This window comes from Elaeis guineensis, chromosome 9 (assembly GCF_000442705.2).
Source record: "Elaeis guineensis isolate ETL-2024a chromosome 9, EG11, whole genome shotgun sequence".
Lineage (NCBI taxonomy): Eukaryota > Viridiplantae > Streptophyta > Magnoliopsida > Arecales > Arecaceae > Elaeis > Elaeis guineensis.
This window is the reverse complement of record NC_026001.2, coordinates 4428003-4546949: the sequence shown is the minus strand read 5'-3', so window position 1 is coordinate 4546949 and position 118947 is coordinate 4428003. Positions and strand designations below refer to the sequence as shown.

The window sequence follows — 118947 nt, the reverse complement described above, 5'->3', positions numbered from 1 at the left end:
TGTCACATGTGACTGGAATTTCTAAGGACGGGAACTGACCATTAGGCTGGTCTCTTGGCCTCCTGATAAATATATGTGTGTGGCATGCAAAGCAGAAACTTGCTCTTGAATTCCATAATGTCGCCAGGCAAAGAATGTGCTGACTTGATGTCATTTGTGAGAAAGAAACAGGAAGTTCAAGATTATCAGGAGATGATTTGGATCCATAAGTTGGAGTCATGTTCCATTCTAAAACTTAAGCTGGGATGTTTCGAATCCAATTATCTGTATTCATCCATCTACCTCCCACTGGTAATCATTCCATTTGGGATTAAACCTCACACCTAATCTTCAACATTGTCTCCCCTCACGTGTGAGGAAATTTAGTTTTCCATGGAGTCCAATCCACTAGTACTACTGTCAAATCAAATCCACTCTAATCCAAAAGCCCACTCTTCAGGAGCCACACCACACTTAGTATGTTATTGCTCTAGTCCAAGAGTCCCACGCTTCAAGAGCCATATTTCATCGTACCCTTATAAGAGTCCACTATTTGAAGAACTATTCTTGGGCTCACACTCAAAACCCAACATCTAGCTCCATCGAGTCAACTTACGACACCCACTCGGTACTTCACGGCCACCATGACTTGACTCTACTAGTTTGCATATCACTATTCTTCACAAGACCTACCAGTTTGAGCGTCTTTATAGCTTTCAGAGTTTGATAGGACTGTCAGTTGTTAGGCTTGATACCTCTTGTTGCAGAGAAATACTGAGGTTCGGGTCTAACTAGGAGAAGGCCTTGGAAGTGCATGTTGTTAAGTTTGGACCCAATCATCTTTACCAGTCCATCTACCTAGAACTAATTATTCCATATGATATTAAGCCTCACATGTAATCCTCAACATAGAAAGAGAAGAAGGGACAAGGGGAAAAGAAGAGAGGGAAGAGGAGAGATAGAAGAGAAGAATATATTTTTTTTTTCTTGGGTTTTTATCTGGTCTCGATATCTCCATGCTTTCTCAGTGCCATGCTTCTATGTTAGATTTTTCAGCAAGATCTCTTCTTGTATTGTTCATTCTTGTCTTTTTTCTGAATTGATTTCTTTTGATGGGCACTTGTAAAAGCTCTGTTTATTGTAGCGGATCTCCCAATCCTCGAGCAGACATAGCCTGAATTTTTGATAAATTAAACATGTTAAGTTTTGGTGTGCAATGCCAATTTTATATTTATTATTTTATTTAGCTGTTCCTAAATTTATAATAATTGATATCAAAGTTTGGAGTCAATGCAGAAAAAATAATAGATCGTTCACAATAGTGGTTGTCTGAGCAATTTTGAAATTCCAAGATTTAATGACACCAACTTAACACAATAGAAGTTGAAGATGTAGACTGCTTTAGGATGGGTGCAATATGGCAGCTAAAGCCAAGGAAAAGAAACCTACAACAATGATCAATAAAGAAGCTAAGGAAAGAAACCTAGTATAATGATCGATCACCAATAGGGACAAGATGGCGATGGTTGATCTCCGTCTAATAGTTGATGAGTCAGTCCTATTTTGTGTTTTCTCTGAGACTATTGCTAAAGAATTTTGAAAGAATCTAAAGAGCATATACAAAAGAAAATCTATGCTAAATAAGATTTTCCTCAAAGATAGTTGTACCCTTGAAGATGTAAGTAAGAGCTTCTTTGCAAGGTGCCTAAATTAGTTTAATACACTCACTACCCAGATGGCAGATCATGATCAATGATCAAGAGAAAGCAACCATATTGCTTAGCTTGATGCTTGGGTTGTGGGATGGTCTAATCATGAACTTTAGTGGCACAGCAGCCCTTAACATGGATTTAGTGGCCGGCATGCTCCTTGAGGAGGCTCGATAGAAAAGTAGTCAAGTGGGTTCTTCAAATTAGCAGGTTGATAGTGATAGGCAATCATGCAAGCAAAGAATCCTATGTAGGATTCGTTATCCTGCATAAGATTAAAGAGGCACATCTACAACTTAAACTAACTAAAGATAACCAAAAGGCCTCGCATTATCTTCTCTTTCTACTAGTAGGGGTGAAAGTAGTATGGATGTTATCCGATCGGATTCATTTTCACATCCGAGTCAATCCAAATATAGATAAAAATTTGAAGATCTGACTAATATGCATATTTGTATCCATATTCGTAAAACAAAATGGATATGGATATGGATAGACAACTATCCGATCCATATCCGAATATCCGATTCTGCATGTAATCCTATAAAATTTTATATAGTATCTATTTATTTTTAAAAAAATATTCAATCATATAAACATGTGATTAGCTTGATTTATCATCTATGTAGTAATATCTTTGATTCTGTAGTCAGAAAATTTAATTATCTAAATTAAATTCATAATTATATCCATATTTTCAGTATTCGAATTGTATCCGTATCTATTTAAAATAAATATGGATATGAATTTTTATAATTAAATAATATCTATATCCGTATTTATATTTATCAAATAAAATAAATATAGATATGCTGGTATTTGATCCGACTTCAGTTCTACTTGCTAGATCTTCAGCATCGTACTATTAAAACCTCGGTACATGAAGCTAGCCTCTCGCCACTTAAGAATTTAAGAAGAATATCAAGAGAAACTTTATTAATGCTTTCTTACCTCACCTTCATTTTGAGTGATTTTAGGGAAAGCTAACTTGATGTAGAATGTCAGGAAAGTGGTCCCATCTGAAACTATTAATTGGGATGATATTGGAGAAGATTCTTTTTGGATTAATGTGCTCTAGACTACTTTTTTTTAATGCGGCTGGATATAATCTTCAAAATTTAATCATACTAAGCACTTGAGTTAATTGCTATTTTGTATTCCTTTAAAGAAGAGATTACTAATCTTGTAATCTTACGCTCCATCCCATCAATATGTTGTCGCATGAATTTCAAAAATTTGGTATTCGATTTTTTTTTTAGATGTACCTTTTGGTACAGCGATATTTTCTTTTTGACCTTTGATGATTTCTTATGATTGCTCTGATTAGACCTCTTTACATGAATTTGAACCCTTTTCTTGTACGTATGGCAGAAATTGAGACCTTTAACTGCATCTGGAAAATCCTCAGACAAAGGGTACGGTGATGCACAATCAAAAATTGAGTTTATATATAAAAACAGGATGAACCACTGACCAATATTATAAAAGATGAATTAAAAATACAGCATTCAACTCCATAAATAAATCTACCCTATATATTAAAGTACATTCTTTCACTCTTTCTGTATGCTATGTGATATGTTCATGTTAAAGCTAATTATACACACACATCAGATGTGGGAGGATTATTTTTTTTTTTTTATCTTTTCTTCGGCCCTTTTAGAACCTTCTCTAAATCTCCCACAAATCTGCTGTCGGTCTCTACGGTCATCTTTCTCCCCATCGTCACCAACATCGACCATCCCTTTCGATCTCGCTTAGGTAGTTTTTTTCTCACATATCTTCAAAAAAGAGAAGCCAACGTCCTTCCTGCTCTCCCACCGGTCTCCGCCATCGCTCTCCTCCCGATCCTCACCGATGTCGGGCTCCCCATCCAATCTCCCGCAGGTGCTCTCCTTCCCATAGATCTCTATTTTTTTTTTTTTGCTTAGAACCCTTTTAAATCCCTCATAGCGAATGAGGCACGGTCGGCGAAGATGCGAGGGTAGGGGTGGGATGCGGTAGCTGGCAGAGCCACTGGGTTGGGGGGGACCTTTTTTTTTTTAATGGGATCCTTTGTGGTACTCAAAAAGTATCACAGGTGCTGTACATATTTTAGGATATTCATCAAAAAATGGACGGTTATGTGATGTTTATCTAAACTGTTCAAATACCTTTGGGGTTTATCCATTTCTCTTTTCTTAGTATTTTAACACATGCGCGTAAGCATGTGCACGATCACCTATCTTTTGATAGACGTTTTCAAAACATGCACAGCATCCTGCAGTATTTTTTAAGTATCGCAGAAGATCCATTCTCTTTTTTTTTTCATGGACTGCGCAGGGGACGGAGGGAGGTACAGCCAGCAGAGACCGTGCAGTCCACAGGAAAAAAAAAGAACCCTGCCCCCTCCCTCTCACAGCTCCGCCGTTTGTGGCTCCCCCCACCTCTGAAGATTTGTTATCTACTTACTTATTTTAGCTAGCAAGAAAAGGACAACAATATCCATCTATTTTAGCTAGCAAGAAAAGGGCAACCAAGATTTGTTATCCACTTGGTCTACTTACTCAAAAGGGCGTCAAAGATTTGTTATCCAACTGATCTACTTACTTATTTTAGCTGGCAAGAAAAGGGAAAGATTTGCTATGAATCCTTTCTTAATCTGTACAGCTTAGCTAGCATTCTAGATCATTCTTTTGAATTCTAGATAGTCCTTTTCATTTGTATAAAAAAGAAAACCTCCTCATTAGTTTTTCAATCAAGAAATATGAAGATAATTTTTTCTTCATTTTAGCTTTCTCTATTTGTCTTATTTGCATGGTATCAGAGCCACGATCATTGTGGCCTAGAATATTCTAAGTTTTGTGATGATTAAAACTCATGGAAGAAGAAGCTCAGTCCGGTATTCAGATCGACAGAATTTCTACCGGCGATCCTTACAACCTTTCGAATTCTGATCGTCCGGGCATGCTCCTGGTAAGCGCTCCCTTAACTGGATTGAATTACTTGTCATGGAGTCGATCGATGAAGATCGCACTCAAAGCTAAGGATAAACTTGGCTTTATAAATGAAAAATGTGTTATGCCTGATGTTGAATCACCATTGTTTGAGAAATGGCAACGAGTCGATAGCATGGTGCTGTCATGGATTTTGAACTCTATCTCTAAAGATCTAGTAGAGGCATTTCTCTATGTAACTACTGCATGTGAACTCTGGAATGAACTTGAACAAAGATTTGGTGAAAGCAATGGCCCGTTGCTTTACCAAATTAGACGAGAAATTAGCTCGTTCTCTCAAGGAAATATATCGGTGATGGTATATTTTACAAAGCTGAAAAAGCTTTGGGATGAGTTATCTTGCTTGAGGAATTTTTCGATCTGTACATGTGGGGCTGCAAAAACTGTTGCAAGTATTGAGAATGAAGATAGGTTGATACATTTTTTTATGGATTTGAATGATAGCTACGATCATGTCCGCAACCACATCTTGCTGCTCGATCCATTACCCACCGTGAATAAAGCATATTCTATGGTGCTTCGTATTGAAAAACAGTGTGAAGTTCTCTCTACTTCCGATTCGATGGATCACGTCGGGGCAATGATGGTTAAAGGATTGAAGGCTGAAGGTACAAAAGAGGCTAATATTCAAAAAAGTCAGAATTCTAGTAGCAACAAAAAGCGTGACTTTGCTAAAAAGGAGGATCGATTTTGTATCCATTGCAAGATACGGTCATATGCGTGACACATGTTTTAAACTACACGGCTATCCAGATTGGTACAAGGAGCTGAAGCAAAAACGTGCTAATCAACAGAATCAGGCATACACAGCACGAGTTTATGAAACCCCTATGGATGATGATCCACTCAATCCTCCATCTCAGCCAAGTGATCGGAGCGCTAATCTGTCCACCGTAATTCAGCAAGAAATAGCAAAGTATATGAAAGGGAAGGTGACCATGGAGCCAAACACTGCCAATTATTCGAACTTTGCAGGTAATGAACCTCATTGGTGTCTTCTTAGCAAAGGTAATGAGAATATTGGTACTTGGATAGTTGATACAGGTGCAACCAGCCACATATGCTCAAATATACAAATATTTTCTCAACTACATAAACCACCTAACCCCTCACCCATATACTTACCCGATGGGACCAAACAAAATGTCACATGTATAGGCACTATTTCTTTACATCCGAAAATAACTCTCACAGATGTGTTGTATGTGCCCTCTTTCAAGTACAATCTTCTTTCAGTCAGTAAACTTCTACAATCTACTAATACTATGATTTATTTTTTTCCTTCTCATTGTACTTTGCAGGACCATTGGACTAAGGAGATAATTGCTATTGGAAAAGAACATGCTGGTTTATACAAGCTTGATTTTTCATCATTCACACACACTCCTTCACAGTTTGTTTTTCATAAAAGTTGCAATAATGTTCAGTCTGTCACAAACTCTTGTGCTCTATGGCATGAACGTTTAGGTCATGTATCCAAGTCTACATTGTTCAAAATCCCAAATATCAATATTTCTATTAAAGATTCTCTACCTTGTGAAGTTTGTCCTTTGTCAAAACAGCAGCGATTACCTTTTCCAATCAGTACAATTTCTAGTAAAACTGTGTTTGAATTGATACATGTAGATTTATGGGGACCATATCATATTCATACAATCACTGGAGCAAGATTTATTCTAACCATTGTAGATGACTTTAGTAGAACAACTTGGGCTTACCTAATGAGAGATAAAATCCAAACCCTATCTCACCTCACTATGTTTTTGAATTTAACAGAAACACAATTCTAGAAACAAGTGCAATTCATTCGCACGGATAATGGCTCGAAATTCATCAATGCCTCTTGCCAATCTATGTTCCAAGACCGAGGGATCCTTCATCAAAAATCTTGTCCTCACACACCTCAACAAAATGGAGTGGTTGAGAGAAAGCACAAGCATATGTTACAGGTAGCTCGAGCACTCTTATTTCATTCCCATCTACCTAAACAATTTTGGGGTGAAGCCATACTTACAGCTGTCTACTTAATAAATAGATTACCTTCCTCGGTTTTAAATTGGAAAACACCCTTCGAAATTTTATATCACAAATTACCAGATTATAAACACCTTAGAGTCTTTGGTTGTTTATGTTTTGCCACCAACACCAAGCCACACAAAACAAAATTTGAACCACGAGCTACAAAATGTCTGTTTCTTGGATATGCATCTGGGTACAAAGCATATAAGGTCTATGATATCAAATCACACACAGTATTTATGTCAAGAGATGTAGTCTTCCACGAGTCCATTTTTCCTTATAAACATGAGCCTTCCATTTCATCATCTAGTCAATATCCTTCATCTACAATTTCTGTACCCATCATACCTGTGACTACACAAAATGAATTTTCCACTCCTATTTTCAATGTTCCAGTTGAGTGTCCACCACCATCACCTCATCAAGAGTCATGTCCTACACCACCTATTGTACCTCTTATTGCATCTTTTCGTAGAAGTACAAGGACGGTCTCAAAACCAGCTTGGCTACAAGATTTTGTAGCACAAACTACACATGACAATTTTTTACCAATAGTTTTACCTCCTAATCAAGATGGTTTTGCAGGTACATCTTTTCCCCATAACCATTTCATTTCTGCTCCTACCTTTAATCATGATTATCTTACTTTTATTGCTAATGTATCAAGTGTCAAGGAACCATCTTCTTATCATCAAGCTAAGAATGATGTCCAGTGGGTTCAAGCCATGAATCAAGAATTGGATGCCCTCGAGCGCAATAATACATGGCAGTTGACTGAACTTCCAGCAGAAAAAAGGCCCATAGCTTCAAAATGGGTATATCGTATAAAGTACAAGCCGGATGGCACAGTAGATAGATTCAAGGCCTGGCTGGTAGCTAAGGGCTATAACCAGATTGAAGGAATTGATTATATAGACAGTTTTTCGCCGGTTGCTAAAATAGTTACGGTGCGCATTTTTCTTGCCATTGCTTCAGCCAAACAATGGCCTATTCATCAAATTGATATCAACAATGCGTACCTTCATGGTTTCATTGACGAAGATCTTTATATGATACCGTCGGAGGGTTATACAAAAGCATGCAATGGCCAGGTGTGTAAGCTTATTAAATCCCTTTATGGGTTGAAACAGGCGGAGCGTCAATGGAACAAACAGTTTACAAGCAAACTCAAGGAGTTCGGTTTCACTCAGTCATCTTCTGATCATTGTCTATTCATCAAATCCTCTGGAGATGATTTTCAAGCTCTTCTTGTTTATGTTGACGATGTCCTTATCACCGGTACAAATGAGCATTCCATTTTTTCCACTAAGAAGTTTCTTGATGCTGAGTTCACCATTAAAGACATGGGATATGTTAAATACTTCTTAGGTATTGAGCTTGCTCGATCATCAGAAGGTTTGTTTATCAGCCAACGCAAGTATATACTTGACATGCTACAAGATGTTGGGCTTTCTAATGCTAAACATGCCCCTTTTTCCATGGCAAAAGCTCTTCGTTTATCACCAAATATGGGAGATTTAATGCCAGATCCAGAAAAGTACCGAAAAGTTGTTGGAAAATTATTATACTTAAGTCTGACTAGACCAGACATTACATACTCTGTTCAACAACTCAGTCAATTCCTTCAATCACCAAGAATTCCTCACTGGCAAGCTGTTGTATAAGTTCTCAAATACTTACGAGGATGTCCTTCCAAGGGAGTATTTTTTCCAGCAGCATCATCCTTCAAGCTTCAAGCTTATTGCGATGCTAACTGGGCAGCATGTCCAACAAGCCGTAGATCAATCATGGGATTTTGTATCTTTTTGGGCTCTGCTCTTATCTCATGGAAATCAAAGAAACAAACGATCGTGAGTCGTTCTTCAGCTGAGGCCGAATATAGAAGCATGGCCAGCACAGCTTGTGAGCTCAAGTGGATTTCATTTCTTCTTCAAGATTTTCAGATTTTCCTTCATACTCCCATTCCATTGCATTGCGACAATCAAGCTGCCATTCACATCAGTAACAACCCAACGTTCCATGAACGTACAAAACATATCGAAATAGATTGTCATGTTGTTCGGGATCATATAAACAGCGGGTTTCTTCAAACTATTCACACTCCATCTCGTCTTCAATTGGCAGATGTATTCACAAAATCTTTGTCTGCTGCTGCCTTTACATTCATATTGTCCAAGCTTGGTCTAGTTGATCTTCACCAGCCTCCAGCTTGAGGGGGGGATGAAGATTTGTTATCTACTTACTTATTTTAGCTAGCAAGAAAAGGACAACAATATCCATCTATTTTAGCTAGCAAGAAAAGGACAACCAAGATTTGTTATCCACTTGGTCTACTTACTCAAAAGGGCGTCAAAGATTTGTTATCCAGCTGATCTACTTACTTATTTTAGCTGGCAAGAAAAGGGAAAGATTTGCTATGAATCTTTTCTTAATCTGTACAGCTTAGCTAGCATTCTAGATCATTCTTTTGAATTCTAGATAGTCCTTTTCATTTGTATAAAAAAGGGAACTTCCTCATTAGTTTTTCAATCAAGAAATATGAAGATAATTTTTTCTTCATTTTAGCTTTCTCTATTTGTCTTGTTTGCAACCTCTCCCCTCCCCTGTAGTTCTATCGGTCGCTAGCCCCACCTCCGTGGCTCCACCGATCATGCCTCATCCGCTGCGAAACGAGAGTGACATCCTAGTCTCCCATTAAACATAGTGCTTGAGCACAGAGGATAAGTCACCATTTTATGGTACATCCTCTCCATAAAAAAATTATTGGTTGAACCTGGTCCAAAATGGACCATGAATAATTTGATTTTTTTTTATTTTCTTAATTTCATATGGGATAACAACACATGACCATGTATTTAATGTCTTTTTTCATTTTCTAACTAATAAATTGTCCATGATCCACTGTGAATAGGTCCAACCAATAATTTTTCCTCTCCATATCAGCTTTAATCTTTTTTTTTTTAAATGAAAAGGGAAGCAAGTGAATTGCCACCATGTTTTATTGAATAGAATAATTACAGAATATGTATAGAAGGAAAAAGTGAAAGAAGGTCCAAGCCATAGAAAATCAAACAAAAGAAAGAGTCAAGCCATCTTTTAAGATGCATGAATCCATATCAGCTTTAATCATCATGAGAGAATCTCACTTTAGGAGCTTTCTCTACTGATTGCAGTAATTCCTGTGCAAGTTGCCGGTGATGCTTCCATCCCCAACAAATTCAATTCCAAGGGCTTTCTCCTCGTCCCACAGATAGGAAGCCCATATACGTGACCAAGGACAGGCATGCCTGATAGAGTCGACTCCAGGCCGAAAGCTGATAGCGCTTCGGTTTTGTATATAGGCTATGGACATAGCATGGCGCTTTCGTCAATGTCCTAATTTTTTTATGCGAGTAATTCTTTATGTACCACATCGGTTAGAGAAAAAATATATCATTTTATCGGACTACAACACGTTGCATAATTAACAAGGGAACATATATTTAATATAAGCTTAATTTTTTTTGATATTTTTTTTGATCAAAATATTTTTTCTATTAAATGTTATGACATCTCAGATATTATAACGTCCTGTTATTTTTTTATAGAATACAACAAGATATTATATGATGCAATAGAATATTATAATATTATTATGACATTCTGTTAGTTTTTATGACATTTCAATAATTATTTACAGGATGCAACAGGATGTCATATTATGATATCCCATTAGCTTTTATGATATTTCGATAATTATTTATAAGATGCAACTGTTAGGATTTGATGTCTCGAGATTTAATCCACACTGAGCTTACAGTGAGATCCGCGACGACGAACGAAGTCCAACGAGCCCAAGATTAGCCCAAACAGAATTCGGATGAAAGAGATACGCTCTTTTGAAGACGGCTGGCGGAAACCGCGACGGTGCAACCGCATGCGGCAGTGCGTGGCCTGGCCATGAGCGTGCGATGCGTGGTCCAGGCCCGAGGGTGCGCAAGCGGGTGCGGCCCAGGCCCACGCAGTCGCATACAGGCCACACCCGCGCATTCGCCTTACGCGGTCCACGCATAGTGCATGGACCGAGAGGGCGTTTCCTTTGGGTTTCTCGCGGTCCACCATAGACCGACAGGCATTTTCCTATGGATTCTCATGGACCATGGGGGTTTTTGTAGACCATGGCACGATCCGATGACCTAGAGTGCTGCCGATCATGATCCGAGGATTCTGGAAGGTTTTTGTGTATTTTGAGGAGTCTATACTCCTGTTTTCTCACAGATTTAAGGCTTTAAAAAGCCCTCTTCACAATACAGAGAAGTGTGGTTGATAATTCGGTAGAGAACCAGAGCAACAGCAGAGGCGAGGCATCGACGCTGATAGAGAGCAGGCAGGGTGCTTCAGATAGACTATCAGACAGCAGACAGCGGTCGCTTTAAGGGTTCAGGGGATCTTCTTAGAGAGAGAGCTTTTATGAGGAAGAGCTTCTTGAGAGGGAGAGATTGGGTGTACGATGATTGAGGGTATTATCTTCTCTTGTAATTTTTCCTCTTTTCTCATAGTGAAGCTTGCATGTCTCGTAGAGGTGAGCCTTTTGGTTGATCCACGTATTTGATTGTTTCTATTTTATTTCTTCTTTCTTCCTACAGGGATACACGATATCGAAAAGATCTTGGAAGGTGGTGTCCTGACCAGACATCCCCAACAAGTGGTATCGAAGAGAGACGGTGTCAGGACAAAGATTGCGGTGATGGTGAGCAAGATTGAAGATGGAAGAGACAGGATCAATCAAGATGGAGATCAATAGGTTTGATGGAAAGAGTAATTTCTCTTTGTGGCAAGCAAGGGTGAAGGACGTGCTCATCTAACAAGAGTTGATCGATACTCCCTTCTGCAAGGAGAAGCCGACCATCATAGAAGTGCAAGATTGGAGGCGGCTCCGATACAGATGGTGAGTACCATCCGTATATATCTAGCGGATGAGATGGTGATCCATGTACTTAGCGAGACTTCACCGACGGTGCTGTGGTTGAAGCTCGAGGAGTTATACATGATGAAGTCTCTCACCAACATCCTCTTCTTTTGGAGGCAGTTCTACCAGCTGTGGATGATTGAGGGACAGAGCATGTAGGAGCATCTCAACCATTTCCAGAAGATCATCACCGACCTTCTTAGCATTGGCGAGAAAATTGAGGAGAAGACCAAAGTACTGGTCTTGCTAGTATCGCTTTTTCCTTCGTATGAGTTTTTGGTGACTGCTCTTCTAGTGGAAAAGAGCACCATCAAGATGGACGAGATCATCGCAGCGATTCTTCAGAATAAGGTTCTCAAGAGAGAGAACCCAGCTTCGAGCTCAGGTGGCAGTTCAGCTTTGGTAGTTTCTAAAGGAGTAGGAGGCGGTAGACGGAGCGACAAGAGATCACGATGAGGACGGTCCAAATCTAAGACGAGGGACTTGAGCAAGACCAGATGTTATCGGTGTGATGTGTTGGAGCATCTAGCCAAAGATTGCTCTCAACTCAAAAATCAGACGAGAGTTACTGCAGCGACATCCAATAGCGAGTCAGAGGATGATGCCCTGGAGATATATGACGAAGTATATACTTCTTTCCAGTAGTGAATTTTAGATTATGCATGCACCTATCATGTATGTTGCAGAGAGGAGCAGTTTGACTCCCTGGAGAACAGTGAAGAAACTGTTTATCTATCAGATGGATCGAGCTGTGCGATCAAAGGCATCGGAATAGTCAATTGGAGGACACATGATGGTACAGTGAGGAGATTGGAGGAGGTCCGATACATACCCAATTTCAAGCAAAATCTTATCTCGCTGAGCAGACTGGATTCAAGAGACTACAAGACGATAGCTGGTGGAGGAATCCTGAAGATATTGCATGGCGATAGGATTATTCTGGAGGGGAAGAAGAAGATGAGAGGACATTACTATCTAGCGGAGAGCCTAGTACGAGGTGGAGCTTCAGGAGTCAGGAGGAGCCCAGAGCGAGATGGAGCTCCAAGTGGAGGTGGATCGGGCACGAGATGTGAAACTCGGGAGAATGAGAGGCGATATCGCAAGGTGAGATTCCTATTACTGCAGGAAGATATCCCGAGCAGATCTTAAGTTTGGAGTAGCACAACATATGATGGAGATAGAATCGAGTGGTCTGGCTCGACTCCCACATCTGCCCATCCATGATCAGCAGGCGACTGTCCCAGAACATAGGGGCAAGGAGATCCAGAAGCCTCAGATTTAGGAAGAGGCCGAATGTCAAGTCGAGATGGAGATTGTTAGGATTTGATACCTCGAGATTCGGTCCATACTGAGCCCACAGCGAAGTCTGTGATGACGAATGGAGTCCAATGAACCCAAGATCAACCTAAACGAAGTTCAGATGAAGGAGATACGCTCAATTGAAGATGGCACGAAAATTGAAGTGGCGGAGGCTGGCGGCAGTGCGTGGCCTGACAACGAGCACGCGGTCCAACGTGCATATGTGCGGGCACACGCGATGCATGATCCAGGCCCGCGTGTTACACCTCACGCAGTCCATGCATAGCGTGTGGACCGACGATCCACGTGGACCTGCGTAGATCGAGAGGGTGTTTCCCTTTAGTTTCTCACGATTCATCATGGATCGACAGGCATTTCCCTACGGTTTCTCATGGTCTATGAGGATTTTCGTGGACCATGGTGCAATCTGACAGTCTGGAGGGTTGTCGGAGAGGTTTTTCGATGCTGTGGGAAGTCTATACTCTTGTTTTCTCACGGATTTAAGGCTTTAAAAAGCCCTATTCACAGTACAGAAAATATGGTTGATTATTTGGCAAAGAATCAGAGCGGCAGTAGAGGCGAGGCACCGACGTTGATAGAGAGCAGGCAGGGTGCTTCAGGCAGTCTGTCAGACAGCGGACAGCAGTCGCTTTAGGCGTTCAGGGGATCTTTTTAGGGAGAGAGTTTATGTGAAGGAGAGCTTTTTGAGAGGGAGAGATTGAATGTACGAGGGTTGAGGGTGTTATCACTTCTTGTAATTTTTCTGTTTTCTCATAGTGAAACTTGCATGTCCCATGGAGACGAGCTCTTTTTAAGCTGATTTACGAATTTGATTGTTTCTGTTTTTTTTTTTTCTTTCTGCTGTGACGCACAGTATCAAAAAGGTCTTGAGAGATGGTGTCCTGGTCAGACATCTCCAACAGCAACAGGATGTTATAGGATGTTAGAAAAAATTTGAGAAAAAAGCTAAGTTGCATTAAATATCTATTTTTTTATTAATTATATTATGTGGCCCGATCGATAAAGTATACAAAGAATTTCTCTTCTCATGCCTACTGTTTAGTATGAGATGGATCTGGGGAACAAAAGATGCTCAGATACACTTGGTGTTTGAGTATTCTTCATCATTTTCTTCAGCGTTTTTATATATTACTTCACGAGAGAAATAGATCCTCTCCTGATTAGAAAATTATTTGAATGATTTTGGATACATGAAAGTTACTTGATATTAGATGTATATTAAAATCTAACTTAGAATTTAGTAGGAGCAGCAATCATATGATTCAAACCTATAGTCGGCCATACAGACAAATTGCAATGGCCATTATGTAATCCGGACCCCCTACCATGATGATGATGGAAATGGAACGCCTGCCACGCTTAAAATAATAGAAGTGGATTCGATTTGAAATGAGTAACAGGAAACGAAATAATAATAGCACTGTAATAGCCACCGGCCATGTTTCAACTAATTAATTATCTTTCTTCCTAAGCTCTCTCACGCAAGCGAGAGGGCACGCTAAATCTAATCCAGATCAATTCGGGCAGGCCTATCTTCACTAGGCCCATTGATCCAAGGGACACAAGGACAGCATATTAAGTCCTGGGCTTTAGCGCATCCTGGATGGTTGTTAGGGAAGCTCATCAGGCTCAGGGTGAACAAGCTTGGGCCAAGTCGAGTTAACTCAAGTTTGAACGATTGCCTTGCTCAAATTGGTTGATGTGTATTCCTAACAAAAATTGCGGTACTTGGACATGGGACCAGCAAAATTTCAAGATCTACTATCAATTTTTTTTTTGGGGGGCGGGGGGGGGTGGTGTGGGGGCGGGGGGTAAAAAGATCGACTATCATTTAATGCCACAGCACTTGTCAATAGTTGTCATGTTAATTGATCCATATACTCTCAGTTGATGCAATCTCTCTCTCTCTCTCTAACACCGACATCCCAAGCTTGCTTGCATTTTTTTTTTTTGGCACCAGAAGGAGGGGTATATATTTGTGGAAGATTCATGTCAGGTAGGCATGTGGAGCCATAGAGGGAGGAGCCTAAATCAGGTTCAAGCTCGCAGGCCTTAAAAAAGCCCATAACTGATCCAGCTATCAATCAATGATCATAGACAGAGGCCAGGAGGGTAGGCACCTTAATGTAACGAGACAAAAAATGTTTCAAATTATTTCCTTTTATGGATAAAAGTTTATTTTTTTTTTATTGGATGCGATGGTGATTCTATTATTTACAATGATGAGAGCCGTTTCTACTCGGCAAGTTGATTCATTTCTTTGGAGCAAAAAAAAATTAGGTAATAAGGCTGCAAATGAGTTGGATTGGTCCATGATGTGATCGGATCCGATTAGATCTGATCTGAATTTATTTAAAAGACTCATAGAGCCGCATCGGATTCAAAAATTAGATCCGTTCTCTTTTCTAGATCAGATCTGAATTTTCTGAATTTGGACCCGATCCGATGTGATCTGGTTCGTGGAGGCTTTTGGATAAATTTGGATCTTAAGATACATGACCCGAGCTGATCCAATCCGATCCGGATCTAAATATAGGATCTGAACCCAGTTAGAGTGACTCACCCAAATAGAAATTTGGACTTAGGCCAAAATTTTTTACCCAAATAAGGGTTTGGGCTTGGGTCAAAATTTTTCAAACCCTACGATCTTCTCCATCTGATTTTCAAATTAAAAATCTTCAAAATTAAAATTTTTTTAAACCTTTCAGTTCTTTTATCCTGACTGTTGTAACATTTATAACAACTCGAGAAGAAAAGACTGGATGAATTCTTGATAACTTAAATAAAGGGCATCTCGATTACTTCTTCTAACTTTTTACTGGACTCAATTTTCTAAACTTTCTGATTTATGTTTACTGTGTCATGAAGTACAAAAGCAAGAGGGCTTATTGAATTTCAACTTTGTTTTGTTGACTTTAAGAAATTTCAGAGCATGCTCTAATGTGCACAGATATTGTGTCATCCACAGTATATGCAGTCTCATTTTTAACCATATACAAGTGTTCTCCTTGTATGATGTTTTAAATTGGGACAATTATATCATTATATAATTTTTTTTTTTTTTTTTGTAGATTTCTGGAATCTTGACGATTCTCAAAAACCACTTGTTTTCCTCTGCTATCCAATACAATTAATTATTAGAAGCTACAGTTGGAGGATTGGAGGAAAAAAAAGAAAAGAGGCCTTTCTTAGTTGTCATCCAGTATTAGTATTCACTGATGGTAGATTTCAAATAAATTAAATCCATGATCCGACTCAATCCGAATTGGATCCGTATTTCATAGATTGGGGCTGGGTTATATATCGACCTGATCCCACTTGAATGATCCAATGGGTCAATAAATTCGGTCATAGATCCGATCTAATTTGATCTGATTTTTTATCGGGATGGGTATGGGTCTAATATCAAGATCCGATCAAAAAATTGGATCGGATCGGATCACTCAAGACTTGATCCGATCCGATCCATTTGCAGGCCTATTAGGTAATGTACAAACGAAGGAACAAGAAATTACATAACAGAAATCAACGTGTCAATACTAATAGCCAGGTAAATTCCAGAGCACTTGATGGTAAAGCTCGGGATGAATCTACCAAATAGACTTGTTGCGGCCAATCGCCTCGTCGCCCGATCGCCGGGAAGCGTGCACCTGCAAAAGGAAGTCCGCACTAACCGGAGGCGGCTCCGGCGGGGACCCTCCGACGGTCAAGTCAGAGAGGTGACTGGGCAACAGTGAAATGCAGACAGAGAGCTCTGAGAAAGAGAGAGGAAGAGAGAGAGAGAGGAGCGAGCCTGCGTATGTGGGAGAGACGGGCGGATCGACCCCTTGCACTGTTGCCTTCCCCGGTATATATAGTGGAGCACGGTATGGCACCGTCATTAATGGCGCGGACAAGTGAGGAACTATCAACTCACTGTAGACTGTCAGAGCCGCCGTGAAAATGTCATGTCGCCGTGTAGCCGTCTAATCGCCAGGGTTGACCCGACCCCGGGCGGGACAATGCCCCTAGGTAATTGTGCCGCATGTCCGTGTCAGGGCTGACAACGTCAGGCGACCGTACGGTGGTTGGTGGAGTCGGCCGACCCCAGGTCGGTGACCAGTAGAGTGGCGTCGGACTCCTCCGTCGGTCGGCGAGCTTCATGTGGGTCGACTACCAGACCTCTGGGTTTAGTCGGTCGGGAATGGACCGTGGAATGGCCGTAGTTAGCCGCTGATGGCGTCCGTCGGCCTGTCGCCCGACCGACGATCGGCCAGTCAGAGTCGTCCGTCGGGCCGTCGGTTAGTCGGTCGGGCTTAGTCGGTCGGGAATGGACCGTGGAATGGCCGTAGTTAGCCGCTGATGGCGTCCGTCGGCCTGTCGCCCGACCGACGATCGGCCAGTCAGAGTCGTCCGTCGGGCCGTTGGTTAGTCGGTCGGGCTTAGTCGGTCGGGCCGCCAGCCGGTCGGGCCCTCCGATAGTCGGTCGGTCGGTCGGTGGGTATCCCCCAACAGTTGCCCCCCTCCACTCCTAAGTCGGGTGGAGAGCTGGCCGATGCCTTCATTCGGGTAGCAAGATCGGACGACTGGGAGTGGATTTGTCGCATGTGCAGATCCGATCGTACCGCCGGCTGATCCGTTGTCAGACACCTCACGAATCCCAAGTGATCCGAACGTCTAGTCGATGCCAGAAGTCGTGCCGGCGTCAGGTGTCAGACGCCACGTCTTGTCGTCGTCAGTCGTCACGTCGGTGTCAGAAGATCGGGCGCCGGACGATACGGCATCAGTCGATCGGATATTCGGCGCCGATCGCGGGTGAGGCATCCCATCGGGAACGCGGACCGGCGCGGGCGGCCGACTGCGGAGCCAACCCCCGCGTGCCGCGTGTCATGGTGGTTGGCCGGCGTCCGCTCCGGCATTTAATGAGGGCGGTGCGGGCGTCCCGGGATGAAGCGCGCCGAATCCTCAGCCAACCGGCGGGCGCCACGCGTCGCGCATCTGGAGGTCTTTGGTCGGCGCGGGAGCATCTCGGCCGTCGGTCGGCCCTATATATATAGGACCTCCCGGACCCAGGACCCACACTCGCCATTTGTTGGGGGAAACTCTGTCCGGGCGATTTCTCGGTCGTCGCGGGCAGAGCTCTTCTCCACTTCCGGAGGGTCCATCGGGTTCGTGGTCTCCTCTTCTCCTTCTTCTTCCCTTTCTGCTCTTTTGGTTCCTGCATAATGACCAGGAAACCGACCCGGGGAGCTCGGTCGGGGAACCCGACCGACGACTCTCGATCGGCTCCGGAAGATGAGGCTTCCTCGCTTTCGGGGCCGAATGTCGATCAGCTTCGGGAGCACTATCGCATCCCGGAGCAGTTTCGGCTCTCCGCTCCAGGGGCCGGCGGTCGGGTCAACAACCCTCCGCCTGGCGACCTGGCGCTATATGTCGAAGACCTTCGCGCGGGTCTTCGGCTCCCGATTCCGGAGTTCGTCCGGAATCTGCTTGATTACTACGGACTCTGTCCGGCGCAGCTGGCGCCGAACTCTGTTCGTCTGATAATCTCCTTCGCGTTGTTGTGTCAGCTTTTGCCGACCAACCCTCGCGTTTCCCTCTTCCGGGCATTTTTTGTGCTCCGACCCCACCCTAAGGCCCGAGGGTGGTGGCTCTTCAACCCCCGGAAGGGTCTTGCTTTCATAACCGGTCTTCCATCGTCCATTCATGGATGGAAGAACCAGTTCTTTTTCGTTTCTTCTTCTTCTTCTTGGGGCTTTCCTTCCCGCTGGGGTGTACCCCGAACTGAGGCCAACGACAACAGTCGGGTCGATGCGGACGACCGGGAGGACTTCCACCGACTCAAAGACATGTCGGTCTCGAAGCAGAGGGAGCTTGTTACCGAGCAAGCTCTCTATGATGCCGGCCTGAGTCTGGTCCCCCGAATAGGTATCGCCCGATCCCCCAGCTTTTCTTTTTGTTCGGCTTTAGGGTAGTTCTGGTCTGGCCTTTGACACTGGTCGGTTTTGCAGGGACACCGCCGAGGATGAGGCCGACTGATGCCGAGATTCGTCAGTTTGCCGCCGCGAGGAAGAGGCCAGCGTCGGGGGCTGGCCCTTCGCGCCCTTCCAAGAGACCAACCCCAGTCCCGCCGACCGTGGAAGCGTCGGCGACCGAGGGGTCGGAGCCGATCATAGCCCTCGCGGCTCCGACTGTCCAAGTCGAAGAGAGGCCGACCGAGGAAGTGGCCGAAGGAGTGTCGGCGGCTTCGCCGCCGCGGGTGGAGCCGGATAACGTTCGGGAAGCCGAACATCGTCCGGAGGCATCCGCTGGCGCAACGGGGGGCGCCGGGTCGAACTCCAGCGTCCCATCGCTGCCAGCCCCATCGGTCGGGGCAGCTGATCGGGGGAAAGCCCCGATGGAGCCCTCGGAGGAGGAGAGATCAATGCCCCCCAGCGCATACTACCCTGAGGGTGCATCGGCCTTGGCCGACCACAACCTTGCGAGGAGGTTGTGCCAGGGGATCCTCCTCCCTACCGACGTGCAGTCGTTGCGGTCTCGGCAGGTGACCGAGATGCTGTCGCGGTTCTACCCGACAATTGTGGAGGTAAGCTTCGCGTCACCTTTTTCCTTAGAAGAATTTTTGCTTGCCGCATAATTCTGATGAAGCTTTTTTCCGTCGGCAGCTGATCTTCACCATGTCCGAGCTGGAGGCCGGATACCGAAGGTTCGGCGACGTTCGGGCAGCCTTTAAAGAAAGGTCGGCGGCGGCCGAGGCCGACCGAGCGAGGCTGGTCGACCAACTGCAGGAGTCGGCCGACCGGGAGGCCAAGTTGACGGACGAGGTCTCCCGGCTTATGGCCGAACTGAAGTCGGCCAAGAAGGAGGCCAAGCACAAAGGTCGGGCCGTGCGTCGTCTTCGACGCGAACGGGACGGTGCCACCTCCGAACTCCAAGGGGAACGCGAGCAACTTCGGGTCAGCCTGGGGAAGCTCGCGGAAGCCGAAGAGGAGTTGTCCATCGCCCAGATCGACGCCAAAATTGCTAGGGCCGAGGCGGAGTTGGCGAGGGAGGAGCTGGCCCACACTGAGGACGAGGCACGGTCGGCGAGGGAGTCGGCCGATCGTGCGGTTGAGAACTTCCGGGCCTCCGATCGGTACAAGGAGGAGATGCTCGAGTCGGGCTTCGCCTCCTACCGGGTCGGGTTCGAGGACGGTCGGGATGCCGTCCATGCCTTGTACCTGGAGGTGGACGTCAGCCGAGTCGTCCCGCTACTCGCCGAAGAGGAGGGAGCCGAAGAGGAGGCCGACCAGCTGTCGGGAGGCGTCATCCCAGCGGAGGAAGCCGTCCCGGAGCAGGAGCCGACCGAAGGTCCCTTGCCGACTGAAGGACATCCTTCTGCCGTTGACCCAGCGCCGCTCACGGTCGAGACGTCGATCCTTCCCGATCCTCCGTCGGTCGAAGAGATCAACCAGGACAAATGATCGGTCCAGCCGACCGTCTTCTTTTTGTTTCTTTTTGAAAATACGTGTAATCGGGCTTCGGCCCGACTTTGTAATTTCCTTCGATCAATGAATGAAATTGTCTTTTCTTGTGTCTTTTGTTTGAAATGTCTCTTATTGCCGTAATGTCGAACCCTAGTTACCAACTTAGAGAAGTCGCCAACTCGGGTAAGTCGGTAGGACTTAACCGACTTGCACAGCTCCGAAGTAGCTTGTGTCCCGACTTTAGGTCGGCTTCCAATAGTTGAAGTCGCCGGTCGGGCGCATCTGTTAAGTCGGGAGCCGACCGAACCTGGTAAAGGTTCGGTAGTCGGACTTCCGTAGATGCGTTCAGTCGAACATCGACCGGCGCAGTATTGGGGGAGCGATAGTAAGTCGGATCCCCAAGCTCTTGCGTCGGGTTCTGTGTCGTCCGACATATGGTAGCAAGCCGGATGTCGTTCGACCGACCGTCAATCGATCGGGAAGCTGTGGGTGCGACTAAGGTCGCGTTGTGTGAAAATGGTGGTAAGCTGAATATCCCTCGACCGGCCGCAGCCTGGTCGGAAGTCGTGACAACAATCGCGTGGGCTGTCGACTCCCGTAGGTGCATCGGTCCTGGTAAGGGGCCGATGGATCGTTGAACGTCGAAGGAGTATCGACTCCCGTAGGTGCATCGGTCCTGGTAAGGGGCCGATGGATCGTTGAACGTCGAAGGAGTATCGACTCCCGTAGGTGCATCGGTCCTGGTAAGGGGCCGATGGATCGTTGAACGTCGAAGGAGTATCGACTCCCGTAGGTGCATCGGTCCTGGTAAGGGGCCGATGGATCGTTGAACGTCGAAGGAGTATCGACTCTCGTAGGTGCATCGGTCCTGGTAAGGGGCCGATGGATCGTTGAACGTCGAAGAAGTATCGACTCCCGTAGGTGCATCGGTCCTGGTAAGGGGCCGATGGATCGTTGAACGTCGAAGGAGTATCGACTCCCGTAGGTGCATCGATCCTGGTAAGGGGCCGATGGATCGTTGAACGTCGAAGGAGTATCGACTCCCGTAGGTGCATCGATCCTGGTAAGGGGTCGATGGATCGTTGAACGTCGAAGGATCAGGACTCCGAAATTTAAAACTGAACTTGTATTCCAACCACAAAATTCACTGGTAATACAGCTTCAAGTTGTCGGCGTTCCAAGTCCAGAGAATGGGCTTCCCCTCAAGGGTCTCCAGCCGGTAGGCCCTCGGCCCGAAGGTGTCAGCAACCTTGTAGGGTCCTTCCCAGTTGGGAGCCAACTTCCCTTGGTCCAAGGGCTTCGACACTTCCGCCTTCCTCAAGACTAGGTCGCCAGGCCTGAAGAGCTTTGGTCTGACCTTAGCGTTGTAGTACCGGGCGACCCTCTGTCGATATGAGGCCATTCGGATTTGAGCCTTATTTCGCAGTTCGGGGAGAAGGTCTAGGTCGGCCCTCCGGCTTTCGGAGTTGTCCGGCTCGTGGTACTGCTCGACCCTTGAAGACGGCAGACCAATCTCGAGCGGGATCATAGCCTCTGTCCCGTAGGCCAAACTGAACGGCGACTCTCCGGTCGGGACACGGGGGGTCGTTCGGTAAGCCCATAGGACGGAGCCCAGCTCGTCGACCCAGAGACCTTTGGCTTCGTTCAGTCGGGTCTTGAGTCCATGGAGCAGGGTTCGGTTCGTCACCTCAACCTCGCCGTTGGACTGTGGGTGCCCGACTGAAGTTAGTCGATGACGGATGTGGAACCTGGCGCAGAAGTCCTTGAAGTCTTGGTTGTCGAATTACCGTCCGTTGTCGGTGATGATGGTGTGCGGCAATCCGAACCTGAAGATGATGGACTTTTGGATGAAGTCCTCCATCTTCCGCTCGGTGATCTGCGCCAAGGGCTCGACCTCGACCCACTTCGTGAAGTAGTCGATGGCGACAACGATGAACTTCCTCTGACCTGACGCCGGTGGGAAGGGGCCGAGAATATCGACTCCCCACTGAGCGAAGGGCCATGGAGCGACAATGGGAGTGATTTGGCTGGCCGGTTGGTGCTGAATATTGGCATACTTCTGGCATGGCTCGCACCTTCGGACCAACTCTGCCGCATCCTTCCTCATGGTCGGCCAGTAGTAGCCCTGTCGCAAGACCTTGAAGGCTAAGGACTTGCCCCCCAAGTGATTCCCACAAATTCCTTCGTGAACCTCTCGGAGAGCGTAGTCAGCGTCGGTCGGTCCCAAGCACCTAAGCAGAGGTAGGGAGAACGACCTCTTGTAGAGTCGGCCGTCCATGATCACATATTGCGACGCCGACCATCGGAGTCGCTTGGCCTCCGCGGGATCTTCGGGACTGGTCCCGTCGGACAGGTACCGGACGATCGGGTCCATCCAACTTGGTTCAGACGTTAGCTACTGTACTTCTTCGACCCGATCGATGCTCGGCTGTTGGAGGTTTTCGACAAACGTCCGACCCAAAGAATCATAGGCCGACGTTGCCAATCTGGAGAGAGCATCGGCATGGGCGTTCTCCGTCCTGGGGATGTGGGAGATCTCGAAATGCTCGAGGCGGGCCACGAGATCCTTTACCTTCTGAAGATACTTGATCATGGTCGGATCTCGCGCCTCGAAGTCGCCCTTGACCTGCCCCACGATCAGCTGAGAGTCGGAGAATGCCCGGAGGCTGTCGACGCCCAGTTCCTTCGCCATCCTCAAGCCCGCGAGGAGTGCCTCGTATTCGGCTTGATTGTTGGAGGCCTTGAAGTCGAACCGGAGGGCGTATTCGGTGACTACCCCATCCGAATTCGTGAGTAGGAGCCCGGCCCCGCTTCCCTGAGCGTTGGAGGCTCCGTCGATGTGGAGTACCCAGGTGGAGATCGGGTCTGGCTCAGAGACCGAATCTCGTCCCGGGCCTTCAGCTCCCGACCTTCGGTCGGTCGTCGGGCATTCAGCGATGAAGTCGGCCAAGACCTGAGCCTTCAAGGCAGGCCTCGGTCGGTACTGAATGTCGAACTCGCTAAGCTTCATCGCCCACTTAGCGAGTCGTCCGGATGTGTCGGGTCGGTGCAGTACGGCCCTCAGGGGCTGGTTGGTGAGTACCACGATGGCGTGGGCCTGGAAGTATGGTCGGAGCCGTTGCGCGGAGACGGTCAGGGCGAAAACCATCTTTTCCGTCTCCGAGTATCTGGCTTCGGCGCCGTGGAGCACTTTGCTGGTGTAATAGATGGGCTGATGGGTTCGGCACTCGTTTTCCCGAACGAGCACCGAACTAATCGCCTCGAGAGACGTGGCCAAATAGAGATACAAGGTCTCCCCGACCTGCGGCTTCACGAGCAGCGGCGGGGAAGCCAAGTACCTTTTCAGGTCTTCAAAGGCCTGTTCGCACTCATCCGACCAAGAGAAACCGTTCGCCTGGCGCAGGGTCTTGAAGAACGGGAGGCACCTTTCAGCTGATCGGAAAATGAATCGGCTAAGAGCGACGATTCTTCCGTTCAGCTGTTGGACCTCCTTCTTGGCGTTCGGACGACGCATGTCGAGGATTGCCTTTATCTTCTCAGGGTTGGCCTCGATCCCTCTCTGAGAAACGAGGAATCCGAGGAACTTCCCTGAGGTCACCCCGAAAGCGCATTTGGTCGGGTTGAGCTTCATTCGTTGTCGTCGAAGGGTGCGGAAGGTCTCCTCGAGATCTTGAACATGGTCCGGGATCTGCGTGCTCTTTACCAGCATGTCGTCCACGTATACCTCCATGTTACGCCCGATCTGGTCTTTGAAGACCTTATTGACGAGTCGCTGGTAGGTGGCGCCGGCATTCTTCAATCCAAAGGGCATCACCCGATAACAGTAGAGGCCCTTGGGGGTCACGAACGCGGTGTGCTCCTCGTCTTCAGGCGCCATCCGGATCTGATTGTACCCGGCGAAGGCGTCCATGAAGCTGAGCAGTCGAAATCCGGACGTCGCATCCACCAGCTGGTCGATCTTCGGGAGTGGAAAGCTATCCTTCGGGCATGCTCGGTTGAGGTCGGTATAGTCGATGCAGATCCTCCATTTCCCGTTGGCTTTCTTGACCATGACGACATTGGCGAGCCAATCGGGATACGTGGATTCCCGAATGAAGCCTGCTTCGAGCAGCTTGTCCACTTCTTCGTCAATGGCCTTCTGCCTTTCTGGGGCGAAGGACCTTTTCTTCTGCCTCACCGGCTTCATTGTCGGGTCGATGTTGAGTCGGTGAGTAATTGTTTCTGGAGGGATGCCCGACATATCTGCTGCCGACCATGCGAATATGTCGGCGTTGGCCGTCAGCAGCTCCGCCAGTCGGTGGCGTTCGGTGTCGGGCAATTGAGACCCGACCCAAACTTTTCTGTCGGGATTTTCTCCTATCGGGATCGCCTCGAGCTGCTCGGCCGGCGAACCCCGCTCTTCCTCCTCCCGTTGATCTAGTTTGTCGATTGTCAGGGGATCCTTTGTCTCATCGTTTTGGACGGAGATTTGGAAGCATCGTCGGGCGAGCTGTTGATCTCCGCGCATCTCCCCGACTCCGTTTTTGATCGAGAATCGAACAAGGAGATGGTACGTCGAGACGATCGCCCTGAGGGCGTTCAATCCGGATCGCCCGAGTATGGCGTTGTAGGCCGAAGGAACTTGGACGACCGCGAAAATGAGGGAGACTGTGCTTTGCCGTGGTTCGGTACCGACCGTCACGGGCAGGGTGATTTCTCCTTCTGTCGTGACGGTGTCTCCGGCAAAGCCGATCAAGGGGGTGGAGACCCTACTAAGTCGATCAGTCGGTAGTCGCATTCGGGAGAAGGTCGAGTAAAACAAAACATTTGTCGAACTTCCATTATCAACAAAAATTCGTTTTACATCATAATTGGCTATTGTCGCCGACACAACAACAGCGTCGTCGTGGGGAGTCTGGATGCCCCGAACATCGCCTTCTGAGAAGGTAATCACGTCGTCCGGGCGCGGCTTTTTCGTCGGCTCCCCCCTGTAGACGTCCCCGATCCCAGCCGCTTGGAGATCATGTTGATGACTCCAGCCGTCGGCTGGTTAGTCGGCACCTCTTCAGTCGGCTGGGGGCATCGATCGGCAGTCGGTCGGGTCGGCGGACCCTTTCGAAATTTGCCGAGATACCCCCGGCGGATGAGATTTTCGATCTCATCCTTCAACTGGATGCATCGCTCGGTGTCGTGGCCGTGGCTCCGATGGAACCGGCAGTACTTCCGATGGTCGAGGCCCTTTGCCTTCAGAGGCGGAGGCCGTCGCAGGTATTCTTCCCCTTCGATCTCCATCAAGATCTGCGCACGGAGAGCGGAGAGAGGAGTGTAGGAGTCATACCTGGGACGCACCGGCCTCGGAGTCTGTCGGTGGGGTGATTTTTGGATCTGTCGGGGTGGAGAAAGCCGACTATTGGCCGGGGGCCTGCTTGGTTCGGCGGGCTCCCGACCTTTTCTTCGCTTCTCCTTCGGACCTCTGGGCTCGACCAAGCGTCGGTCGGACGCTCCTTCGTCCGCGCGCATATACTTGTATGCGCGCTCCAGTAGCTCGGCGTATGTTCGGGGGAGGGTCTTGTCCAGAGAATAAGTAAATCGGGACGACCTCAGGCCCCGCTTCATGGCTGAAACCGCCATGTCTTCGTTGAGGTCCCGGACCTCGAGCGTGGCCGCGTTGAATCGCGCCACGAAGTGTCGGAGCGTCTCGTTTTCCCCCTGCTTGAGGGAGAAAAGGCTATCCGACGTTCGCGGCGGCTTTCGGCTGGTGCTGAAATGGGCCACGAACGAGTGCTCGAGCTGTGCGAAGGAATGGATACTGCCCGATCGAAGACCGGAGTACCAAGCCCTGGCAGCCTTGCGAAGTGTGGCGGGGAAGCCGATGCAAAAAAGAGCGTCGGTTGCCCCTTGAATCGTCATGAGAGCTTTATAGCTCTCGAGGTGGTCGACTGGGTCGGTGGAGCCGTCGTATGGCTCCACGTTCGGCATTTTGAACCGACTGAGAATCGGCTCATCGAGGACCAGTCGAGAGAGAGGCTGGGCGGTCTGGAAGTCGACGTCGTTCGAAGACTTCTGGCCGTCCATCTGCAGTTGGGCGAGTCGGCGGTCGATCTCCTCGAACCGTCGCTCGTAGTCGTCCGCTCGTCGATGCTGGGAGACCCCAGGGGTGGAGCCTCCGGAGGATTCTGAAAGAGAGGCCGACGGTGTGCACGGCCGCTTTTCCTTCCTCGCCCGTTCCAACGGGGAAGGAGAGGGCCGCTGGGACCGTCGGTCGTCGCGCCGTGGTCGCCCCTCCTCCTCTCCGTGGGAGCGCTGTTGGGAGCGCTCGCATGGAGGCGACAGGGGTCGGCGCGGCCATCGGCGGCTGCTCCTGGAAGGCATAGGTCGGGCCGCCGGTTGTTGCTGGAGGCTTTTGACTGCGTCGGTCAGTACGGTCATCTGCCGTACGATGGCCGCAATCTGGGCCTCCGTGGTCACTGCAGGGCGCGGAGAGCTAGGCTCCGCCGCCGGTGGGGGCGGAGAGGCTTCTTCCCGGCGGGAAGAGCGCCTGGCCGACCCAGTGACTCTCGATCGTTGAGCTCTTGTCTTTGTCATGCTGCTCCCCTTCCTGGCGCGCCAATCTGTTGCGGCCAATCGCCTCGTCGCCCGATCGCCGGGAAGCGTGCACCTGCAAAAGGAAGTCCGCACTGACCGGAGGCGGCTCCGACGGGGACCCTCCGACGGTCAAGTCAGAGAGGTGACTGGGCAACAGTGAAATGCAGACAGAGAGCTCTGAGAAAGAGAGAGGGAGAGAGAGAGAGAGAGGAGCGAGCCTGCGTATGTGGGAGAGACGGGCGGATCGACCCCTTGCACTGTTGCCTTCCCCGGTATATATAGTGGAGCACGGTATGGCGCCGTCATTAATGGCGCGGACAAGTGAGGAACTGTCAACTCACTGTAGACTGTCAGAGCCACCGTGAAAACGTCATGTCGCCGTGTAGCCGTCTAATCGCCAGGGTTGACCCGGCCCCGGGCGGGACAATGCCCCTAGGTAATTGTGCCGCATGTCCGTGTCAGGGCTGACAACGTCTGGCGACCGTACGGTGGTTGGTGGAGTCGGCCGACCCCAGGTCGGTGGCCAGCAGAGTGGTGTCGGACTCCTCCGTCGGTCGGCGAGCTTCATGTGGGTCGGGGTTTAGTCGGTCGGGAATGGACCGTGGAATGGCCGTAGTTAGCCGCTGATGGCGTCCGTCGGCCTGTCGCACGACCGACGATCGGCCAGTCAGAGTCGTCCGTCGGGCCGTCGGTTAGTCGGTCGGGCTTAGTCGGTCGGGAATGGACTGTGGAATGGCCGTAGTTAGCCGCTGATGGCGTCCGTCGGCCTGTCGCCCGACCGACGATCGGCCAGTCAGAGTCGTCCGTCGGGCCGTTGGTTAGTCGGTCGGGCTTAGTCGGTCGGGCCGCCAGCCGGTCGGGCCCTCCGATAGTCGGTCGGTCGGTCGGTGGGTATCCCCCAACAAGACTTTTGCATTTGTTTGTGGTCTATCAACAAACCGCAGCCTAAAGCTTAAGATCGTTGAAACCATTGTTGGCCCTGTTTCAACCAAGGAAAGAGGCAATAATATGTAAACCATACCACCTCTCTAAAGCTCATTGTGGGTTGGTTTTGAGCAAGGAACATGTTAAATTTTATTTAGACCTGGCTTGAAGCCCAACGAAGCATGAATAGAGTTTGGGCCCAAAGTCCAAACCATGATCAGCTCTGCACCTCTCGTAAAGAGGTGCAAAATTAGGCATTATAGAAGAAGAATGTCCGACTTTCATTGAGATGAATATATATTTATCAAAAAAAAAAATCTCTTGATCATAGAATATAAGCTAGCCTTGTATGAAATATGCACAATGGTGAGTATGAAGGTACAAAATTGCCACTAGTAACGGAGACCACATACCAATCATTCTTGTTGCCGAGGAAGATGCTTGATTGGTGCAGAGAAATGTCATGACTGATGCGTCTTGGAAGATGCTCACTTGTGCACCGACTTTTGTACGCATGGAAGGTATCCTGTACCATCCATTCATCCACCTATAATGGGCTTCTAGATCAATGATGTTGCCGTCAAAGATACTGTATTTAACATGACATTAATTGATTAAGACCCTTATTAGATGCTTTTCCACCGCTCTTTAGATCTTTTTTACCATCTTTTGACCTTAATGGACCATGCGGTAGTGCAAGGCCGGTGGGTGATGCGGTGCACATTAGATACTATTTACAAAAATCTTTACTTATCTTTAATCCACACCCATAACCAACCAAATTATTTTTTTTAATTTAAAAACAAACAAAAATATGGATACTCTTTTACTCATGCATATATTATCTCTCTTATTTCTCAATTGCCCGATTTTTTTTTCTAACTTATCTTTTGTAACAATATTTATTTGTATCTTGCAGATTATTCTCTCAAGTAGCAGAATTCATGTAATGCATGAAATATATTCACAGAATTTTGTGTTTATATTTTTAATATCATCAGCAAAAAGATCTAATAAAAAAATATTCATACTAAAAAAAGGTGATATATATTATTGTGCAATACATAAAAAAACTGTGAATTGTGGTCGCACTTCGACGCGGAAAGTATCTAGGAGATGGAGTTATTTGAACATGGGCGGTGGATACGCCAAGTTAGAGAGGGCCTCAGGTGAAGGCAGCAAACGATTTCCCCACCGGCTCATGCCGTACATCCACTAGCCCTCACTGGTGGTGGAAGCACACGGCTGCTACGGATTTGCTGGGATTGCTGGAAAGCTGTTTCAAGCCGACCAGCAAATTTGTCTCGAAGTCCAACCAACGCGATCTCAGACGAAAAGAAGACGTGGGATCAATCCTCCTAACGCGCTCAGGGAAATTACTAAGCGGGCATCTGATCCAAAAGCCTGTGTTGCACGACAAGCCATCTGTTTCCGCATAGAAACTTCTAAGAAAACTTAGCTGGAAGACAGCCTTGCGTGCGGACAAAAGCAGAGTACCAGTACCGGCACGCCACTTTCGAGGTTGATACGCCACGTTCCATATCCCGTCGGATCGAGATCGTACGGAGGATCAAATATGTCCAAGTCCAACGCCAGCGGATCGTCCCGGTCCGCCCTCCCAGTCTCCCAGTGTTAGACTATAAAGGATTCGCAGTCACGCATCTCATTATAGCCGGCTGAATGACGCCGTTCGTTTTATCATCGGTTCTTTTAGTTATAAGTCATTAAAAAATTTTAAATCGTGGTCAATAACGGCTATTATAGCCGCTATGACGGTCATGTTAAGAATCGGTCGGTTTTTTTTTTTTCTTTTTGATAACAAGAATCCGTCGATCTTTACTGCAACGCGCTGGGCCTGGACACCTTACTCCCGGTTTTTAACTTTCCAGCGAAACGCGTCTTACCGACACTTGGAATGGAACTCTCTGTACCCTCGTCGCACCGAGGATTGGGATCGCATCTTTCGTTCGCGCGAAACAATAAGCCACCTTTTTTCGTGACCTCAACCGTTGGATCCCACAAGATCTGTTTTGCGATTTGTGCAGCCGATGGAAGAAAGAGTTTAGAGTGACGGTTGATGCCGCGAAAGGAGCTCAATCATTGTTTCGCGCGAAAGGTACAGTCCGAACTCTCGAGCCAGTAGTGGCCCCAATGTCTCTCCACTCTTTTTTTTGGTTTTTTTCTTTGGCTTGTTTGGGTGGGGGGTAACTAGCCCTCCACTCCTTTATTGCACCCCTCCCAATACCTCATTCACTACCATCCATTTTCAATCAAACGGTTCACACCGAATATAACGGTCAGCAAGACGAGACAGATTTCCCGATCTAATGCTGATACACTGAGTGACTGGTTGACTTGTAGCACCGAAAAAAAAAAAAAAAAAAAGGTGATTTTTTCTCACCATCCTGCGTGTCCTCTCTCTCTCTCTCTCTGTGATCAGGGTTGTATCTTTCACGCGAAAGAAGGATTCACCTTCCTTCGCACAAATCCACCGTCGGATTACCTACTGCACAGATGGCAGAGCGATCCCCACTCGGTCAAGTGGATGATCCAACGGTGGATTCGCGCGCTGAATCCTACTTTTGCGTGAAAGATACACCCCCGACCCAGCGGTCACTCCAATTTTTTTCTTAGTACAATCTCACTTTAATCTTTTTTTACTCGTATCGATGCGGCCGTCCCCTGATAAGTCCACCATAAGGACATCACCACCCTCATCATCTAGACCCCCTCCTCTCCAATCCGCCGCTCGTTCCGTGGACCCTTACGATGGACCCGACCGGGCACCCTCCGCCCAACCCCCGCTTCGGCTCGATTCCCCCCAACCCTCGCGGTGCCGCCGCCGGCCACCGGCGAGCCTACTCCGAGACCTTTCTTCCCCTCCCCGACGACCTTCTATTCGACACTGACCCCGACTTCGGCATCTCCGACATCGACTTCCCCTGCCTCTCAGATGACAGCCTCTCCGCAGGTGGCGGCCTTCCGCCAGTCGACCCAGGGAGGTCGGATCCGCCGGCGGTCGACCAGGGGAGGGGGGGAAGGCCCACGCCCACAGCGGGTACTCACCTCAGGAGCCTCTCTGTCGATGCCGCGTTCTTCGAGGGGCTGGCGTTCCAGGGGGCGCCTCCTAGCAGTGGCGGAGGTGGCGGTGGCGGCGGGGTGCAGGACAGGAGAGGCCTCCACCGGCGTAGTGGATCGATGGACGGGGCTACATCGCTGTTCGAGAGGGAGTCGTCGCCGGCGTCGTCGGATCCCGCGAAGAAAGCGGTGGCGGCAGAAAAGCTCGCTGATCTGGCCCTGATCGACCCCAAAAGAGCGAAAAGGCTTGAATTTTTTTCCTCTGCCTTCGTTTCTTCTCGCTTTGAGTTCCTTAAGATTTCGTCAAGTTGGAAGTTTTGGGAATTTGTGTGATTGGATCCACACTAATTCGAGTTGTTTAGGGTTTTATTAGTCGTAAGTTCTCGATTAACTTCGAATGAAGGGTCGCCGTCCTTGTGTTTTTAGATCATTGAGCTCTATCCTGGTGTGCTTTACTGGATGGGGTATTTGAGGGGTTTTGTTTGTTAATTTTTGGAGATGTTTGGGAATAAAATTAATTTCCTCCAGGAGCGTTTCCGAGGGTTTCGGGTGTTCTGGTACGTGTTTCTAAATTCAACGGCTTTTCGCATTGCCAGAACCCCCGCTTAGTGAATTTTGTCGACACGTCATCCGAAAAGTCCTCTTTTTTCAGTGATTTTTGTCGATGTTCTCTCCTTTGACATGGGATTCTGAGTGTTGTTAAATTTAGATACGCGATCTTTGTTCTTTTGGATTAATATGTTTTGTTTAATTCTCACAATCGATGATTCAAGCTTCCTTTCTGTTCCTTGAAAACAAAAATTATGAGGTTGAAAAGAATACTGTTTGTAGGATATGCACCGAGAAAAAAAAAAAAAATACTCAAGTTGTTTCTTTGTATATACATTTGTAGTCTCGTATGCTATTTTTATGTATACTCATTCCTGCGAGTGTTTGGATTGTGTGTTTCTGAGATAGAGATTTTCTTCTACAGGATCCTTGCAAATAGGCAATCCGCTGCCAGGTCAAAGGAGAGGAAGATTCGGTACACTAGCGAACTTGAGCGGAAGGTTCAGACACTTCAGACAGAGGCAACCACTCTCTCAGCACAGCTTACTCTTTTGCAGGTAGGAGTCAAATTGGCTACAACAGTTTATCGTTGGTTTCGATATTGAGCAAATACTTGGTTGATTTAGTGTTTGCCTCTCAATCTACATTTGATCAAAAATTGTTGGTGCCAGCTACAACATTCACAACTGATATAATTTTTCTATGCTTTGAATTATTTATTCATAGTTCATCATGTTTGTATCTACTGCAAGTGCCAAATGTATCAATTTTGGGCCTTGCCAAGGCGGCTCCAAGAATTGGTTATTGAAGTCCATGCATTTTTTTTCTTAAAAAAATTATTAGTTAAGAGGTGAATGTTGTCATTGCATTCTTTAAAATTACGTTGTACCATAATTGCTCGAGTGGATTGTATAAAAACTGATTCTTCAATGATTCCTGCTTTCATATGGAATTATTGGTACTTTTTGATTGTGGTTCTCAACACCAATTGATTTTGCTAGCCATTTGATCTCCTCTTTGCAACATGTTGGTGGAAATTTCTAGAATGCATATCCCATCATCCATCGAGTTCCTTTATTTGGGTTAGCGACAGGGCTCTGCTTAATTGCATTCTTGTAGAAGATCTCCTCTAAACTTTTTTGCTATTTACGTAGTATCAAGTGTCAACTTAGTCATCACTTGTAAGGTTCTTTGTTTTCCATATAGATTGGAATGAACATTGTTAAAGTATGTCTTTAAATAATTTCACAAGCAAACACAGATACATGACCATCGAATTGGCTTTCTACGCTTTCTTCCCCTTCTTTTTAATAGATGTTGGTCGTATCTGGATGGCATTATTATTCTCTGTAGAAATTGTTAATGGACTGCAGATATTAATTTTAGGATTGGTTAGTCGTGGAGTTGATATCATCTGGGGTTTTTGGTATTATAAATTTACAATTGAGGCCATTCCTGGGGTTTCTTCGTGATCCAGTTTTGAAATTTGAGTTGGTTATCTTTCCTACATAGTGCTCCACATGCCTTATCTAAGTTCTTCTATTGCTGGCCGCCCTGCCGTTTTTCAGTAGTTTGATATTAGCAGATGAAGAGATTTTTTTTTCCCCTAAAATCATTGATAGATCCAAAGAGCAAGACTGAAGCTGAACTATCGCAACTTCTCTCTAGAAAGGTGTGATATATGAGAAGTTTAATAATTAATTGAATTGTATCATTCTGCTTTTTGCATGAGAAATTATAAGGAAATCTACTCTGAATTTTTTGATTTGATTGAAACTGACCTGTTTAGCTAAGCAAGCCTAAAGTGTGGGGCTCATGCACATACACATGAAGAAGAGTAAACACACAGAATCAATTTTTCTGTTATGTTGTTTTTATTATATTTGTATGTCTTCTTTTCACAGGTTTTCATTCTTGCCCTTAAATTTGTTTTTTAGATTTTAAATAGTGATTATATTTGTTTGTTGGGAGGAGGGAGCATCTGTTTTCACAATGTCAATTGCTGGGATCACCTAAGTAATGTCCGAATCATGTCAAGTATACTTACTTTAATAAAATATTTAGATCAGGGTTTAGTTGCATAAGTAGTGGATATATAATAAATACTAATACCATGTGTTATGGTATGCTCATAGCTAAAATTGATGTATATTGGATCATTGATATGATACTAATATGATATACCTAGTGTTGTCTTAGATCAGGAAAAAATATGGTATGCAATATGCACCAGTGGTACAGCAAATTATCTTTTTAATTTAGAATTTGAATGTGGTGTTCGCATGGTGTGTGAGCACATGCATCATGTTCCCAAGATAATTTATGTAGTAACTTTAGAATGTTCTCAAGATAGTAGATTGAGTAGTATAGTAATTTATAAAGTACTCTGTGTCAGGTTCGTTGTAAAATATATTGGGATACTTCTTGGAGGCTTCTCCAAGATAATTTAATATAGTAAGTTGAGAATGTAGTGAAGTGTGATGACTGAACAGTGAAATATGGGAGAATAGGGTATCATTGAAGTCATGAATCCAATTTCTGAATTCTATTGATAGTTTCTAGTTCATCATCATGCCTATGTTTAAATGTGATTTATTAAAAATGCCACCATTACCATCTTGGTAAGAAGTTTTGCCTTGACTTAAAAAGAGAAGTCAAAGTTTTAACTTTATTTAGTTCCAAGGTTATTGGCATTTTGATTCAGCACTTCTATCTTTTCCCAAATATAATAAGAGATACTGCAGAAAGGTCAAAAAAATGTCAATATAGTTTATGCTAATTCATATTCCATTGAAAACTTTGTCCAAAGGCATTTATTACTTGGAAAACTTTCTTGTACGGTAAAAGCTAAACAATTTGCTTCACCGCATGGATGACCAATTTCTGTAGGATCTTTTTTTTTTTTTTGTACTTATGTTTTCCAGCTTTCGTTAATAGTTTAGTGTATGTACTACTTCTTAACCCATCATTAGTACAATGACTTAATTTTCCTTTTCTATTATATCCCAGAGAGACACTACTGGTTTGACAGCAGAGAACAGAGAGCTCAAGTTGCGATTGCAGTCTATGGAGCAACAGGCTCATCTTCGTGATGGTATGTCTCTGATGCATCTACAATGTCCTCTTCTGATTTAAGCTTAAATTTTTGATGTTTGTGTTTACTTCAGTTTCATGGTTTAAGATGTTGGTAAACAATACCGAGCATTATATGGTTAGATATGCCATCATATTGAAAACTTAATTCTAAAATCTTGTGATAAATAATTATAAGCTTTAGTTTAATATCGCACTTTAACTCTTCTTATAAACTCAGAATTCTGGGGAATTAGGTGATAGGCTTAGGCTATATTTCACATGAACTTGTCTATTATCTTTAGTTTCATCTTCCAGTCGGACTATATTAACAGTTTGCAGTCAAGGTTTCACCACCACTGGAATGAGATAGTGTCACCACTGCAACGTTTTGACTTCCTATGGAAAACCAGCACCAGTATGGGCATAGGGATGCTGAAACCGGTTGGACCGATACATACTAACAATGCCAGTTGGTACTGGTTGCTTTTCATTCATCTTGGTTTTCTCAATCTTGATACATATCAACCATATTGGTACTGTACCAATGTCATACCATTCTGATGGAAAACAGTTGTGGAATTCGGTGCTGCTATTTATACCTTCAATGCAGTAGCTCTGCTTGTTTTTTTCCTTTTTTTTTAAAAAAAAAAAATGACTTCTTTCACCTATCGGTAAAAGCTTTAGTGGTGCAAGTTATTAGCAAAAGGCGTGAATTAACTCTTCCTGCCTAGCATCATTAAATTCTAGAGCTGACAATTTTCAGTAAAAGAATTGGAAAATCGTTATATGTTCACAATGTAATGTTGTTTAAACTGTTCTCAGATTCCCAGGTTGTGCAGTTTTTAGGCCAGGTGCTCTTATTGGAAAAACAACTTGCTGTCTGTTACTTGAAGATACCAACATTGAAGTTGGAGAGTTCATGTTATTATGGTGTTACTGACTGTGAAAAGCTTTTTGGTTCTTGTACAGCTCTGAATGAGGCTCTGAGGGAAGAAGTGCAGCGGCTTAAGATAGCAACTGGGCAACTTCCAAACATCAATGGAAATCGCTTCAATTGGGGACCTCAGCAGAGTGTGCCGCCCTATCACCAGAGTGGACATCAGGCTCAGCATCGTCCATCTCCATCTCAGAGTTCGCCAAATGGCCAGTCAATGAGTAGTTCATCTCTCAATGATCCAATGGACTTCATGTAAGGACGTAATTGATCACCAGCTACAGTTTCTGCTATCTCTGGAAGCGTAGTTCGTGTATATTAGTGCAGGTCTTTTAGGGAATTGTTGTTCTTTGTATGTTAATTATAATAATATTTGTATCCAACATCCTTGACTGGAAGTATACTTTAAAAAATTGAAGACTGATATTTCCGTGCTTATTGTAACTCTGTACAGAGGTTGATACAGAGACGATACCTATCTTCTTAAGATGAAGGGTGGGTACGAGGAATATCGTCTTACTTCCATTAGGGAACAGCAAGTATTTTTCTTATTCTTTTTCTTCTATCAAACACATCTTGTGCGGCTTGATTTGTTGATTTTGAATGTCATATGTTCCTCCCCAAGGCCCTTTTATTTTTAGGCGAACCATTATTTGCGGAATATATTGATACTCGATCTGGAGAGGTGGTGTGTTGTTGTTTCCATTAATGATTGAGAGCTAAGCTATGAAGTAACAGCAGCGTCCGGTGAAATATTGACTGGAATTGTTACTATGTTATGTTTTATAGGATGGTTAGTATTGACCGGATTTGTTTTCACATGTTCAAAGCGTCGCTATTAACTTATGGTCTATTCCTATGAGTTGTTTTGAAATCACGTCTTGCCACTCTCATGAAGGACTTGGTTCAACAATCATTCACTGTTGTGTTTCATCTTCGCATGCCAAATCCCAACAGGGTTTTCCACGTCTTGCCACTCTCATGAAGGACTTGGTTCAACAATCATTCACTGTTGTGCTTCATCTTTGCACTAGTAACGGGTGGTTATTTTATTATCAAAAAAATAGATAATAAATTTTTCAATGAGAAAAAGAATTATTATTTTTATGATATTTAATTTTAATTAAATATTATTAATCTAGATCGTTAGAAAAATCAAAACGAATGAGAAAAATATGGATAAAAAAAAATTGATTCTCTCTCTTCATTTCTACGAATCAGGCATTTCTATTTTTGGAGGATAAATTGGTTATTTCATATTCATGGAACAACGAATTATTGGATCGAGCTGGATTTGAACTAGCATAGACATATCGTCAACGAATTTACAGTCCGTCCCCATTAACCGCTCGGACATTGACCCAGAAAGAATGTGAATGGTACTATCCTTTTCCTTACTAATCATAACACACTTAAATCTTAAAAATAAAAACCATCAATATGGACATGATTGTGATATTGTACGTCCACTTCCTAATGCAAAAGAGGGATTGTGATATTGTTCGTCCACTTCCTAATGCAAAAGACCTTGTGATATTGTTCGTCCACTTCCTAATGCAAAAGACCGACATAAGAATGGCACCGTAGGTGCAAAGTGCTCATGCAAAAGGCCGACATAAGAATGGCACCGTAGGTGCAAAGTGCTCATGAAAAGGATCAATTCTTATGTACACACACAATTTAGATTTCTAAGATATCCTTAGAAGGGAAGATAATGAGCTTGAATTTGTGGAAGACGAAGGGAAAATATTGAGCTACCTCGTACGGATACCTGAGCGTCTTCAAGTTAATGCCCCTCAAAATTTATTGTTTTATTGTTGATTTAACCGCCAAGATAATGGACTGCTGGTTGCAGACAAATGGTAATTTTCCTTCTGGTATCCTTCATGGTATGCAAGGTGATTCGTGGAAACAACTGAAGCTTTATCTCAGAAGCTGTAGCCAACATGATGTTAATCAATTCAATTCAAAGAGAAGCACCCATGCCACCCATCAGCCCATATTCTCTGGCATCACTGAAAGCAACCAATATCATCTTTTTTCAACTGGTAACATAAATTCGAGAAATAAAAACTGTGAATTCCTCCATCGGTCCTTGTTAATGCTTATTTACTACAAGAATGATACGAGAAAAGATTTAGAATAGTTTCCCTACGATTACCAAAAGTTATTTCCTGCTACAATGAGCCACAACACATGAGTTCGCCGCATCAAACAACAAACAACATGCCTCTAATACACCAATGCATCATTTCTGATGCAGAGAACAGAGACAGTTCTCATCGCCTATATCTGCTGCAAGACAGGGAGATGGAATCTTCCCACCCTCGTACCAGCTAGAACGTTTCTGAATCAGTTCGTTCAAGAAAGTGTCGAGCTTCTCAATTGTGACGTTGGGCATCACCACAATATGAGCAATATTTCCCTCACAAGCAAGTTGCCAGCGGCGGACAAACTCCTCATCTTTTGGCCTCTCAAATACCACAGTGCTACTGAGCTCGTTAAGCATTGCACCGACTCCTGCTGCTTTAAGACGATCTTTTAGATAGTGAGCATTCCTCAAGCACTTCTGGACTTCTTTCTGAAATCCCCTATAACCTTTTCTGTTCAGGGTATACCAGAGGAAGATTGGGGCATGACCATTACGGCTGCCCATGATGGTGGAATCCCTGGAAGCAAGATACTCGACATTACTTGAAAGGACTTTGATGTGCTCCAGTCTGGTTATCTGAACACCGCAAGGCATAGGACATCCAACAAATTTGTGACCGGACACGCTCACACTTCCTATAGGCTTTTTGAATGTTACTTTAGGTGCCTGTCCAACATCACAAACATAACCTATATTAGGAATTGTAATATTAGGCAAAACATGTATTTTAAAATTTAAGGGATCATTACAATACATGATTCCACAAGAAGAAAAATGGTAGACAGAATAGCAAATCTTTCATGATGCAGAGGTTAGCAGAGTCTAGGTATCAGCAAAGGGATGAGTTAAATAAGTGAACATACACGTTTAACAAACGGCATCATGAGCCCAAAGAGAGCACCATCGCAGTGAATATAGAATCTATCTCTAAACCCACTTTCTTCAAGAGTTTGTATAACCATATCAAGATCATCGACTGCTCCCTTCACCGTTGTTCCTGCAGAAAATAAAATTAGAAAGCCAAGAAAAAACTAATAAGGAGACTAGAACAGAAAACATAGAGAGTATTTTACCAATGTTGACATTGACAATGGCTGGTTTTCCCTTGTTTTGGACTAGTTTGTTTCTGAAATCTTTGCAATCAATCTCACCCGAGACTAGAGTGTCAACCTTTATGCATTCCATTCGATACATCCTTGCTGCTTTAAAAACCGAGTAATGGGACTCCCTTGAGGCATACAACATTCCATCCGGAAAAACTTCCCTCCTGCACAGCAAATTGCAAAAAGCATAGCAGTGTTAAAATGCAAATAGCCAGGTTATTTTATATTTCATGTTTCTGTAGAGAACTATAATTCCTTTATAAAAAACATAAGGAACCGTGTGAGTGTAATACAGGAATATCACAGATAGGTCACACAACTCATTTGTTGCCTACCAACTGCTCATTCCTGTACTGACACCATAAAGGCTGCAGCAATTGGAAAGCTTCACCTTCGAGTGGGGTTGGGAAGGTGTGCACATGTAATTTGTGTTGCTAAATCATTTCCTAAATATCAAACACATGTAAAATTACCGACCCGACAAGAAGACCATGTAGATTCCCTTCAGTACCACAATTTGTGATGTAACCCCAGTATTCACTCCTTTCTAACTCCCACAGACGAGCAAACCAATCTAATACTCCCACTTCAAACTGCCTGGAATGTACGCCATAGTTGCTTTCAATGAAAGGATCACCTAGATTGTTGATGGAAAAATGTTGCAGCTGGTTCAGAGCACCATAATCAAAGTCCAAATTGTAGGGGTAGCCTAAAATGGAACAACGATCAGCCACAAAGTGAAAAAAGTTTGTTAAGTGTGGAACATTAACAATCTCTTTGTTACACTACAGACATATTTTAGAAAGATAATTTATACCCTATGAAATATATTTTCAAATATAGCACTCAAGAAAATTGGTTTCATCAAAGAAGATAATAGCGCAACTTGGACTTGCAAGAAATTGATACCAGATGCTGTTCAGCCAATTGCAGAAATATAAAGTGCTCTTCCAACAAAATGATAGATGCAGAGAATGAACTAGATAACATTTCCTGATAATTTCCTAGCTGGAGCTACCATATATTGAAATTGTGATTGTTGTGATGCAATGACTTGAAGATTCTTTTTTATAGTCTGAAAAAAAAAAAGGGCAGCAATAAGATCAAAGCATTTATAGATATGTTAAAAAAATTAAGACTCTTATAGGGACAAGCCCCTAGAATTTGACGCTTACTGTTAGGAGGTGTTTGGTTGGGAGAAGTCAAGGCTTGGAATGGGAATAGGAATAGGTGGCTCCCATTCTAACCATTTGGTTGGGGGGAGTCCCATTCAAATTCTGATTCCGAGACAGAATGAGAATGGCTCAATCCCCCCTAAAACCCAATCCTGACTCTCTCCTAAGGATTCAAATCTCCATTCCAATTTTGATTCCAGTCACGAATCAAACGCTTCAGGGGATATAGCCATTTCAATCCATTCTGATTCTGACTCCAATTGCGAACCAAACACCCCTACAGTATTTTGTGTATAATTGAAGAGCAGTACACTGGAGTATCTTCTTTTCCAACATCATTCACTCGACTGATTGGAGATTATCCAAAGCATGGAACCTCTAGGCCAGGGAAGTAAAGAATACAAGAAGGTGGAGTGTATTAGCACATTTAGTATAGTAGTAAGTGTGACACAAGGAAAAGAAGATATTTTGTTAAGTAAACATGTTCTAATCTATAAATGCTTCAGCATGCTACTGGGGCACAAAGTGAACAATACCAAAAGGCGCTTATTAATAATAATGGAACTTGTTACTTGGTTAGACTTATCAAATGCGTAGTTGAACAGCTTCTTTTACTTTCTGGGTTTTACTTGGGAGGATCCCATGTCCAACCCAACAGAGATAGTAGTTCAAAAAATTTGGAGAAGATCTTGGCCACTTGGAGAAAAAGAATCCTCTGAATGGGGTTAAAGTGCCATACTTATGAAGTCAACAGTATTAAATCTACTACTATAAATAGGGGTGCAAATGGGTCGGATTGTACTGGGTCATAAGTGACCCCGACCCGATCCAATTTCTTGATCGGGTCCTAACATTGGACCCAGACCCAACGCAATAGAAGATCCGATCGGGTCAGCTTGGATCGGATTCATGGTCAAAAATTTTGTCCCATTAGATCATTTGGGTCGGATCAGATCCATGTATAACTCGATCTCAACCTAAAAAATTCGGATCCAGTTGGGCCCAAATCCAAGTCGGGCCCGATTCATATAATAAGCCAATATGTGAGAAGTTATGACAAAAGAAAATTAACATTACTTTGTCTTGGCTATTAATTTATAAACGATTCACAATTTTTAACTACTAAAGCTCAAGCATTATTTAAAAAAATTTTAGCACAAAATTTCATAGATGAACGGATGCCATCAAATGTTGCAATGACTTTGATACATTGCTATCAAAAACTAACTGAAATATAGCTATAATCTAGAGCAAAAAAAATGAATACAAAAACCAACTCGAAGATTATATTCAGTTCTCTGCAACATCTCTATCTTTTCTTGACAACTGAAATATTTTTTTTCACTTTTAGTACAGTGTTTGTTTCGTAATCTAAATAAATAAATCATAAATAACAAATAGATTGATGGTCTTCGTCTTGATAGCATGTACAAGATAAACACAAAATATGCTATCAGTTGGTAGAGACCAACAATCTAAGTATAAATACAATTTCTCAAATCTCATAGTCAAATTGAACAAAATTATATAACAAATAACAATGCTACAAGAGCATTTGGAATTCTAATCCCACTCTATTTGCTCTATGGTTTACATGTTGGATCTAATATTGAATTCGGATCAGATTGGGTCGAGTCTGAATTCAATAAACCCAGACCCGATCCAGAAAATTGAATAGATCCAATTTTAGAACCCACCCCGACCCCGTGGGTCCTTTAAAATGGGTTGGATCGGGTCTTAAGCGGGTCAGGCCGGGTCAAGTCACAGGTCAACCTGACCCATTTGCAGCCTTAACCATAATCCCAAACCAGGATGCCTTCAGTGGAGGTGAATAAGGTGAACAAATTTTATTATTAAAAAAAAAATCTTTTCCCTGGAAGGAGGGTTGGTCAGCGAACAATAGAAGAAAGCTTTATCTACTGACATGGAAAACTGTCTCAAATCCCTATAAAGAAAACCTTGGAATTGGAACGAGAAAACCCAAATGTGGCATTATGCAATATAGTTTTGGATGCTTAAAGGAAATAGATAGATACAACATACAAAAACAAATTCATGTGGAAGTAGCTTAGTAGTCGGTAAAGAAAACAAGATGCACGTAAATGCGACCTTTTGTGGAGATATTGCTAAAAATTTGTAGCTTGTAGGAAAAAAAAAAAACTTCCACTTTAGCATATATTGCAAACCTGACATGCCAAAATTGACAATAGCTTTAAAAACGAAAGCAGAAATACATTTGGTAGCACATGTATCAGGATTAACCTTTTAAGTTGAATTGAAATAAAGAACAATGCCACAGCAGCACCAGTGACACACAAAAATTGCCCCATGTGGCTCTAGATCAAGGTCAATAAAACAATGGAGTGCTACACCAGCGCCAACGGACTGGCTTATCGCAGCAGGGCGTCAAGAACTATGTCGGTCCTTAATAGACATGCTTAAAAGTGTAAATTTTTTCTCCTACCTTCACTCAAAAACCATTAAAACTTACTCCACCGTAGGCAAACAACAAAAAAAAAACAACAAGGAATCCAAACCGATCGAACAATGCAATCATGTGATAGAAAGAAAAGCAAATCATACCCAAATGGTGCTTGGTCCTCTCAACGAGGGATTTCCTGTACCTCGCCAGGACGCTGGCCATATAAGCCTCCCTCTCACCGGTGACCTCGTCGTCCGCCTCCGGCTCGTTAATGGCGAAGCACATTTTGTGCACGTTCCTCCCGAGCACGATCTCCCGGTTCTTCCCGTCCCCGCTCCCCAAGATTCCATTCGGCGCAGAATCCGCGGGCCCCGAGATCTCCTTCGGATCGAACTCCTCCGGCAGCGGCTCCACCTTCTCCCTCAGATCCATGGATGCCTGCCCCACGCTCCCCACCATGACTGCTTCGATCTGTCAAAAATGGAATGTGGATGCCTGATTCCGCGCGGATTTCTCGGGCAAAGGTAATCGAACGCTAGGGCATCGGAGGTGGAAACAGTCAGAACAAATAGAAAATCGACAATACAGCACTAAAATTCCACGAAAAAATCGAGCGAATACTTAAAAAAAATGATAAATTTATGGAGAATGCAAGGAAAATTTGGGCATTAGAGCTCGGGAATGGGGCGAGTCCGAGAAGAGAGAGGGAAATGATATTACCCACTCTTTCCGGGCGAAGCGGAGAGGGAGCGAAAGCGGCGCGAACGCGGAGAGAAGGGAGGAGGGCTTGGAATATATAGGGATGATTGCTTCAGAGTGAAGTCGGTGGAGAGTCGACACAATTTATCGTCAATTTCTAGTTAGTAACGCGTCGGACTTACAAAATATCTGGGAAAATTGCAAATTTTTTAATGCCCATTGTAACCTTTTGATTAATTTATTTTATGCTGATTTATCACATAAAATATTTTTTATTTTCAAAATTTTAAATATATATTTATATTTTTTTAATTATTAGATACATAGTCTAGTACATATGTATGGTGCCATGATAAATTTAATAAATATAATATAAAATTTAATATTTTAAATTTATTCTAAACTATAACTATATATCTATTTGATTGTGGAGTTTATTGAATTGTTCATGATTATATCATTTAGAATTTTTCATTAAAAATTAGTGATTTATGGTGTATGCAATATATGTAAAGCATAAATTTTTATCTCTTTGGATCATTAATTATAGTCTTAAAAATTTTATTTAATCATTCATTATCATGTATATATTTATTTGTGATATGCAACAAATTAAATCAAAATCATTAGATGAACTCCGATATGAATCCTCATTTTCTCGTATCATTACTTATAGCTTCAAAGGTTGCATTTAATTATTCATCATTATGTATATATTTATTTATGATCGAATGACATTGAATAAAACAAATTAAATCCATATCATTGAATAAACTTTTTTTTTCAATAATTTATTATTAAATTAATTCATAAATAATAAATGATAGGAACACAAATCAGAGTACACCAAGCACGCATACGTATAATCTTTATGCCACGCCTAGTAACTCGTTGAACCATGATAATTTATGATACAAAATTTTTATAAATTTTTTTTTTAATTTTTTTAAGTCTAAAAAAAGATGCACCACTATTTCCCGGTGAGACTTTCCTGCTAGAAATTGACGTATATCTTCGTGTGAAAAATATCTTTCAGACGCGGTATGAGCAAAGGCCACAAACCCAGTTCATATGCTCGACGCTTGTCTCAATGTCTGTGAGTTACACGTGCCCTGGCACGTCCATTCACGAGAAAATTCTCTCCTCAATCCACGATATTGGAGTTGAAAACTAAAAATTAAACTCATCCAAAGAACGTCTCGCATCGGAAAAGAAAAAAATATGCTTCTTTTTCTCGCGAAATGGTATAGAATCGTGAGCCCATGCTTTCCGGAATCGAATCTCGATCCCCACGTCAGCACTTCAATCCCATCTCACCAGGATATTATTAGTTAGAACTGTTCAACGGCACGGAGTCTGATAATTCAATAAAACATCGTCATATTATTTGATGACTTAAAATTTTAAAATTTTTAATTTAATTAAAAAATAAAAATAAAAATAAATAATCATGATTATTTATTTTTAATTTAATTTTTTTTATTTTTTAATCATAATAAATGATATGATAATATTTTATTGAATGATCTAAAATCTACGTAATAAAATTATTTTAATCAATAATCAGCTTGCAATCCCATCACATGCTCGGGATATGATTTTTTTTTGAATTACGGTCATCAGAAATATAAAAAGAAGAGTTAAACATGGACAATACATCTAATTGGTATCCTCGTGGATAAAAGAGAGAGAAGAGTAATTCTTTGTCCATTATCCCTCGATGGAGAAAAAGCATACCGTCCAATCATATTGAGCCACATAGCGTAATTAATAATGGAGTAGATATTAAATACTACTCAATTTTTTTTCAAATTTTTTCTAACAAAAATATCATTTCCCTCTGTAGAATAAAAAAATATTATTATTACTTTCTCATGTATTATATGACTTCCTGTGAATATGTATGATATCCTGAAGAATATATATAACTTTTCGTGCCTTTATATAATATCCTGTTAGTTATTATGATTTTTTTTAAATATATATAACATCTTGAACAATATACATAGCTTCCTAAATAATATATATGACTTTTCGTGATTATTATGACTTTTTAATACCTTATATGACTTCTTAATATCATATAAAGACATATAAAGTCGTATGTATTGTTCAGGATGCCATATATATTTATAGAAAGCCATATATATTATTTAGAAAATCATAATAATCAATATGATATCATATAAAGACATAGAAAGCTATATATCTTGTTCAGGATGTTGTATATATACTCATAGAAAGTCATATAAGGCATCAGGAAGTAACAATACTATTTTTTTTTATTTTACATAAGAAAAGAATATTTTTATTAGAAAAAAATTGAGAAAAAAAATTATATTTATCTCATTATTAATTTGCTACATGACCCAATTGGATAATGTACTTTTTCTCTATCGGGGTAGTGGACAAAGAATTGAAAAAAAAGAGGATGTCATATATGATTTTTATTAAAAAAAATCTTATTTACCAACCATAAAAATCTTAATGGTGATTTGATCATTCTACTTATCCTGACCTCCCACCAATAAGAAGGGAGGAAAAAAATCATCCTCTCTTTTTTGTGTCCTCTATCACTATTTCTCCATTCCTCCTTCTGCTAACGTAGGGTTTCTTCCATACCTCCCATGGATAAAAAATCTCCAAGATTCCAGATCTCCACCTCCCGATCACATCAACCTCTTTTTTTTCCCCTAATTGCTCCATCCTCTCCCCCCAAATTACTTGAATCTCACTGATCCGATGTTGGATCCAAGGCTCTTGATCTTGGATTCGGGGGGAGAAAGTGGAGCAATCGAGGCCCAACGTTCATGTTTGTGTCGACAATCACCCTTTATGCAAGCCCCCTTGGTATTTGCCTGACCCCCCACCACTCTTGCTAGATCACCTCTTTCTACAGTACCTCTGACTTTGACCTCAATCCTTTCCCTTTGTCCTCCTCCTACTTTCATGAGTTTTCTGTGCCTTCCCTCGTATACATCGGCTAGGCCGTCGGTGGGTCCATCGCTCTCCTCCGCCCTCGCAAGTCTTCTGTGTCTTCCTTCGAATCCATCGATCAGACCTCCATTAGGATCTTCACCCATGTATTTTTCATCCTGTGAGTCTTCTCTGTGCAGATGATAGGTGGCAGACGGAGGCATCTGCATTGACAGCACATGACAAACAGAAACACTGCTAATGCAAATGTCTTTATTTTAATATATGTATATTAGATTTCTCCTAAAATCCCATCTCATCCACCAAACATCCCAAAGAAGGCATAAAGTCAATAATCTTTCATCACATTATAGAACTGAGTTTTATACTCATTCAGAATCTCATTTCACTTCCTAACATTGCAAATACGATGTAAAGCCAACCACCTCTTGCCACATTACATAACTATTTTTTTTCACGTATAAATGATATGTCAACAGTATACTATACAACATATGTTTGAAGCACCACAAATCTTTCGGTGCATTTGCTAATAATTTTATGAGCTTGATAATAACAATATTTGTTATAATAGACCAGACCAAGGGTCAATGTTAATCATGCAATACGTGATTTTTTTAAATATTTTTAGATAGATTTTATAATCATATTACCATAAGAAATCAAAATTTATTCAATAAATAAATTATTGCTTTTAGATGGTACAAGTCCTATGGAAAGAATTTGATAAAAATTTTGAATTTCACAAACAAACTGTTGTGTCAAGAGATATAATACATATAAAAAATAGCAGTTCTTTATGTTATAATAGATTTTTATAATACTAAATATTCTGTTATAATGGATATTGATGTGCAAATCTTAAAATTTGTAAATAAAACCACAAGCGCACGGTGTGCAGAGTAGCACGACCAGTGAGTACGGGTCGATCCCACAGAGACTTGGTTTAAAAATGATTTTCAAATCTATGCTCAAGCGAGCTTTAACAAAAATCGAAAGTCGAAAGTTGTTTGCTAAAGACAATAAGACTAAGGATCTAGGGTTTTTGAATCCACTAGATCTAGATTAGGGAATTCTACCTAGAATTTTTCTTATTGATCCTAACGACTACTCCTCTTGTCTTTCCCAAGCATAGATTATGAAGGGACTAAGGCCCAACGATAACCCATCAAGATTCTTTACAGGGGAGTAGTAACTAGGATCCCTTAGGATTTTCTCCTCCTATGCACTGAATCAAGCATGAACTATGAAGGGACTTTGATCCAACTGTAGTTCATCAAAAATTCTTGGCAAAAGAGGAAGAAAAAGAAACCCTAAGAAAAAGAAAGAACCCTATGTAAAATCCCTACTCATGATCTAGCTTCATCGCAAACCCTAGAAGGGATGCTTAGCTAGACATGATCTAAATCTACTTACAAAATTTAAATACAGAAAAATAAACTACCCTAATTTTATAAATTAAACTATCCTAATTGCATAAATTTAAACTACATAATTTAAACTAACCTAATTGCATAAAATTAAATTGCATAAATTAAACTATCCTAATTGCAAGAAAAATAAATTGCATAATGTAAAGAGATGAAATTGCATAAAAATAAGATTTTATATATATAAAAAAAAATTATTACAAAAAATCTCAAAGCTCGAGGCTTGAGAAGAGAGCTAAAAACTCCACTATCTAGGGTTACAAGCTTGATCGGAAGGAAGAATATATAAAACAAGGGCCTTTGGGGGCTTTTTATAGGCATTTGGGGTTATAAGATTTTCAAAACTTTAGATGTGGGACTAAGAGGTTTTAGAGGGTTGTTAGGGGGGTTTATGGTGCGCCGATGGGTCCATGATCCATGCGCCTGTTGCTGTGGATCAGGCGGCTAACCAGATTACCAAATTAGTTGATTTTTGATCAATTTTGATCTGATTTGACTCGGGTTTGACCCAATTGAGTCTTCTTTCTTCATTCTTCAATTCCTGGGTCAATTTAACTCTGTTTTGCATAAAATTTACGCCGTTGGAATCCTCTTTCCTTGTTCTTTCTATTGATGATCTCTTCTTCTGCAAAATATAATAACAAATATCAATTTTTTAATAAAGTTAGATAATTTAGATATTAATTGATACTTTTTATGTCAATTTGTGACATAAATCACACCCCCCAACTTAATCATTGCTAGTCCCTTAGCAATGTACCAAAATAAGATCATATTTCAAAAAGATCCTTCCTTTGCAAATTAATTTAAGATCGAAATTCAAGAAGTTTTTTAGTATTACTAAGTAATGAGTTTCGAATTAGAATCGGTAGTCAGTCTACTTAGAAGCTTTCTTAGAGTACACTTAAAGTTTTATAGCACTTGTGTGAGTGATAACTAACTTAGTATTTCAGTATTAACTTGTACAGACCAATTGTATCATTTTTCATAACTTAGTTCGATTAATTTTCTATACACCCCAGATTAAACAAAGAACTAAGGTAGCTTTCACACTATTTTTTTTTTTTTGCTGAGCATCCTGGCCTTCCCACCACCGTTTGACGTGAATCTCAACACTTGACTTAGGTGAAGAGACCCGGTTACTAGGCTTAGGGCAATCCACATTTACTCTATATTTTGTATTTTATTTCAGGCAGGTAGCTCTTTCCTTAAATTCAAATTTCTTCAATTGGGGTGTAGAAAAAATTATCTAATTTAAATAATACTCAAATCCTTAATTGGCCTTACAATTAACACCTACTTTACCTTGTTAGTGTGCATGTGCAATTGGAAGTGCTAATAGTCTTTAAATGACCTAAGCCACCAAGAGTCTAACCAGCTAATCTTCTCCGTGACTCACTACATTAGCAAATACTTTCTAACTTACTCTTATTTCTTTTATAGATTAATTTATTTCATATATATATATATATATTTATTTATTTTTTATTTTTTTTACATAATATATTAAATGCAAGAAATAACTCATAGTGGAAGGAAAAGAAAATGATAACACCTGATTTTGTTCAAGCTCTCCCCCCAACTTGACTGACATTGTCCCCAATGGAGTTTATCTAATTTATTTGTCCTAAGCAAACTGAAAACAAAGAAAGCATTAGAAATTAAATAAGCTGGGTTGCCTCCCAGAAGCGTTAAGTTTTATGTCTTCAGCCAGACCAAACCTCGAAGCAACTTAATCAGAATACGTTGGTTCATAAAGAACCATGGCATCTTCAACAGTCTTGACAGGTAATTCCAAGAATGGTTTTAATCGTTGACCATTAACTTTAAAGATAACACCATTACTTGGGTTTTCAATCTCAACAGCTCCGTGTGAAAAGACTTCCTTTACTAAAAATGGTCCTGTCCATCTAGATCTAAGCTTTCCTGGAAACAGATGTAATCTAGAGTTATATAAGAGCACCTTTTGTCCGATATTGAAAGTTTTTTTTATAATTGATTGATCATGAAATGCTTTGGTTTGTTCCTTGTATATCCTTGCATTTTCATAGGCTTCATTTCTAAGTTCTTCTAATTCATTCAATTGAAGCTTCCTATGGTTTCCAGCATCGTTCAAATTTGTATTTAGTTGTTTGATGGCCCACATAGTTTTGTGTTCTATCTCAATAGGCAAGTGACATGGTTTACCAAACACAATCCTATAAGGAGACATTCCTAGATTGGTCTTGAAAGCGGTTCGGTATGCCCAAAGTGCATCAATTAATTTCAAAGACCAATCCTTTCTATTGGCACTAACAGTTTTTTCCAGGATCTGTTTGATTTGTCGGTTTGACACTTCAACTTGCCCACTAGTTTGAGGATGATATGGTGTGGCTAATTTGTGGGTGACATTATACTTTTTCATCAATATTGCAAAAGGTCGGTTACAAAAATGGGTTCCCCGATCACTAATGATTGCCCTAGGAATACCGAAACGGGAGAGAATATTTTCTTTAAGAAATTTAATGACCATTTTGCTATCGGGTGTTCTACATGCAATTGCTTCTACCCACTTTGAAACATAATCAACTACTACTAGAATATATTCATTTCCAAAGGAATTTGGAAATGGTCCCATGAAATCGATCCCCCAAACATCAAAAACTTCAACTACCAAGATTGGGTTGAGTGGCATCATGTGTCGCTTGGTGATTCGATCCATTTTCTGACATTGAGCACAACTTTTACAATATTCATGAGCATCCTTAAACAAATTGGGCCAATAAAAATCACATTGGAGAACCTTAGCAGCAGTTTTCTTAGACGCGAAGTGACCCCCACATGCTTGATCATGACAAAAAGATAAAATATTCATGACTTCGTTATCTGGGATACACCTTCTAATAATTTGATCAGGACATTGTTTAAAAAGATAAGGATCATCCCAAATGAAATACTTCACTTGGGCAAAGAATTTATATTTATCCTGCTTAGTCCAATGAGAAGGTATCTTACCTATGGCTAAATAATTTACAATATCAGCAAACCAAGGTTCAGTAGACACAGACATGAGTTGCTCATCTGGGAAAGATTCATTGATGGGTGGTTCACTAGATGGTGTGACTGGAATTCGGGACAAATGATCTGCTACAACGTTCTTAGTGCCTTTCTTGTCCCTAATTTCTAGGTCAAATTCTTGAAGGAGCAAAATCCATCTGATTAAGCGTGCCTTGGCATCCTTCTTTGCTAGGAGATGTCTAATGGCTGAGTGATCGGTGTAAACAATGGTGTGGGTCCCAACCAAATAAGATCTAATTTTTTTTAAAGCAAAGACAACGGCAAGGAACTCCTTCTCAGTTGTGGTGTAGTTAAGCTGCGCATCATTTAAAGTTTTACTTGCATAATATATCACTCTAGGCAGCTTATTTATTCGTTGACCTAAGATTGCGCCCACAACATGATCGGACGCATCACACATTAATTCAAATGGTTCAGACCAGACAGGAGGATGAATGATTGGAGCTGATACAAGTGTATTTTTTAGAAATTCAAAGGATTTCAAGCACTCATGAGTAAATTCAAATTTGGTATCCTTTGCCAAAAGATTAGTCAGTGGACGTGCTACTTTGCTAAAGTTGGCAATAAACCTTCTATAGAATCCAGCATGACCTAAAAATGAACGTATTTCTTTCACAGATTTAGATGGTGGAAGACTTGCAATTAGATCTATTTTGGCCTTGTCCACTTCAATCCCCTTTTTAGAAATGACATGGCCAAGAACTATTCCCTGTTTGACCATAAACTGACATTTTTTCCAGTTGAGAACTAGGTGCTTCTCCTTACATCGTTCTAGAACCAATTGCAGGTGATTCAGACACTCGAAGAAGGTTAGGCCAAAAACAGAAAAGTCATCCATAAAAATTTCTAGAAATCGTTCTATCATATCTGAAAACATGCTGATCATGCATCTCTGGAAGGTTGCCGGTGCATTACATAGTCCAAAGGGCATTCGTCTATAGGCAAAAGTACCAAATGGACAGGTGAATGTAGTCTTTTCTTGATCTTCAGCGGCTATGGGGATCTGGTTGTAACCGGAGTATCCATCAAAAAAATAGTAAAACTCTTGTCCGGCTAGTCTTTCCAACATTTGATCAATAAATGGCAAAGGAAAGTGATCTTTCCTTGTCGCAGCATTCAACTTTCTATAGTCTATACAGACCCTCCATCCCGTTTGGGTCCTAGTTGGGATAAGTTCGTTTGCATCATTTTGGACCACTGTTACCCCAGATTTCTTGGGTATTACTTGAACTGGGCTTACCCAAGAGCTATCAGAAATAGGATAAATTATTCCACTATCTAGGAGTTTCAGAATCTCCTTTTTAACTACATCCTTCATAACTGGATTAAGCCTTCTTTGGGCTTCTCTTGTTGGTTTAGCCTCTTCCTCTAAGTATATTCTATGTTGAACTATAGAAGGGCTTATTCCTTTGATATCTGCAATGGTCCAACCTATTGCCTCTTAATTTGCTTTTAGAACTGACAATAACTCATCCTCTTGCTTGGGATCTAGGTCTGATGCAATAATTACAGGCAAAGTTTCTTTGGGTCCTAGATATGCATACTTGAGATGTTCTGGGAGGGGCTTCAGTTCTAAAATGGGTGCTTCCTCTATCGATGGTTTAGGTGATGAGTTCATCATCTCAATGATTGGTTCAGTAGAAAGTGTCGATTCCTGATTAATCTGATTTTCTTTAAGTATTTCATTGACATCCTCAGACTCATGGATTAACCAGGGGTTAGACTCTAAGTCGACTTCATCATCACTAATGTCAATGGATTCATAAATACCATCTTGGACTACATTGACATCAGCATGAGAAGAGGATTCCTGTTCTAAGTTAAAAACATTAAGCTCAATGGTCATATTCCCAAAGGATAACTTCATTAGACCATTTCGACAATTGATTTCAGCATTGGTCATAGCTAAAAATGGTCTTCCTAAAATGACAGGTATATGTCCTTTAGGATTCGCAACTGGCTCAGTCTCTAAAACAATAAAATCTACAGGGAAAATAAAATTTTCAACCTTTATCAGAACATCCTCGACCATTCCCTTAGGGATCCTGAGAGATCTATCGGCTAACTGTAATGTGATCTCAGTAGGTTGAAGTTTTTCTAATCCTAGTTGTTCATACACCGAATATGGAAGGATATTCACACTAGCTCCTAGATCTAGCAAGGCCTTTTTTATATTGGTTTCTCCAATAACACAAGAAATTGTTGGAGCTCCAGGGTCCTTATATTTAATTGGCACATGGCTAGATAGGTATGAACTGACACTTGCAGCCAAAAATGCTTTCTTTGGTACATTAGTGGTCCTTTTCCTAGTGCAGAGATCTTTTAAAAATTTGGCATAAGTTGGAACCTAATGGATTATATCTAAAAGAGGAATATTAACTTGGACTTGTTTAAATACCTCTAAAATTTTGTCTAAATGTTCAGATTTATTGGATTTCAGTCTGTTTGGAAAAGGAGCTCTAGGACTTTTAAGTACTAGACTAGGTGAATTTTCAGTTTTTGGTGCTTGAGGTTGAAAGGTAGTAGTTTTAGAAAGTGACTCGGCAGATGAGTCATCTATATCATCAAGTGTAACTACCTTATTGTCTATTTGTTTTCCTGATCTTAAGGTATGAATGGCATTTACACCATTAACTTGGTTTCCTTGTTGGGGTCATGGACCATTTTGGTTCCTAGGATTTGGCTCATGTTGGCTAGGTAACCTACCATGTTCTCGTTCACTAATGGTCGAAGCCAGCTGACTTACTTGCATTTCCAGACGGGCTATAGCTTGGGTGTTATTATTTATGAGTTGACCCGTGGTTTGCATAAAGCTGGTATGTGTTTTCATCATGGCTTCTAGGCTTTTCTCTAAAGAGGTAATTTTTTTGTCATTATCATGGAAGCCTGGCGGGTTGTTCATTACTAGGTTGGACCTTAGATTTTGCTGATTGAAATTTGGATTGCCTACATTAGGATTCTGGGACCATGAGAAATTCGGGTGATTCCTCCAACCTGGGTTATATGTGGGTGCATAAGGATTGTTCAATGGTCCTTGATAGGTGGCATTCACCTGTGCACACTCATTCGAGTAGGAACATTCTTCTAAGACATGGTCTGGTGCATTGCACCCTTTACACATGGGTGCAGATATTTGATTTACATTGGCTGGTCTCTGTAATTCTAAGGCTTCCAATCTACGTGTTAAGGTTGCAATCTTGGCCTCTGATGCTAGGGTTGGTTGAATTTGATGCATTCCTCCTCTTGAAGGTGTAGCTTTATCAGGTTCCCTAGTTGTTTCCCACTGTAAATTTTTCTCGGCTAGGTCTTCTAAGAATTGCCAAGCTTTAGTAGTTTCTTTGTCCATAAATTGGCCTTGGCACATGGACTCTAGCATGGTTCTTGAGTTTGAATCTAACCCCTCATAGATGATCTGGCATAGTCTTCAAGTTTCTATTCCATGGTGTGGGCATTGGGTCAAAAGATTCTTGAAACGATCAAAGTACTTCCAAAATGATTCACCAGCTAGTTGGTAAAATTAATTTATTTCATTCCTAATCCTAGCTGTTTTATGATGGAGAAAATACTTTTTTAAAAATGTTCTCACAAAGCCCTCCCAGGTAGTGACAGAATAGTTTGGCAGACTATAAAGCCACTTCTTAGCATTGTCCTTAAGGGCAAAGTTGATTAATCTAAGTTTGACCTCATCCTCTGTTAATTGCAGTTTCATGGTTGCACATACCTCCTCAAATTCTCTAATAAATATATAAGCATCCTCTAATCCTGTGAATTTTGGAAGCATATTTATGATTTGAGGTTTGATTTCAAAATTGTTAGCTGTGGGTTGTGGCAACCTGATACAAGATGGTTGGATGGAGCCAACTGGATAACACAAATCCTTAAGGGTCATGGGTTGGATTGGTTCAGCCATTGGAACAACAGGAATTGACTCAATTCTAACTAGACGACCCGACACTCTTCTCCACACACGAGGTGTACGGTTCTCGATGTTTATACAATTTTTTTTTTTTCAAACAAGTGAAACAATAAATTAAACTCAATCTATCCTAGGGTTAACCTAAATCTAGACAGCTCCTAACTTGTTCCAAGATGACCCTTCAAACCTTCCAAGTGGAGATTGATCAACTAGTTAGCCAGGTAAGTATAAGAGGTGGGAGGTTCACTCATCGTTGCCTTTCTAGACACCAAATGAGTTGGCCAGGCTAGCAACTGAACCAATTTAACAAACCACCCTCAGGGACTTGCCTAGACACCAACTAATCAAACAACTCAAACTTGGTAGAACTCTTAGGTTTCTTGTCCTATTGAGCTCGAATTCCTTAAGGTTGACGTCTAATTGATTTTAAGATTAAAGGTCTAGGTAATGCAATATGATGGAGATGGTTTTTGGGCTAAAGAAGGGTAATGAAATCTCCACCTTATCTTGTTAATGGGTTGATGCCCTTAGATTAATTATGAAAATGCAAATGCAAATAAACAAGATGACCAAGAATGTAAAAGATTTTAATTTAAAATTTTTTTTTTAATTTTGATATTTTACTTCACGATTATGAAATGTCTTTTGTTTTGTTTTATTTTATTATATATTTTTTTTTATGATTAAGTAAATTCAAATGCTTAGGTCTAAAGGAAAAGTAATTAACTAAAAATAATAAAAGAGAAATTAGAAGCGTACCTGAGTTTTCCAGCAATCACCAACTAAATATAGAAACCTAAAGGAAAAAGAAAGAGAGTTATAAAGCACGAAGAACAAATATTTGAAAACAATTTAAAACGCCAAATCTCCGGCAACGGCGCCAAAAACTTGATGTGCAAATCTTAAAATTTGTAAATAAAACCGCAAGCGCACGGTGTGCAGAGTAGCACGACCAGTGAGTACGGGTCGATCCCACAGAGACTTGATTTAAAAATGATTTTCAAATCTATGCTCAAGCGAGCTTTAACAAAAATCGAAAGTCGAAAGTTGTTTGCTAAAGACAATAAGACTAAGGATCTAGGGTTTTTGAATCCACTAGATCTAGATTAGGGAATTCTACCTAGAATTTTTCTTATTGATCCTAACGACTACTCCTCTTGTCTTTCCCAAGCATAGATTATGAAGGGACTAAGGCCCAACGATAACCCATCAAGATTCTTTACAGGGGAGTAGTAACTAGGATCCCTTAGGATTTTCTCCTCCTATGCACTGAATCAAGCATGAACTATGAAGGGACTCTGACCCAACTGTAGTTCATCAAAAATTCTTGGCAAAAGAGGAAGAAAAAGAAATCCTAAGGAAAAGAAAGAACCCTATGTAAAATTCCTACTCATGATCTAGCTTCATCGCAAACCCTAGAAGGGATGCTTAGCTAGACATGATCTAAATCTACTTGCAAAATTTAAATGCAGAAAAATAAACTACCCTAATTTCATAAATTAAACTATCCTAATTGCATAAATTTAAATTGCATAATTTAAACTAACCTAATTGCATAAATTAAACTATCCTAATTGCAAGAAAAATAAATTGCATAATGTAAAGAGATGAAATTGCATAAAAATAAGATTTTATATATATATAAAAAATTTATTACAAAAAATCTCAAAGCTCGAGGCTTGAGAAGAGAGCTAAAAACCCCACTATCTAGGGTTACAAGCTTGATCGGAAGGAAGAATATATAAAACAAGGGCCTTTGGGGGTTTTTTATAGGAATTTGGGGGTTATAAGGTTTTCAAAACTTTAGATGTGAGACTAAGAGGTTTTAGAGGGTTGTTAGGGGGGTTTATGGTGCGCCGATGGGTCCATGGTCCATGCGTCTATTGCTGTGGACCAGGCGGCTAACCAGATCACCAAATTAGTTGATTTTTGACCAATTTTGATCTGATTTGATTCGGGTTTGACCCAATTGAGTCTTCTTTCTTCATTCTTCAATTCCTGGGTCAATTTAACTCCGTTTTGCATAAAATTTGCGCCGTTGGAATCCTCTTTCCTTGTTCTTTCTATTGATGATCTCTTCTTCTGCAAAATATAATAACAAATATCAATTTTTTAATAAAGTTAAATAATTTAGATATTAATTGATATTTTTTATGTCAATTTATGACATAAATCAAATATTATTTTTCCTCCATTATTTTCTGCAGATATAAGCAAGTGGGCCAGAAATCTTTATAATGTTGTGCGCATATCCGTTATTGCATTGAGTGTTCGATCTATTTAACTTCAAACAGCAAAATACCTCAATCAATCATATAAAAAATCAATTAACGTCAAGCCCACATCGACTTAGATTTCATATATTTAATATTTTTAATTTCATTAAAAATATCAAAGCAAAGTCCCATCGTTCCATGACTGTGATCACTTGTTAGACATTATGAGCCCCCGTGGACTTCAACTTCTTATATTTAATATTTTTAAGTAGTGTCCCGTTGCAAAAACATGCAACCGTTTTCTTAATGGTCCAAAGATTGGTTCTTCACATCAATACAGTTATCCACAAGTAATCCATCATTCATGGAAGCAAATAAAGTTAATGAAAAGCTTAAAAATATCATTGTACAGGGAACTAAAATAATGTAGGATAAAACTCGAGTAAATCATATTAGATATTAAGAAAAAGGAAAACAAATAATTGTATTGTCTGTTGAGTATTAGAACAAAGAAAGGTTCAAAATAAAAATTTGAAATAGAGAATGGAGGAGATCATAGAATGCCTAGGCCTTGCTCTCTTTATTTTTACGTTTGCTCCATCTCCTTCTTCTTATTTCCTTGAAGCAGCAGGCATACAGAGGCTCGCCAAGATTTCTTCTTCTTCGATTGATACCAAAGCTCGACTTCGACGACAAAACCATGTTTCCTTCACCCATCCTTATGCTCACGCTCTCGGATTGAAGCAGCGTTTTCTCAAACCTTTATCGTGACCTTGCATTTGGCTACAAAGTCTCGGCATGGACAAAAATTTGGCTATATTATATTACATAAAGAGGTTCAAATAGTTGTATTTTCTGTTGGGTATGAGAATAGAGAAAGGTGAGACAGTTGGATAGAAACAGCACGGAAGAAAAAAAAGGAATAAACAAAAAAAAAAAAAAAAAGGGAAAGAAGGGGAGCATGGAATGCCTCTGCCTTCTTCCCTTCATTTTTACCTCTGATCTATCTCCTCTCTTCTTTTCTATCTCAAGAGGCCCGTTTATCTCCAAAATCTTCCAAGAATATCATGCCATCAACATTTTAATTCCGTTCGAGGGTAAGATAAGAGATGGAAGGTTTTATATATTTCAAAATCTAACCAAGGAGGTATTTCTAATGTGTGTCAAATGTATTACATTAGAAATGGAATTTTATGTGTGATAATTTTTTTTTTTTTTTTGATGGGAAAGGAGGTAGTATGCTTGATTTTTTTAGAAGTTTTGTTTGTCGAACTTTGGAGCCCAAGGCTTTCTTTAGATAGGTGCGGAGAAGAGATATTGAAAACTAAAAATAGAAAAGATCTCCTACGGCTAGCCGTGTCTGATTCTCCGCCCATGGAGAACAGCGGAGCACAATACCCCTTCCCTCATCGCTCTCTTCCACTCTCTCCTGTTCCTTCCCGCCAATTCAAATCCCTCCCGCCGAATCCCGCGAACTCTCCCGCCATCTCTTTGCTCGCCAAGGCCACCCACCCCTCCCACCTCCCCCAGATCCACGCCCACCTCGTCAAGACCGGCGCTGCCCGCAATAACTTCTACGTCTCCAAGCTACTCTCCCTCCTCCTCCGCTTCCGCTGCCTCGCCGACGCCCGCCGCCTCCTTGACCACGCCGACCGGCCCAACGCCCTCCTGTGGAATACCCTCCTCAAGGCATATGCCCACGATGGCCTCTTCTTTGAAGCCCTCTCTCTTTACAAACAAATGCTTCGAAGTGGAGTCACCCCTGACTTCTATACCTTCCCCTTTGTCCTCAAAGCCTGTGAAGTCCTTTCCATTGGATGTTCGATCCATAGCTCGATCGTAAAGCTTGGTGTTGAGACCAATCTTCATGTTCAAAATTCATTGATTGCTTTTTACTGCAAATGTTTTGCCATCAAGCTGGCTCAGAAGATGTTTGATGACATGGATGAGAGAGATTTGGTTTCATATACTTCGATGATCTCAGGCTATGCTAAGGTTGAGGACATGGAGCGTGCGTTGCTGCTGTTTGAGGCAATGCCAGAGAGGGATTTTGTGTCATGGGGAGCTATTATTTCAGGGTTCATTCAGAATGGTTGCCCTGAAGAAGCTTTGTTTCTCTTTCGGGAGATGCAGTTGTCTGGGGCTCCCCTGAGCGAAGTTGCGATTGTCAGTGGTATTTCTTCATGTGCGAGCTTGGGGTTGAGGAGTTTGGGGCTCTGGCTGCATGCTCTTATGGTTAGGCATGGTCTCGAGATGAGCGTCTTTGTGGGCACAGCGCTTGTTGACATGTATGGCAAGTGTGGGGACTTGGATAATGCTCGTCGGATGTTTCACTTGATGACTGAAAAGAGTGTGGCCTCTTGGAATGCTTTGATTGGTGGACTCTCTGCGAATGGATGTGTTGAGGAAGCCCTATTGGTCTTTGAAGAGATGATGAGAATGGGAGTCAAACCCAATTCCGTTACTCTGTCTTGCATTCTATCTGCTTGTAGACATGGAGGACTCGTCAAGAAGGGGCAGTACTATTTTGAGTACTTGAGTAAGGAGTATGGGATTTTGCTGAATTTGGATCACTATGGATGTATGGTTGATTTACTGGGGCGAGCAGGGCTTGTGCATGAGGCTTATGAATTGATTTGCATGATGCCAATGGAGCCCAACGAGATAGTCTGGGGAGCACTGTTGGGAGCTTGTAAGGTTCACAAAAATCTTGAACTGGCAGAACAAGCACTCAAGAGGCTTGTGGAGCTTGACCCGAGGAATGGTGGGAACTATGTGCTACTCTCTAACATGTATGCCGAGCTTGGTAGGTGGGAGGATGTTGAGAGGGTGAGAGTCATGATGAGAGATCATGGAGTGGAGAAAACCCGAGGTTGTAGCTCTATTGAGGTGGATAGTGTGGTTCATGAGTTTAATTCAGGTCTTCAGTCCCATCCTAATGCTTCAAAAAGTGTACAAGAAGTTTGAAAAATGGTATAGCAGAATGGTATCTCAAATTTACAGTAAAATGGAGGTGAGGAAATTATGTTGTGATTGACAATAGTATAGATCCCACATTTTTCTTGTTGGATGTGACAAATTGAAATAAATGATATATTAGACTGGAAGCTCACCTCCACTCCCCTCCCCCACCCTACAGCTAAAATAGATCCCAGCCCTCCCCCCCACCCCCCACCCTAGAGGTAATCTATCCAAAAACCCTATGTCTTTTCAAGTCCACCAGCACCTGTCTATCTTGTGGTCATTGCTCATACTGGAAGCTCATCTCTTTATTCTAAGCCAATTCCTCCCCTTTTTACCATTTTTCTGACTAGATACCCATTAATTATACAATGATATCTTTATTTTATGTTTTTTAAAGATTTGATGGTTCTGTTGCAAGATTTGATTATTGTTTTCCTCTCTTTTGGTGGTGGGGTATTAAGTTGACTATATTATATGCCCTTGGTTATTGGAATGGGAGTTTTAGTTCACATGGTTTATCGGTTGGAATGATCTAAGATGTGTCATAGGATTCATGTGGCCAGTTTAAAAATCTGTTTTTATACCTCCCAATTACTGAATCACTTTTATCTTATTTCAATTCAATCTTAGTTGTAAGCTACAATAAGTGGTGTTCATTTTTAAATGTGGTATTGTTATAAGATGACCTTGCACATGCACTGCATTAGATTTTGAATCCATCTCTATATAGTTTGTCATTGAAGGATTTATGATCCAAATTAATTGTCATGTTAAAGAATTGTTTCCTGATTAGGATGAGTCCAAACAGAATTTAGTTGCTTCTGCTAAATGCTGATATTATTTTGTTATGTTGTGTGATCTTCACATTTTCTGAGCCTTCAGATGAGAAAGAAGCCCTCTCATTGTTTAGACTCTTTCAAAGACCAGGGCAGTTTTTGAGGGTTGCTCTCCGATATATGAGCCTAAACTTTGCATTTGGTGGTTTAAAAATTTCCTTTGTTTCTGTTTTTCCTCTAGATTTTATAGTAGTGCCAATTATGTAAAAGGTTGAGTTTATTAAACTTCTCAAACTTTGATGAACAAACTCAAATACATAAAGTTGACCCTAAAAAGATAGGAAGAGAGCGATGCTTGATATTAAAAGAGAAACTATGAGCGATGCTTGATATTAAAAGAGAAAGTATCTCCTACTGTTTATGGATCATTTAAGCAATAAAAGGGTACATGAACATAAGGAGAGCTAAATGAAGGTATGAAATTTGAGGTAGATCCACGAAATCTAGAGCAATAAAAGAATAGATCCGAAGGATCTTGCAGGTAACAGCAATTAAGAAGGCACGAGAAAATGCTTCAGATGATTTGTTATTATTGAATTTCAAGGATGGTTTGTGACTTCGTGAGAAGGGATCAGCATTTCATTTCAAGAAATCAGAAGTAGAGACAGAAACCAGCAAATGCTTGGATGGAAATGGTATAAGGGTGACTAAAGAAGCAATATATAGAGAAGCAAGCTTCATAAAACAGAGGAACATGTGTTAGGTAAGGTTTGTCTCTGTAATTACTTTGGTTTGTCAATAAGCTGGGCCAGCTTAAGAGGCTGAAAGAAGCCAAACTGAAAAAACCAATCCCGGTCTTGGATTTTAGTCCCTATAGGCTGACTGGATCTGGAAATGTTGGGCAAGGTCTGGGCTTAGGCTACAATGTAAATTGAATGGGGGTCTGGCCCAGCCTAAAAAAATAACCCTATTTGTTTCTTGCTTTGGCCTCTAGGCTCGGCTGTGTTGGGCCTGGATTTCCAGGCTTACACCAGGCGTAGGCCCAACCTGTCCCATTAACATCCCTTTAGTTACTACTTAAGATATCCACGACTCATGGCTGGAGATAAGGAAGTTCTTGTGCATATTAAAATTGCGTAGAATGTGTAATTGTTGCAAGATAATTGGAATTTTGGGAGTATTTCTTTTTCAGAGTATTGGATACGATGCCATCACTGTCACACTGGTGGAACAATAGCGACAACATGAGACCCTCAAGATGCTCTTATAAGCTGCTCGCGGCTTATCATTGATATCTGGAGTGCAACACCAGCAGACCTAGTTTGAGTACCATTGTGAAATGATTACATGATGCTGCATTATTTCATTTTGCAATCAAAGCTGCATTATGTCACTTAGTTTTAAAGATTATTGAATGTACAGTGCTTTGCAAAAGAATCAAGATCAGACTACCTCTAATTGGGTAAGAAAAAAGGGATTCACATGTCCATTAGAGAAGAGATTAAAATTTCATTCAGTCAAAGCCTGGTTAAAGTTGGATCATTTTAGTCCTGATTCTTTGTTGTCTCTGCTGAAATCATGAAAACAACTGAAATATATTTATCAATGAATAACTCATGAGCTTCTTGTTTAGTGGATACTGACATGCATGTTAGCCGGCATCTGATATTATTAGTTAATTATGTAACTTTCTGCACTGAAACATTATATATGGAATGATTGAGCATCCTAATCAAACCATTTGGGATAGCAAGCATACTGACAATTTTATTTGAAATATTGGAAAAATCTTGGGAGAGTCTTGAATTGTTTACAGAATTTTCATCGGAAAAATGATTCTTTAACCTATACGCAATCCACCTGCTCACAGTTACTCACAAATTCCAGAAAAGTTTGTACTTGTTCGAGAAAAAACTTACAAGCTAAAGAGATTTGATGGGGTATGTTACCATTATTGTTTATCATCATTTCATCTAACATTAGTTTTTTCATCAAGCAGTGTGCGGATGTATCAATGATTTCATAATTTCAATTTTTCAACTTCCCAGTTTTCTGAATTATTATTTTAACTTTCGGTAGTTTCCATTTCTGAATCTTTCTCCCTGGTTGATGATTCTTGAATGCTGAATTTCGACTATGGTAGCAAGTTAACCTGAAATTGCACTAAAGTTATTTTATGATTAGGCCGTCCATGTCGTTGTCAACCTGCATTTTGACTAGCTCAGATTGTTTATGTCGTTACGTGCCATTTACGATTCTTTGAAACTGGATAGCTGGTCAATTATAAGTGACAGCCAGGCTTGTCAGATTGTATGGGATGGAAAGATGCTGATCCAGTGATTTGGTTGACAGACCCAGTCTGCACACAAGGAATCTGCATTATATCACCACTTGAAACGTATTATGATATTCATTGCTGATAGGTTAGACACCTGTTACTACAAACGCTTCTTTGCTCCCTTGCACTCTCGGTATTTAATATAATTTGGCAGAAAAAGGTTACGTTCTGAATGCAGGTTTCTTTATTTTTGGCCTCTTATTATAGTATCTAATTGCAAGAACTGAATGATTTGAGTCAAAGAAATGATTTATTAATTATGTTCTAATGGTGTTTATCTATTTCATCATAGGTTGCTATGCAAGCAAGCACTTTGTACACCATGCAGGGGGCAGCAATAACAGCAGTTAAAATCAGCTGGTCTACTCCTTGAGGATCTGAACTGCATTACTGTTGTCCAGTGCTCGGGTGAAGGTATGCGGTAAATTATTTCTTCCCCATCTACCATTCTTTATCAGCATCATGATCATTCAATAATGGATAGCTAAACAAGTAGGAATCTAGATTAGAGTGGAAGTACGAATCACTGCTAAAATAAAGAACTTTTAGATCAAGGTAATAATGATGTTCCGAGCTCCACAAGGAGAATATAGATGATGTTCCAAGGGGAGATGCTGTTATTTAATCATGACAATGCCTAATGGCAAGAATTATCCATAGAATTTTGCAATTTGTACAGTTAAGCCAGGTTATGTAAAAGTTTTGGCAATGTTGTCTCAACCTTCTATTCTTTACCTTATTCTCTACTTGTACTCTGGTACTTCTCTTTCTAGGAGATCCTTAGTCTGAAGTCTTCTGCTTTTCTCTTACAATGGAAGAAATCTGTGAAACCGTCAATTTAATATCAAATACTAACACACTTCTCTTGAGAGTAGGTGGAGTTGAAAGATTAGGAGACAGGACTGGTTTGATGGTGTGGCACTGAAAGCAACCTTCTTTGGTCAGCTGCTGAGAGAGGTTCCCACATGCCACAGCTGGTCATCCCTGAGAGCGACCAACTGCCTAAAGACCTTGTCTTATGGGAGGGGGGTCTGATACTAGAGGCACTGCCTATAGCTTTCTCCCAACCACAACCACCTTGTGATCTATTTGCATTTCTTGCCTTATATTACATTAAGAGCAATCGAATGGCAATAATTTGAGGGCACAGTGTATCCCAGCCACCAAATAATTCCATCTTATTTGCATTTGTTAATCAAATTAGGTTAGGTTCAATGAAATAAAGCACTTCTTGATGGTTCATCTGGTCCCTTAATGGGAGAGTTGGTGTGTTTGGATTTGATCTAGGGGAATGAGAAGAAAGAGCTTATATCTGTCCTCATATAGCTCCTGCTGTAAATGGAAACTAAAACAACGAATGTGAGAACCACCAACCGATGCCTCTGTCCGTGCTGATAAATTTTTGCAGAGCCTTATAAAGGTTTATTTTTGCCGGCTTCAGCTCCTTTGGTGTCTCTAGTGGTGGTACAATTCACTAGGGTTACTATGTTGCGCAACTAAGATTCATCGGCGGAGCGCACTATGTGAGAAAATGAATGATTTTGCAAAGGGGACAATCAGAAGAGTGTGATTTTGGCCTCTATTTTGTCATTTGGCTGCTATTACATGAAATTATCCTTGGTACCATGATTCTTCTACTTGGCTGTGGTACTAGTGTCACATCAATAGCTAACCTGAACAACTTCTGGTAAATTAAGAATCTTCTGTAATTTTCTCTATGAAAAAGGTAAAATGCTCATACATAAGATTCTAAAAATGCCAGAAAATATACTTTGGAGGAATAGAAATATTGTTACCATCATTGTTTTCGAGAAGGTTGTTACCATCATTAGTATTTGTTACTGTCATTGTTTTCAAGAAGATGGTTACTGTCATTAGCTATCATTTGAAGTAGTAGAAATATTTGTTGCTATCATTGTTTTTGAGAAGATTGTTAATGTCATTATTGTTATTGCCCACTACTTGCTGATGATCCATCTCTATTATGACGAACAACCCACCAAGCCACGTTGTCCAATGGCACTATTATAAGGACAATCCAACAAATAAGTTTCAAAATAAAACAACAAGAACTGGGAAACGAAGAATAACCCTTTTGTCTGCATTAGGTTTTTAGGGCTTTCTTCTCAACCCTTATTTTAGGCGACAGAAAACATTGTCCACTTCAATGTGCACATCCCAAGTCGATTGCATCATTCATAACTGCTCAATAGTTGCTTCTTCTCTTACTTGTGTCCATAGAATTAGGCGATTCTTCTCACTGCATGCAGATTAAAATTGTCTACTAACAGCACCCTAGCAAATTTTATCTTCATGAATAGGTACTTTGCAATACTTTGATGTAACTCCCAACTAATCCTTGATAAGGTCCTTCTATTCTTTTCCATCCTAGTAAAAATAATGATAGCTACTCTTTTGGGATCTTTTGATGATTGAGTTTGCTAACTGCAAGATCAGAAAGAGATGAAAGCGGAATCCATTAGTTGGAAAGAGATAGGTGATAGATATATATAATCCGTGCCTCTTGCAGCAAGTGCCTAATCTGGCGTGTTCATCTGATGGTAAAATAATTTATGGTGAATGTCTCCTTGGACATATTTTCATCTATGTTGTTGAGTGGACCTATTATTTCATTACAAAATTCTTTATCTTGAAAATTATTGCAGTGTAGTTATTACTCAAATGCACGTAACAATACTCTTATTGTATTTCTAGACAGATTGATATTTGCATGCTACTTTCATAATGTTAACCTCAAATATATATATATATATATATACATATACATATATACATATACATATACATATACATATATACATATACATATACATATATACATATACATATACATATATATATATATATATATATATATATATATATATATATATATATATATATATATATATATATATATATATATATATATATATATAAGCGGAATTTATTAGCTGGAAAGAGATAGGTGATAGATTTATATAATCCGTGCCTCTTGCAGCAAGTGTTTAATCTGACTTGTTCATCTGATGGTAAAATAATTTATAGTGAATGTCTCTTTGAACATGTTTTCATCTATGTTGTTGAGCGGATTTATTATTTCTATGCAAAATTCTTTATCTTGAAACTATTGCAATGTAGTGATTATTCAGATGCACATAACATTACTCTTATTGTATTTCTAGATAGATTGATTTTTGCATGCTACTTTCACAATGTTAACTTCAAAAAAAAAAAAAAAAAAAAAAAAAAAAAAAAAAAAAAATATATATATATATATATATATATATATATATATATATATATATATATATATATATATATATATATATATATATATATATATATATCCGGAGAGAGTTATCGTCACAATATGGTAATAGTCAAATGAAAATTTTGATTGCTATTTGAATATTTTTGATATTCCAATATTAAGGTTCACTTTTATTATATATTAATATCACAGTGTAAGGGTGTATTTTATAATTCAGATTTGTGAAGGGTTTCTCTTTTTTTGGGTAGGAAGATTTTTTTAGTGGTTTCTATGTGACTAACACTGCCAACTCATTCATTATTCTCCCGTTAGGCCTGTACTAAGGTTATAAAAATTGACTTGAAGATTATAGTATTTGCTTTGTCCTCACATGACCTGATGGCTAATGTAAGCAATGACACAAATGAGGAGGATATACCAGTTCTACATCAGCTGCTCTTCCCAAAGTACAGAACAGCAAAATCATCAAAACACATCCTACAACTTGGCTTGATGGAGTGATTTCGCTCTAAATTGCGGCACCATAAACATGTACACCTGCAAGGTTTCCCCATTCTGTACCCCATTGAGCAGCTAATCCACTACCAACTGCTGCACTTACCTTGGTACACGTCAGCTATGACCATAAGTGCCCTCATCAATCATTGTGAGCACACTAGAACCAAAAAATTTAAAGGGCCCTAATGAATAATTTATTTAAAATTTTTTGTTGACAGGTGTTGACGAATGAATCACTCATCATCTGAGTTGTGTTTGGTTACTAACAAAGTAATAATCTAGGTCAGATCCTGCAAGAAACACAAAGTATGTGGTCCTCCATTGTTCTCATTAGGCTCTACATCAGACACTTCAGCTAACATCGTCTTTTAGGGTCCATTTCTTAAGTTGCCACCCAATAAGATTCACCATTCTCTCTCATTCCACACGAGTATATAATCTCAAAGGTACGTTCATAGCTCCACAAATAAACCATTAATGGAGGCAAGTCTCCACCCCCCTCTCCTCTCAATACCAATGGAGTATGAACCAAGTTATGGGCAATGTTCTCTACAAGCCAATGAAGATATCATCTTCCCTTTGATCATGCGTGATGTTTTCCCTGAAAATGCTCAGATGGATGCCACAGTTTACGTCAACGGGGAGAACTTCAATACTGGCTTTCCTGGGATGAGCTGTGTTAATGAGCCATTGGTTCATGACAGCTTCATGGACCTGGAAAAGTTCCGTCCTTTAGGCCATGATGGAGTGTGTCATGAGTACTCATCCCAACACTTGGTAGCAATCCAAGGGGAACTAATGGAGGAGAACAGCTTGACCGATCTACTCCTGGCTGGTGCCGAAGCTGTTGAGACTGAGAACTGGCATGTAGCCTCCATAGCACTTGCCAGGCTCGATCACCTGCTTCTTACCCAAGAAACTGACACTAATCCTCTTAGTCAATTGGCCTGCTACTTTGCGCAGGGGCTCCGGCCTAGGACTAATGATCTCGGTGCAAACGGCGTCTCTCCGGTCCGTTCCATGGTGTCCGATGGCATGTCGGCATACCAGATGCTGCAGGAACTATCACCATATGTGAAGTTCGGGCACTTCACGGCAAACCAGGCCATCCTTGAGGCGACGGAGGGTGATCGGGAGGTCCACATCGTGGATTTCGACGTGATGGAGGGGATACAATGGCCACCATTAATGGTGGATTTTGCTAGCAGAGCCGGCACGTCACTTTGGATCACTGCACTTGTTGAGGCCGGCAATGTGGAGGTGGTCCACCGGACTGGACGGAGGTTGGTGGAGTTTGCCGACTCGATCGGGCTCCCTCTTAGGTTTGATTGGTTGTATGTGGACAACGAAGGGGACTTGGAACGGGTCGAAGCCGGCGAAGGATCACTCATAATAAACTGCATGGTCAATCAGCTAGAAAGGCCAAGCAGGAGCTTTCAATCACTAAACGCCTTGCTTGGTGGTGTGAGGAAGTTAAGTCCAAAGCTGGTGGTTTTGGTGGAGGAAGAGCTCTTTAGCTTTGGTAAGAGTCCTTTCAAGTCCTTCGTGGAGTTCTTTTGTGAGGCTTTGCACCATTTCTCTGCTATCTTGGATTCATTAAAGGGTAGTTTTGTTGGTGGCTATAGGATGGGGCTGAGGCTGGTTGAGAGGGAGATGCTGGGACCTAGGATTATGGAGTCTGTGGGACATTTTTTAAGAGAAATGAAGGGGTGGGGAGGTGGTTTTCGTGGGTTGGAGGGTTTCAGGGCCATTCCTCTGAGCTCTTGTAACGTTTCTCAGGCCAAGTTTTTGGTGGGGCTCTTTAGTAAAGGGTATGGGGTGCAGCATGAGAGGGGTAGGTTGTCTCTGTGTTGGAAGTCAAGGCCTCTAACCACAGTGTCCATCTGGGTCCATGAAGGCATTTTTGGTGGTTCAAGGGATATCTCAGTTTCTAACCCTCGACATGGATTTTCATGGAAGTGTTAGGCCCTGGATTTAGACTGTTTGTTAGGGTGAGCCAGGTTCATCTTTGGATATGTAATATATTTTCTAATATTTTTGCTCAGTACCTATAATTTGTTGATGTTGTGTAATTGAGGATCACTTCAAGGGGTTAGATATCAATATGGAGATCAGCCAGGGCTCAAGCTCTTGTTTTATGAGTCAAATCCAACTCAGGCTACAATTATAAGGCCTGGACTACGGAGGGACCAAAGTTCTGCTTGGTCTTGGTCTATTTACTACTCTCCAGGTCCTTCTCTTTACACCCCAATGCTAATTGCTCGAAAGAAGCACACACTATCTTTTTAAGAAGATGGTAGTATGCTGGATGCTCATTGGACCATTTGTTATCTAAAGTTGGCCATGCTTTATACATTGATATGCTCAAAATGGCGATCAAATCAACACTCATGCCTTTGTAATGATCTTGCACCGCCCAATTAATACATCTTGGTATGCAATATACACTTGGATAGACCACTACTCAAGGGGTGGAGTGGGAATAAGGATCAAAAGGTTGGGGTTACCTACTCTGCCTCCTCCTCTATTGTGTTCTCCCATCTTCACCCTCTATAGCTTATCTTGCCAAATCCCGCCAAATCTAGTAAATTCTCCCTAGATAAGAAAATATTATATCCAACACGACATGCACTATGTGGCAGTGCATCACACCAACCATACATGTCAATTTCTATGGCCCTCATGCATTGGTCTTGGATTGCTGTCCTTTGCACCTTGTCTCGGTCAGCTCCAATGAGGCACTGTATATTTGGTGCACACGGTGCAGAATATAATGTCATGTAGATGAGCCCCTAGGGGAACAAGTCATCCAGGCCCCGGGAAAAGTCAACCAGAACAATATAATGTGTCCTGTACTGGTTCTTCAGAACAAGTTTTTAGCCCAGATGAAGCTTGTAGATTATATGCGTTCCATTTGAATAGGCTTGGGCCTGATCTCAGCAGCTTACAGCTGTTTTTATTCAAAATGGTCCATTTGAATTCAGCCTAGTTCTATTACATAAAGTATGCAACAAGAATTTGGCCCACCTTTGGATGGTTTTGTGTTGAAAGGGTGATCTTTTGCCATGGACTGACTCTATCTAGCTCTAGCATTATGATCCAAGTCCTCTGTAGACTTGGACTTTGGTTTCTCCCTCACCTAGTGTTCATAATTTTAAATAGATACAAAGACCAAAATGTGTTCAAATTCAACGTAGAAAATTAAAAAAGGTGTCATTTTTCAGAACATTACCCAGGTTGCCGGGAGTATGGTTGCAAAGAAATTCCACCTTTCTTCTATTCAAAAAAAATAAAATAAAATAAAATACTAACTCCTTACTGTCGAAGCCAAGCCATGGTAGGTCCAGCAACCACCAATTGCAAAGTAGGAGATGATCTCAGACATTAGAGATAAGATGATTGCGAGAAATCCCTCTTCGGCTGCTCTTCCTGCTTTACTAAACATTTGAACTAATTGTGACATCCCGTATCTTGTATTTAGTTTAAAATCCACCCTATATTCGTGGATGTTGGAACTAATTGCGGAATCCTGGACCCCATCATCCTTACTTTTGTATAAACATCCTTACTAGCGTTCCGGATAATATTAGCTAAAATGACAAAGAATTAATGCTAGTATTATACAGCACTTGATGGCTCCTATTAGGAGATGGATGGTGTATAGAACAAATAAGACCTTCTTATTTGATAGCCACCCATCTCTTGATAGGAGGCGCTGCATATCACTCTATGGTACAAATAGTGTACCACAGAGAATCCAAGTTGTTTTTTTACGATGGATGACAATCTAATCCAAAGGAACATAGAATCCAAGAAACCAACTATAACCTTCATAGTGGATTGAAAATCCTATCCCGTTCAAACTTTTTCTGGATATGGTGTTAGATTTATCCTTCGTATGTGAAATCATTCACATCTAAACAGTCCCTTTCTCCCTTTCACGCACATCGCAAGCACGCACGCACACGCACGGAGTTGCGTCTAATCCAACGTAAGGGCCTTTTTAGGCCCAGTTTATTGGGCAGTGTCAAATCTTGCCAGACTCGTAATACTTGCATGCATTTGTTTGGATAAGTTGCTGCATATGATCATCCTGCTAATAGTTTTCCCCAACTTGCTATATTTTTAGCTATATATTTTGTATAGCAGTCCAGCTGATATTTGCTTGATGCCATGGGCTAAACTGGTGCACGGCATGCTAATTAATATGTTACTTGCACTAACTTGGGCTTAGCTCGTGACATTAAAACTTATGCTCGGGCTAAAAGTAAATGGGCTAAGCATCGGCTGATCTAATTAAACTGAAACCACGGCCTCAACAGCTTAGGTCGCCTCTAGCTCGCCACGTTATCCTAAACAGTGGTCATGGTCAATAGTCCCACATCTTTTGCTTGCAAGAAAAGAAAGTAAAAGAGAGAAGCAACGGGTATATTTCACAGTCACAACGAAAGCGGTCAACATCATGTTTTCTCACAATCTCCTTGTCCTCGTGGACAATCTAGAATATTTCTGCTCATTGTAAAAACTTTCTCTAACACAATTTTGTTATTGTGATGTATTCAGCAAATATAGTTGTCTATACCTTTGTTCATATTGTTGTCTCTTATTTACAGAATTGTTACTCTCTCCAATACATTTCCTTTTAGTATACCGTAATAAGACTTTGTGCCTTACTTTGAGTCGAGTTAATTTAATGAAATTGCGTTGGGATCCATATCATCTAAGAGATCATCAATTATGGTCATTCATTCTACGAATTATTTATAAATAAAAAAAGTACAATTTTCACCAATTGATATTTTTATCATCTTCGATCCATTTTTTACTTAAGATCACAAGCATTAGAAGGTTGAAAAATGCTAAATATTGCCACTCAACTTTTATTATTGAAGTGGCAGCTACGATAATAGCTGATATGGCATGTTGGAAATGACGTGCATGAACCCAATTGCTAGTCACTTACTTTGGTGAGTAGGGATGAATAATAGTACTTTAAGGATGCATTTGATTGGAAAGTAATAAAAATGAGAATAGTAAAAGTTATGTCATTTTTTTGTTTATTTCTATTTTGGAATGGTAAAGAATATCTATTTGAGATAAATTTCAAATTTTATATTTACCGATGGAAAAGAAGAAGAAGTAAAACGTAGGAACAACTTATGATAACTCTTCCTTAAAATAGTTATACCTATGATAAGTAAATTGATCAGTAATTAAAAAAATAAAATAAAATAAAAGGTAGGTCCAAGGGATAGCTTGTCACAACTCTTTCTTCAGATGGTCATAGATATATCTATGATAAGTAAATTGATTGGCATAAATATTGAGGGATAATTATAAGACTTATTTCAAGGCCCCTACTTATTTTATGCATGAACCAAATGTAACCAAAAGATTTATTCTGAATTTTAGTTGGGTTTGAGATATATATTGAGGTTTCATATGGCTGCTACTAATTTATTAAGGCACAAAGATTGATCCGCAAATGCTGTTATCAGAAAATAAGATGTGCTCATGTTTGTTTAGTCATCTTAAATAGTAAATTTTTGGAATCCAAAGGGTTAATAATGGGTGACGCCAGCATGCACGCAAGGATTCCGTGGCACTATCAGTAGTGGGCATAGTTGAGCTTCCCTTGTCTGAAAGTTAAGCATGGCCAATGGGAATGGGAAGGAGGCATGCAATTGTCACAAGACTTTGTGCCATGGAAGAGACTGATTTCTTGCACTCAACGATCTTATTGGTCATTTCACCTGAAGAAAACAAAAAAAATACCGGCCAACAAACCTCCATGGAAACAACTAATTCGAGCCCTATCTTTCAGATAAAAAAAATGATTCATCTTCTTTCGCAACGTTGATCATTAGATCATATAATAATTATTTTAAAATTTATATAAAAAAAATTAAAAAAAATTAAATACTTTGAAAACTGTACAAAATATAATCCAATAGTTCATGTGGCAAAAGAAAAACAATCATTCTTCCGTCTGGGATAACCTAGGCCCATCCTATACTTTGATTAGAGGAGGACCCCTGGGCTTACCCTCGCAAGTTGAGCTTAAATTGCTTTTTTTTTTTTTTTTTTTTAATTTTTTTCTCTAAAACATAAGCTTAAACTGCAAGTTGACAACTACTTCCAAATTTGTGGTGCGGAAGGTGCCGTCATTCGGCCATACAAAATTTGGAGGCTGCACTTTCATTATTTTAGGCGTGGCAATAAAATAAAAGCAACTCCATCACACTAAGAAAGAAGGGTATGGGAATAAAATAGATACCCTACTGCAAGCCACGCCGCCCTAATTGCACCTTCATGCATTATTTTAGACGCAGCACGAGTAAAAGCATGGTAAGAATTTTATACACGTATGGGATTTGAAAATTAGAAACCTCCTCACCAAACCCTCTCTTCTCATATGGCTTCATGGCATGGAGACAATCCATGATGGGTTAATTCAAAAGAAAATAACTTTGCAAGAGAAAACATTGCGCTTGACTTCTATTGGTGAGGCAACTGTGATGGGTTTGTGGAAGGAAGAGATGAAGTGCTCCCCTTCGCTTTTCCCTTTTTTTTTTTTTTTTTTTTATATTAGGATCAGTTTAGGTGAATCAAACCTGAAAAGAATAATTTGCCACAAAACTTAATTAGAGTAGTCAATCAAACCTGAGAGAATTAATTGGTCTCGTATATAAATTAATATAAATGATAATCTGTAAGATTATCTTAACGTTACCTATAAGATTTAGTCTAATTGCAACGAATAATTAATGGGAGACAAATGACTAATACAAATTATTGCACTTGAAAATTGTCTTTCTCTTCTTCGCTTACTTTTTCTCTTTCTTTTTTTGTTTATTCTTCACCCACTTCGCCCCCCAGATCAAAGTCATAATTGAATGTCTCCATCAAAATATATGCCTGCGAATCATGAAGGTATAATAAGACCAGTGAAGTTTAGAGAAGTATCCATGGTGATGTGGTTGTCATGTATGCCACAAATTTTTTTATTTGCAAAAAAACATATGTTAATTACTCCTATGTTTTTCTTACCAAAAAAAAATTACTCCTATGTTTTCTAGATGGTATGTAGCCTAAAATTTTCTTCATGATAATATGCATGAGAACAAATCACCACATCTAGAAACTCTAAAATAAATTGTTATAAAAAAAATAAACCATCGTTTTTAACTCTCATAACAACTACTATTCCTAGTCTATGTATTGCCTTTGACCAGCTTAGTTATTCTTGTTGACAATAAACATAATTTTTATGTCAAAAGGTTTACCCTTTAGGGATCTTCCTTCTTGATCTCGTGCACTGCTATAAATTTGAATCATCCTCATTGTGCATTGAACACATATTTATCACAAACTTCAGCTATTTTTTCCCCTTTTTGAAGTTTATGTAGCTTTGCAAAATCATTTCTCTGTTCATATATACCACTTCAAATTTAAGTTCTTTGACATTCATTGCATCTATACTTCATCAAATATCTTGTTACCTTGGATGGCATAAATCAACTCAACAAAATACTATCTTTCATCGTGTTTTTATTATTCTTATACAACAGCAAAATTCTCATCGCTTCAACTTGAATCACAGGTGAGATAAGCAAGACAATCAATTTTTTGAACCCTTTTGTCATCAATCATGTAAACAATTGTATGGCTGTCCCTATCAGCAACACATGTAAGTCAAAACCAAACCTAATTTCATGTAGATTAAGGGAAAAAAAGGGTCTCTTTACTACCCAAAAAAATTCAAGGGACAGCAGGACTTCCCCCTTTGAAGGTTAGAAAATACAATCTTTTTGGACAAAAATGTTTGCTGTCTTGAGGTCGACACCAGTGCCACGACATTATATATTAAATATAGTATATATATCATCCTGATTATTTTACTAACCAAGCCGATATGGACTAGTTTAAGCCTGACTAAAGGGTCAAAGTCAGGGTCAGGATCGGGATCAGGGTCAGTGCCTCCTTGAACAAAGACAATCTTCTCATTAGAGAATCGTATCAAAGGAATCATCTTAGTTGTGCCTTTTCTTAATAAGATTCCAATTCCACATCTTCAATCGTAATCCATGAGATTGATTGGGATATAAATAGATAAAAAATCACCATCAAGGCTGCTTTGCAACCATGAACATGACCACATCTTCATCAAATTCCTTTCCCCACCGGTAGTTGACATGTCTAAATAGATTGATTGGTACTTATTATTAAGCTATATATATGCATGCATATGTGTATGTATGTATGTATTGTATTTCATTTAGATAGTTGGGCTAACTGATTGGTCCCCAAATTGTTAGTAAATGGTTCATTTGGAGCTATGCAATGATAAGGTTAGGTAGCCAAGATGATAACGATGTATCTTCTTAGATGGTCAATATTTCAGTTAAGCCATATGCAGTTTGCTAGTAGATTAGTAAAATTTGCATCTAAAATAATGTGGATCTAATCCCAGCCAGTCCCAAAAACTTAAGCTCATAATGGTTTCATCCTTGTGTGTGTGATTAACTTTTCCACCCAATTCACCCTTTGCTTCTCTAACAACAATTGTAACCTTTCACGCAAAAAAAATGAAAAAAAAAATCCTGAAAAACAACAATTGTAACCTAGATCACAATGGGTGAATGGCATAATGTCTCATGTCCATTCTATCATAATAACGCAGACTCTGGCATTGTCTGTTGGTGAGGCGCGTCTAACAATCCATCAGTTTTTAAAGTTTTTATGGCCACACACATCCCATGTTCCTACTCTATCATGAGCAACCCGAACTCCATCTTTATCCATGGAGTTGAAACTTAGGGATCCAGGTTAATATTCTTGACCAAAACCGGTCAAAGCTGGTTAGTTGCCGGGCACGACCAAACCTAGCTATTTTAAAAATCTTTAGCAGTGCATGATGTCAACCAGGAAATAATCTACAAGATTAATTTTTTGGAGGACGACATTAGGTTCATGAAATATTTGTTGGCCGGACCCAACTACTTTATGCCATCCAATTTATCCTAAACTAGACCGGTCTGATTGGATTGGACTTCAGAACAAACCGGACCGCTGGGTTCGTCCGGTCTTTGTGAACCATAAACATACCCCAGCCAACAAAGACCCACAAAAGCGGCCACGTGTCAGGTTCATTATTCGGTAGCAGCCCGGTCCCGCTATTCGGCACAACGATCGGATCCGCTATCACTCCCACTCTCCAACCCCACTCCCCCACATCCATCGTTTATCCGAACCTTATCCTCTTTATATACGACCCTCGAACCTTTTTCCCTCCCTCAATCTTTCTCTCTCTCACCCACCCTCGAAAGTTCCACAAAGGTTCAACGTTCCGTTCTCTCTCTCTCTCTATCTCTCGCTCGCCCCCTCCCCCAAAAGACCGTTCTACCCCCGTTCCGTCCCGTTAATCTCCACCTGCCCACTCCTATATCACCGCCAAGAACTTCTCTCTTTACCTCGCTCTCTTCGCTCGCCGGAACCCTAGCTTACAGCTAGCTCTGGTCTCCCCTCCGATGGGCGCGCCGTGAGGGGGGGGGCGGCGGATCTCGTGGCGGCTTGGATGGAGGCAGGGGTGGATGAGGCGATCGAGGAGGTTGGGGAGAGCTCATCGCCGCCGAGGGGGCTCAGCCACGCCGGCGGAGAAGGAATCGCGCCATGCGACATCAAGGACGAAATCTTTGCGCGGCTGATGGAGAACGGGATCGAGGAGGTCGTCTCCAATCCCCACTACAAGGACGAGCTCATTGCCCACTTCAACCGCTTGCCGGCCAGGTGATGTGGAACGGGCCGTGTTCTTGATGGGTTCTTGGGTTTGTTTGCTAGGGTTTATGATGCGGATTTGGTGCTGGTTTTTAAGTATTATTTTATTCGAGCTTGGCTTTGGTATTGAAACTGGATGCCTTTGGTTCTCATTTCATTTCTTCAATGGATTTAGTTGTCCTCCAGTGGAATTCTTGAGATCGTATGGGTCGTAGCAGTTCTTGTTGGTTCTTGGACTTTGGGGTAGATCGGACGACGGATTACTCTCTTTCTCTATCTGATCGAGTATCTGGATCGTTTTCCTTTCTTGGTTTTGTTTCTTCTTTTAAGTTGTGTGGTATCTTGTTCTGAGATGTCATTAGGGTAGTTGGTTGACTTTAATTCTGGTTTCGAAAATCCTCTGGTTTAGGTTTTTGAGGGAAAGCATGATTCATGAGTCCAAAATTGTAAAACTCCGAGTAGTGTGCTACATAGTCGCTTTCATGTTTGCATTCTTGAATTCCTTTCAATATAGCTGCCTTAATGCTTATAAATGGCATGGATTCTTGTTTTCCTTTCTGCCCTCTGTCATGGGCATAATACAGGAGTCCTTCGATTGTTTGTACCTAGACACTGATTTCTTTTGTATTTTACTCAGTTACCTAGTGGATGTGAGCATCGATAAAGCTGAAGATGTCCTGTTACATCAGAAGATTCTAGCAGAGGCCGAGAACCCAGAAAGGCGCCCAGCCTTCCATGTCCGTTTCATGAAGGTATACTTCAACTAACCTTGACTGGATTTTAGGGAGCTGTGCTGGAATTCAATTGCCAATTTAATAACAGAAATGAAGGTTCACCGTCTCGGTTATAGACCAATACCGGTATCATGCTGCAATGTTGGTATGTTTGATGCAGGGTCAATATCCTGAGACTCGGTACACCCCCATACCAAGTCTTGGTTCAGTACCTGTACAGCACGATATGTCTGGTATGGGTTGGTATGCACTGATATGGAGAACCATGACAGAAACTATAATTTTTCTCTTTCAATCAAAATGTGTCCTAGGCCAAATTTGGTATAAATCTTTCTTTAGAAAGGCATAGGATTCTTCAATATCTGTGCATGGAATCCAGATTTCTACAATCACAGTTAGTATTCTAGTTTATTAATACTTCACCTTGAGAGCAAATTTAGCATGTTGAACAACATCTTGATTCAGTAACATGGTATGATATCATAATGACAGCTGAAAACGTTTCAAACAATCATGATGAGTTCCCCAAAGCAGGGACTCAGATCCCAGCGGGATGTCCCGGGATGTCTTGTGGGACACTGGGATGGAGTACCATCCTATGTGTTGGAATAGACCGTCTTGCTAGAATCTCAGCATCTCGATCGGGACGCTTTGGGACATCCTTTATCCCAAGTATCGGGACGGGGCGGGATAGTGACACGTCCTATTCTATGGGAAAACTGGGAAAACCTTGCCCCAAAGTATCTCTTTTCTCTTCCCCTTTAAAAGCATCCACAACTATATGAGTAATTGATAAAATGTCTATTTAAGTACTTCTTATGCACAGGTGGACTAATAGTATGTTTATAGTTCTTGGCTGCTTTATCATTGAAAAACAATTTTGTGTATCAACTAATGAACTATCTGGTATTGTAATTGAAATCTCTTGAAGAAGTGGAATTGTCACTGTTCTTAGCAAATGGAAAGAAGATTATACTTTAGAAGATCTCTTTCCCCTTGCATGTTCACGTGCCAAACATCCAAAAATCTTGCCATTTGAGTGAATATCGAGAACAAAAAGCAATAAATACATTAGAAGTATGACCATGGAGTTTATATGAAAAAGTATCATGATACTGCCCATATATGGAAAATTGAACATGCAACTGCTTGGGAATATTGGGCTTTAAGTTTTGCAATCATATCTTCATGGATATTTAATGAAAAAGTCATTATAAAAACAGCCTAGCACTAGAGGAACTGCTTAAGTAAAATCGATACTTAGAGAAGCCGTATAAGTTGATGGAAGTGGGTTGCATGGATAAGGATGCAACCAGGTGCATGACGGTATAATGGTTTCTGTAGCTTTGGTTTGCATGGCTTTCTATTTTTTCATAAAACAATTAGTGACTTGGTATGGCCTGAAGTAAATAGGAAAGAAGTGCAATGGAGGTTCAAGTTGAAGTAGTGGCTATAATCAAAATGATGTGATATAGCACCTTAACAAGTTGATTGCAAGGATTTGAGCTTGTTGGTATGGTACAAAGGTCTGCAAGCAGCCATGTTACCTGGACACTTGCTTCCCGCTCCAGAAACCTATGTCGGTTACGTATCCAAGATAGATCTGCATTATATTCTTGGATGCTTATGAAGTTCTATGATTGCCACTTTTAAAGATTGGTGAAGAGTTGAACTCATCCAATAATGAGTTTGACCCTCCATTTTCTTGTTAGAAATGAGTTTTTTTTTCTTTTGTAGTGATTGACCAATTATGAACATATTGAAATAACTTTAGAAAATGTCATCTTTTCTTAAATTTTTAAGTTAATCGGGAAGTTTAAATGAAAAACATGTATATTGAAAGACCTTAATGAATAATATTTTCTTAATATTTATTTTGGATGTTTAAATAAAGAAGATTAAAGGTATATTTGATTTAATTAAAATTATAATTTACCCAATGTATTCTTGTATCTTCTTTTTCCTTCTTGCCAAGTCAAATGCTTGGATGTGCATCTGAATCCAATTCTTGTATTTATGTCCATGCAACACTGGCAAGTGGGTTTGGTCGTATTATGTGTTGGGTGATCCGGGCTTAATCCATATTTTAATAGGACAAAAATTGAATCCAAGAGTGCTATATGGCTTTATGACTTTATTGGACTATTAGCATTTTCAGGTCAAATTAGGTCAACCATAACACACACAATTCATAGGACATATGTTAATTTGTATACTCTTGGATTCCGAGCATGATTCAAAGGACATATGTTCAAGTTGAATTGGTTCTTCTTTGGTTTTTTTTTTTTTGGAGCTGGATTGAGTTAGTTTCAAGGATTGCGGAACCGGTACCGGCGGCCGTATCGGCTGGCCGACGGTATGGTTTGGTATGGTTTCGAACCGTACCGAATCGTGGCGAACCGACGAAGGCAAGTGCACCCGAATCAGGAGAAGAAAAAGAGAGAGAAATAAAGATAGAGGGGGAGGAAGAAAGAAAAGGAGAGAGGGGGAGGACGAAAGAAAAGGGGTCGGTGGGGCCGTCGGATGGCCTCCGACTGGCCGCTGTGGTCGCCGGACAACGCAGTCCATGCGCGTGGTTCTGCGGGTGTGAAACAGGGGCGTCACCCCTGTTTCACAGTTTTTTTTTTTAAACCGAAGGTTAAGTGAAGCCGGCAAATGGTTTGCCGACTTCACTGTTTAAAAGTTTTTTTAAAAAAAATTAAAATCAATGAAGTCGGCAATCGAATTGCCGACTTCATTGATTTAAATTTTTTTAAAAATATTTTAAACAGTGAAGCCGGCAAACCTTTAAATTTTTTTAAAAAATATTTTAAATAGTGAAGTCGGCAAATGGTTTGCCGACTTCACTTAATTTTTTTGATTTTAAAAAAGGGGGTCGCGTGAATTGGGGCGACAGCCCCTCACTGCGACGCTGCCTGCGCCGCTTCCGCCACCCCATCCCTCGGCCCCAGTGAAGCCCGCATCTGCGATCGCAACGCCGTCACTCCCATCTCCGGTGATCTTCCCCCTCTCTCTCTTTTTCTCGCTTATTTCAAAGTCCTATCAGGCGAACCGACGAGCTATGCGGATGCTTCCGCTGCCCTCCGACGACCATAGCGGGCCACCGACGGCCCCCGGCATGACGTCGATACTCCCTCTCTCCTCTCTCTCTCTCCCTCTCTTTCCCTTTCTTTCTTCTCTGGCACTGGCATGTGCTGTTTTCCACGCTGGAATTGTCCTAGTTCCCCGCCGGTTCGGTTTGGTTCGGCATGCCTCGAACCGTCTGGTTGAGGACGGTTTCGAGAATGCTGGTTAGTTCAATCCTTTTGCCCCTAATAATACTAGGATATGTTGGTTGGGAAAATCCTGGTCCCTTTTTAATTTGAGCTTTGTGCATTGTAATATTTGAAAATAAAACTGTTGGTGCAAACCCAGCTTAGATATATATGAAATCTATGATGGTAGCTCCTCGAGATAACAAACTTCAACAATAATATATATATATATATATATATATATATATATATATATATATATATATATATGTATATATATATATGTATATGTATATATGTATATGTATATGTATGTATATATATGTGTGTGTGTGTGTGTGTGTGTGTGTGTGTGTGTGTGTGTATATGCGTATGCATATACGTATATATATATATATATATATATATATATATATATATATATATATATATATATATAAAACTTATGTGGACCCTGTGGAAGTATCAGTCCACCAATCCTCTTTTCCCCTTTACTGGTGCCCAAACATTCCCCGTCAAATTTCTTGTTCTTTCTGTATGCTGAGTAGCATGTTCATACTAGAGTATAGGGGAAAGGATCTGCATCAAATTTTAACATCTGTTTCAACTTCAAGGGGATGTGATAATACTGAACATGAAGGAGAATGGCATCCGATTTCAGGTTCCCGACCTTAGCTAGTGTTATACTAAAGCATCTGTTGTCGCCCCTTCTTGATCCCATTAGAGTGACCATATAACATGTAGTTTTGCAAATAGTGATAATTCTTAGCCAAATTTATACCTTCTTTTTGAAGCTTTTTACTCATCTAAACCTTCCTATGCATTAAAACACTTTCTTCTTGATTATTTATTTAGTACTTATTTGAGTAAAAATAGGGATTGTGGGATTGACTTTGAACCTTGCTCAAAGCTTGAGGACTTAAATTTGGACGTGAGAAAGACCACTGAGGACACTGAAGATGGAACAAATGTTGCAGATGCTCTTCCTACAAGGTATTTATGTATGCCTGACCAAAATCAGTTTCTTTGCTCAAGTGTTACAATGATTCTTATTAATCATGATTCATGATATGTATAAATTACAAGGTTACGATATTCTCAATCTCATGTAGCATCTATTGTGATTTTTTTTTTTAAAAATTGTGTTTGATAATTTTGTAGCCATTTTCCATTACAATTTTGAATCCGAAAGCTTTCCAATATTGATTCTTACAAAACAGTGGAACTAACTTTTCTTCAAAATTGCTACATTTATTGATCGCTTAAGGTAAATCCACTGTGCCTTTTGCCTGATCAGTTTTTATAACTATATGATGTTTAATCTGCAATTGGGATTTTGAGTTTATCGTTTTTAAGTAATACTTACCTGAATAGTAGTCTTACCAGATATTAATTGCTAATGATTGTTAATTTCAAAAAAAGAATTTTCCCCATACCTTGTGAGAACAAGAATTATACAATATGAGATGATTTAACCGAAGTTTCGTGTTATATAAATGTTGTGATCTGTACTTTTTTTTGATCCTTATTGTACATATTTAATATTAGATGCTCATCATCCAAGCCCAAGGAAATGCTCATCATCCAAGCCCATGGAAATGGTGTTCTGTCAGTGTTGTTGTAGTATAAAAGCTTTATAGGAGGTGAGTTACGTGCAAACTTAATAACTGGGAGATGGATAAAATGGAAAACAAAACCGTGTTATTGACCTTGCTCAACTATTGCAGGAATCCTGAGAATCCTCTTAGAATGGTTTTGTTTTCATGCGAGCACAAGTAATAAGTGATATTAGATCAATTTATTTAACTTCCAGGCTACAGAAGTAATATGAGATCTTATGTCTTGACTGCTTATGCCCTTCTTTTAGGTAGTTGAACATGAGAATGGTAGGAATGAGAACCTATGCATATGGGACTTAATCACAATTTGCTGACATAATCATGAAGTTCTTATATATTGGAATGACATTTGATTGAAGCCGTGGAAGGGGATTTTGGAAAGCTATGTTTTTACTGAATGTGACTCTTGCTAAGAAAGGATGGTGAAGGAATTTACATAAAGTTGACTCTGATGGAAACTTGGTCAGTTCTAGAGTTAAGAATGAGCTAACTCTAAAGAAGCATGAAAATCTACAGCTAGTTATCATTGGTATATTCTTTTGTTTTTGTTTTTTTTTGTTTTTTTGTTTTGGCAATATTCTCTCATTATGCGAAATTTTGTTATAAAACCATTCTCTCATTATGTGAAATTTTGAATGTCTGGGATGGATAACTTTATTACTTGAAATGATCCATTGAAATATATTGTTATACTGCCAATTTTTACCTTGAAATTGTTATCATGGAGTTGCCTGTAGATTAAGTTCTCATTCGTTGTGTTAGTTTGGCGTAGAAACCTCAAAATAATACATAGGTCATAGTGCTTTAAGCATGCTTGAAGTATTTTGTAGGGCATTTGAAATGGTAAAAACTAAGTCCTTTGAATTTTGATAATGTGCAGGCATGATGTTACATATGTCCCAATTCATGAAGTAACTTTTTCTACTATTGACAAACCAAAGCTCCTTAGCCAGGTAGGTATATGCTATCATGCATAATTGGCTAAATATTTTATGTTTTATCCTTTTTGATTTGTAGTTCATACTATATTCAGATAATTAAACTTACTCTTTCTCTTTAAACATAGATTTTGGTACAAGAATTCAACTATCTGCTTTATATAAACCTATTTACTTGTTGTGCTTCATGTATTCTAAGTTAGGATTCATGTATAATATTTTCTATCCAATTGGAAATCATACTTTTTTCCCCCTTACAAACATATATTGGAAAGTAAAATGAAGGATTTATCTACATTTGTTCTGATTCTATTTAGCATTGAATTGCATTGTCATCAAATCCGTGTGATGTAAACTAGATTTTTTATGGAGTCGCTTGACTGCCTAACTTATGCCTACCATTATGATCAGCAAAAGTAATCATTGTTGCATAATGTATAGTCTGTATGTTCTGGAATACTGAACATTTTTTTTCTTGCACTTAGCATACGTATACGCTTTAATTTGTGTGGACTCTTGAATTGTTACAAGTTTAAGTATTTATCTTATTATTCAAGTAGTTTGACTTTGATGCTAGTGTTTTCATGGAGTCGCTTGACTGCCTACTTTGCCTACCATTATGATCAGCAAACGTAATCATTGTTGCATAACATATATTCTGGAATACTGAATATTTTGTTTTCTTGCACTTCGAGTACGTATGTGCTTTAATTTGTGTGGACTCTTGAATTGTTAGAAGTATCTATCTTATTATTCAAGTAGTTTGAGTTCGATGCTATTACTATACTCAGTTTAAAATTGCACATGAAATAGATTCTGAATATTTCTTTAAAAAAAGACATTTTAATGTGTTTTCCTTATCTAGCTTGTTTATCAATGGTGACCATGCCTTCAAAATTAATGCACCTATATTCATTCCTTTAGTTCTTTATATATTAATGATGTGATTTTTTTTTTTTTGGCTTCTTTATATCTTATGTTTTAATTAATGGTACACATGGACTTACTAAGTGTCATATGTCTGACTAGCTGTCTGCTTTGCTATCTGATATTGGATTGAACATCCGTGAAGCTCATGTCTTTTCAACAATGGATGGCTATTCTCTGGATGTATTCGTTGTAGATGGGTGGCATGAAGAGGTAGGCTTTTTTCTTAACTTCGACATACTTGCATAATCTGTTGGTATCTTAAGTTTTGCACTTCTAGATCTAATAAGAAATATATCTTTTGACATTACATGGGTTTAGTTCTGTTTTGGCTTATTCTTATTCTGTGTAGACATGATATATTATGAAAGGAAATGCTAAAAGAAGTTGTGTTGGTATTACCTTTAACATGACATAAGCAAAATTCATGTAACATTGATAGATACAGAAATGGTATGAAACTTGGATTCAACAGCCTATCGTTTTTGAACTCTGCACAGTAATGGGAAGGTAAAGGAACTGAACTTGTTACTGTAGAGCATTGTGCAGTTGATAAATTCTTATAGGCTTGTTGCAGCAAGCTCAACAAGGTCAATTGATCTAATCAGTGGTAATGTCATCTCTTACTGTGGGGCACTTTTGATGGGTTTGGGAAATTAGCTATTCCCATATTCTTCTTTGCCATCTTCATAATCTTGAGTGCCTTGAATTTTGCATATGGTTTCGTAGTTTCTTTCTTATTATTATTATTGTTATTATTATTATTATTATTTTGGGTTGGGTTGGGGTGGGGGGGGGGTGTGTTGCGTGGCGGGGGGCATTGGGGGGTGTTAACATGCCTGCAGACAAGAAATGGCTATAGAACGAAGAATAGCCTTGCGCCAACTGTGCCCAATGACCTTCTAGGAATTCAAGCAAACAGATCCTGGGCATCCATCTTGCTGCTACAGTGGCAAAACCATGCTGTCACAGCAACCACATCAAGTTTGTTTGACATCCATGTGTTGCACCTTTTGATGAATTCTGCATATCTGCACCACCAACAAAACATGACCAACTCTGAAGAGGAGTGAGTGACGAACTGCTAGTTATTATTTTCTTTTGCATCACAGGCTTCATTATGAATGCGAGTTGTGGGCTGACTTCGAGGTTCCTCACTTGCATTTGCATCCTTCCTGGCCAACGCTGTATCACTATCTCCATACAAGCGGCCTTGGTCTTGTAGGTATCATGCTCTTTGAAGCTGGGTTTAATTCTAGTTGGCAGTTATCTTATGTGCCCATTCTGTTATGTGCTAGTTTTGTCTCTCCCTTATGGATCTTATGTGCTTATCATGGCCCTGCAGGTCTTTTAAGCTGGCCTTGGGCCTTGAGATGGGGTTAATCTCTACTATAATACAATTTGTCAAAAAGAAATCTGGTTGTTTCTTGCTTCCTCTCTCTATTCCTCAATCACAGCTTTGAACTTAATCACTTGAACCTTGAAGTTGTCCATTGGTGTTTGAAGCATTGTTTTTAAGCTCCTTTGTGATTTCGCGTGTTTACTCTCTTAGGTCATGTCTATGAAGCCACTTTTCCATCTTGGTGAACTCAAGTTCCTATGCATGGTCCACACAAACCTCAAAGGCACCAGGAATTTCAGTGTGATCCTTCTCTAGATCCTTTCTCTTGTCATTGTTGAGATTCATGGTTGTGTGGCTTCTGGCTTTGCTCGGTGATGAAAGTCTTTATTGACATGATTGCCTCCTTAGTCGTGACCATGCTTGTTTCTACCATATATGTAACTTTACGATTTTCTACTTTTTGCTAGATTTTAGTATCTTGCTGAGTAACTGATATCAAGATGAACGAAAACTTGGGATTATTTTGGCCATGGTTGAAGGTTTGAGAAATTTAAAAGAAACAAAGGTATTTCAAGATCTTGATCAACATGTCATGACCAAGGCATCAAAATGTCAACAGGTTTATTTGAAATGAGATTAAATTATGTTTTGAGGATTATTTAATTTTTAATAATTTAAAAAATCATTTACAATACTAAAAAGCTTGAATATTCTCAAGATGAATTGGTTTATTGGCCGAGATAATAAGGTCTAATAGTTTTAAATATGTTGTGTTGGTGAGTACTTCCTGAGATACTGATTCTTCGGCTAAGATCTTGGGCAAGACAGGAACCATGATTTTCAATGTTTTATTCCATTTTTCTATGTTTTCTATGTGTTATATCAATCCCATGGGCTAAGATTGGTAGATCATTTGTTTATTCTTGTAACTTTGAACTAAAAATTTTAAAACTATTTTTCATTTTCTGACTTTTATTTAATATAGGATTAGTGTCTGACTGAGTTGTACTGTAGGTGTACATTGGGTTAGGAAACTTTGAAAGCATTAGAGTTGACTCTTAAAGATGTTTTGATTTTTTTCTATATTTGCTATTATAAGAGTTGGAGTTCCATTAATTTGTTTTCTATAGAAGAGGCTTTAAGTTATCAGGATAGGCTTACCAGTGTTCTTATGCTATGCTGAAAGTTCAAATGAATTGGATCTTTGATTACCACCGAATATTGGTTGTGATGGTAGGAAATCTTGCTGTCTAATGGTGTGGGTTTGAATCTGCTGGGTGTCAGCTCACATTTCCAAATTCCTTCTATTTCTTAGTCCTAGGTTTCTGCCTAGGCTGGGTGGGGTGGGTATGGGGATTGAGTGGCCCTAAGCTTCTTCTTCTAGCTCAAAAAAGGGCCGGTTCAATGTTTTATTTCTGGATTGTGGTCTCTGCTATCATGTTAGGAGTATATTTTATCCTTCATGAAATTCATGTGTTTGTCCGCTACTTGTTGCTAAAATACGTTGCCATTAGAGGCTTATTCATTCACCTTTTCTTGTCTAATAAATCAAATGCCACTATTGGTAGCAAGGTACACCATCTCAGAACCGGGTCTTGTACCGGTGCCCCCTTGTTACTGTATCTGTATGCCTGGTATGGAGTTGCTTTAGGGTGTTGGTACACCCTCCATATTGTACCGGTTTGGTACTGGTACCATATGGTACGCCCCTTCCTGTTTGGGAGGGTATGGCGTTTTTTGATGGGTAGGAACATTACCATGTGGGCCTTTTTAGATACTTAAGGGGCATTGTGATTCTATTCTTTTTTATGACAGGGATCTTTGTCGAGCCCAAAAGTTGCTGACTTTGCAATGGTGTGCTCAGGATACAGATGGCTTGCACAAGGAGCTTGAGGCAGCAATTGCAAGAAATGAGGTATCACTCTCCTCAGTTGATTGGACTCACAGACCTTCATATTTCTTTCTACTGTGGCATGGTTAATTCCATCACTTTTACTTTCACGAAATATGGATCAGTCTCTTTGTTTATATATTTGTAATAATTCTACCATTGTTTTGCTTCAGTTTGACTAGAATAGGGAGGACAACAGACCTATAGCTTCTTTAGTATCCATGTCATGGATTTATTCCATGTTTTTCCTTCTGAAGCTCTAGTTATATATCTTTAAGTCTGAAATGAATGCTTGCACATGCTATGCTTTTAGTTGGGAAAAAATTGCTGTTGTTGATTTATAGGAGGATAAATGCAAGAAGTAGGCCATTATTTTGGGCTGGCACGCTTATATTTCTGATAAGGGCTCAGATTTGTTTAAATTAACCTTCAAATGCCAAAAGATAGCAAGAATTAAATGTTTGAAACAGCTTAGGAAAGGCATTCAGTATGTGAATGCAAGTTTACATTAATCGTAAACGACCAAATTATAATTTGCTTTTGCTTTGCTATTGATATGTAAAAATATCTAAAAGGATCCTCCTGGGATAAAATTTTTCTTGGTTAGAGTTCATCATGCCTTATGATAAGGGTCATTTCCTAATTTGTCACCTTGACCAAAATATATTTTGTGTGATGCAATGCATGGTGTCTAATGTTTTCTTGCTATGCATAATTAGCAACATATCATCTCTGGTGTTTTATATGGTTTCTGGTAACATGTAGATAGCATAGGTTAATTTTCAGGGATGCTGTAATCTTGCCTTCATGATGGAGGTTGATGTAGACTCTTGTAACACAGCGTAGTTTGGTACCTAGCAATTTTATATCTTAATATTGCAATAATCATGCAGACTAATGTTTCACTAATATTCAGCATATGTAAACTTAATCACATAACTTGATGAAACCTATTTGGCATATTATGCATGGCATCATGCTTGTTCCTTCCATAATCTGCATCGCGTGGGACCTCATAACCTGGATCATTTTGGATTATCCTTTTCCACCATGTGAAATGTAAGTTTGAACGTGACAAGATAAAAAAAACCTGCTTATTTAACTTTGTTGATTACTGCATTTTGGTCTTGTTCTTTCTTTCTTCTTTTGTTGTTCAGTTGTAATGTGTGCTTTATATATGATTATTCTTGTTTAACTAAAATCCGGGCATACATCTTCCATCCATTCTGACTTTGCCATTATGGTTGAGACTCATTCATAATGTTGTCAATGGGCCATGCTAGGACGGCACAATTGTCAGCCTTGTCCTAAGCCAAAACAATTTTGAAGCTGTTACTTGGCCTAGACCCATATTAAAAGAAAAAGAGAAGTCCTGACATGCCTAGGTTGGTTACTTGACCTGGACCCATATTAAAAGAAGAAAAGTCCTGAGTTGCCTAGCTTAGTTTAGCCATCAAAACAGTGTCCATGTCCATACCGAGCCTAGCACTATCTTACATCCATGTCCATACCGAGCCTAGCACTTTCCTTCTCTTTGTTTCATTTTTTTCTTCTCATAAAGACTTATATGTAGAGAAAGATTTGCAATGTCATTTATCACGGCGAACTCTTACAATATCTCACTGTTGCCTTTTGGGCTTGTACAAGTAAGGTTGCACTTTAGGTCTTCTAATAGCTTTTTCAAGGTTTATCTTTACCTGGTTTGGTAGGTTGCTGAATCTGTTAGTAATTGATAGTGATGCATTCTGCATTGGCGTTTTGGGAGAATGTAGGGGTCGTGGTCCGGTTCATCTCATTCTTCAGCTGCGGAGAAGATATTAGCAGTGCAACCAAAAGTTGGTGAGTGGGAAATTGACAAAAGATTATTAAAGATGGAAGAGAAGATTGCAAGTGGATCTTGTGGGGACTTGTGAGTCTTTTTTTTATCCTAACCTTTCATTCTCTTCATTACACATTGCTTGCTTGGCATTTTACAAGTAGATTTTCAGCTAATGGCCTCAATCTAAGTTACAGGTATCGTGGAAGTTACCTTGGTGAGGATGTTGCTATTAAAGTTCTAAGATCTGAGCATCTACATGAAACTGCAGGGGCAGAATTTGCTCAAGAAGTAATGATTTTAAGGTGAATTATTAATTATTACATCATTTCAATGGAAAGTTTGTGACATCTTGTGATATATTGGATAGTAGCTAAAGCAGTTTATATGTGCTTTCCTCGACTTTTCTTCTTCTTCTCTTCTCTTCTCTCTCTCTCTCTCTCTCTCTCTTCCTGCTTTTCATTTTTCAAATTCTTCTGTTTCCTTTCAGGGAAGTCCAACATAGAAATGTTGTTCGATTTATTGGTGCTTGCACAAAACCTCCACAGCTATGCATAGTAACAGGTATCTTTTATTGGCATCTGACTTTTCATTCTGAAGGCTAGATATAAAGGATGTTATGACTATTACATCTCAACACCTCTAGATTCAGTTGAATTAGCTCGTTATTACCTAAGGATGCCTTGTCCTTAGCTATCATCATAGCCCACATGAGCTTGGTATTACCTAAGATTTGCCATGAACATTTTCTGTTGGTGGCTATTGTATTATCATAATCTGGTATCTCTTGTTTTTTTCAGTATAGATGCATGTCCTTTAGGACACATTTCTCTTTCACTATGTGAATTGATATGTTTAGGACTTTTCAGGTTTTGAAATGTCTTTTAATTTGTGAACTTCGGTTCCTCTTGGTTCATATCTATAAACATTTTAATTAGACCCATGTTTGGTAATTTTTTAAAAAAATTGAATTTCACTGAGAGTAGCATATGACTTCTCTTTGTGCACAAGCTCAAGGTTGCAAACCTATGTATATATCACACTCATGATTTGGTTTATCTGTTTCTGAAATGTGCCTATATGGGGCACATGACTGAAATAGTACCTGATCCATTGTCATTACAAATTCCTAGTCATGTCTGATGGAATGACTGATGATGTAACCATTTCTGGTATTTGTTATATTGAGGTGCAATAGATATAAGATGTTAAATTGACAATTTGAATGCATAAGGTTCCCCTTACATGTATGTTTCATGTCCTCTTCTCGATGAAGGACATACTTTGAGATAAATGTGACACGAGGTTTATAATCATTAATTTTGATGCCAGTTTTCTATCTACTATTATGTATGATTACCATGTGCTTTGTGAATTATGGATATCATATTGTAGGGTCATACCTACGAGACAAGTTTTGCTGTATCGTATAGAATTTTGGATGGATCGGGGTGTACTATATCATATCAGTTTGGTACCGGTATCTAGTATGGGGGTGTGCCAACACTTGGTATGCCGAATCGGCCCCGTATTGATATAGTAATAGGTTGACACAGGTACAGGATCTAGTATTGAGACGGCAAGTCTTTCGACTAGGCATATAAATTTTAAACAAAGTTTGCTGTACCACCTTGATCCACTTGGTTTGGGACTTGTTGAGCCGTAGTGGGGGCAGACCGGCATAGTTCCGGCCCTCAATTCGAGACACCAAAGAGCGAGAGAAAGAGGTAGAAGGAAAGAGAGGAAAGAGGGAAAGAGGGAGTGGGAGGAAAGGAGGGAGAGAGAGCGTAGGAGTGAGGGGGAGAGAGTGATTGCCAACTTCACTAAAAAAGATTCAAAAAAAAGGGGTGAGAGACCGGAGGAGGGGGCTTTCACTCTCTCCCCCCAAGCCCCCCCTCTCTTCCCCCCTCCCCCCTCTTTCTCTCTCTTCCTCTCTTTCATTACACTGCTGCTGGAGGAGAGGGGGCTCGAAACCCCCCCTCTCTCTCTCCCCCTCCCCCCCACACCCCTCTCTCTCTCTCTCATTCGCTCTCTTTCCTTCTCCCCTCCCCTTTCCTCTCTGGCTCCCCTTTATTCGTACACCGTGAGTTGGCACGGCATGACACTGCACTGCACTATTCTATACCATACCACCAGGCAACTGGAATAGGCTTTGGTACTGGTTCTGCCAACCTTGACCTTATAAGTGTCCTACCTTAGGTGTATAAATCTCAAAAGTGTTCTGTGATCCAACAATATTGCTTTTTTGGAGATATCATGCGATTTCATCATTTTCACCCTTTTCCTCATTTTGTTCTATCTGATTCATTCCATTGCATGTGTGTGTGTATGTGTTTCTCTATATTTTATTTATTATACTCTTTCTTTTTAACATTTATTAAAGTATTTGGTTTCCTACAAGGAGATTTTTCTCTTGAAAACAATTCCTAGTTATGGTGCAATACTGTTTCTTTTTAGCAGTTACATAACCTGCATCATGAATCTATTTTCTTGCCAGTTGATATGTGGGGAAAAGTTTTTGTTTAGAATTTTTTGTATTTTCATAATCCATTTTGATTTTTATGGCTTTTTTTGTCGATAGTAGAAATGCTCTGTGCTGTTCTTTCTTCCTACTGATTATCATCAAGTAATTTGTTATGCTTGGTTTATTGTGCTGAAATTCTCTTACAGAGTACTTGTCTGGAGGAAACCTCTATGACTTTCTTCATAAGCATCATAACATCCTGGAGCTCCCTGTGCTGCTGAAGTTTGCACTTGATATTTGCAGAGGAATGGATTATTTGCACCAAAATAACATTGTTCATAGGGATTTGAAGACAGCTAACCTGCTGATGGATAACAATCATGTATGTCTCCCTATGAATATGAGAGTGATTGATTTGCTAAATGCTAGAATACTTCATCCCTGTCTAACATTATAGTGATTTGAGATTTCTCCAAATGCATGCCGTATCTATGGTTATTAAATGAGACTTGAAGAGAATCTGTAGGTTGAACAACTATAATGGGTTTGTAACAAGAGCCATGCAATTTATAGATAATCTGCATATATTGTAACAACAAACAGCTGGTAAAGTAATTGTAGCATTTATTGCAAATGACTTTTTTTTCTTTGTTCAGCATGTCTGGTAGTAGCTAAGATATGAAACATGATACAAGAATAGAAACAGAAGAAATTTTGATGAAAAATTTGAGCATGAAACCTCCAAGTACATGAAGCATGGGGCATCATTTCCCTGTTCATATTACTATATGGCAGAAGCATGTAGAAAAGTTAGATTTGCTGTTAATGTTTGAAGAGGATAGGGGCTGAATGAAACAACATGAAGAATCTTCTTATTCAAAGGTCATGGCCTTGGATGATAACCACTTGTGAGTGAGGATGTACACGGCCAACTCCAAATCGATGGGATGGCCTTTCATTTATGTTTAGACATTGATGCTGAACAGTTTCCTAATGTTTGGAGGCTGAATTTCAAAAATCAAAACAGTGTCCGGTACAACAAATAAAGTTAAATCTAATTTCTAGTTTTATTGCCGAGCAGCAAACCAATGCAGTTAGCTATATTTTGTTTATATAATTATCTTTGTTCCAAAGACTCTGAACTTATCTGCGTATAACAGGTCTGCTTTGGCATAATATCTGCCTGCAATCAAATTGCCCGTTAAGCATGTTGTGTGTCTGATATTAAGACTAATGACACCATGCTAGATTTTGGTTGTACATCAATAAGTTAAATTTAGATGGAAGAGAAATATATTAACAATTAGAAATTATTCTGAATAGAACTTGTGATTAGAGATTTTCAGAATGTCTGATATACAAATGATGATTTAATAGTATTTTGAAATTTTTAAATATTGTTGAATAACTGATGTTCCCTTTATGGTAATACTTATTTCATGAAACAAACTTTTTAAATATTGTTGAATAACTGATATTCCTTTGTTAGTAATACTTATTTCATGAAATGAACTAACTTGAATTGTGAAGGCTGCAAGAAATTGTCTTTTGGGTATAAAGTTAACTCGTTGTCATGAACTTTAAGAAGTGGTATTCTCTCAAGTTCAAAAACCTACTTTTATTGAGTTGACAAACATGAGTTTTCTTAAGACATTCACACAAATCAAGTGTTAACCTTTTATCACATAGAGGAATGAGAGCTATGTTTTATTTGTTTATGTTCATCTCTTTGTTCATCCCATCAGTCTCATCTCCTTGTATGTGATATTGTTGCAGCCTTCATACTGATTTGCAACTTGTGTTCTAACAGTGCTAATCATAGCTCATTCTATTCTGTTTCTTTCATTTGAATGACAAGTTCTATCCAATTTTAGAAGTTACATTATAAAAGCAAATTGCTGAAGGTTATTTATTAACTTCCTAATCTTAAAACTATTACCAACTAGATGAGTTTGCATGTGCTAAATTTGTAGCTTGTGCCACACAGTTAAATAAAGTGGCTTAAAGAGGGAGTGCTGTGGTACTTATCCTTTTACTCAGGTGGCACTAGACTGTGCTGTAAGACTTGTGTGGCTAATTGTTCTGGGGAAAAAATGTTGTTTTCTTGAATTCATCATTCTTGAAGCTCATCAATGCCACAGCTTTGTGTTCTATAAAGCTCAATTCATCAGTTAACTTATATTGTGTCCAACTATGCTTTTTGAAGGTCTTGGTTGGGAATTTTATTGTTCTACTTTTTTTGTTCTCGTCATACTCTTGAAAATGCACATAGTTGTCGCAAATGCTGTTTTGTATATGGTAAGTATATCATGGATAATTTTGAGCTGATGTATGTATCCCAAAGAGTTGGAGGTCACTCCAAACATTCATATTGGGTACTAATCCCCATTTCTTCTTTAGCTAAGGAATGGAGCATCTAACCATGGTTATCCTTTTCAGATGGGTAATAAATTTAAACATAAGGAAACGATATCACTAAGGAAAAATCATGAGTCACTTTGTGTACAATAAAATATGTTGGAATCACCCACCCACCCTTACCGACTGACCCAAACTGCTCTCGACAATCATCAAAATTGTTGAACGTGTAGGAGCTGAGAGGATGATATTGCAGCCTCTAAAATTTTTATATGTAAATGCACTGGTATATGTAATGATAATGCATTTCTTTCAATTATATCACAATGCATTTTCAACTAATAAATATGTTCATGTTCTCCATCTAGGTTGTGAAAGTGGCAGACTTTGGTGTTGCTCGGTTTCAAAATCGAGGGGGGGATATGACAGCAGAAACTGGGACATACAGATGGATGGCTCCTGAGGTTTTTCTTCTTTCAATAAATGAAGCACTTCCTAGATGTTTCTTCACTGGTATTATGTAATTGGAGCTATAACATATCAAATTTGAAACTTGACAATAGAAGAGTTCAGACCTTTGGACATTTAGATTTTCATTTTTTTTCTTTTCTTTAGCTTTCCGTGAAGCATAATGATCCCTAGTGTTAGGCTTAATTCTACAGTTACCTCTGGTTAACGCTGAAATGAAAATCTATTAGGAGTTGGTTTCCATAGTATATATCCTGCATTATTGCTGGGACTGGATTCTTTGTTCTCCCCATAACCTCCACAGTCCACATATTAGATCTACCTTAATTCTGACATCCTTTTCTGGAAATAAAAATTTCCTCATGTTCCCTTTGCATTGCAGTTTCAAGTAAATTCAGCTATATACTTTGGCTGAATTAAGTTTACAGTTTTATGGACTAGATGATTGAACTTGTCAAAAAAATGCAAAAAGAGGAAAAATAGTTTACTTATGAAAGAAAAGTTTTAGCAAATTGATAGGAAATGAAAGATGACCTTGGAGAGGGTTGGCAAGAAATGTTGAGAACTCTCTTTAAGACTGTCTTTACTATTCAGAGTTGGCTTTATTGTTCCTCATTCGCCATGTTTATTTAAGGCCACCTTTGTATTTTAAACTTTTGCATATCCCTCTGGCGACTCCCACCTATATTATTTAGATTTCTCCCCTTTTTATGATAGATAAGATGTCCATTCTTATTGGAGCTTCTTCAGATCTTTGTTATACTATGGCATCTCAATCGATTCTCTATCGCTTTATCTTTATTCCAATTTCTATGGAATTGCTATAGCTCCAAATAAAATCGATTTTGCAGTCTAATCTTTCACATTGGACCACACATGCATTTCAACAATGAACATTCTCATTTTTCTACAATCAACTTGTTTAATTTGACCCATTTTTTTCACCCAAAATTTTGACCATACTGCATGGACAATAGGGAAAAGAGAGCTCGACTCATGTTTCATGATAGAATATATGATAATCTTCTTAATCAGCTCTCATTGCATTGGTTACTGCCAAGACACTTGCAGACTAGAATTGGCAATGAAAGGACAATGGAACTTCAATTTGGCTTGGATTTGTTTCATCATAGATTTCTTCACCCCTTCATTTGCAATTCAGCTGTTTTCATTCCTAAAATTACATGTTCTGAAGAAAAATGTCTTTATGCAAAACATTCCTGAAAGTATACTGGGTCAAAATGAAACCTTCTGAATGAAGCATGTGATTTGATGGCACTTATTTGATTAGCCAGCCTGAAGACATGTCAGACGAGATAAGATATTCTAGATGAAGTTTTAGTTAAGTGTTTTGATGAAGTTATGACGACTATACATCTTTGTTTATTTCTTGGTGAAATGCCTCGTGGACATTCTAGGCTCTGGATTTCTCTTTTCCTTAATGTAAAATTGGTTTTCAAGCTCAAGGTAGATTTAGTTTTCAAACTTAGCATGACCGATCTTTAAAAAATAAATGACGGTGCAGACATGAAATTTGATACACTGGAAATCTCATGCCTGAAAAAAAGTGCACTTGAAAAGGAAAGCTACGAAGATCCCTAAGTATGTACTCTTTTCTTGTTATTGTTTTTTGGTTTTCTTAACTTGCTATTGAGTAGTTAGAGGGTTCAAGCATTGATGGAGATAGATGGGGGTAATCAACAGATGTCCAGGATAAAGGCCAGGGAGAGGATGTTGGGTGTTTTTTCTCCTGTGTGTGTGTGTGTAATTTTTTTCATTCTTTCTTTCTTTCTTTCTTTCTTTCTTCTTCTTCTTCTTCTTCTTCTTCTTCTTCTTTTTGTGTTGTGGCTGGGGGTGGGGTGCAGATTGTACAGTTGTCATCACAGCTGATGAGAGCTGTTATTATGCGATACAGTCCAACATAGACGGTGAATGGATGCATAAAATCATACATGTGTTACCCTTTATGCCCTTCCCAAATAATCTCAAGTAATGTCTAATATGACTATGTATTAGTATTTTGTCTATTGTAATTTTAAATTATGAACTAGGTGTCCATTTCTATCTTCTATTTTAGTACCTTGAATATGACATCATAGTTCTTCCCTTTCTCTTTTTCTCATGCATTATTTCCGATTCATATATTTGTGTTCCTCTCACCAGGTTATAAATCATCAACCTTATGATCACAAAGCAGATATCTTCAGTTTTGCTATTGTGCTTTGGGAGCTTGCAACATCAAAGGTACTCTGAAATTTTCCAATATTTAAATTAGTGAGATCAAATGTTGAATATACTCTCATGTCCATATTGCTGTAAGTTGCGATGGTGTTGGCATGCAGATCCCATATGATACCATGACACCCCTGCAAGCCGCCCTAGGGGTGAGGCAGGTCTGTATTTTTATCATGCGATGCTACCATTACTTTCAAATTAAGATCTTATATAGAACTAGGGAGGTATTATGATTGCAATCAAGGTTTGCTGAACTACTACCGGAGGGCATACCGGTTTGGCGTAGTGTGGGTTCACATTGTTCCTGGGTGTACTGACAAAAGGAGAGCTGGAGAGGGGGGAGAGAGAGAGGAGAGAGAGGGTGGGTGGGGGGGGTGTGGTGTGGTGTTGGGGAGGGAGGGAGGGCTTGAAAGCCCTGGTCGGAATAGGGCTCTCCTGTTTTGAAACGAAACAAGGGAGCCCTTTTTTAATTTGCCATTGACGAGGGCTTGCGGGCCTTCCCTTTTCCTCTCCCTCGCTCCCCCTCTCCCTCTCCCTCTCTCTTTTCCCTCTCCCTCCATTTTGCATCCAAGGTAATGAACTGTGTGCTCGTAACTCACTGCTCCAATTCGATATATCCCAAACTGAATGCTTTGGCACAGTTTTGCATGCCTTAATTGCAATTTTGTTTTTGCCCAACTTATGATGTTTTACTTTTGATATGTGCATGTTTGTGTGTGTTTTCGATGTGATCGGTTGCATATCATTGTAACATATATTAGGATTTTCCTTTCTGAAAATGTGGAAAGGGTTATGTCAGCTTGCATAATCAAAAAAAATAGATGAAGAAAGGGAAAATAAAAGGAGAGTGACTCAGATTATGTGAAAGAAAGAATTAAATGCCTTTTTGCTTGTGTTTTAGCATCATGTGATGATTGAATTGTAAGGAATTATGATGGCTTTTGTTCCTTTTTTCTAATAGCATTATTTGCTAGTAGAGTTGTTACTCCAGCATTATTTTGATGCTGAAGCCAACTTAGTAAACTATTACTTGTAATGCGTGGATTAATGCAAGTGCTGGGGGTTAAAATGTATGTGCTATATGAATATTTATGGCCATGTTAGTGAAGTGAAGCTTGACTCTATTTGGATATCCATAATCTGTACACCTTTTCTTTGTTAAATACAGGGAATGCGCCCAGAGCTTCCTGAGCATGCACATCCTGGACTGCTAGACTTGATGCAGAGATGCTGGGGGACAGCTCCTGCTAAACGGCCCTCTTTTTCACAGATCATCGTTGAGCTTGAGGAACTTTTGAAACAGGTTCAGGAGGTATCTTGCTAGTAATTTTGGTTCTCTGGGAGAAGGCCCACCTTAATTAATATTTTCGTATGATCCAGCTTGCAACTAGGCCATCGCTGTGGTACACAGGCTTACCAATTCTCTGTCATTATAATAGGAAAATGGGGAAACGAGCAAGCCGGAAACAGATGCTTCAGAGAAATTGGAGAAAATAACCATTCCATATGTAGATTAATGGCAGTCATTGCGAACGAAGTTTAACAGAGACGAATCAAGCTGATACAATGTGCCAATGTAGCAGCATTTGGTTGACTTCCACCTCCGTTCAATTCACGTTTCTTCTGTGGTCTTTATCACAAAGAAGAAATCTATATAGAGCCTTGTTGATATTCTGTCTCGGCTGCCGGTTCTTTGGTCAAAAACCATACTCAACACAATATTGCTGGCTACTGTGAATATTTTATTTCCTCATTTATACTGATCCTTTTCACAAGAAATCACACCCAGGGGCGAAGACCAAAATTGTTGTTTTCTTCGGTCTATGTATTTCTAAACTGACTTGCAAATCTGCTGATTTGGCTAATCAATTTACTTGGTGTACGGCTGCCTATCTGTCATTTTTCGCTTTAATTGTTTTTCTGCTTGGAGGGCTGTGTGACTGGGAGTGATTTTCAATGGTACTGGCAGTAAGTCGACTCATACATTAGGCTATGCAATGTTTGACTAGCAAAAAAAAATTATGAGGCAAAGTTGATTGTTCGTATGTTCATGAGATGCAAAACGTGAAAGGCTGCCCTTGTCATTTTCAAAGGGCGATCATTGCTCGTTGTGACATGGGACAGGACCGGAGCTCGAAATTTTCTTTGAACTTTCTTCGAGCAGGCTTTCAATGTTTATTGATGCCTTCTGACGTTTCGGGTGGCCAGCATTGGTTTCGGTTACGTTTGGATTTGAAAGTTTTAATCCCGTGACTGTTTAGCGGATGAGTGGATGGGAGGGGTGTTGAGAGGCATTTGCATTCTCTCTGTCGATATTTTGCAAGAATAATACAATAACATAACAGAAATGAGAAATCCGAGCATGACGTTCAACTTCAAGGTGTATGCTTGTGCAGTCTGGGAAGTTAATCGTGTCGATTTCTTTTTTTTTTCTTTTTTTGGTGTGTTTCCGGACCAATCACATGGTCATGGAGGGGTCTGTATTATTGCTCTGATTTATTTTATTTTATCCTCGTAACTCCCACGTTAGCTGCAGACGGGACACGAACGTTCAAAAAGGTACCATGTCGTTGTCGGAAGCTCACGTCTTTCATGTAGTCGGCAACCATTGGCCGAGTTTCGAAGGGAAATGGGGGCGAATAAACCCTCACACCACTCATGACTTCCCCATTCCTCCCTCAAAGCCCTAACCCTAGATAGTTTCTTTCCTCTCTCTCTTCATGGTGGAAGAGAGGGAGGCGGAGAAAGGAGGAGAAGAGAGGCAGGCGTCTTCTCTCCCTCCGGGGAAGCGCGTCCTCTCAGCCCCTTCCGCCTCCAACACGAAGAAGACCCGCGACCACCCGGACCTCACCGTCTGCCATCGCTGCGGTCTCCGCTTCCCTTTCGACAGCCCCCGCGACCGCCTCCTCCCCCTCCGCTCCCAGTGGCGCATCGTCCTTCTCTGCAAGCCCTGCCTCTCCCTCCTTCGTTCCGCCTGCGCCTGCTCCTACTGCTTCGAACAAGTTGAGCAAGCATCCTCCTCGTCCTGCCTCGATTGCCTTCGATGCTCCCGCCGCGTCCACCGCCACTGCATTCCGCGGGAGCAGCGCTGCGTCACTGCTCAGCACCTCGATCCGGCCTCCTTCACCTGCATCGACTGCTGCGCCATCCCCAGATCTCGGATCGCAGCCCCCACGATGGCGACGATGACGACTGCGGCTCATTCCCCGAGTATCTCGCTGGAGGATGCAGTGATAAACGCGGAGAAGAAGGCCGAGGCAGCTGCCGTGGCCAAGGAGAATGCTCTGAAGAAGGCTGTGGCTGCCAAGCGGGCCACCGAGCGGGCACGGGATGCGCTGGGTGCTGTCTTAGTAGATAAGAAGGGGAGTCCTCAGAAGCCCAGCGCAGATTCTCTGGTTCCTGATGAAGAATTGGCCCTCCAATTGCATTTGGCTATGAATGGTTCGCAGAGGATCTCGAGGAGTTCTTCCCGTTTGGGCCGTGGTCCAGCTGACCCCAAGAAGGTACGAGGTGGTGGTGGTGATTTAAAGTCTTCTGCTGGTAGGGATGCTGATTTGGGCGATCTTAGGGTTTGTGGAAAAGTCGAATTTTGTACTGAGGATAAGTCCTTCTTTGACAGTTTGGAGAGAACTGGGATTGATTGGGGTTCTGATGGACCGGAGAAGACGAATGTAGGTGATAGAAATGGTAATGATGGTGTAGGAGTTAAGCACGGTAATGGTTCATTTTCTGACTTGAACGACCATGTGCTTCCATCAGGGTGCAGAAAAAATGGTACGGAAAATTCATCTGAATTGCAGCAAAAGAAGGTTAGTACTCCTGACCGGTACTTGAAGAAATACAGCAAGAGAAACTCAAGATTGAAAGGAGCTGTCAATAGGAATGTCAGTCAGCTAGTCCCTTGTAACCAGATAAGTGGTTAGGTGGACATTCACGGTTGCCCATATCACTCCCATAAAGCTCCTGTAAATTCTTTGACAAATGCAAGTGTCCTGTTAGGGAGCCAAGTATGATGGGAAGAGGTAAGAAAGATGAAAAACTTCAAGCTTTACCTAAATCACCAGCATCTAGTTTATGAATTGTTTTGCTATTTTCCGTTTATTAGTTGAAATGCTCCAATTTTTATGCTTGTTGCAAAGTCATATGCATGTCTTTGGTTCATTATCTGTATGATGATCTTTAATACTGAAATGGACTTATGAAGGGAACTTTAGAAGATAAATGCTTAAAGATTAGTAGAATGAAGAGTAGAGTATGTGGAATGTAAATTTAGTGAGAATGGAAATAAAGATGTGCCCATTAAAATTGATGATCAAGAGATATTGCAAAGTGATTGCTTTCATTATTTGGGAGCTATTATACAAAATAATGAACAGATAGATGAAATATATATAGTAAAATTAAAATTGGTTGGATAAATTGGACAGTATATCTGGAATATTATGTGATTTGGACATGCCTTAGTCGCTTAAGAAAAAAATTATAGAACAATATGAAAGCTTGTCATGTTATATGGCTCAAAGTGCTGGGTAATAAAAAGGTACATGAAATTAGGTGGACTGTACTAGAAATGAGAATATTAAGATGGACGTATGGTAAAATTAGAATGAATAAAATAAGAAATGAATGTTTTAGAGGAGATGTAGGAGTTGCACAAATTAAGTACTAAGTGATGGAAATTGATTGAGACGGTATTAACATGTACAACAAAGATATGAGGGGTCTCTAGCATGGAGAGATACTTTGGTTTCTGGTGAAGCTTCCAAGAAACGGTGGGGTTGATCTGAGGTAAAAAAGATGGAGGTTGTGAAGAATGATATGGAGAAACTTGGAATAACGCCAAAGATGCCACTAAATAGGAATATTTGATGAATGAGGATCTAAAAGTGGACTGTAAACAGTTGGGAAAAGGATAGATGGTTATGGCTATGGTGTTTGATGATCTTTTCCAGTTATTTTATATTATTATTTTTAGGGGCATGTGACTGCTTATGTAATAGAAACATATTTTTTTGATGTGGATGGTCTTCTAGCATTGTTGTTAATAAAATTTTAAGGAGTGTGCTGATCTTTCTCCTAAGATGGAGAAAATCCATCTGTAGAAGCTATGTTAAAGTTGCCTATGGTATGGATGCTAGGTGGACAATTCTCAAAGTCACAATGAGTTCTCATCTGAATTTCCTCTTAGTTTCACTTCACTAAATTTGTGGTGGTAAAGCTATAGCTTGTGCCAAATATCCAATTGTCAGTGTCTTCTTCAAAAAATGGAGACTATCAACTTGGACAAAATTGGTTCCTGCATCTTGAAAAAAATTTGTGTTGGCAAACCATCAACGGTTGATCCTACTTGAATGCCACTTTCCTATGAAAAATGGAGCTCGAAGACTATCTACTTTTAGGATAGCCTCGTTGAACTTCTTTTTATTTAAAAATCAATGTTTAGGTTAATAACTACCTTGTCCATGGTTTGAGATCCTCAATATTTGGTCTTAAGTACTATGTTATTCCTCCAAACCTATGCTTGTCTTACCCTTTCAAATGAGATTTTGTAATGAATTTCATTTTACTTCCGCACCTACCTTCCCGGACTCCGCCCAATGTTGAGGTCCTACACCCAATGCAAAGAGGTTTTTGGGGTCCTTATTATACTCACTAGACATCACATCTACTTGGAGACCCCACTTGGATGACCTTTGTTGCTTGTCTTCATAATCTTGCTTTCTTGACAAAGTGTTTGGCTTTTGAGCTTATAAGTTCCATTTTATTGATCCATCTAGTTCTAGAAATTAGTTGCATGTGCAGTTCCTTAAACAATGCGATTCTTTAAAGTGAACCTTCTTAACTAAGTTTACCTAGAATTATTATGGCCCACATGGGTATTTTGATAATTTATGAAGTGACAAAACTAGAACTCTCGTTTGCTCACATCCTTTCCCCCTGAGTTGCAGTTCTGCATTTAATAATTACAAAAAAGGTCCTGATTTTTAGTATTTATGATGATTTTGACATATAATCCCATAAAACCCTCTTTTAACATTCAACACTGTTTATGTATAAAAAAGCACATGATAATTGTGAATAATAATATTGCTGTTTATTATTTTAGATCTATTTTGTAATACAAAGTGGAGGGATATTGAAAACCCCTTCTTATAGAATTAGGGTGTTTTTGTCATCGATGCTTGTATGTCCTGCAAGATTTTATGGTAAACAATGTTTGGTGTTAAGGAGGCATAAGTATTCAATATGTGAGGTAAATTGGCATAGAAAAATATGATAAGGTTGGTTTTTGGTAGAGCTTGGAAGGATAATATGGAGAATGAGCTTATTGGAGCAGAAAGGTTAGAGACCTAAGGGCATGGATGATAGAGTGTAACTATGTCTTGAATGGTATTTTTTGAGGGAGGACTTAAGTATATCTACTATGAGAATTTAGAAACATGATCTCTAAAAGAACATGCAGTGAAAATGGATGTAATCTTTGATAGACTTGATGTTCACGGTTATGACTACCTTAGTCCACCATGAAGAAGAGACTAGGATGTGTTGTACAACTTCACTGTTTTTGAAGAAGCCAAATACAGTTGCATAAATTTGTCAACCATAGAGATCTCCATCAGCCTAACATATACTGTTTGTGACAAAAGACAGAAGTAGATAATCATGTCTAGAAGTGTGTTGATGAAGGATATATGCACTTTTATATGAATTACTTGGGTAACACCCTACCTTAAGGAGTTTGTTTTTTTAACAAATAAGTTATCTCCTGAAATCATTAGGTCTTAGTCGAGTAACAGGAGAGCTTTTCATGGCAGAGGCCCCATTCAATCATTTGACTTAGATACCTCATGTAAAATGCCTCTGTCTCATGGAGAAAGTTAATCAGTTGGGGAAGTATCCAAGATTTGTCTGAAGTGTAACCTCAGATTCTTTTGTTGAAATCCTACAATGATCCTTCTTGAATTGTTCCATTGTGGAGTTTTGCCACTTTGCACTTTTTTTTTATTTTAAATTTTTTATTTTAATGTCAGGTTCTCTTTGGTGTATGAAATTTTAACTTAACCTCCTGTTACTTTAAGTATGGCAGGTGGATTTGTGAACCTGCATGAGGTATCATGCATTTGTTGCAGTTCACCCCAAGAATTTTAGTTTTATTGTTGCAGGATTTTTATCATTTATTTTTGTGGAGGTAGGCTTTCAACCTTGTATTGATTTCCTACAGTGAAAGGGGGATGCTGACATCTCATGGAACTGACAGATTTGGTGACTTAGTTGGAAGATCATTTATAGATCATTTTTATGTTGGCCAGAAAACTTACTCATGTGGATCACCAATCTTTTCTCTTGATTTTAGTTGCTTCGTTTTTCATTTTAATTGCCAACTTGCCTTGCCGGTTTGTGTGTTTTATTTTACCAAAGTTGATAGGTCATGTGGTTGTGGTGCTTGAATCTCTTATTTAAGATGGATGGTTTGAAGCGAGGTTTTAAAACTTGCTTTAGGTTTTGGTTGGTCCTGTTGGCTATCCTTTCATTTTTGACAAGTTATTATAAGATCTAAAAAATAAAAAAGTAAGAGAAATGAAAAATTCATGAAAGTTATTTCAGTTTGAGTTATTTTAGACAGTAAATTGTAAAGTTTAGACAATTTTGGGATGAAATTGAATTGCGTTTAAGCTAAATGCATTAAATATATCACAAGAATATATCAATCTAATGAGAATTGATATTAAATATTCTAATTAAGCATAAATTGTCAAGACAAGCATGCGAGAGTTAAAATTAGTCAAACCTACCTTTTCAATGCCGCATAGAATGGTGAGGTAGGGCACAAAATAACGATGGTCATCATCGTCATTATCGTTTAATGCATAAGTGGGAATGCTGATAGGAGTGAAGATATCAATGAGAGAGCCTCCCCATATCTAAAAATGGATGTGGTCTAGTCATTATAAGTGACCGCAGCTTCTATTGCAAATATTGTGGTTGTCATTCTCCATATCACAAAAGTACTGGAATTGCACCTCTCACGGGGGTATAATCATGACCAGAACTTCCTGATATTTGTGGCCTGAACCATTGCTAAGAATGAATGGTCCCATATGGCTTGCATATGTATTTTCTATGTGCTAATAAATTGAGGGTCATCAATGTCTTCTTCTTCTTCTTCTTTTTTTAAAATTACTAGTTTCTTAAAATTTTCTTATTTTTTCATAATCTTCATAATTTTTTCTTATTTTCTTCATATGTATTTTTTCATTTTTAAATTGTTGCACTAATAGTAGTTAATTAGTGTTCCGATTGGTGTGGAGAACGTGTTATCAAGAAAAGCTTAAATTCTCTGTTTGCACTGCTATGGTTTCATTTCTCATTCCATTTAATGCTCTGTTTTCTCTGTTTTGTTTCAGGTCCCTGTCTTGTGTTTTAGCCTCATTAACTTTTTTCTTGTTGTAACATTTCCCCCCCTCATTATATGTTTTTATCTTAACTTGGCTTATCTGATGGATTTTTGATTCGTGTTTCCTTCTCTGCAGAGGATTGGTACCTATGTCTAAGTTTCCTGATGAAGCATTGGAGTAACACGAGGATTTAGGATAGAGAGTTTTTCAGATCCGGTGGTTTGACTCTAATTGTTTGTGTCCTTTGTATATTCTACCTAAGTCATGAGACATAAGCTCAGAGGCTTTAACCTCATCCAGAATTCTTTCCTCGATTTGTGAACAACCTGTTCATAATTGAGGTTATCAGATGTGTTAACCATTGTAATGTGTTGTTTAGATCTGGCAAAAATACATTAGACATCTTATATTTTCTATTTGCATGGAGACCTTATCAGGTGTTGCTGATGCGAATGTTACATCTAGAGGATGCGAACTAGCTTGATTGGTAAAGTCATTAGGTGTTGGATAGCGGCGACCTAGGATTGAATCCTGTCTTCACCAGTTTCGGCGCTGCTTCCATCCTAGTGTTCACCGAAAAAAAAGGCACACAGACATGGGAGTGCATTTGCATTGACTATCATTTTTTTTTAACCAAAAGGAATGACAAACATTTGTTAGATATTCAAGCAGTCTTGAGAAGTCATTTTTTTAATTTATTTTCTTTTAAAGGTTATGCCGCCTGATGAATGATAACCTTTAAAACTTAAATGCCATGAAGGTGGTAGGTTGTTGTGGGTTCTTGGACCTTAGTAACGCGTACATGTATTTGATTGGGACTGATGTTGTATCAGAAAATATATCAATGAATTAAGCCCATATGTTTGCTCGATGGAGTCCTTTGTTTATTCTTAAAAAATATTGATAGTGATTTCTGATGCGAATATAAATGCCCATGGATTGGAAGACATTCTTGCTTCATGATTCTGTAATACTTCTGTTAGGAGATGATGGATCGTACGATTTGGCTTATAGTTTATAGATAGCCCTGCTAGTCTGCTGGCATATCTGCTGTAATTTGTATATCTACGAATAACTCGTTTGAATTTCAAAGTGTATAACGAGGAGATTTTTTATAAGTTCTGTGCTTCAATCGCTAGAGTTATCATTCATCTCCTTAGTTTTACACCTAAATTTACTACAGAATTTTTCAGTGGACAAAGGAACAATGCATCTGCGAAGCTTCTATTGGTGCAGAGCATTGAAATTTTGAATAGACCTGAACTGATCGTGCAGCCTGAATGAATATAGCGTCAAGCTCTCAGGTCTGTCCATTGACATCTTTTGTGGCTCATTCATGCGTAATGTCAGCGATGTAGTTATGCCTCTGGTATTAGCTTGTCTTCTTTCTCTAACATGAGCTCTTTTGAATGTGCGTTACGTCTCTTATTTAAATTTTGCACATTTCATTTTTTTCCCCTTCTGTTCAGGGCTGTACTGCAAGCTATTTGACACGATACAACCGAGCGTTTTCTTACAAGTAAGAAGCATCAAAGGATCAGTTGTTTAGAAGCTGCTGCAGATCTAGAGAACACTGTGGGGAAGATTGCGTTTTGGTTCTCCTTAGTCTCTGCACAAAGTGCCTCTACTTGGATCACGTTTATGGTGGCCGGTAAATTTTCTTCCCCCTTCCATTGTTGTTCAATTCTAATGCCGGAACATCGAGACAAACTTAGGCAAGATTGCCTGATCTGATCTCGTCCTGCATTGTTTGTTCTACATCAGTATCTTGACTGGGGGTACTGGTGCGTTAGATCGATAAAAGCATCAAATGATTTTTGAGTTATATAAACAAACTCGAAATCAAAACAAACTAAAGGGAATTAATAGATCCCAAAAGGTGTAATAGAGCAATCGGCCATTGTAGAGACATCTTGACAGACAACAGTCCAGCTCTTCAAGATCTACGTTATTTTTTTTTTCCAACAATGATATATCACTTCTATTTATAATCTTATCTGCATCATTAGTAGCATACCAAGGTCCTTTCTGGAAAATGCAAGCATATTATACTCTTGCTAGATGGTCTGACCTTTGAAACAGAAATATTAGGATCAGCCTTTTATTGGTAGGATGGTGGTGGAGGGCCATCTTGGCTTGATCCGCAATGGTGCCTGGGGACACCGTATCGTGGCGCTGGTGAAGACATGTTATGGAACTATCGTAGATGGCTTGTTGTAGAAATGTATGAACGGCTTTAGTGGCAGGAACGGAAACAGTAGTGGGAGGACAGGTGGTGGCGGTAATTTTTGTACCGGTGATGGTGGTAGGCTGTGGGATGGCGTTGTTGGTGGATGTTGTGGATCTCCATCTCGATCTCAGTCAAATTCAACCTCGGTACCATCCGGACAGTCGGATATGAGATCCAATTAAACTCGATAGCCAACTACGGTCATTTTTGGGGCGTCAGGCGTACGGCGCTAATCAGGAGCGGTAGGCTAAATCCCAACTCTTGCCGAGGTAGCCTCCTCGGTTTTGGACGGACTATTTTAGATCAGCTAGTCCAAGCTATGATTGGGAAGTCCTCACCAACAGAATTTGATTTTTCTTATAAATCGAAAAAATTAAGATAAAAAAAATTATTTCGTGACCTAGTCACTCTAAAAATTAAAAAAAAATTATCAATCCAATCTGCACGCAAAAGTTGAGAGTCAGTCGAGATTTCATGGCGTACATGATTTCAATTCTTTTTTTATAAATAAAGAGGTGTGGGGATCTTCAAAATAAATTTTTGATTTTTACTTTCATTACTCTCGATCTTCTGATTTAAATATTGAAGAATTTTTATTGAAAAATATTTTGATAAAAATGTTTTTGCAGGTTTAAAATCGGAGTTCGGATAGGATCTTCAGCGTACATCATTATCTCATCCGTCCGATCTTAAGCGTGGGAGCTGGACGTAATAATGGATATTTATTAAGGTAAGCTAGTGTTGGTGGATGCGATCTTAGGCGTGGGAGCTGGACGTAATAGTGGATATTTATTAAGGTAAGCTAGTGCTGGTGGATGCTGAAAATGATGGATGGGTGGGGAAGGAGGCTTGTGAGATGGTGCTGACAGTGGTGGTGGAAATTTGGAGTATTGGGCCGGTGATGGGAGGTAAAAAAGGTGGATGGGTGGCGAAGGCGGCTAGGAGGATGGTCTCGGCTTTGGTTGCTGCAGTGGAGTACTGTGTTTTCTGCATTGGAGGGGGACGATGAGCGTAGGATGGTGGAGTTGGTTGTGGTGGTAATTTTGGGAGGAGACAGCCAGATAGGTGAGATGGTGTTGGAGATGGCAATGGTTGTAGAGTTGGTGTGGATTTGTGGCAGTTTGCAGTGATGAATATGCTAGGTGGTGGTGATGGCAGTGGCGGCAACGACGAGAGGTGGTAGGATGGGCCGTGCTGCTTTGATGATGGATGGGGTACGGTGGTGTTTTGGCTGGTGATGATATGGGTGCTCTGGCGTTGGTGGTGGTGTCAGTGGTGGCGACGGCGGATGGTGGTCGGATGCAGGGTAGAAGCCCGAGGAGTCCTTGTGACAGGTGGAGAGAGGGAGTGGTGTGAAAGCATGGTTCAAAAGATATGCAACGGGAAATAATTTTAAAGATTTTTAACTGTGCGTCTAAGAAAGACAGATGTTTGCAAATTAATGTTTGAATAATCATGCAACATAACTGTTCAACGACACGTGGCCTCCAATCTTTGTACTGGTATCGAGTCCTGAAAAATCGGATCGACCTAACAACAAACCTCCGCAGGAACACTCAAAGATCTCCCAGCTTTGCTTTTTTTTTTTTTTTTGTAACAATCTCCCAGCTTTGCTTTGAATGCTTTGGACACCGCAATCACGCGGGGGTCGACCGAAGGTGGATGATGTAGCATGAACGATGGAGAGGGCTACGCTCCAAATCTTAGCCCCTAGATCTCCCACTGTCGGAGAAGAGGGGCAGCGGGTGGAGACCCTAGGGCTTGGTGGGACCCACTATAACGTGCCTCCCATCCTTCTCTCACATTACGTAAGAAAGAGGGGCACTCGTACACGGAGCGTAACTCACCTCTCTGTTGGCCGATATGGCTGAAATAAATCTTCTGGAAAACAAATTAATGACTCCAGTATTTTGCCGAGGTGTACACGTAGATTCCAGAAAAAGTCAATTCACATGTTGGATATACGAAAATTGTCGGTAGGCGAGACATTGGGATTCCAATCGTTGAAGTAAAGGTGCATTATTGACCAACAATTAATAAATAGTCATGTCATATGGTCCTTGCATATTACGAGGCTGTACGTAGGTGATATGGAAAGATGGTGTTGCAACAAACCCCTGAGACGAACATCTTGAGATGTGAACGCTCCGTATGATACTACGCATTTTGCAGTTACATATCCTTTCACTGCTACAATGACCAGTGTTAACTCATCGGGAAAAATATCACTATGGAAAACCAAAGCCAAACTAGGGAAACATTTTCCAAAAAATATATGTAAACAATAATTATACTTGTTTGATATACAAATATAGTATCAAACATTTTGCACAAATCATTACTGGCTTTATTTTGTCTGAACTACTTATTATCTGTATGCAAATAGTGAATTCCTTCTTGAGAATATTGCATGATCTAAACATATATAGGTTTTATACACCCAACATGCCATCGTACAAAGACTTGTATCGGGATCCAAGCAATTCGGCTATCAAAGTGACTCGACCCATGCATGTTATTTGACGTGGACGTATCGGGGCAAAGTACATGCAAAAACCATCAGACGACGAGAATATGATCAAAATGTTGGGCAGTCCAATTTTCAGTAGACCTGCTTACTCCAATGAGTACGAGATAACACAGCTGAATGTTGATGTGGAGTCTGCACTCCAACAATTGAGAAAAGCAGCCACCATCCTATGTGCCATCATCCAGAGTTGGTACCGATGCCGATGAAGTTTCCCAACCTCATCCAAAGCTGTGATGCGTTCAAGAAACTGAATTCTTGGTTCCCCCTCTCGTTTGACCGATTCAACTGATTAGGTATTCTAAAATATTCCTTCGGATGTTGGACATTTTATGCCATGTTCACATCTCATGTATACTTCTAATATGCATCGAAAAGAAAAAAAAGGAAGAAACTTTATTAATACCCGCTAAAAACGTGTTGAGAAAGCGATTTCACCGTCTTCCCCGGCTTTCGTTTGGTGGAGAGGATCAGAACCCACCGAGTTTAGTGGTGATGTATAGGGTTTCCTAACCATTCAAGAAGTCAAGCCTCTCTCAGGTCTCACCACTCTCGAAGTCAAAAAGGTAGCAGTGAGAGATTTCAGACAGCAGGAATCCACAATGGAGCGTCCCGATCGAGACCTCCTCATCCGATGTTTTGTGTCAATTTGCTGTGTACCTCCTCATCTAGAGGCTCTCTGAGAACTCTATAATCTTGCAGCCGAGGCACGAAATACCCACCCAGGGTTGGCATGCTTATCCTGGAAGAATGTGCCACAGGAGCAAGCCATGATAGAAATTCTCTTTTATTAACTGGGATACAACATTGCAGGAGTAAATTGGTGCAGTTATTGTGGTATGAAATTGTTTTTTTTTTTTGTAAAGGTTATGGTGTCTGGTGAATGAGTATCTTTAGAACTTAAATGCCGTGAAGGTGGTTAGATTGTTGAGAGCCTTAGAAACAAAAACATGTATTTTTTTTTTGTAAAGAGCAATTGAGTCTTTAACTAATGCTTTAACAACACTGACCATGATTTTTGATATGAAATTGATTGTCCATCGACCAGAGGCATGCGTCTATAAATGCAGTGTCTGGCTTCATGATTCTTCTACCGTTTTGGTTGGGGGATGATAGATGATTGTAAAATGTAGGTTGCCCAGCTAATCTGCCGGCATTGCCGCTATAATTTGCCTATGTACTAATATCTCATTAGGATCACAAAGCGTATGATGAAGAGAGGTATTAGGTATTTGACACTTTGATTGTTAGATTTAGCACTTGACCGCTTCTAAATTTGAGTTCAGGTTGTATCTTTAGCGTGAAAGAATGGTATCCCTTCTTTTGCAGCATCGATCATTAGGTCACATAATATCCGCTTCGAGATCTATGCAAGAGATTGTAGTGATTTGGAATATGTATAACGTCCAATCCAATTAGTGATTCGGGTGTATAATTGAAAGATAAACCCCTAAATATACTTCAGAATTTAACAGTACACCCGAGAAGGCTCTGAGGCAGAGAGATAGCTCCTGTAGAACTGCACGTAGGAGTGCATTCAAAACCTTTTAATAGACCTGAGCCGCTCATGCAAGGCATAACTTTGGTGGCCCAAGGCGCACACAATTTTGCGGCTCACTCACGTATGTTGTCATTTATGCGCTCATGCCGCTGGTATTGATTTGTGCCTTCTTTCTCTAATTAAGATGCCCACTTCCGAATGAGCTCTATGTTTCTTAGTCAGATTTTGCAGATCTCCCACAGTTTTCGCCAGTCAAAATCGTCGCACCGTTGAAAGTTACTGCTTATGTAGAGTGCTGCGTGGGAGGAGCTCACATTTTGATTCTTCTCATCTCTGCACAGAGCGTCTTCTACCATGTTTACTGTGGCTGAAAAATTTTCTCGTCTCCTCCAAGTCTGATGTTTATATTTAATTCTATCTGAAAATACTACGTCAAATGCATGCAAGATTGCTTGATCTGCTCTCATCCCTCCTTTGTTTATTATACGTCAGCAAATTGCCTAGGAGTACTGGTGCATTACATGGATCAAACCTTCAAAGGATTCGTGGGGTATATAAACACAAACAAGAAACTAGTGGAGTGAATAGATGACGAAAAGTGATAAGGTGCAATCAGCCATTGTCTCCGATCACACACCCAAAAAAAAAAAAAAAAGGGAAAAAGGAAAGCAATCGGCCATCGTAGGAACAATTTGACAGACAACAGTACGCCTCTTCAAGATCTAGTCTAAACTTTATTTCCAGCTACGCCACATCACTTTTAGTTATAATACTAACTGCTACTGATCAGCCACGCTCTGCATCATCTGCAGCAAGGCAAGGCTTCCTTCTTGAAGACTGCTAGCGTATTACTTTTGCAGGATGGTCCGAGCTCTAGAAGATGAAATACTAAGACCAGTCTTTAATGGTAGGGCGGTGGTGAAGGGGCATAGTGGCCTGGTCCAACTGAGTTCCCGGGGCGTGGGGACGGTGGAGACTTGACAGTGGGAGAAGGTGGAGGTGACTTCTTATGGTAGATGGCTGGTGGTGGTGAGGTGTGGACTGGTGGTAGCAGCGGTGGTGGAGACTTGTGACGGCGAGGAGGTGGCGGTGTCTCGTTACGGTGTACAGGTGGTGGCGGTAATTTGCGTACAGGGGACGGTGGCGGCGGTGGATGTTTAGGGTGGTGGGTTGGTGGTGGTGGAGGGTGGAACTGGCGGATGGGTGGGGGAGGAGGCATGTGGGGTGGCGGCGACGGCGGCGGTGGATACTTGTGGGGACGGTTTGGTGTTCGTGGAGGATAAATGGGCTGGATGGGTGGGGAAGGAGGTTTGGAGGATGGTGTCGGTGGTGGCGGTGGAGTGTAGTGTTTCTTCACCGGAGGAGGATAAGCATGCGATGGCGGCGTTGGTGGTGATGGTGGTGGTGATTTTTTGCGGTGAGGAGGACACAAGTGTGGTGGAGATGGAGGTGGCAGTGGTGGCGGAGATGAAGGTGGAGATCGTGGCGGCGAGCGGTGAGGAACACGGCTAGGTGGCAGCAGCAGCGGTGGTGGTGAGAGGTGGTAGGATGGAGGTTTGGCTGACTGGCTTGGAGGTGGCGGGGTATAGCGGTACCTTGGTTGGTGATGGTATGAGGGTTCCGGAGGGGGTGAGACGTGGGGTTCATGGTGGCGGTGGTGGTGGTGGTGGAAGGGTGGGGGAGCAGAAAGAGGAGGCTCTGTGACAGGTGGAGAGCGGGAGGAGCGGTGGGAAGTGGCAGCGCATTGAGATGAGAGTATTGCCATGAGAGCCATGCAGAGGGTGATGGCCCTCAGGCTCATCTTACTCCTTCGAGGCGTTGCACCCATTGACGGTGAGGAGAGAAAGGTGGGACGAGTGCTCATACCACCAACCTCTGCCCCCTTTTATAGGACAGAGGCCTCACCAATCTTCTTCCTTTTGGTTGGTGAGGAGAAGAATCCACAGAGTTCGGTGGTGTCGCATAGTATGTCTCATCATGCATTCAGGAAGTCAAAAGGTCGTCGTCCGAGATATCAGACCGCAGGAGTCCACACTCCGCACTGGGATGTCCTTGGTCCTGGTCATCATGTGGTGCTCTGAGACCATTGCTGGCTCTTCCGGTGTGGCAGTCGGGGTTGTCGTCGAGCTAATCTCTACATATGTTCTTTGATTACGCAGCTGAGGCGCAGAATAATTTCTGCTGGAAGAGTAATGATGTGATAAACAGGGTCTGGCCCAGGGTTGGCATGCTTAATTATCGTGGATGCTGGAAGAGTAATGATATGATGTAGAGCGATACAGAATTAATTTCTGCTTACAACTGGGATGCACAGAATGAGTGCAATTATAATGGTACGAATGTCCAATCCAATCTCCTTGTGCCATGTGGCGTGTGAGAGAGATCCTACTAATCGCAAGGTAGGCCTTGAGGTTAATGCCTTTCATAACAAATGTTTATTGGGCTAGTTTAAGTGAAAATTAATCGATCACAAATGCAAGAGACAATGGCAACGAGGATTTCACAGTGTGGGAGAAGATTGCTTACCAATAATCGAGATTTCCAATGAAATGGTAGAGTCTGATATATGATCATAAGGGAAGTTTGTTAACTTCACATAAGCTTGAAGGAACCAAGTAGATGGCTAATTGCTTAGTAATTTTGGTTTTGGGCCATGTTGCGACCTTTCTTCGATGGGTGGTCGGTAGTCGGTCTGTGGCCGACTAGGAAACGCATCTATTGGTAGGCGATAAGAGTGCTGGAAGATGATGTACTGTCGTCGAAGAAGATACACACAGTCAAGGCTAAGGCTAGAGACGATGAGATTGATTAGAGAAGAGAGGTGCTAGGCTTCGCTCGATGCTGGAGAAGATGGACCTGCAAAGGAAGTTTCACTGGAGATAGCTCTGACGGATATCCTCCAACACTTAAGTCAGCGAGGTGACTCAATATAGTGAAAAGAACATCAGAGTTTTGGCATTGCGTTGGCCAATATACTTGAAAGGGTCCCTGCTTATTTCTATTTATAGAGAAAACAAAGTGGATGGTGAGAAGATAGGTGATTATGTCAATCATATCCTATTAGCCGTATGGCGCTGCATAGACTTCTTTAAATGGCTCTGACAGTGGGCATGCCTTCTGTTCGACACGCAGGTGGCCGTGGCGATGGGTTTTATCATACGTGCGGCGTAATGGTCTCATAACATCCTATCATGGTGCATAGCCAGTCGATCAGGATATGACGTCTGAGTGATGTAACCTGATGTAGCCTATCAGGATGGTATGACGGCCACACCTATCGTTTAGCTGTTTGGCTGATGCCCGTATCAAGAAGTTGGTTAAAGGAGCCCATTAAATGGTGCGACCCAGTCATTAGTTTGGGTAGTCGGTAAGATACCGAGAAGTCAGTCTTCTGATGACTTTTGATGAGATCGACCTCCTGATGAAGTCAGCCTCGATCTTTCGATGAAGTCGGTCTCCAGATGACTTCTGATGAGATCGACCTCGACCTTCTGATAAAGTCGGCTTCTGCCTCTCGATGAAGTCGGCCTCTCGATGACTTCTGATGAGGTCGGCCTTAGTGTCTTGATGAAGTCGGCCTCGATTTTCTGATGAAATCGACCTCTGGAAGACTTCTGATGAGGTCGACTTTCGCCTCTTGATGAAGTCAGCTTCGACCTCTCGATGAAGTCATCCTCCGGATGACTTTTGATGAGGTCGACCTCAGCCTCCTGATGAAGTCGGCCTCAGTCTCCAGATGAAGTCGGCCTCCAAATGACTTCGTGAGGTTGGCCTCCTTATGAGGTCGGCCTCCTCATGATGATGTCGGCCTCCTCGTGAGGTCGGCCTTCGGATGATTTCATGAGGTCGGCCTTTGGATGACTTCATGAGATTGGCCTCTTTGTGAGGTCAGCCTCTTCATGATGATGTCGGCCTCCTTGTGAGGTCGGCCTCCGGATGACTTCATGAGGTTGACCTCCTTATAATGATGTCGGTCTCCTTATGAGATCGGCCTCTGGATCACTTTGTGAGGTTGGCCTTCTTGTGAGGTTAGCCTCCTCATGATGATGTTGGCCTCCTCGTGAGATCGACCTCCGGATGATTTCGTGAGGTCGACCTCCTTGTGAGATCGATCTCCTTGGATGATGTCGGCCTTCAAATGATTTCATGAGATCGGCCTCCTCATGATGATGTCGGCCTCCTCGTGAGGTTGGTCTTTGGATGACTTCATGAGGTCGGCCTCCGGATGACTTTGTGAGATTGGCCTCTTTGTGATGATGTCGGCTTCCTTGTGAGGTCGGCCTTCAGATGATTTCGTAAGGTCGACCTCCTTGTGAGGTTGGCTTTCTCGTGATGATATCGGCCTCCTCGTGAGGTCGGCTTCCAAATGACTTTGTGAGGTTGGCCTCCTCGTGATGATGTCGGCCTCCTCATAAGGTCGGCCTTCGGATGATTTCATGAGGTCGGCCTCCTTGTGAGGTCGGTCTCTGGATGACTTCATGAGATCGGCCTCCGGATGACTTTGTGAGGTTGGCTAAGTGATGAGGATCTATGCCAACACTTATCCCCCTAACTTTCAAGCTCGATTGCATAGCTTTAATTGGATGAAGGGAGTTTATCGTTGCGTTGATCCGAGTTGCTTTTGCCGACTTGTCCTCCTTTCTGACTTATTTGTTTGCAGCTTTCCTTCTCCGCTTGCTTATTTATCTTTTTGCAAAAATGACTAAGTAGTGAAATTGACAAGATTAAGTAAAGTAGTTGGTTAGGAAGTTGCAAATCGAGTAGAGGATAACCGAATGTATAGACTTGAGAAAAACTTTCTAAGTTATGTAGTCAGTTTTTGTAGACGAACTTGATCGGATTGAAGTCGTGGTCATAGATTGTTTGCCGTAGGTTGTTTCGTTGAACCAAAATATTGTCATCATTTGGAGGAGCTTTCTGAATCGTTGATTTGTCATTTGGAAGGGGAGCTTGATGACCACCAGAGGTCGGGGTCGGGTTAATTTTGGCCTCATGAGGTCGGATCCTGCTCCTTCCTGAGGTGGAGGTATTGTCTGCTTTGGTGCCGCACAAGGTTTAGCCACACATAAATGTGAACAACGTTGCCAGCATGGGGCCACATAGTTTTGTTCTTTGAAAAAAGGTGCCTTGCTAAGGAGGAATTGTCCCCCTCTGGCCATGTGCATAGGAGATTAGCCATGCATAGAGCAAACAGCAACGCCGTTGTGGGGGATTTAGGGTTTTGTCATGGTGGCTTAGGAAACGGATGGGATGAACTACGTACAGCCTCATTCCTGTACTTAAAATTGTTCGCTTTGACAGCGTGGGCCTGACCGGATGTGGGGCCATAGCCGTCAGCGTGGATGCAGGCCGCGTGTGTCTCATGGCTTTGTTTCGCCTAGGCCTCATGTATAACTTGGCACTGTGGTCCTTGAGCCTTAACAGGTGCTCTTATAATCGATGGATCCATCTGTGTTCAACTCGATGCTGCGGCCCCTTTGAGGGTGCAATCGTGGTTGATGGACCCACCCCGGCTTCATCAATTGAGCGTTAGCCGACTAATGCTTCATCAGATACTAACCGACAAGGGAATGATTATCTTATAGATTTTTCGAGTCGTCTGCCTCCTAGAGTCTCGGTGCTTGGCCATTTTGTAGGAGCCTCCTGGTGAGATGGACTTTCTCGAATTTTCTCCTCGGATTTGTCAGTCTTGTCGAAGTTTTTTCTCAGATTTTCTTCTCGGCTTTCAAATGAAGTTGGCTTTCAGATGAAGTCAGCCTTCGGATAAGCTGATAAGGTCGGCCTTCAGATGAAGTCCATGTCGGCCTCCTCGTGAGGTCGGCCTTCTCATGGAGCTCGTCAAGGAGAAGGAGATTGGCAATCACCGGAGCTGGTACATGGAGTGCGTCGGGAGTCAGGATGTAGTGACCATCGGGTGGGTCAAGAACTCGTCCGACGGGAGCGTTGAGTCGAACGGCGTAGGTCTGAGATTAGATCCGACGATCATGGTAGGAAGGTACATTATGCAGCACGATCTCCTCAGGTTGGTGCTGCTGTTGCTGCTGGAGATCGTAGACACCTCCATCAGATTTTTCATCTGCTGCACGAGAGTAGTGAACTACTGGTGGTCTGCTATCATCGGTGGTCGTGAAGCGCTCAGCCCTCCGTGAGTCAACGGAGGCACGCCACGCCACGATGAGCATTGAGCAAAGCTTGTGGAGGCATTTTGTGCTTTCATCTTGGCCATAGAGATTCCTGAGAGAAAGTTTTTTTTCTACTCGATTAACCCCCTTCCTGACGTTGGGCCTTCCTTCGATGGATAGTTGGCTTGGAGCCGAGTAGGTGCTGCATCTGAATGCGAACCGACGGGATGTCGGGAGATGGTGTGTTGTCAATGGAGAAGGTGCACATAGTCAAGGCCAAAGGCAAGAGCGAGAGGTTGCCGGTGAATGGTGGCGTAGTCTCCACTCGGTGTCGGAGAAGATGAATCTACAAAGGAAGTCTCACCGGAGGTAGCTCTGATGGAGATCCTTCGATGTTTTAGTCAGCGAGGTGACTCAATATAGTGAAAAGAATAGCATAGTTTTGGCACTGTGTTGGCTAAGATACTTGGAGGAGTCCCCACTTACCTCTATTTATAGAGAGAGCATAATGGATAGTGAGAGGATAGGTGATCATGTCAATTATGTCCTGTCAGCCGTATGATGCTACATGGGCATCTTTAAATGACTCTGATAGTGGACATGCCTTCTATTCGGGATGTAAGTGGCCGCGGCAGTAGGCCTTATAACGCGTATAATGTAATTAATGATCTTGTAACATCCCATCATGACGTATAGCCAGTCGGTCGGGATATGTCATCGAGCGACATGATCTGATGTGGCCTGTTAGGATGGCGTGACGGCCACGCTTGTCGTTCGGCCATTCAGCTGACGCCCGTGTCAAGAAGTCTGTTGAAGGAGCCCATTAAGTGGTGCGATTTAGTCGTCAGTTTGGATAGTCAGTAAGGTATCGAGAAAGAAGTCGGTCTTCTGATGACTTTTGATGAGGTTGGCCTCAACCTCCTGATGAAGTTGGCCTTGACCTCCCGATGAAGTCGACTTCCGGATGACTTCTGATGAGGTCCGCTTCGACCTCCTGTTGAACTCGGCTTTGGCCTCTGGCCTCGACCTCCCGATGAAGTTGGCGTCCGGATGACTTTTGATGAGGTTGGCTTTGGCCTCCTGATGAAGTCGGCCTTGATCTTTCGATGAAGTTAGCCTCTGGATGACTTCTGATGAGGTTGGCCTCAGCCTCCTGATGAAGTCGATCTCAGCCTCTAGATAAAGTTGACCTCTGGATGATTACGTGTGGTTGGCCTCCTTGTGATGATGTTGGCCTCCTCATAAAATCATCTGGAAGCCAATCTTACGAAGTCATCCGGAGGCCGACCTCACGAAGAAGCCAACATTATCATGAGGAGGCCGACCTCACGAAGAGACCAACATCATCATGAAGTCATCCGGAGGGAGGTCGGTGTCTGGATGACTTCGTGAGATTGGCCTCATTGTGAGGTCGGCTTTCTCGTGATGATGTTAGCCTTCTCATTAGGTCGGTCTCCTTGTGAGGTCGGCCTCTTTATGATGATGTCGGCCTCCTCGTGAGGTCAGCCTTCGGATAACATCATGAGGTCGGTCTTCTTGTGATGATGTCGGCCTTCTCGTGAGGTCGGCCTCTGGATGATTTCGTGAGATTGGCCTTCTTGTGATGATGTCGGCCTCCTCGTGAGGTCGGTCTTCGGATGACTTCATATAGAGGCCGTGAGATCGGCCTCCGGATGACTTCGTGAGGTTGGTCTCCTTATGATGATGTCGGCTTCCTCGTGAGGTCGGCCTTCGGATGACTTTATGAGGTTGGCTAAGCGACGAGGATCTACCCCAACGGGTCAGATTCCATTAAGTCAGATCCAATTTGATGTTTGTTGAAGTAAACCCTCAAAACATACTCAGATTCTC

General features: G+C 41.0%; 6 protein-coding genes, 1 long non-coding RNA gene and 1 other non-coding gene across 18 annotated transcripts; 7 read left to right on the top strand and 1 right to left on the bottom strand.

The window, feature by feature from the left end:
- The first annotated feature begins 30603 nt into the window (after positions 1-30603).
- Positions 30604-36126, top strand: LOC105052017 (transcription factor VIP1). Its single transcript, XM_010932699.3, has 4 exons — positions 30604-31227; positions 31956-32088; positions 34541-34625; positions 35576-36126. The coding sequence occupies exons 1-4, from the start codon at positions 30674-30676 to the stop codon at positions 35797-35799; spliced, it is 996 nt and encodes a 331-aa protein (XP_010931001.1). The 5' UTR covers positions 30604-30673; the 3' UTR covers positions 35800-36126.
- A 1472-nt stretch (positions 36127-37598) lies between these two features.
- LOC105052018 (serine decarboxylase 1) lies at positions 37599-43224 on the bottom strand. The gene is made up of 6 exons (XM_010932700.3): positions 43113-43224; positions 42554-42927; positions 39273-39504; positions 38766-38959; positions 38556-38689; positions 37599-38358 (listed from the first exon to the last, which is right to left on the bottom strand). The coding sequence occupies exons 2-6, from the start codon at positions 42849-42851 to the stop codon at positions 37789-37791; spliced, it is 1428 nt and encodes a 475-aa protein (XP_010931002.1). The 5' UTR covers positions 42852-42927; positions 43113-43224; the 3' UTR covers positions 37599-37788.
- A 10725-nt stretch (positions 43225-53949) lies between these two features.
- Positions 53950-54056, top strand: LOC140851805 (small nucleolar RNA R71). Its single transcript, XR_012134563.1, has one exon. It is a non-coding gene; the product is annotated as a small nucleolar RNA R71 (small nucleolar RNA).
- Positions 54057-57283: 3227 nt separating this feature from the next.
- LOC140851650 (uncharacterized) lies at positions 57284-63445 on the top strand. The gene is made up of 2 exons (XR_012134371.1): positions 57284-57744; positions 63018-63445. It is a non-coding gene; the product is annotated as an uncharacterized lncRNA (long non-coding RNA).
- LOC105052019 (pentatricopeptide repeat-containing protein At2g20540) lies at positions 57864-59655 on the top strand. Its single transcript, XM_010932702.4, has one exon. The coding sequence runs from the start codon at positions 57869-57871 to the stop codon at positions 59612-59614; it is 1746 nt and encodes a 581-aa protein (XP_010931004.2). The 5' UTR covers positions 57864-57868; the 3' UTR covers positions 59615-59655.
- A 2657-nt stretch (positions 63446-66102) lies between the features above and the next one.
- Positions 66103-68635, top strand: LOC114912595 (protein NODULATION SIGNALING PATHWAY 2-like). Its single transcript, XM_029266402.2, has one exon. It carries the CDS (start codon positions 66975-66977, stop codon positions 68460-68462), a length of 1488 nt encoding a protein of 495 aa, XP_029122235.2. The 5' UTR covers positions 66103-66974; the 3' UTR covers positions 68463-68635.
- Positions 68636-75801: 7166 nt separating this feature from the next.
- LOC105052022 (serine/threonine-protein kinase STY46) lies at positions 75802-98219 on the top strand. 7 transcript variants are annotated; one of them, XM_029266709.2, is made up of 15 exons: positions 75803-76286; positions 76912-77026; positions 81173-81255; positions 82762-82834; positions 83849-83959; positions 86953-87003; positions 88752-88888; positions 88993-89100; positions 89286-89359; positions 91466-91641; positions 93986-94081; positions 96249-96329; positions 96428-96478; positions 97489-97623; positions 97760-98219. In XM_029266709.2, exons 1-15 carry the CDS (start codon positions 76075-76077, stop codon positions 97835-97837), a joined length of 1581 nt encoding a protein of 526 aa, XP_029122542.1. In that variant the 5' UTR covers positions 75803-76074; the 3' UTR covers positions 97838-98219. The 7 variants fall into 7 exon arrangements, 5 of the variants coding, with proteins under 5 accessions (XP_073099305.1, XP_029122542.1, XP_019708410.1 ...); XM_019852851.3 differs by having other exon boundaries at positions 97701-98219; XM_073243203.1 differs by having other exon boundaries at positions 97489-97632; positions 97701-98219.
- Positions 98220-98909: 690 nt separating this feature from the next.
- Positions 98910-108423, top strand: LOC109506281 (uncharacterized). 5 transcript variants are annotated; one of them, XM_073243205.1, is made up of 4 exons: positions 98910-100342; positions 105910-106020; positions 106186-106367; positions 107576-108423. In XM_073243205.1, exon 1 carries the CDS (start codon positions 99041-99043, stop codon positions 100241-100243), a length of 1203 nt encoding a protein of 400 aa, XP_073099306.1. In that variant the 5' UTR covers positions 98910-99040; the 3' UTR covers positions 100244-100342; positions 105910-106020; positions 106186-106367; positions 107576-108423. The 5 variants fall into 5 exon arrangements, with proteins under 5 accessions (XP_073099306.1, XP_073099307.1, XP_029122546.1 ...); XM_073243206.1 differs by having other exon boundaries at positions 105910-106085; XM_029266713.2 differs by having other exon boundaries at positions 105900-106020.
- The last annotated feature ends 10524 nt before the right edge of the window (positions 108424-118947 follow it).

Coding starts and splice junctions, on each gene's coding strand:
- LOC105052017 (XM_010932699.3), top strand. CDS start 30,674: ATGGACCCGACCGGGCACCCTCCGCCCAACCCCCGCTTCGGCTCGATT. Junction 31,228..31,955: donor GACCCCAAAAGAGCGAAAAG/GCTTGAATTTTT, acceptor TTTCTTCTACAG/GATCCTTGCAAATAGGCAAT. Junction 32,089..34,540: donor CACAGCTTACTCTTTTGCAG/GTAGGAGTCAAA, acceptor ATTATATCCCAG/AGAGACACTACTGGTTTGAC.
- LOC105052018 (XM_010932700.3), bottom strand. CDS start 42,851: ATGGTGGGGAGCGTGGGGCAGGCATCCATGGATCTGAGGGAGAAGGTG. Junction 38,960..39,272: donor CTACATGGTCTTCTTGTCGG/GTCGGTAATTTT, acceptor TTTGCTGTGCAG/GAGGGAAGTTTTTCCGGATG. Junction 38,359..38,555: donor TGATGCCGTTTGTTAAACGT/GTATGTTCACTT, acceptor GATGTTGGACAG/GCACCTAAAGTAACATTCAA.
- LOC105052019 (XM_010932702.4), top strand. CDS start 57,869: ATGGGAAAGGAGGTAGTATGCTTGATTTTTTTAGAAGTTTTGTTTGTC.
- LOC114912595 (XM_029266402.2), top strand. CDS start 66,975: ATGGAGGCAAGTCTCCACCCCCCTCTCCTCTCAATACCAATGGAGTAT.
- LOC105052022 (XM_073243203.1), top strand. CDS start 76,075: ATGGAGGCAGGGGTGGATGAGGCGATCGAGGAGGTTGGGGAGAGCTCA. Junction 82,835..83,848: donor AACCAAAGCTCCTTAGCCAG/GTAGGTATATGC, acceptor ATGTCTGACTAG/CTGTCTGCTTTGCTATCTGA. Junction 83,960..86,952: donor TAGATGGGTGGCATGAAGAG/GTAGGCTTTTTT, acceptor TGGTGTGCTCAG/GATACAGATGGCTTGCACAA.
- LOC109506281 (XM_073243205.1), top strand. CDS start 99,041: ATGGTGGAAGAGAGGGAGGCGGAGAAAGGAGGAGAAGAGAGGCAGGCG.